Below are 144,179 nucleotides of genomic sequence, written 5' to 3'. Positions count from 1 at the left end.
GAAGGTACAGATTAGAAAAGCCATTCACTGTTTTCCACCCATCCAATGGAAAAACCTACAATCTTCTCAACATTGTATTCAACTTTGTCTTAAGTGACACACAAAATGCTGGAGGAACTCAAGAGTTCAGGCAGTGTCTACGGAGGGAAATAGTCAATGTTTTGGGTTAAGACCTTTCATCTGGACTTTATCTGAATTTACTTTTTATCACTAAATGTTTCAACACTACCTGGTTTATCCTAAATGAGAAACATATCGGTGTGCATTTAGAATGATAATTAAATATTTTGTTGTGTATATGCCTGTGTGATCTATTACTCTTTGTTTTGTACCTACACATCATGATAGCTACCAGGGTAGAGACTGTGGTTGAAATCACTGTAATAACTGGAAGTTATTTTAAAAAATTTTTTTTTTACTTACAGCATGGTAACAGGCCCTTCCAGCCCAATGAGTCCGCGCCGCCCATTTTAAACCCCCAAATTAACCTACCCGTACGTCTTTAGGATGTGGGAGGAAACTGGAGCACCCGGCAGAAACCCATGCAGACACGGGAGAACGTACAAACTCCTTACAGACAGCGACAGGAATCGAACCCCGATCGCTGGCGCTGTAATAGTATCGCGCTAACCGCTACGCTACCGTGCTGCCCTTTTGATTTCTTGTGCAAATGATGGAAAGTATGCTTGCCTTTGGACATTATCTTCATATTTCCTCATAGGCTATAGAATACAATATATCCAGTACAGATGGACCCTAGAAAAGTGCTGAGCTAAGTGACATTGATATCACCATCCCTTTATTCTTCCTTTGTTTGTGCAACTGCTCTAGTCAACTTACAGGTAGTGAGAACTATAATTCCTATTATGAGAGGAGAAGGAATCTGAATCCAGTTGAGTTTCTACAGAAATGGAAAGCAAAGCCTGATTAGGGATAGTCAACATGGCTTTGTGTGGGGCCGGTCATGACTTACCAACTTGATTGAGTTTTTCGAGGAGGTGACAAAGGTGATTGATGAAGGTAGAGCTGTGGATGTTGTCCATATGGACTTTAATAAAGTGTTTGACAACCTCCCTCATGGGAGGCTTATCTAGAAGATTAAGATGCATGGGATCCATGGTGAATTGGCCATTTGGATTCGGAATTGGCTTGCCCATTGAAGACAAGAAGGTAGTGGTCAATGGGACTTATTCTGGCTGGAGGTCCAGGGCTAGTGTTCCACAGGGATCCATACTGGGACTTCTGCTGTTTGTGATTTATATGTAACTAACTTGGATGAAAACATAGATGGGTGGGTTAGTAAGTTTACAGATGACACAAAGATTGGTGGCATTGTGGAGAGTGCAGAAGACTGCCAAAGGATACAACGGGATATTGAACAGTTGCAGATATGAGTCGGGAATTGGCAGATGGAGTTTAATCTGGCCAGGTGTGTGATGTTGCACTTCGGGAGATCAAATGAAAAGGGACAGTACACAGTAAATGGCAAGACCTTTAACAGTGTTGATGTATAGAGGGATCATTGGGTCCGGGTCCATAGCTCCCTGAAAGTGGCCAGACAAGTTGATAGGGTGGTAAAGAAGACATATGGCATATAGTCAAGGCATTATGTTCAAGAGTCAGGAATTCATGTCGCAGTTTTATAAAACTCTGATTAGGCTGCATGTGGATTATTGCATTCAGTTCTGGTCACACCATTATAGGAAGGCTTTGGAGAGGGTGTAGAAGAAGTTTAACAGGATGCTGTCTGGAGTAGAGGGCATGTGTTATAAGCAGAAGTTGGACAAACTTGGGTTGTTTCCTCTGCAGCGTCTGAGGCTGAAGGGAGACCTGATAGAAGTTTATAAGATTAAGAGATGTATAGATAGAGTAGACTACTGGTATCTTTTTCCCAGGGTCGGAATATCGAATACTAGAGGGCATGCATTTAAAGTGAGAGGGGGTGAGGTCAAAGAAGATGTGCAGTGTGAGTTATTTTTATAGAGTGGTGGGTGCATGGAATGCACTGCTAGGGATGGTGGTAGAAGCAAATATGATAGAAGCATTTAAGAAGCTTATAGATAGGCACATGAATATGCAGAGAATGGAGGGATATGGATATTGTGTAGGCAGAAGGGATTAGTTTAGTTAGGCACTTAATTACTGGTTTAATTAGTTCAGTACAACATCGGGGACTGAAGGGCCTGTTCCTGTGCTGTACTGTGCTATGTTCTAATGTGTTCTTCATCATCAATGCAGCAATCATTGATAAAGATATGTGCCATAAGTAGACAACTGGTATCTTTTTTCCCAGGTTTGAGAGGGCATGCATTTAAGATGAGAAGGGGAAAGTTCAAAGGAGGTGTACAGGGCAAATTTTTTTTACACAGAAAGTGGTGCATGTCCAGAATGCACTGCCAGGGGTGGTGGTGAAGATAGATATGATAGAGGTGTTTAAGAGGCTCTTAGATGCATGAATATGCAGAGGATGGAGGGATGTGGAGCATGTGTAGACAGAAGGGATTAGTGTAATTAGGCATCATTAACTTAATTAGTTCCACACAGCAATGAATGTTCCTGTGCTTTACTGTTCTATGTTCAACACCTCAGGCTAACCTTTTGAAGGCTGCACTAGAAATTAGACTATTGTTCATCTCCTCAAATTTTCTCTTGCAGGAAGGTCTGGGAAGGGTTACAGGCATGTTTGTCAAGTTTCACCTCATTGCTCTGTGCTACATGGCTGTTTCTAGGCATGCATACTGGGACAGATATCAATTGCTTCTTGAAACTCATCAACTCAGTGAAAGACGTTTCCTGGTCTGCCCCAGACTCCTGGGATTCCAGACCAAGTTATTATCCAAGATCAAGTGCTGCAGACTGGCACACTCTGAGGGCCAGGATTTTGTGCTGAGTATTGTTGAAGTTGGTTGCAACTAATGCAAAGGCTCAGTGGGGAAGGAGCACAGTTTAAGGGTCTCCTATTATTTCAAGTGGTTGGAATCTGTGATAAAAACCATAAATCCTATTTGGATGCATCACGGCTTGGTACGGCAACTGCTCTGCCCAGGACTGCAAGAAACTGCAGAGAGTTGTGGACACAGCCCAGCGCATTACGGACACCAGTCTCCCCTCCTTGGACTCTGTCTTTACCTCGCGTTGTCTTGCTGAAGCAGCCAGCATAATCAAAGACCCCACCCACCCGGGACATTCTCCCTTCTCTCCTCTTCCATCGGTAGAAGAAACAGGAGCCTGAAGGCACGTACCACCAGACTTAAGGACAGCTTCTACCCCACTGTGATAAGACTATTGAACAGTTCCCTTATACAATGAGATGGACTATGACCTCACAATTTACCTTGTTGTGACCTTGCACCTTATTGCACTGCACTTTCTCTGTAGCTGTGACACTTTACTCTGTACTGTTATTGTTTTTACCTGTACTACATCAATGCACTCTGTAGTGACTCAATGTAACTAAACTGTGTAATGAATTGACCTACATGATTGGTTTGTAAGACAAGCTTTTCACTGTACCTTGGTACAAGTGACAATAATAAACCAATACCAATACCAATTTGCTGAAGGATTATGTATAAATAATAACTGATGTTGTGCTAATATTAAGTGACATGACTCATATACAGTCAAAGAGTTATGGAATTGTAGAGCACTGAAGAGTTGAAGAGACGTCAGACCACCATGTCCAACCCATTTGCCGGCATTAAGACTGTATCCTTCTATGTCTATGTTGACATTTGTTCTCTATTATTTTCATTTGAAACTTTTGTGAATGAAGCATATTTTGAAATAAAAAAATCTCACACAGATTAACATCTTAACTGATGAAGTTTGGCCTAGTTCTGCTTTCCTTGAAGGGGTCCATGGCCTGTGCCTGATGTGGGAATGCTGTTAGGCAGGTCCTACTTTAAACTTTTCTCTTAAAGTTCACTCCCACCAACCTTGCCCTATCTCCACCTCTCTTGTCCTTACACCCCCTATCCTAAGACAATCCTCACCCACAATCAGTACACACATCGATTGAGCCACCTGATTGCTTCTCTGGCACAAACCTCAACAATGCATCCAGACTTGATTGCATCTCCAACCTTCTCAATTCATGGTCCTTGCTCTCAACACATCACTGCACCTCTCCCCTCTCCCAATCATATCATGAGCCCTCAATATATCTTGAAGATACAATCCTTAAAGTCCTGAACAACCATCCCGATTCAGTGTTAGGTGCCTCCACCACATGAACTTCATTCACGATTAATCTCCACAATGACAGGGTCAGTAGAGTAAAGGACTTGTGCGTCTCTGTATATGTGAGGTCTATTTACTACACACCAAATCTTGGACCAGTTGAAGTATGGTAAAACTTCCTGGCCACTGTCACCTTCCACGTTGTTCAGGGTGGAACTGAGCAGAATCAGATTTATTACCTAAATCCACAAATTCTCAATAAGATTATTATTTTATGAAAGAATTGTTTCAGCTGTACTGGCAATTAAAACAGGATTATTCTCTCATGAATAGGTATCATCACAACTATGCAATCCAAATTTATGGTCAACAGCACCTGTTGTAGTTTATTATGTGTTGGTTTTTTTTGACAACTTGATGTTTTAATTCCCCCAATAAATAATTTCTCAGTATATGGGAATTCCACAATACACATGATACTGCCAAAGGGAAACATGATTCATTTTAAAAATGTCAAATGTATTGCCTCTCAAACAATTCTTTCTGTTCTATTTTTAAAGTCAAGTTAATCTTTTTCTCCTTAGCTGCCATTCCTCCTCCTCCTTTCTGAGTTACAATTCTACACACTTATCAGTGGGCAGTTATCACTGAGACTTGATATACTTGATAGTAGATAATTCCAGCCCCAGGTTCTAATTTATTTTAAATACATTACCAAGAAAAACCTGTCCATGCTGCTTTTCACTCCAAGTATTTGATCTGAGAGGGTGAAATTTCTTGTTATATTCATCAATGATGGGAACTGGTACCGTGCATCTTGCAGAGTCATTTATGAGTTAAAGAACAAGTACTCATAGTGGAATAATTCCTGTTGTGACAACATACTTATACTTTAAAATAGGTCAAACTTATTTATTTGTTTGTTTGTTTGTTTTTCAGCATTTGGGAACCACAGGCAAGGCCAGGTGTTTCAAAGCGGGATGTAAAAGAGGAGTGGGAGTTACATTATTGATTAGGAAGAACATCAAGGCAGTGCTCAGAAAGAGCATCTTGGAGGGATTGTCAAAGGAGGCCATATGGGTAGAATTTAAAAATAAGAAAGGGGCAATCACCTTGCTGAGGTTATAGTATAGGCCTCCCAATAGTCAGCAGGGGATGAAGGAACAGATATGCAGACAAACCACAGAGAAGTGGAAGAGCAATAGAATTATAGTTGTAGGGGATTTCAACCTTTCCAATATTAATTGGGATTGGTTAGTGCAAGGGGCATAGATGAGGCAGAATTTATAAAGTGCATCCAGGAGAGATGAGGCTGTACTCAACCTTATCTTGGGAAGTGAAGCTGGGCTAGTTGTGGAAATGCCAGTGAGGAGCATTTTTGGGAATAGTGTTCATATTTCAGTAGGGTTCAAGGTAGTTATGGAAAGGGATAAGTTTGGTCCTCAAATTAAGATTCTAAATTGAGGGAAGGCTGAGATCAATAATGTAAGACAAGACCTGCCAAAGTAGATTGGATACAGTTGCTTGTGGGTAAATCTACATCCAACAAGTGACAATCTCTTAGAGGTGAGGTGGTAAGAGTCCAGGGCCAACATGTTTTGTAAGGGTAAAAGACAAGAATGGCAAGATTTGAGAACCCTGGTCATCAAGGGATATTGAGGGTTCGATGAAGAAAAAGGACAGGTACAGGCAACTGAAAAATAAGTGAACCCCTTCAGGAATATAGATAGTGCAGGAGAGAACTTAAGAAAGAAATCAGAAAGGCAAAAGTGGGCAATGAAATATCTTAAGCACGAAAGATTAAGGAGAATCCCAAGGCAATCTATAAGTATATAAGGAACAAAAGTGAAACTTTCAGGACCAAAGGAGTAATCTATGTGTAGAGCCAGGGGATGTAGGCAAGGTTCTTGATGAGTCTGTATGCACCAAGTAGAAAATGTGGATGGTGGTGAACTTATGATGGAGTATGCTGATATTCTAGAGCATGTTGGTATTAAGAAAGAATACCTTCTGTCTTGGAGTGGATAGGGATTGATAAATCCCCAAGATCTGATGAGATCTACCCAACAATGCAATGAGGGGTATGGGAGGAGATTGCTAGGGCCCTTTTGGAGAACTTTTCATCTTTGTTCGCTACAGGTGAGGTAACAGAAGACTGGACGACAGCTGATGTGGAGATAGGGCAGTAGGGATAAGCCAGTGGTGAGCCTTATATCAGAGGTAGGCAAAATGGTGTAAAAAAATTCCATGGAACAGAAATTATTTACACTTGGAAAGGTTGCACTGATTACACACATGCACTTACACTGATTAGGGACAGTCAGCATGGAAAATCCTGTCTCACTAATTTGATGGTATTTTTTAGGGAGGCAACTAAAAAGATGTCTGAATTGGCTTTAGTAAGGTGTTTGAAGCACATAGGATCCAAGGCAAGCTGGCAAATTAAATCCAAAATTGGCTTGGTGAAAGGAGGCAGAGGGTTGTAGTGAAGGAATGTTTATTTGATTGTCTGTGACTAGTGGTGTACTACAGGGATCGGTGCTGGGGCCTTTGATGTTTTTGATGCAATGTGCATGGAATAAGATGTGAATTAGGAGGTATGATTTGTAAGCTTGCAGATGACATGAAAATTATGGGAGAAGACAGAGTGGTAGTGGATGATTGTTTCTCAGACTGGAGGCCTGTGAGTAGTGGTGTGCCTCAGGGATCTGGGCTGGGGCCATTGTTGTTTGTTGTATATATCAATGATCTAGATGATAATGTGGTAAATTCTATCAGCAAGTTTGCTGATGATACTAAGATTGGAGGTGTAGTGGACAGTGAGGAATGCTTTCAAAGCTTGCAGAGGGATCTGAACCAACTGGAAGAATGGGCCAGAAAATGGCAGATGGAATTTAATGCAGACAAGTGTGAGGTGTTGCATTTTGGAAGGACAAATCAAGGTAGGACATACACAGTAAATGGTAGGGCACTGAGGAGTGCGGAGGAACAAAGGGATCTGGGAGTTCAGATACATAATTCCCCGAAAATGGCATCGCAGGTAAACAGGGTTGTAAAGAAGGCTTCTGGCATCCTGGCATTCTTAAATCAAAGTATTGAGTATAGGAGTTGGGATAGGTGAAGTTGTATAAGACATTGGTGAGGCCAAATTTGGAATATTGTGTGCAGTTCTGGTCACCTAACTATAGGAAGGATATTTGTAAGATTGAAAGAGTGCAGAGGAGATTTACTAGAATGTTGCTGGGTCTTCAGGAGTTGAGTTACTGGGAAAGATTGAACAGGTTAGGACTTTATTCCTTGGAGCGCAGAAGAATGAGGGGAGATTTGATAGAGATTTACAAAATTATGAGGGGTATAGACAGAGTTAATGCGAGCAGGCTCTTTCCACCTAGATTAGGAGAGATAAGTATGAGAGGACATGGCTTTAGGGTGAAAGGGGAAAAGTTTAGGGGGAACTTCTTCACTCAGAGTGGTGGGAGTATGGAACGGGCTGCCATCTGATGTAGTAAATGTGGGCTCACTCTTGAGTTTTAAGAGTAAATTGGATAGATACATGAATGGGAGAGGTCTGGATGGTTATGGACTGGGTGCAGGTAAATGGGACTAACAGAATAACGTCTCAGCACAGACTAGAAGGGCTGAATGGCCTGTTTTCTGTGCTGTAGTGTTCTATGGTTCTACCTATCCAAGTGCTTCTCAAATGATACTATTGTACCTGCCTCAACCACTTCCTCTGATAGCTCATTCAATATACTCAATATCCTGTCTGAAAAAGTTGCCCCTCAGGTCCCTTTTAAATCTTTCCCCTCACCCTAAATCTATGTCCCCTAGTTTTGGACTCCCTTACCCTGGGGAAAAGACTGTTACCGTCCACCTTATCTACGCCCCTCATAATTTTAAACATCTCCAAAGGGTCACCCCTCATTCTCCTGCATTCCAAGGAATAAAGACCTAGCCTGGCCAACCTCTCCCTATGACTCAGGCCCTCTAGTCCTGGCAACACCCTCATAAGTCTTTTCTGCACTCTTTCCAGTTTAACCATGTCTTTTCTATAACAGGGTGACCAAAACTCTACACAGTACTCCAAGTGTGGCCTCACCAACAACTTAGACAACTGCAACATACTGTCCCAACTCCTATACTCAGTGCCCGGACTGATGAAGGCAGGCATGCTAAACACCTTTTTCAACACCCTGTGTACCTGTGATGCCACTTTCAATGAACTATGCACTTGTACTGCTAGGTCCCTCTGTTCCATTACATTCCCTAGTGCCCTACCATTCATAGTGTAAGTCCTATACTGGTTTGACTTTCCAAAATGCATCACCTCACACTTATCCATATTGAAATCCATTTGCCGCTCCTTGGCCCACTTCTCTAACTGATCAAGATCCCCTGTAACCTACAATAACCTTCTTCACAATCGACAACACCATCTAACTTTGTGTCATCTGCACAGTTACTTGATCAAGCCTTGTGCACTCGCATCCAAATCATTTGTATAAATAACGAATAACAAGGGTCCCAATGCCGACTCTTGTGGCACACCACTAGTCACCGACCTCCATTCCGAGAAACAACCTTCAACCGCCACCCTCTGCTTCCTACTTCTGAGCCAAGTTTAAATCCACCTAACTGGCTCTCCATGGATTCCATGAGACCTAACCTTCCAGACCAGTCTGCCATGCAGGACCTTGTTGAAGGCCATGCTAAAGTACAAATAGACAACATCCATTGCCATATCTTCATCTACCCTTTTTGTTACCTCTTCATAGAAACTCTGGAAGATTCATCAAATATGACCTCCCATGCACAAAGCCATACTGACTCCTCCTAATCAGACTTTGTCTATCCAAATGCTAGCAGATCCTATCTCTCAGAATTCCCTGCAGTAACCTCTCAACTACTGATGTCAGGCTGACCAGCCTGTAGTTCCCTTGCTTGTTCTTGCTCCCCTTCCTAAACAACAGAACTATATTAGTCACCTTCCACTCTTTGGAACTTTACCCATGGCTAACGATGAAGCAAATATCTCCACGAGGACCTCCACAATTTCTTATCCAGCCTCGCACAAAGCCAGATGCATTCAGTCAGGCCCTGGGGGTTTACCCACCTTAATGCACTGTAAGGCTACAAATACCTCCTCCCTGGTAATGTGAATTACCTCCAAAACATCTCCCTTATCACTTATCTCTTGAGCAACCATGATTTTCTCCTCAGTAAACACCAAGAAGGAATATTCATTAAAAATCCCACCCATCTTCTACGGCTCAAGACATAGGCGGCCCTGCTGATCTCTAAGGGGACCTACTCTCTCCCTAGCCACCCTTTTACTCTTTATAAAGCTATAGAACCTCTTGGGATTTTCCTTAACCATCTCATACCCTTTCTTTGTCCCTCCTGATTTCCCTCTTAAGTGTATCCTTAATCATTTTATAGTCATCAAGGGATTCACTCATCCCCGATGCCCCAAACCCTTCCTTCTTTTTTCTTGACCAGAGCTTCAATATCTCTCATCAGCCAAGGTTCCCTAAACATTCCAGGTTTACCTTTCACCCTAACAGAAATATGCTGGCCTTGGACTCTTGATGCCACATTCTTAAAAACCTCTCAGTCTTAACAGCCTGCTGAGGAAGTAGAGGTGCTGGTGTGCTTTCTTAACCATAGCATTTATATGGTTGGACCAGGACAAGCTTTTGGTGATGCTTACACCTAGGAACATGAGGCTCTCAAACATCTCCGCCTCAGCACCATTGATACATACAGGTATGTGTGCTCCGCCCCACTCCTGAAGTCAATGACCAGCTCTTTTGTTTTGCTGACATTGAGGAAGAGGTTGTTGTCTTGACACTATGCCACTAGGCTATCTCCTTCCTATACACCATCTCATCATTATTTGTGATCTTGTCTACTACAGGGGTATTATCTGCAAACTTGCAGATGATGTTAGAGCAGAATCTGGCCACACGGTTGTGAGTATATAGGGAGTAAAGTAGGGGGCTGAGGACACAGCCTTGAGGGGCACCAGTGTTGATTACAATCGTAGAAGAGGTGCCTATCCTTACTGATTGCGGTCTGTTGGTCAGGAAGTCAAGGGTCCAGTTGCAAAGGGAGGTGTTAAGTCCCGGGTCTAGGAATTTGGAAATGAGTTTGTTTGGAATTATGGTACTGAAGGCAGAGCTGAGGTCAATAAATAGGAGTCTAATGTAGGCGTCTTTGTTATCCAGATGTTCCTGAGATGAGTGTTGGGCCAGGGAGATGGCCTCCGCCATGGACCTGTTTTGGTGGAAGGTGAATTGCACCTACTATTCCCTTGATGACTTGCATCCCTTGATGACTATAAAATGATTAAGGATACACTTAAGAGGGAAATCAGGAGGGGCAAAGAAAGGGTATGAAATGGTTAAGGAAAATTCCAAGAGGTTCTACAGCTATATAAAGAGTAAAAGGTAGGTGCCTTGGTCTTGAGTAATGGTCAGGGTTGTCTGGGAGGCTGGAGTTGATGTGTGCCAAGATCAGCCTCTCGAAGCACTTCATGATGGTGGATGTCAGAGCCACTGACCATAGTCATTAAGGCACGTTACCTTGTTTTTCTTTGGCACCAGGAGGATATGTTTTAAGGCAGTTGGGAACCTCCAATAGGCAGTAGGGAGGGGTTAAAAATTTTAGCAAATACTCCCGCCAGCTGATCCACACAGGATCTGATGGCACAGCTGGTGACTCCATCCAAGGCAGAAGCCTTCTGCTGGTTCACTCTCCGGAAGGCTGATCCGACATCTGCAATAGTGACTGTGACAAGCTCCATCTGAGCCTCCTCATGCTCCACTTCATCTAAGCCCATCTGCATTTCCTATTATTTCTCCCTTTTCTACACACCTTGCTTTTCTTTAAATTCACATAAACTACTCGCTTTACCACCTCTTTGATTACACAATTAAACTAGAAGTGAATCTTGACAACAAATGCTATACAATATGTAACAGCACATGATGAAAGTATTGGCTTTGGTTTTGCAGAGAAACGCTGGTAAGTGACAGAAACTTCAGGAAACCCGCATGATCTTGAAAGCCCTGAGCTACCTAGCAGCTGCTTACCAGTGTTTTGCTGAGCTACAAAATCCAAGTATGAACCAGCCCCATGAAACAGATCAATTGTGATTCAGGATGAGCAACTCCATTCAGATGCTCATCTCTGAGCTTGGAGCTTGTTCTGTCCAGCCTTGGCCTTGAGAAAATTGGCACAAGGTAGGTGCAGTCTATAACAGATGGTCAACAGTGAGTGCCTTTCCACTGACTCTGAATTTTGGGCTATTTTGATTCTTTGTGTGCTTTGACAAAGGCTCAGGCTGCCTCACAATCCACTTTGTGAACATAGAATGCCTTTTGAGAGTTACAAAGTACTGTGATGCTCAACAGGATAATGACCTTCACCCTCTCCTCCCCCAACCTGGCTCCATCTGCTTTTTTTTTGTCTGCCTCCACCTATCATCCACCTGCCTCTGCCTCCTGACTCCATTCCTACCCCTTCCCAATGTGGCTCTTTCTGCTCATCATCCCTCACCCATTCTCAGTACACCAATCACCTACTGGTCCCTGTCACACCGCTAGCACTCTGCTCTTTATGTTGGCTATCTTCCTTCTCCACTCTAAGTCCCGATGCAGGGTTTTAACCTGAAATGTCGACAATTCCGTTCCCCCACCACCCCACAGATGCTGTTTGACCTGCTAAGTTCTCCAACAGATTGTTTGTTGCTCTAGATTCCAGCATTTGAAGACTTTTGTGACTCCAAATTGCTCGTAACATTGTGCAGAACATTCTCAAGGGGTAGGGTGAGCAACCAGAGGATATGGTGCACATCGGCAACAATGACATAGGTGGAAAAGGGGATGAGATCCTGTGCAGTGAGTACAGGGAGTTAGGAAAGGAGCTGAAGGTAGTCTGGATTACTCCCAGTGCTACATGCTAGTCAGGGCAGGAACAGAAAGATAGAACAGATGAATACATGGCTGAGGAGCTGGTGCAGGGGGCAGGGTTTCAGGTTCTTGGGTTGTTCGAACCTCTTCTGTGGCAGAGGCAACCTGTACAAGAGGGATGGTTTGCACCTTAACTGGAGGGGAAACAATATTCTGACCAGGAGATTTGCTGGTGCTACTTAGGCGGGTTTAAACTAGTTTGGCAGATATGTAGATCATCCAACCAGAAGAGGGGACATACTGGATCTAGTATTGGGAAATGAGCCTGGCCAGGTCACTGACCTTTCAGTGGGAGAACATTTTAGGAACAGTGATCATAACTTCTTAAGTTTTAAGATACCTATGAATAAGGATAAGTATGGACTTTGTGGGAGAGTATTAAATTGGGCCGGGGGCAATTATGAGAGTATTAGGCAGGAACTAGGGAGAGTTAGTTGGGAACAGCAAGTCCACCTGTGGAGGGTGTTTAAAGACCAACTCACAGAGTACAAGATAGGTATGTTCCAGTAAGAAGGAAGGACAAGGATGCCAAGGTAAGGGAACCTGGGATTGCAAGAGAGGTGGTGAATTTAATCAAGAAGAAAAAGGAAGAGTATGTAAGGTTTAAGAAGTTAGTGGGTCCTTGAGGATTACAAAGAAGTTGAAAAAGAATTCAAAGGAATTAGGAGAGCCAGGAGGGGCCATGAAAAGTCCTTGGAAAGTGGAATTAAAGAGAATTCCAAGGCATTTGACATCTACATTAAGAGCAAGAAAATAACTCGAGAGGGTAGGACCACTCAAAGATAAAGGAGGGAACATGTGCTTGGAGGCAGAGGATGTGGACGATGTCATAAGTGAGTACTCTGCGTCAGTATTTACCAAGGAGAAGAAGGTGGAAGATTGTGAGATCAGTGCGGAGCTTGCTAATATGCTGGGGTATTTTGAGATAAAGAAAGAGGTAGTATTGGGTCTCTTGAAGAATGTCAAGGTGGATAAGTCCCCAGGGCCTGATAGGTTATACCCCAGGTTATTGAGGAAGGCAAGATATGAGATTGCTGGGGCCTTGACTTTGTGTCCTCTCTAACCTTAGGCAATGTACCAGAAGACTGGCAAGTAGCTAATGTTTTTCCGTTGTTCAAGAAGGGAAATAGGGATGATTCTGGAAACTATAAACTGGTGAGTCTCACATCAGTGGTAGGGAAGCTGTTGGAGAGGATTCTTGGGAATGGGATTTATGAGCATTTGGAAAACAATAGCTTAATTAGGAACAATCAGCATGACTTTGTGCGGGGCAAGTCATGTCTTACTAAGCTGATTGCAATTTCCGAGGAAGTGACGGAGGTGATTGATAAAGCTGGAGCAGTGGATGTTACCTATATGGATTTAGTAAGGTGTTTGACAAGGTCCTACATGGTAAGCTCATCCAGAAGATTAAGATACATGGGATCCACAGTAACTTAGCCATCTGGATTTTGAATTGTCTTGCCCATAGAAGACAGAGGGTAGTGATTGATGGGACTAATTCCGGCTGGGGGTCTGTGACTAGTGGAGTTCTGTAGGGATCCGTACTGGGATCTCTATTGTTTGTGATATAAATGACTTGGATGAAAACATAGATGGGTGGGCTAGTAAGTTTGCAGATAGTACAAAGATTGGTGGCATTGTGGACACTGAGATGACTGCCAAAGTATACAGACATAGATCAGTTGCAGATATGGGCAGAGAAATGGCAGATAGTTTAATCTGGCGAAGTGTGAGGTGTTACACTTTGGGAGATCAAATGTACAGTGACAATATACTTTTAAAAGCAAGACCCTTAAGAGCATTGATGTACAGAGGGTTCTTGAGGTCCAAGTTCATAGCTCCCTGAAAGTGGTTGCATGGGTTGATAGGGTGGTAAAGAAGGCATATGGCATGCTTGCCTTTATTAGTCAAGGCATTAAGTTCAAGTGTAAGGAAGTTACGTTGCAGCTTTATAAAACTCTAGTTAGATCACATCAGGAGTATTGCATTCATTTCTGGTTGCCCCATTATAGGAAGGATGTGGAGGCTTTGGAGAGGATGCAGAAGAGGTTTTCCAGGATGCTGTCTGGATAAGAGGGCATGTGCTAACAGGAGGAGTTGGACAAACTTGGGTTGCTCTCTCTGTTGCGGTGGAGGCTGAGGGGAGATCTGATAGAGATTTATAAGATTGAGATGAATTGATAGAGTAGACAGATGTATCTTTTTCCTAGGTTCAGAATGTCTAATACTAGAGGCCATGCATTTAAGGTGAGAGGGGGTAAGTTCAAAGGAGATATGTGGTTTTGAGTTTTTTAAACAGAGAGTGGTGCGTGCCTGGAATGCATTGCCAGGGGTGATAGTGGAGGCAAATATGATAGAGGCATTTAAGAAGCTCTTAGATAGGCACATGAATATTGCAGAGAATGGAGGGATATGGACATTGTGTAGGCAGAAGGGACTAGTTTATAGAACATAGAACATGGAACATTACAGCACAGTACAGGCCCTTTGGCGCACAATGTTGTGCCGACATTTTATCCTGCTCTAATATCGATCTAACCCTTCCCTCCCACATAGCCCTCCATTTTTCTATCATTCATGTGGCTATCTAAGAGTCTCTTAAATGTTCATAATGTATCTGCCCCACAACCTCTGCTGGCAGCGCATTCCACGCACCCACCACTCTCTGTATTAAAAACTTACCTCTGGCATGAGTTTAGTTAGGTGCTTAATTACTAGTTTAATTAGTTCAACACAACATCGGGGGCTGAAGGGCCTGTTCATGTGCTATACTGTTCTATGTTCTGTTACGGATTACGTTGCTATTTGGTGAATGTCCCTTTAAGACATAGTACAGAAGTGTGTGTGTGTGGGGCGTCATTACAACAACAGCAAGATAACAACGTGCTGATGTTTATTGTTCAGTCAGAAAAGAAAGGGAGGGAGAGGGACACACTGACTGCTGGTCTCTGTATCGATGGATGAAAAACAATAACTGCGTCTGTCACTACAACCCACGTATGGATTTTTGGAATAATCCAGAGAAGTCCACTTCGTCGTTAACCTGTAGAAGGAAACAGGTATTTGTGTGGACGGCCACGTCTCGAATGCCTTTTGAGGTGGCAGATACTTCGGAACAAAGCAGTGGAGATCATCAGTGACTGAGGTGTCATATGGGTTCCATCGTGGAACATTTGGATTTTGTAATTTCTCTCTATTCTCTCTCTACATTTTCTCTTCAGTCAATGGTGGTTTTGCAAAAGCCTTTGCTCACGTTTCACCTTATGACTTGCTGAACTGAACTTTGAGAACTATTCCTGGACTTGGAGTTTGGGGATTTGCCACACACACGCTTCGAGTTTAGTTTTGGGGTTAATGTTTAATATCTAACATTTTTATTTTTCTTATTATCATAAGTAGTTATTAATAAAATAGTTTCTAACACTTATACATGACTCAGTGTGTTTCTTTTGTTGCTGGTACGTAACAGTTCTAATATATTCTTCATCATCAATGCAGCAATCATTGTTAAAGATATGTCCTATGAATTGAGAATACACAACTACCTGGATTATTTGTGTTGTCCATCTTACAGAAATGGTTCCTTATCCTCAACCTCTAAATCATCTCAGGATGTTTGTCATGGAAAGCTAGGACTGGTACATTGATTGTCAAGACCCTTTCAGTTATATGACAATTGAAGACCTACCCAAATTGAAGGATAAACTGGATTGGGAACAAGACATGCAAAATTGAGTAAAAGTGATATTTACCTTTTTTAATTGCAATAATTTGCTGAAGTCAGCATATTCCTTTTAGGGTGGTGGGGGAAGAGACAACTTCTGCTACATAAACATATTTTATACTTTTTAAAAACATTTAATTTATGTGCAGCAGATGGGGAGTTGCCACTAAATTAATATCTGTGCAGTGTTTTGCTTGGGTATGAATGGTTTCTTTTCAACCCATCTGAACAGAAGTTCTTGGCTCCAATCCAAGGACAGTTTGCTTCATCGCATTGACTGCTGCCCTTTGTTGAATAGAGGAAACATATTTTCTGTCCTCCAGTCATCTGATACCTCATCTATGACTAGCAAAGATGTCAAATTCTCCCTAAGGGCCTCAGCAATCTTTCCCCGCCTTCCCTCCATCCCCCCTTGCTTCCTGTAGCAGCCAGGGATACATCTTGTCAGGCCCTAGGGATTTATCCACCTTTATGTGGTCCAAGACAATGACCACCTCCTCCTTAATGCTAACAAGCTTTAGAATATCCTTCTACCTGAATTCTTCATCCACCATATCTTTCTCCTAAGTGCATACATATGAGCATACACTGAGCATACATATTAAAATCTCGCGCATCCCCTAGCTCTATGCACAGATTGCCCCTTTGTGAAGGGAACTACTCTTTCCCTGGTTACCCTCTTGCTCCTAATAAGCATAATATTCCTTGGGATTTTCCTTAATCTCGTCTGCCAGTGACATTTCATGATGCCTCTGCCCACCTAATTTCTTTTTAAGACCATTCCTACAGTTTCTATACTCTCCAGAGTCTCTCCCATTTTCAGTTGCCTATACCTGCCAAATCCTTGCTTATTTTCATCAAAGTCTTGATATTCCCTGTCATGCATGGTTCCCAGATCTTACCATCCTTGTCTTTCACTTTTACGGGAACTATTTCATTTTTAAACAATTCCTGCTCATTGGATGTTGTTCCACCCACAAGTAGCTAGTCCCAATCTATTTTTACCTGGTCTTTTCTTAAATTATTGAAATTAGCCCTTTCCTAATTCAGGATCTTAACTTCAGGACCTTACCTTTTTTGATAACAACCTAGAAACCTACAGAATTATGATCACTATCCCCAGTACCATTTCCTCCACTTGCCTAGCCTCTTTCCCCAAGATTAGTGCCAGTACAGCTCTGTCTCTGATAGGACTATCTATGTATTGGCTCAAAACATTTGGATGCACTTTACAAATTCCACCCCATCTAAGCACTTTAGTCAATATTGGGGAAGTTGAAATCTATCATTATTATAACGCCATTCCTGTGATTTGTCTATTTATCTGCTCTTCTGTCTACCACTGATTGTTGAATGTGCTGAAATATAGATTGTTTTTCTTTATTTCCAAGTTCAACCCACATGAACTTGTCTGGAGAGCCTTCCAAGACTCCAAGGGCAGATGGGACTTGCTCACTGGGCAACACAGTTGGCATGGGCCAGTTGGGCTGAAGGGCTTGTTTCCATACTGTATGACTCTGAGACATCCTCCCTGGGTTCTGCAGTGATGTCCTGAATCGATAATGCAATGACCTCTCTTCTTTTACCTCCTACTTACTCTATCATGCTTGAAACTTCTATATGCTGGAACTTTGAGCTGCCAGTCCTGTCTTTCTTGTAAGCTGTTTCTTTGATTGCGATAATATCATATTACCATGTGCTGATCAATTCTAAGTTTATCAGTCTAGCTTTAAATGGCTCTTGGCATGAAAACAGATGCAGTTTAGCCTACCAGGCCTCCCTTGTGCCTAATCTTGCCCTTGTCTGCTTTGCCCACTGGATTTACTCAGTTTATTTATATTAGATTCCAACTTCCCACCTGCTGTACTGCTGCTCTGCATCCCGTCCCCTGCTAAATTTATTTAAACCTTCCCCAACAGAATGAGCAAATATCCCTGTAAGGATATTGGTCCCTTTCCATTTCAGGTGTAACCCATCCTGTTTGTCCCATCTGCCCCAGAAGTGGTCCCAAAGATCCAAGTATCTAAAGCACCATCCCTTTTAGCCATGCATTCATCTGACCTGTCCTATTTCTATACTCACTATCACATGGCACTGGAAGTAATCCAGAGATTACAACCAAAGTTTTTAATCTTTAATCTTCTATCTAACTCTCTAAATTCATGCTGTAGGACCTCATGCCTTTTTCAACCTACGTCACTACCACCACGACCTCTGGCTGATCACCCTTGCCTTTCGGAATGCCCTGCAGCCACGCAGATGCCTCTGACCCTGGCAGCAGGGAGGCAACGTATACCATCCAGGAGTCTAGTTTGCAGCCGCAGAAATGAAGCTATTAGGTCTCCTACCAGTATGGCTCACCTAGTCATTTTCCTCCCCTGCTGTCTGGCAGGATTAACTGTGGTGCTATAAAGTCGGCTGTAGCTGTTTTCTCCTGAGAATATACTCTCCTCCCCCCCACCCCCAACTTCCCCCCAACACCCAGCCCCAACAGTATCCAAAATGGTATACCTGTCTGAGAATGGGATGGCCACAGGGGATTCCTTCACCATTTGCCTACGTCTACTGCTCTTCCCGGTGGTCACCCATTGCCATTTCTGCCTCTGACTGTGGTGTGACCAGCTCACTAACTGTGCATATTCACAATGTTCTCAGCATCATGGGTACTACTCAATGAGCCCATCCTCAGCTCCAACTGGGCCATGCAGTCAGTCAGGAGCTTCATTGAGACACACTTTCTGCACCCATGGTCCCTGATGTCCCCCATTTTGGCAGGATGAGCATAACTCAGCACTGACTTTCCTGCCATACCCCTGGATCACCATTCAATTACCTCTTATAATTTGGAATACTGTGCTAGTGACCTTTCTCTGCTTTAAACACTAACAACTACACTACTGATCTTTGTCTTTCCCGATTTAAAAACTGAACAACTACACTAGTGACTTTTTTCTTGCTTTAAACACTGAGTGTTATATTAAATGATATAACAACTACTGAGTGTTATATTAAAGAATAATTATGTAGGAATATTATTGGTTTATTGCATTCCTAATTATAGAGTTAGTTTTAAATATATAATCTATTGAAACTTTAAGATCAATGCTTTTAGGTTTGTAGATTTTCAAAATATTACATTTAGATAAGTGAATGGCAAGACGCAAGATGTTGACCTAAGTGCTCACCAGGACAACTTCATGGATGTTAACTCTGATGTGCTGGCAAACATTGTTCCTTCAACCAATGTTGCCAAAAGGAGATTAAACTGTTCAGTTAATTTAATTTGCTTCTTTGGGGCTCATTGGGTTCCACTCTGTTGTGTTTACCATCTGCAATTCAAACCAAACCAACCATCAGATATATTCACATTCTTTTTAATAATAAAAGTATGAAATGACAACCAATTTAGTTTGAAGTTCATGAGCTTAGTCATCAGTCATTTTAGGTCCCTGTTGATCCTAGCATCATCTGAAGCCTTATGTTGAATTAAATTATACATGGGTTAAAGATGAGGCCATCAAACCTGAACGTATATGACAGAAACATTCTCGGTGACATTATGATGGACTAGTTTCATGCAAAGCTGATTGGATGGTTTATGCAGGTTGAGGTTATCTCAGGCCACGTGGAAATTTCTATAGAAGACTCTTGGTGTCTTATGGAGTTTGTGGTCTTTAACACCCTGTCATTCTTTTTGCATTGATAATTTTTTCCTTCTTTTAATTTTCATTGTGGTCTGTGATGACACTGTGACTTTGCGCCCCTCCCTAATGAAACACTGTTAAGGAACACCACAGAAAATCCAGTCCCCTCTACCACTGTATCATAAAGATCAGTCTCAACTTTGGAAGAATGTTACCCATTGCTTGGCTAATGCATCATTTCTAATGACAGCCATCCTGTCACCCTATTTTGAGTCTATTAATTAGTGACAAGCTAGCATTCTATGGTGTAAACTGATGGTAAACTGGTTTCATAGGAGAAATAAAAACAGAAAGCCTGGGAATACACAGCAGGTTCAAGCAGCATTTGTGGAGAGAGAAAACAGAATGAATGTTTCAGGTCAATGACCTATTCTCCAGAGTGAGAAAATATGCATGGTTTAAGTTGCAGAGTTAGGGGAGGACAGTGGAGAGCAAGGCCTGTCCAGGTGTTTCAAAACTGCTTTTGGTGGCACTTAATCGAACAATCTATCTGGGAAAGGAGGGAAGTTAGAGAAAAAAATTACTGAAACTGTGAGATGTAGGGCATAGCAGTTGCTGGAAATTTGAAATAAAAGAGAATTATGTAAATACTCAGCAAATTAAGGAGCATCTGTGGAGAGAAAAAAACTGACCCATGTTGAGTGAATGATCTTGTCATCCGGAACTTGCCAGTTCTGACACAAATAGTGAGAGGCTGGTTATCTGAAATAGTAAAATTTAATATTGAATTCCACGGCTGTGACATGCCTAGAGAGAGAATGAGGTGCAGTTCCTCATACTTAAAAGGAACTTTGTTGCAACAGTGGTCAGAAACCAGAGGTTAGAATGGGAATGGAATGGAAAATTAATGTACCTGCAAGGTCACTCTTGCAGATTAAATGGAGCTGTGCTGCAAAGCAGTCATACAATCTGCATTGGGTTTCTCAGTTTCTCCAATTTAATGGGGACCACATCGTGAGCACCAAAATGCAATATACTAGATTGAAAGAACACAAGCAAGGTGCTGCTTCATCTGGAATAATCTAACCAGGTCCCTGACTAAAGAGGAAGGAGGACAAGGAAAAAGAGCAGGTGCCATACCTTCTGCAGTCGCATGCTTTAGAAGGGGAAAAGTTGGTGGAGGTGGAAAGAGTTAACATGGGTTAGAACAATCTCCTTGGAATATTGAAAGGGAACGGGATGGGAAGACATGTCTGCTGTAGAGTCATACAGCATGGAAACAGTCCCTTCAGCCCAACTGGTGCATATTGACTAATATTTCCAACTAAGCTAGTCCCATTTGCTCATGTTTGGCCCGTATCCCTCTAAATCTTTCCCAGCCGTGTACCCTGTCGAAGTGCATTTTAAATGTTGTTAATGTACCTGCCTCAACCATTTCCTCTGGCAGTTCATTCCATATACTGACCACTCTCTGAATTTTGTAATAACACACTTACAGTTTCAAGCCATAAGACCATCTTTGGTCCACCCAGACAACTCATCAACAGTACTCCACTGCTATATTTACAATGCCCTTCTCATTCTTGATTCCCCAACCCTTGAAAAGATGGGTTGACTAGCATTTGTCAGCATAGCTTTGTGCATGGGAGATCATGTCTCACGAATTTGATTGAGTTTTTTGAAGAAGTAACCAAGAAATTTGATAAGTGCAGGGTGGTAGACATAGTCTATATGGACTTCAGTAAGGCCTTTGATAAAGTTCTGCATTGTAAGCTGCTATGGAAAGTTAGTTTGCATGGGATCCAGTGAGAGCTAGCTAACTGGATACACGATTGGCTTGATGATAGTAAGCAGAGGGTGATGCTAGAAGTTGTTTTTCAGACTGGGGCATGAGACCAGTGGTGTTCCCCAGGGGTCAGTTATAGGCCCATTGCTATTTGTTTTCTATCTCATTCATTTGGATGAGAATGCACATGGCATGGTTATTAAGTTTGCAGATAACACTAAAATAAGTGGTGTTGTAGAGAGTGACGAAAGTTATCAGGATCATAATCAGCTGGGAAAGTGGGCTCAGGAATGGCAAATGGAGTTTAATCTGGATAAGTGCGAGGTATGGCATTTTGGGAAGACAAGTGAGGGTAGGACTTTCACAGAGAATGGTAGGGCCCTAGGGTGTGTTGTAGAACAGAGGGACCTTGGAGTACAAGTGTATGGTTCTGCAGAAAGTGGCATCACAGGTAGACAGGGTGATGAAGAAGGCTTTTGGCATGCTGGCCTTCAGTCAGGGCATTGTGTATAGAAGTTGGTAGGCCACATTTGGAATATCATGTTCAATTTTAGTCCCCCTGGTATAGGAAAGTTACCATTAAGCTGGAAAGAGTGCATAGGAGACTTACGAGGATGTTGCCAGACCTTGAGAGATTGAGTTATGAAGAGAGGTTGAGAAGGTTGGGACTTTATTCATTGAACATAGGAGAATGAGGGATGATTTTATAAAGGTGCATAAAATCATGAGGGGCATAGATAGGGTGAATATGCACAGTCTTTTTCCCAGGGGTTTGGGAATCAAGGACTAGAGCACATAGTTTAAGTACAGAGGGGTGAGATTTAATAGGAACTTGAATAGAAGGAATAAAAGGAATTCATTTGTTCTCAAAAACTGTAGACACCATAAGCTGGCTACCTTCAATCATAGTTGAGTGGCTAGCCATAGCAAAGGAAATTGATATTCGATTGAGGTGTACCTGGATCTGGACAGAAAGAAAATCACTCATAAAATTATTGTGGATTCATTCAGCCCATTATAAACAAGCAAACATTGTTGAATAAATAACATTTACTATACAATAAAGAAATGAAATATCTAAATACTGAAAGATCAAAATGTACTGTTCTAAATCAGAATCAACCAACCTGAGAACTGAATTTTGTAATAACACACTGACAGTTTCAAGCATAAGACCACCTTTGATCCACCCAGACCACTCATCAACAGTACGCCAATGGAGTACTGTTGATAAGAATACTCCTTAAGAACCATCTTGCTTCTTCATGAAGTCTGTTAATGGTTTTTTGTCCAACCTTTGCAATTAAACTGTCCTGCATACTCAGCATATTTTTGTTTTAAAGGTACTCCAGCTGAATCTCCTATTTCATTTTGCTATTTGTTAATTTGTAAACACAAATTTTTGTGCTTAAGTCCTGAGCATGGCAGAAAAGCTTATGGATTATTTCTACCACCAATAAGTTTTATCTTTCCGGATCGATGCTTGAAATGTTTCAATTTTACATCCCAGCATTCTGTTTTTCTTTTAAGTAAACTGAGTATGTTATGCTGATGGGTTAGTCACCCGTCCATTAAAGTCACAGAATCCTTATAATGTACCTAGAATCTCGTGATGTAAGGCTGGCACAGTGGTGCAGCTAATAGAACCCCTGCCTCATGGTACCAGAGACCCAGGTTCAAGCCTGACCTTGGGTGCTGTCTGTGTGGCACTTGCATGTTCACCCCTGTGACTGCATGGGTTGCTCTGGATGCTTCAGTTTCCTCCCCACATCCCAAAGACATGTGGGGTTAGTAGGTTAATTGGTCTCTGTAAACTGCCCCGAGCTGATGAGAATGTGGGAAAAATGAAATAAAAGGGAGTAATGTAGGATTAGTGTAAATGGGTGCTTGATGGTCGGTGCGGATTCTTTGGGCTGAAGGGCCTGTTTCTGCGCTGTATGATTCTACTCCACCATAGATCTTTGCATGGTATCCTGTTCAAAGTGACATTTTTGGTTTCAATTGGAGCAACTGTGGGAAAGTGAGAAACACCAACATACAGAATAATTGCACAAAACTTATAGGAAATAGGAACTTATAGGAATAGGAAAATACCATTCAGGCCAACTGGTCTGTTCTGGTGTTAACCCTTTATTTAACCTCCTCCCACCTTTTTTCATCTCACCAAATCATTACATCCTTCTGTTCCTTTTCTCCTCATGTATTTGTCTAGCTTTCCTTAAATACGTCTGCACTACTTACTTCATCTGTCAATCTGTTTCACATTCCAGCTACTCTCTGGATTAAGCAGAAAGTAACAACATATGGACCAAAAGCAGGTAAATAGGATCAGCTCAGGAAAGCACCTTGATTGGCATGGACGAGTTGAGCCAAAGGGACTGTTTCTGTGCTGTACAACTCTATGACTCTATATTTGCATTACCAGTAGTTGCTAACCAAATAGCATATTACAGAAACCCAAGGGCACTCACCTGGCCATACTCAGAGTAGAAAGATCAAAATGATACTTTTTTATATAAATATTATTTTATTAGTGAATATTATACAAGCACATCTTTAAATTATTTACATAAAGCAGCTTTACTTGTTTGGTGTATGTTGTTATAATCTAAAATACTGATTAATTTTATCAATGTATAGTGTTCCTTTCACAATCACCAATTCTTGCATAGTTTTTCATTTAAAAATATCAGATCACCCATATGTATAACCAACAGTTGGAATAATTCTGGTGACAAATTATTTTTAATTCATCCTTCCCAGCCAGAATTATTTCCTACAAAAAAACATGTTGAAAGTCAAATAAAAATTACACTGCAGGTGGCAAAGGGTGAGGAGGAGAGGACTTAAATAAATGGAAACCTTATATTTAGAGAGGATGAGCAGCGTTTCTCTGACCCCTTCTAGGAGACCAGCCAAGGTTATCTCTCCACTGTTAAACCTGAAGCAGGACAATGTGCACCTGCTTGCAGAAACTGCAGGGTAGTTTGTACCCTATTTACATATTCCATGTTTTAATGATTGCAAATATGCTGTGATGGAAGCAGCCCAATTATTTTCTGGTCAAGAGAAATAAAATACCTCCAGCTTTAAAAATACAAAATGAGACTAAAACAAGATTCCCATCAGGTTAAGGAAAGATAACCTCAAGCTGAAAGCAGTTCAAGAAAAGCTGAGATATGAATCCATACTGACAATGTACAACATACATGAAGATTTTCAGTCTTCTTAGTTCTATTCTTAACTTTTAGTGTAGCTTTAGATTAAAATGGCAAAGTTGAGGACAGTTTTAAAACTGTAAGTGATGAATGAATTTTACAGTATTCGTTATCTCCCAGACATTAATTGATGCAAGTACTCCTTAAATAAATTTCAAGGTGGTTCATTTTTCTTTAAGTGACATCTTTTAGCATAAACAAATGGCTTTCTGTCTCTTGGGGCAAAATCCAGCATCTGTTTTACAAATTATCTAACAGAAAGATTAAATAGACAGCACAGAAAGCTTCTGAAGAGCTTTTAGAGACTTAGAGCAGAGAGAAATTCAACTGTCAGTCTTGAAAGGTACAACAGTTTGCAGACAGAAAAATCTATCCATAGGGAGAAAAAAGGTAACAATCAAGGTAACTTCAGTGACTATTTATATAACAAAATGAATTTGCCCTCAATACACAGCCACAAAGTAACACAGCATATGGGCGCCAATCAGCATGTGGAGTGAAAGGTGATACCTCCAGCAATCAAGGTTGTAGGTTGCATAGCTTGACCTTTAACAATTCTCAGCTGTTTAAAGGAGCTTTCAAGCAAAAGACTTCGCATGGCATGGTTTACCCCTGCTTTTTCCGCTCACATTAAATTTCCATTCTGAGACAGAACAGGTTGGAGACAGAAGCCAGCTGGCTGCCTAAGCCTCATGCAAATCTCCCACATACTGGCTCATGAACAGTAACGACATTTTGGGCATGGTTCTGTGACTTAGCAGCTAACGGTACAGAGCAAATTTGACAAATTGAATTCCATTCAAAAAACCTGGAATTAATAAACTGGTATCAATAACAGCGACAAAGGTCCAAGAAGACACAAACAGAAAACACTGGAAGTATTCCACAGGTCCGGCCACATCTGTGGGAAGAGAAACAGTTAACATTTCAGGTTGGAGACCCTTCATCAGAACAGGGTATGTAGGGTCTCTGACCTGAAACTATGGTTCCATTCCTCTTCCCACATATGCAGCCTGACCTGAGTATTTCCAGTATTTTCTGTTTTAGTTTTAGATTTCCAGTATCTGCAATTTTTTTGATTTTTATATCTAAGATGACACATTTATCAGGCCTTGTACAATCAGAATATAAAGGATAACTTCTTCACTTCTACAGGCAGTGGAAAGCATTCTTATACTGAGTGTTGATAGTTTCTCCCATCTGGTTAACTGCACTGCTGTAAAGCTGTCATACACTTGAGAGCTATAAACACGAAAACCCCCAGTTTGGTAGTCTGGTGAATTAGTTTGTGCTCTCCCCTAACACATTAATAGCAAATTCTTTCAACAGGCATTCACACCAAAAGATGCGAGAAGGTCAATCTGGGGCTGCACATTTGCAATAAATGTCTTTAAAGGATGCCTGTCTTGAACTTGCAGCCACTAGTTTAGTTACCTGAATGATTAAATTTGTGTGCTTTGAATACAGCAGAATTAATATTAGACTCTTCAATAACACCTGTGTTCAAAATTTGGAAGGTGGCTGGTGTTAGTAAACATTGAAGTAAACTCACACAAATCACTAATTTCGAGTGTTAATGCCAACCTTCTGACAGATGATATATAAAAATAGAGGTAATCCATCATGTGACTCAATCCCTTGTGACACTGGATGGCCTGGTCCAAATTCTTCTCAGATGGACCTCAGGTAGACATGTCAATAATATCTTGTCATCTCCACTATTCAGTATAAACAAAGCTTTCTCTGGAGCAGTACGTGAAAGCAATATATTCCGTTAAAGAAACTGGCAGAAACAAAATTTGAGATCAAATTTAAACTATCTGAACATTCCAAGTTCAAACCTCCATGGGTGTACCCGGGTGATGTCAACAACACAAAGCTTTCCAAGTAACCTCAAAGATTCTTGGGATTACCTACCATCAGACTGTGTCGCAGCATGGTGAGATGTGTGCATTTGATTCCTATAAAACTGAATAATTAAAGTTCAAATCTGCCTTTGGTAGAGGTGCAAGCACCATGTCTACTCAATTACTGAACCATACCAATTCTCTCCAGTGCTTAGACCCAAAGTAACTATGAGAAACTAGAAACATCACCACCCTTTTCAACTGGTGGGAAAATAGGATACAGAACTGACACCAGCATTAAAAAAAATGTTTTCATGGAGCCATAGACTTTTTAGAGTACAGAAGGAGGCCATTCAGCCCATCAAACTAAGCTAGGAAGCTGGGTCTAAGTAAATACAGCAATCCTATCGGTTGCAATTCTGTGCTCTTCCCCCACAGCCCTGAAAATGTTTTGCTTTACTGTTTAGGAATTTAAAAAGATAGTTAAAATGCATCAGATTATATTTTTAAATTGCTGCAAAATATTGTTGGTGTGAAAACCTACTTGCTTTTGTGGCCTGTGGCAGATATGCATTGGAATTGTTGGTCCACCTCACTCAAATTTACATGGAAGTGAGGTGATACCATTGTGATAGAGCTTACTTTGTATGGTTTGATCTATTAATCTTCCGTTATTTAAAGTATTTCTTTAAAAACTTCAATGATCCAAACAGAACATTTTTGTAGGTGACAATATGAACATTCTCTTTTTAAAGATTTTGTATTGAACACACAAAATAAAATTAATCTCTATAATATAAAAAAATAAAATTTTCAATCTAGGTGGCAGGTAAGATCAGGGAATATTTGAAACTTTAACATTGTCTTGAAGTAAAATGAAGTTACAAATCATTTTACTTGATTTGAAAGGGATGAGTCTGTAATCAAACCAGTTCAGACAGTGAATTATACCACTGTGGTATTTGCAAACAGTCGTGAAAGTTTTGCCAGCTCTTTTCATGAAGACAATGAAAATTGAAATCTGGCAGACTCGTCAAGTTAATTGTAAGATTCAACTTCTCTCTTCGCTCCATGAGATAACTGATTTAAATATAACAAAGTCACATTACCCGAGTCTGTATTCCTCAAAACACTGAACAGAGGCTATCAGAGTATTTATCACAAAGTAGTCACCGCATTTTGAAAAAAACTTTTTCCCACGCTATAGGCGGGGTGGGTGGTGTCTCTTTATCGTTTGTAAGGAGAGGGGTGGTTGGGGACAGGAAAGACCAACCCCATCTGAAATTAGCTTCTCTTCCCTCAGATGCACCCCGCTCCCCGCCCCATCTGCTCCCAGTTCTTGCTGGTTTCGCTGCAGTATTCCAACAGTGAGTTTCCTTTCCACTCTCACCCCTCGCATTAAGGCACTTTCTGATCTCACAATGCATAGACGGGTCTACGGGAACGTCCACATCCCGAAAGGGATGTAAGGCAGCCGAGTTTAAGGAAGGAACCATGCCGTGCCCCCGAGGGACACTCCTGCTCTACACCAGGACAGCCGCAGCCTTGCCCTTGGACTCCTGGGCTCTCTTGCAGCCGTACAGCCACTGGATGACCCTGGCGTTGCGCTCGATGACCGAGAGGGCAGAGGGCGGGGGCTTGTTCTGCCCCCGGAGCCGTTCGCTGCCACCGCTGGTGCTGCTGTGCTGGGACAGCTCGCTCTCCGAGTCCGGGCTGCTCACGCTCCGGAACTTGAGGACGAGGCTGTCGGAGGCAGCGGCGAACTTCTCCCTGGCCAGAGCCTCCATCACCTCGGGCTCCAGTCCGCAGTGCTCGAAGAAGCTGTCCAAGCCCGAGCAGGCTCGGGAGTAGCGGCAGCTCAAGTCGGAGTGCGAGCGCTGCAGCCCCGCTCCTCCTCCCCGCCGCTTCAGTGGCTCCTTGGTGCGTCCGGCCGCTGCTCCCTGGGGTGCTGCTGGTGTGGCTGCTGGTGCTCCCTGGGGTGTTGCGGCTGCTGGTGCTTCCTGGGGGGCTGCTGGTGCTCCCTGGGGTGCTGCTGGTGCTCCCTGGGGTGCTGGTGCTCCCTGGGGTGCTGCTGGTGCTCCCTGGGGTGCTCCCTGGGGTGGTGCTGGTGCTCCCTGGGGTGCTGGTGCTCCCTGGGGTGGTGCTGGTGCTCCCTGGGGTGCTCCCTGGGGTGGTGCTGGTGCTCCCTGGGGTGCTCCCTGGGGTGCTGGTGCTCCCTGGGGTGCTCCCTGGGGTGCTGGTGCTCCCTGGGGTGGTGCTGGCTCTGTACCATCTGCTGATCCTTCTCCCCCACATGTTGCTGCTCCCGTCGCCGAATGCTGCTGTCTGTCGGCCCGGCCGCCGGAGCCCGGCAGCAGCCTCCTGACCAGGCTCCGGTTGCCCTTGGAGCTCCGGCTGCTGCTGGTGGCCGCCGCTCCCCGGACGAACTCGCACTTCTGCCGGTAGATGACCAGCGAGTCGGGCCTCAGCTGCCTCTTGGATCCCGAGCGCCGCACGATGCTCGGTTGGAGCTCCTGCTGCCCGGTCTGCCGGCGGCTGCTGGGGCCCAGGTAGGTCTCCATGCTGCTGCTGGCGCCGCTGCCGCAGCTGCTGTCCTCCTCGGAGGCAGAGCTGCCCAAACCACTGGGTTCCAGGTTGCATCCCCTCGCCGCCTGACTCTTCACGTACTTGGCCTTGTCGGCTGCCAGTCTCTCCACTGCGCTCGGCCGACCCCGCCTGTCCCCCTCCATTTGACTGCGGAGGTAGCTGGGACCCTTGGTGAGAAGCCTGAGGGGCAGAGAGGGGCTCACCTCCGACTGCATGCTTGCAGGGGCCGAGAGTTCGCTCGGCATCCTCCTCTGATCCACAGGCAGTCTTCACGTTCACCAAAGTCTGGCAGACACACCTTTTGCACAACGTTCAACTCTCCTGCTCTTGCGACCTTATGTTTTGTTTGTCTCCTTGCTTGTCGCTAACTTCGCAACCACGATTCACAGTCCGGGCCCGTGTGCTCGACGCTGACACACACCAAGAGTTGCTGTCACTGGCTCTTTTTGCTAGTGCTGACTCTCTTTCAACCGATTCACCTTGCCGCGGGGCCGAGTCCCTCCTGCAAATGAAACACAGCAAATCAGGACTCCATGACATCATCTGGGAGCAAGCGAGCTGTGTAAAATACAAGTGGGGTGGGACTCAAACAAGGACAAACCCGAATTAATGTTTACGTAGAATATTTTCTGCCAGCTCTCTCACCTTTCCTTTCTCACTTTAATCAAGCAAAGAGTAAATGATCACAAGCCAATGGTAAATACACAAAGCTCACTGTTTTTGTAAACGAGAAGAGAAAGTTTACTTTCAGATAAAGATCTGGGACATACGTCGGTTAATCTGATGTTTGTTAATCAAATCTTTCTGTTATGTGTCGATGTTAATCTAGTTAATATAAATGGGTTAGCATTTATGTTTAAAATAAAGAATAAAGGAATTTCTACTTTAGCCACTGCTAGCATGACATTTCATACCAGATGAGAAATGCTAATTATTTATTTGATAACGTTCAGATAGGCTGGAGTGATCAGCGTATGAGCCTTTCTCTTCCAGGAAACACTGCGCCGGTATTTTCCTGGGGAATGAACACAGTGAAAACACAGGAGAATTTGGGACAGACCATTATCAATCTATTTGGATCAATAAATCAAGTGATTTATTCTCATTATGTTAGGATAAGTTGCAAGTTAATATAACGTTAAAAGCAAACATCAGGTTAAATTTAAAGGATGTGATTGAGCTCAGAGTGTAAGTAACAAGATGTCAACACTCAAGGTGAATGTCCATTCTGTACTCTTGTTAACTGATCTTGGTTAGAATGACTATAAGTCAGCTATGCTAATGTCTTGCTGGAAAATACATATGTGAACTGATATTAGGGATGAACATCGCTATTGTTGGCTATCTGTACTTGTATACACAGAGAAAATCTCCCCCCAGACAGGGACCTAACTTGAGCATCCCCAATGGTTAAATTGCCTGCTACTAGTTTTCTTCCATTTAGACGTGCAAACGGATAACTGTTTAAAGAAGATATCGGGTCAGTTGAGCCATCCCCAAGACTAATTCAATATCTTTTGTTTGTATTTGACTGGGATAAGGGTGAAATTAGGGAAACAAATACAATTTAAATGCTCTCAAAAATACCTGCATGTTGCTTTGCAATGTTGTGTTTTGCTATTGTTCTGTGAATTTTGAAAACAACCCTATAACAAATCAAGGGGAAATATTTAGCCTACCTTTTAATACCTTTTCTGCACATCGCACTACTCTTAGTCATTCATTAACATAAATATGTGAAGCAACAAAGTAAAATTAGCATTTCAGTAAAACCTGCACATTTTGTGATCGAGAATAAAACTGGAGCAGCAGGAAACCAGAGCAGCTGGGACAACACATGCAATCACAGAGAGAATATTGAAACTGTACACGGGCAGCTCCAGAGGTCTGGGGCAGTGAGGCAGCAGCAGCTCTATAAGATGCCCATTGTGACGGTAAGTTGTAGATGATATGTATCTAAGTCAGCTTGATGTGGAAGAACTTCTCGGTGGTAGTGTTCCAATGCACCTGCTCCCCTTGTCCACCCTGGTGGATGAGTTTGGGAGTTGTTGCACGCTCAAGATATTTTCAATGACTTCAACTTTACATGTTTGGACCAAGGTCAGGGTCTGAAGGTATATGGTTTTGATGGAACCCAAACTAAGTAATTCCAATATCGATAGCTGTCAATTTCCACAGCCCGGGACCATAGAACCACAGAAAACTACAGCACAGAAAACAGACCATTCAGCCTTTCTAGTCTGTGCCGAAACATTATTCTGCTAGTCCCATTTACCTGCCCCCAGCCCATACCCCTCCAGACCTCTCTCGTCCAGGTATCTATCCAACTTACTCTTAAAAATTAAGAGCGAGCCTGCATTTACCACATCAGATGGCAGCCCATTCCACACTCCCACCACTCTTTGAATGAAGAAGTTCCCTCTAATGTTCCCCCTAAACCTTTCCCCTTTCACCCTAAAGCCATGTCCTCTTGTGCTTATCTCTCCTAATCTAGGTGGAAAGAGCCTACTCGCATTAACCCTGTCTATGCCCCTCATCATTTTATAAACCTCTATCATATCTCCCCTCATTCTTCTCCACTCCAAGGAATAAAGTCCTAACATGCTCAATCTTTCTTTATAACGCAACTCCTGAAGACCCGGCAACATTCTTGTAAATCTCCTCTGCACTCTTTCAATCTTGCTGATATCCTTCCTGTAGTTCAGTGACCAGAACTGCACACAATATGCTAAATTGGGTCTCACCAATGACTTATACAACCTCACCAAAATATTCCAACTCCTATACTCAATACTTTGATTTATAAATGCCAGGATGCCAAAAGCCTTTTTTACAACCCTGTCTACCTGTGACTCTACTTCCAAGGAATTATGTATCTGACCTCCCAGATCCCTTTGTTCCTCTGCACTCCTCAGTGCCCTACCATTTACTGTGTATGTCCTACCTTGATTTGTCCTTCCAAAATGCAACACCTCACACTTGTCTGCATTAAATTCCATCTGCCATTTTCTGGACCATTTTTCCATTTGGTCCAGATCCCTCTGCAATCTTTGAAAGCCTTCCTCACTGTCCACTACACCTCCAATCTTAGTGTCATCTGCAAACTTACTAATCCAATTTACCACATTATCGTCTAGATCATTGATATATACAACAAACAACAATGGCCCTAACACAGATCCCTGAGGCACACCACAGGCCTCCAATCTGAGAAACAACCATCCACAACCACTCTCTGTCTTCTCCCACTCAGAAAATTTAGAATCCAGTTTACAACCTTTCCATGGATACCCATTGACTGAACCTTCTGAACTAATCTCCCATGTGGGACCCTGTCAAAGGCCTTGCTAAAGTCCATGTAGACAACATCCATAGCCTTACCTTCATCTGCTTTCCATTTACTGAGCACATCCTTGCCAGAAAATAACTTATCCCAATCCACCCTACCTAGATCCTTTCTCATTTCCACAAAATTGGCCTTTCTCCAATTTAGAACCTCCACTCGAGGACCAGACCTATCCTTATCCATAATTATCTTGAAACTAATTGCATTATGGTCACTGGACCCAAAATGCTCACCTACACATACTTCAACAAGAGATGATGAACTAAATGTAGTAAAACATAGGTGAGACTCATTTGTGTTTTGTTTTGTTACAACAATGTGCAATCTGTCGATCATTCTGTCAGTAGAATTTGTTGATGTGGCTTAATTTGGCCATGTACATGGAAGGTCATTACAACAGTCATGCATTATAGAGGTCTTAGAATGTACATAATATGGCATTGCACTTCTCCGGATTTAATCATTATCATTATCATAATCAATATCTTTAAAATATGAAGTTAATTCACAATCCTGTTTTTAATCGTAACAATGTTAATTGGATCTAAAAGGAAAATATGATTGTTGAAATAATGATGAGTATTTGAATCATTTCGGCATAGAAGGCTATGGATCAAGTACTGGGGGTTGGGATAAATTGGGATAAAATACTGGTGGATAAATTGGGCCAAATAGCCTGTTTCCATGCTTTATGATTTCATGACTCTACCTTGCAGAAGGATAAGAATTACTACAATGACATTCAACAAAACTAAGCACAAAAGTTGAGGTGATTGCTTCGCATTCAGTCCCAGGACCAAAGACTCATTAATTGCCAAGGCAGTAGATAAGTCAAGTTTTTCCATTTAAACTTCTGTTTTTATAACTTATTGACAGTTTTTTCCCCTGATTCAGGTACAGTTTAATCAAAACAAATTTGTAATTAATTAATCAGTAATTTCAAGTGGAGAAGAGTTCACTCAGAGATACTGTTTTCAGTGTGCTGCTAATTCTGCAACCTGTTCTCTGTAGAATCAGGGCTGGCGGAGTGACTCTGATTAACAGCCCAACCCAACACCATCAGGGATTAATGACAAATGTAGCGCTAAATTTATGCAGGGAATCCCTCCCAATTGTATTAAAATAAATAGATATGGCATGCACTACATTTGCCCTTCTTTGGCTTTGGATGATATTCCAGAGTAGTCTCATGTCTCCGGTAGCTAGTTTGCAACTCTGCATAGACATGTTCCAATGAGACAGGGGAGTCATGATAGGATACAGGAACTGTGGTGTACAAAGTCTATGATAAATCTAGTCAAAAGGAAAAGAAAAGCATACAAAAAGTATAGAGAGCTAGGTAATGTTAGAGATCTGGAGGAGTACTGGGCTAAAAGGAAGGAATTTAAGAAAGAGATTAGGAGAGCCAGAAGGGGACATGAGAAGGCCTTGGTGGGCAGGATTAAGGAAAACCCCAAGGCGTTCTACAAGTATGTGAAGAGTAAGAGGATGAGATGCGAAAGGATAGGGCCTATCAAGTGCAGCAGTGGGAAAGTGTGTATGGATCCGGAAGAAATAGCGGAGGTACTTAATGAATACTTTACGTCAGTATTCACCATGGTAAAAGATCTGGGGGATTGTAGTGGGGACTTGCAGTGGCCTGAAAAGCTTGAGCATGTAGATATTAGAAAAGAGGTGGTGCTGAAACTTTTGGAAAGCATCAAGTTAGATAAGTCGCTGGGACCGGATGAGATGTACCCCAGGTTGCTGTGGGAGGCGAGGGAAGAGATTGTGGAACCTCTGGCGATGATCTTTGCATTGTCGATGGAGACGGGAGAGGTTCCGGAAGATTGGAGGGTTGAGGATGTTGTTCCCTTATTCAAGAAGGGGAGTAGGGATAGCCCAGGAAATTATAGACCGGTGAGTCTTACCTCAGTGGTTGGTAAGCTGATGGAGAAGATCCTGAGAGGCAGGATTTATGAACATTTGGAGAGGTATAATATGATTAGGAATAGTTAGCATGGCTTTGTCAAGGGCAGGTCCTGTCTTACGAGCCTGATTGAATTTTTTGAGGATGTGACTAAGCACATCGATGAAGGGAGAGCAGTAGATGTAGTGTATATGGATTTCAGCAAGGCGTTTGATAAGGTACCCCATGCGAGGCTTATGGAGAAGGTGAGGAGACATGGGATCCAAGGGGACATTGCAGTGTGGTTCCAGAACTGGCTTGCCCACAGAAGGCAAAGAGTGGTTGTTGAAGGGTCATATTCTCTGTGGAGGTCGGTGACCAGTGATGTACCTCAGGGATCTGTACTGGGACCCTTACTCTTTGTGATTTTTATAAACGACCTGAATGAGGAAGTGGAGAGGTGGGTTAGTTAGTTTGCGGATGACACGAAGGTTGGGGGTGTTGTGGATAGTTTGGAGGGCTGTCAGAGGTTGCAGAGGGACATGGATAGGATGCAGAGTTCGGCTGAGAAGTGGCAGATGCAGTTCAACCCAGATAAGTGTGAAATGGTTCATTTTGGTAGGTCAAATATGTTGGCGGAATATAGTATTAATGGTAGGACTCTTGGCAGTGTGGAGGATCAGAGGGATCTTGGGGTCCGAGTCCATAGGACGCTCAGAGCGGCTGCGCAGGTTGACTCTGTGGTTAAGAAGGCATATGGTGTATTGACCTTCATCAATTGGGGAATTGAATTCAGGAGCCGTGAGGTATTGTTGCAGCTATATAGGTCCCTGGTCAGACCCCACTTGGAGTATTGTGTTCAGTTCTGGTCGCCTCACTACAGGAAAGATGTGGAAGCCATAGAGAGGGTACAGAGGAGATTTACAAGGATGCTGCCTGGAATGCGGAGCATGCCTTATGAAAGCAGGTTGAGGGAACTTGGCTTTTTCTCCTTGGAGGATGAGGGGGGGACCTGATTGAGGTGTATAAGATAATGAGAGGTATTGATAGGGTAGATAGTCAAAGGCTTTTCCCCAGGGCTGAATTGGTGGCCACAAGAGGACATAGATTTAAGGTGCTGGGGAGTAGATATAGAGGAGATGTCAGGGGTAAATTTTTTACTCAGAGAGCGGTGCGTGCGTAGAATGGGCTGCCGGAAATGGTGGTGGAGGCAGATACGTTAGGGTCTTTCAAGAGACTGTTGGATAGGTACATGGAGCTGAGTGAAATAGAGAGCTATGGGTAAGCCTAGTAATTTCTAGAGTAGGGACATGTTCGGCACAGCTTTGTGGGCCGAAGGGCCTGAATTGTGCAGTAGTTTTTCTATGTTTCTATGTTTCTAACTTGTTCTGAAAATGTGGTCAAAGGTTTTGCATGTCACTGGGTGACCCAAGAAACAGAAAAGTGGAATATCACTGTAAGTGACCAAACTCTTGCCTTGAACAAAATATTGTTCAAGGCAACTAAACACTGTAAGTGACCAAACTCTTGCCTTGAACAAAATATTGTTCAAGGCAACTAAACAATCTTTTTCACAGATTTTTCAAAATGGCCAAAGTACGATAAATTATGCTATCCTTTAAAATAATAAGTAAGTTTGTGGATGACATGAAATTAGGAGGTGTTGTTGATGCTGAAGAAGGTTATCATAGAATACAGGGGGAATCTTACAGTTAGGGAAGTGGCCCGAGAAGTGGCAAATGGGTTTCAATACAGATAAGTGTGAGGTGATGCATTTTGGAAAGTCAAACAAGTGTAGGACTTACACTATTAATGGTAGGGCACTGGGGAGTGTGATGGAACAGAAAGACCTAGGAGTACAAGTGCATTGTTCATTGAAAGCGGTGTCACAAGTAGACAGGGTGGTGAAAAAGGCGTTTAGCATGTTAGCCTTCATTAGTCAGGGTACTGAGTATAGGAGTGGGGACATTATGTTGCAGTTGTATAAGTCATTGGTGAGGCTGCACTGGAGTAGTGTGTACAGTTTTGGTCACCCTTTTATAGGAAAGATGTGGCTAAACGGGAAAGAGTGCAAAAAAGGATTTAGCATGATATTGCCAGGACTAGAGTCATAGGGGGAGGTTGGCCAGGCTAGGTCTTTATTCCTTGGAACGTAGGAGAATGAGGGGCGACCTTATAGAAATGTTTAAAATTATGAGAGACATAGATCAGGTGGATGGTAACAGTCTTTTCCCAGGGTAGCGGAGTCCAAAACTAGGCTGCATAAATTTGGGGTGAGAGGGAAAAGATTAATAAAGGGACCTGAAGGGCAACTTTTTCATGCAGAGGGTGTTGACTACATGGTACAAGCTGCCAGAGGAAGTGGTTGAGGCAAGTACAATAGTATCATTTCAGAAGCACTTGGATAGGTACATGGAGGGGCGGGGCTTGGAGGGATATGGGCCGAACACAGGAAATTGGGACTAGGTGGGTGTGCACTGTGGACGGCATGGACTGGTTGGGCTGAAGGGCCTGTATTCTTGCTGTATTGCTCTTTGACTCTATAATAAATCAACATGATTTTACATCTCCTTTAGAAAGCATGTTTTGAGATGGAGCATGAAAGGTGCAATTGCATTCTAACATTCTTATTTTAAGTTTGGCATAAAGCAGAAGCATTGCCATTTGTAAGGACATTGAAAATATCACCGTCATTAAAGCAGTTTTATTGGTTTGCATGCTTTGAGACATTTTATCCTCAAACAGTGCAAACTGCCCTGCATTTCCTGTTCATGTCCGTTTCACTTGAAAACCTTTTTTTATTGATAACGTTTTATGTAAATGCCAAGGTAACATTTAAATTTCCTCAAACCTCTTCAATCCCATTAAATACCACCAATGCAAACACATTATTCCCTTTGACTTTAATGATTTACAAAATAAGTTAAAACAATTATTTCTAAGTGACAACTCAAGTTTTCCTTCAATAGGCTGTGACTATTACAAGCAGCGACATGTTAAATAGTATTGTCAACAGACATTGGAGACAGTTGAACAAAAAGAAAATGAATTAAATTGAGACCCCATTGGCAGGTAAATGATCAACAGCTGGCTACTGCCATGTGCAATGTGGGAGAAATCTACAATGGAAAAGATTCACTTGCAGCTGCTTTGTATTCCAGTAATCATACTGAGATACATTGAGTGAGTGTTTATCGGTACCAGATGTGTTTCTGTTCTCCAGCAAAATACTTTGTGGGATATGTTCAATATGGAGTACCCGTGGCCTTTCAGTAAGCATGCAATAGACTTTGAAACAAGTCCTGTTGAACAAATGATACTTCTTTTCATATTTCTGGGAGCGTTTCTATATATCATGTAACCACCCAATTTTGCAGTTTGTTTCAGAACATAGTTCTGCCTGTCACTGCATTGTCTTCCTCCTGCAGAAGATGATTATTGAAGAATGGCAATAGTACTTTTGTCCGAAGAATCTGAATACTCTATCCTCATGGATTGTGGTCAGAGGACCAAAGCTCCTTTGGGATTCACTTAGATGATTGGATTTGTGATGTAGACTTGTGTTGAATTACAGCTTACATAGAACATAGAACAATGCAGCACAGGAACAGGGCCTTCAGCCCATGATGTTGTGCCGAACTAATTAAACTAGTAATTAAGTGCTTAACTAAATTAGTCCCTTCTGCCTATGCAAGGTCCATATCCCTCCATTCTCTGCATATTCATGTGCCTATCTAAGAGCCTCTTAAAAGCCTCTATCCTATTTGCCTCCACCACCACCCCTGGCAGCACATTCCAGGCACCTACCACTCCCTGTGTAAAAAAACTTGCTCCACTCATCTCCTTTGAGTTTACCCCTTCTCACCTTAAATGCATGCCCTCTAGTATTAGACATTTCGACCCTGGGTGTCCACTCTATCTATGTCTCTCATAATCTTATAAACTTAAATCAGGTCTCCCCTCAGCCTCCGCCGCTCCAGAGAAAGCAACACAAGTTTGTCCAACCTCTTCTCATAGCACATGCCCTCTAATCCAGACAGCACCCTGGTAAACCTTCTGCACCCTCTCCAGAGCATCCACATCCTTCCCATAATGGGGCGACCAGAACTGAATGCAATACTTCAGTTGTGGCCCAACCAGAGTTTTATAAATCTACAACATAACTTCCTGACTCTTGAATTTGATGCCTTGAATAATTAAGGCAAGCATGCCATATGCCTTCTTCACTACCGTATGAACTTGTGCAGCCACTTTCAGGGAGCTATGGACTTGGACCCTGAATCTCCAAGCTGGTTAACATATTCTCAACCAGACTCCTTTCTCTCAGTATGACCTATCAAAAGAATGCCAAATAGAATTGAGAAAAGTTTTAATGCTTTACATTCAACATCTTAAAAGTGCATTGCAGCTGAACCTATTTACATTTGATTATATGAGACTTTGCAGAAAAAAACACACAAAACTGCACATGGAAATTTATGATTGAAAACCAAAGATCAGCAGATTCTCAACATGCTGCAGCATACCTGCCATGATTGAAGTATATATTGTAGCTCAACACAGGATTCCAAAACTAACCTTTGATACTTTGGTACTTTGATACAGGGTGACAGTGGTTTTGGTTTCTGCCTTAACTTCTCACTGATGCAATGTATCTATTTGCCCATTTGAGATTGGATGTTGTTATATAAGACTTACAGGCCTTCTGGCCCAATTCGTCCATGCCAATTGCAATGCCTATTTGTACTGATCCAATATGCCTGCATTAGACCTGTATCACTCTAACCCTATCCTATGAAAGCGCTTGTTCAAATGCTTTTTAAATGTTGTAATTGCTTTTGCCTCTCCCACCTCTTCTAGCAGCTTGTTCCATATAATCACCACCCTCTGTGTGAAAAACTTGCCCCTCAGACTTCCTTTAAATTTCTCTCCTCTCACCTTAAATATATATCCTCAAGTTTTGGGCTCCCCCACCATTAAGAAAGGCTTGGAGTATTATGTACAGTTTTGGTTCCCATTCTACAGGAAGGATGTGGTGGCAATAGAGAGGGTGTAGAACTGATTCACTAGGATGTTGCCTGTAATGGAGGGCTTTAGTAACAAGGAGAGATTGGATAGACTGGGAGTGTTCTCACGGAAGTGTAGGAGACTGAGGGGTGACCTTACAGAGATTTATAAGATTATGAGGGGCATGGATAGGGTAGACAGTGAGAGTCTTTTTCCCAAGGTTGAGATCTATCAGAATGTGTTGGATTCCAGCCCAATTCTCAGAGATGAGAACTGAAAACTAGTAATTAAAAACAGAAAATAAAAGGTCATTTACCCCAAGTATTAACTCTGTTTCTCTCTCTATAGATGCAGCTTGGCATGCTGAGTATTTTCAGCATTCTCTCTTTACATTTGAAATTTCAGGCTTCTGCATTTTTTTTTGCTTTTTGTGTAAAACCATGGTCTGCAACTCTGTCTTTAGTACTTTGGAGTTATTATTTTGTGATGCATTCATATTTATTTCTATTTACATCATAGGATGCAACCATTTGTCCCATCTTGCAGAACAATCCCTTCTACCACTTATTTCCCTGTAATCTAACCCTCTCCCATGCCCATTAACTCCACCATGATTCTCTACCATTCAGTTATTCCAGTGGTAGTTACTGGAATTAGCACACCAACTCGCGCATCTTTTGGAATGTAGGAGGAACCGGAGCAAGATCTTTTGATCTTGCTCTGGTTTCCTCCTACATCCCAAAGATCATGTGATCAAGAGAGAATATGCAAATTTCCACACAGGTTAACAAAGGGTGCTGGTTCACTCTGTAAATTCTGAACCAAAACAGCACTAATGTAATAGGATCCTGACAGGATCATCCTTAACTGACCCAACTCTCAAATGGTAAAATTAATCATGTGATTGCCTGTCATTATGAATTGGTCTTCTTTACTCTCATGATGACACATTACTGAGTAAATATCTGATCAAGCTGAAATGATAAGGAAGTTGAAGGTCTTGAAGGTTATTTTGTTGAATGAATGAAAATAAATCTAGATGCAAAGTTAATAAGTTCCTGCTTGAAATTGTGAATTCAATTGTGGACACATGTAAAATGGTAATTACAACAATTTAAACATGCTTTCAGATACTAAAAGGCGCACCTGCAGGTTTAACACTCAAGAAATAATTTTCCTGAGCTGGACATGCAGCCTCAATGTGCCTACTTCCACTGAAAGTGTTGAGAAAAATGAACATTGAAAGATGGCTCGGTGATCAAAGGAAATCGTAACAGTGGTTCTTAGACATTGAAGGCAGGGCAGTGGCACAGCTGGTAGAACTGCTGCCTCACAGCTCCAGTGACCTGGGTTTGACTCTGACCTCTGGTGCTATCTGTGTGGAGTTTGCACATTTTCCTGGTAAGCCTGAAGAGTCCATCCAGATCCTCTGGTTTCCTCCCACATCCCAAAAACATGTGGGTTACTAGGTTAATTGGCCACTGTAAATTCCCCCTGATGTTCAGCTAGGTGAAAAATCTGGGGGGAATCGAAGGGAAAGTAGGGAGTGTAAAATGTGCTTCATGTAGGATTAGTGTAAATTTGTCAACATTTCAGGGTTGGAAACTCTTTGTCAGAATTGTAAAGGAAACAAAAGAAGCAAGTAAAGTTGCAGGGAGGGTGGGAGAGGGAAATGTTTCTGAGAGTTTAAAACCAGGGTGACCATGGGGATAAACTGTAAACAAGATTATCTGGTCTGTGAGTCAATCTCGTCAATGACTGAGCAACATGTTTAATTCTCCTAATCACTGATAGATATTGTCTTGAACACAATTCTATGTTCATTTTTTTCTCGAAGAAATGGTCTTGTCCATAAATTTGCTCAGCGATTTGGTGAATAGTCACTGGAGAGATTCTTTATCTTGAGGGAACAGCAGATTTCTGTTTGCCCTTTAGTGTTGTGCTATTTGATCAGGCAAGTTTTGGAAAGTTCTGGTCACAATATCATTGGATTTGTCTGGCTAGTAGTTTCTGACCTTAGTTTTGCCACAAAATACTTCCTGGTCCTATTTTTGCTGATACACCAGTGAATTTGAAACACATTCGAGAGTCAGTTCAGAAATATTTCTTCCAGATATTTCAGTATTATTTTTGCATTCAGCAAGTCATTTTTATGTAAGGATGAACTTGTACTAAAATCAAACAGAAAATAGATTGATATTGTTAATTTAAAAAAAATGCTGTACTGAAAACAAATAAATGGCTAGTTTTTCCTTTGGCGTTTTCATGTTATAACAGTTAACAATATTTTTTGACAAAAAGTACCCTTATTTGCGAAATGTTTACTTGGGAAAAAGTTTATGTTTTGGTAGATGTTTGTCACTGAAGGTTGGATTAAAAATAAATCAGAGATTAAAGGATTATGATGTAGGAAATAATTGAAATGATTTCAAAATGATCCTTCAAAGCTCGAACAATTGTTTTCCTTTTGCTGAGTATCACTAATGGTGTCAGGTTACTTTAAGGTTCACTAAAACATATTAAAGATGAACAGAGCTTTCTGTTGTTTTGTACATATTTCTAACACAATGTATGAATGAGTTGCCTTCTGACAGGCCCAGTTAGAACAACTAGAATATCACCTTTGAATAAGATTTAGGAATATGAAATACTGAAATGAATGTGGCCCACGATAAACTTGTCAGAGACTAGTTGATCACATACTTTCAGGTTCATTGTTTATGCTCTGTATGAATGTAAGTTTTTCTTTCATATTGCTTCTTCCTAAAGATATGGGCGGAAGCAGCAAATATGTTTCTCGAGAAATTAAGTTAAAAGTAAAAAAAGAGCAAATGATAGTCTCTCACTACATCTGGGCACAATTCAGGCAGAGGAATTTGCTACTCTCTTGAGCTTAGTGACATGGAATAAATCCAAACCAGTTCCAATTTAGTAAAGAAGAATGTCAGTCCCAAGCTAGAAGCTAAGTTTTGCATCATGGAAAATCCCACAATCCAGGCAATTATTTCCAGTCACCTCAATAATGTTACTGACACCAGTGATATCTGTGATGATAATTTCCAGATTATAGAAGTTCAACCTCAGTCACTTGCACAAAACACACAAAATAACACCATGGATTCCACTTCTGAAGTTTGCTTGCACTGAACCCTGAGTAGGCAGGAGTTTTGATTTAATATCTCATTTAAAAGATGGCCCTCCAGAAATGCATCCCTCACAGCAGCGAGCTCCCAGTTAATATTGTGTATGCAGGTTCTGTGACTGCATTAGAGCAAAGAGAATAAAATTAAAGCTAAAAGCAAAAAACGGCAGATGCTTCAGTTGATTAGTGGGTGTTGGCAGGGGTGGTGGGGGAAGGGCAACAAGGAAAAGGAAATGACTGAGAGTTCTCATGCACAAAGATAATGCGTACACATTGGGCCTAAGTTTGCTGCAGTTGGTGAATGGACAATGTCAACATCTCCTCCCAGGTAGATTTGCCTCTGTCCTGCACTTACCAATTTAAATTCCATGTTTTGCATAGGAAATAGCTTTTTGTAGGGCAGATAAGCAGCTCTATCATTTTTTTCAATCTAATTGACCAATCAACACAGATTCTGAATTCAGTGTACATTGGAATCATGAATTCAATTTCAAATCAGGTAGAGAAAGAAATAAAATGAGGGAAAAGGAAGAATGAAGAATGAGATAAAAGGTAAAAAAAGAATAATTTGTGGCGGTCTGCACATGCGGGACTCGAACTGCCATCGGGAGCCGCGGGCAGACACACGGTAGCGCTTCTTGAACTACCCACTCGGGGCGGACTCTCCGGGGACAGTCAGACGTCACTTCCACCCTGCGGGTCGCAGGGGCCCTTGGGTAGAGAGTTTTCACGCGCTTTTTGGAATCAGTAAAGGTTTTTGAGTTCAGTACTCTCTGCCTCCGCGTGTTCCTTGAGTAGTGTGTTGCTTGCGGCTACATTGGTGACCCCAATGTTCCAGACGGCATCTGGAGCTGGTGACTCAGCGACCAGCCATGAGTTCGAGCAACTCGCACAGCATGGTCTCTCTGAAGCTCCCGACCTTCTGGGCCACTCAGCCCCACGTTTGGTTCGAGCAGGCTGAGGCTCAGTTCAATATCAGAGACACTATAGTCAACGCCATGTGGTACTACTATGTGGTCAGCGCGCTCAACCAGGACACGGCAGGCCAAATCATCGACTTCCTATGCCAGCCACCAATGGAGGACAGGTACACTAAGCTTAAGGCGCCCCGATCCGTACCTTCGGACTCTCCCGCTGTGAACGAGCCACGTGGCTCCTACACATGGACGGTCTGGGCGACCGCACGCCATCCAAGCTCATGAATGATATGCTGGCGTTCATGGACAGCCATAAGCCGTGCCTTTTATTTGAGCAGTTGTTCCTTGAGCAAATGCCAGAGGACATTCGCCTACTCCTCGCGAGTGAGGATTTCAGTGACCCACGCAGGGTCACGGCTAAAGCAGACGTCCTTTGGCAGAGTAAGCAATGTGGAGCAGCCTCCATCGGCCTAGCCACGAGTGCGCGCCCCAGAGCCCAGGCCCTGCAACCGAAGCCGTCGAGACCCACGGGGGGAAAGGACGAAGGTTCGGAACAATGGTGCTTCTATCACCAAAGATGGGACACTCCCAAAGATGGACCGACATTCCGGGTGGCGCTTCCTGGTAGACACCGGAGCCGAAGTCAGCGTACATCCCCCCCGAACATGGACACTCGTAATGCGGTCCCAGGCCCCGAACTCACCGCTGCAAATGGCACCAGTATTTGGACGTATAGCTCGCGAACTATCCCACTGCAATTTGGGTCCAGCCGTTTCACTTGGACTTTCACGTTGGCAGCGGTGTCACAGCCACTACTAGGGGTAGATTTCCGACGAGCCAGTTGCCTCCTGGTCAACCTAAAAGGCCAGCGTTTGGTCCACACCGAGATGTTCCAGACTTTCCAGCTAGGAGAAGCCAGGCTACCGGCCCTCCACCTGGATTCTGTGACCCTCTTGGGTAATGAATTCGCCAGGGTGTTGGCGGAATTCCTCTCCATAGTCACCCCGCAGTTCTGCACGGCCAACCCCAAGCACAGTGTGCAGCACCACATCCCCATGCAAGGACCGCCGCTGCATGCCCGAGCTCGCAGGCTCCCACCCGACAAGCTCCACCTCGCCAAGGAGGAGTTCCGTAAGATGGAAGAGATGGGAATTGTACACCGCTCAGACAGCCCGTGGGCATCCCCGCTGCACATGGTACCCAAGTCTGCAGGAGGATGGAGGCCCTGCGGAGACTACAGAAGGCTCAATGATGCCACAACCGCCGACAGATACCCAGTACCCCACATCCAGGATTTCATGGCGAACCTGCACGGAGCGACCATCTTCTCAAAAATCGACCTGGTCAGGGGATACCATCAAATCCCAGTGCACCAAAACAGCCCTCATCACCCCATTCGGCTTGTTCGAATTCCTGAGGATGCCTTTCAGTCTCAAGAATGCAGCCCAAACTTTCCAAAGGCTCATGGACTCAATGGGACGCGGCCTGGATTTTGTTTTCATTTACTTGGATGATATCTTGGTGGCCAGCAGTTCGCACCAAGAGCACGTGGCACATTTATGCCAGCTCTGCCAATGCCTGAGCGACCATGGACTGGCAATCAATCCAGCGAAGTGCCAGTTCGGGCTGATGGAGATCGACTTCTTGGGCCACAGAGTCAACCGACGTAGCGCAGTTCCCCTACCGGACAAGGTCCAGGCCATCCGCCAGTTTCCCAAGCCCAGCACGGTCAAGGCCGTGCAGGAGTTCGTAGGGATGGTCAACTTTTATCATTGGTTCATGCCGGCGGCAGCACACATCATGAGACCCTTGTTTAGCCTGATGGCCGGCAAGGCCAAAGAGGTGGCATGGGACACGGAGTCCACTGAGGCGTTCGAGCAGGTCAAGGAGTGCTGGCAAAGGCGGCCCTCCTAGTACATCTGAGAGTCGATGTGCCCACGGCACTCACAGTCGATGCTTCCGACATGGCAGTCGGTGGAGTCCTGGAGCAGCTCGTCGAGGGCTAGTGGCGACCACTTGCTTTCTTCAGCCGGCACCTACGGCCACTAGAGGTGAAGTACAGCGCTTTCGACAGAGAGTTGCTATCGCTCTACCTGGCTGTCCGGCATTTCCGGTACTTCCTCGAGGGAAGGGAGTTCACTGTGTATACGGACCACAAGCCCCTCACCTTCGCACTAGCCAAGGTATCAGACCCATGGTTGGCTCGGCAGCAGAGGCACCTGTCCTTTATTTCAGAATTCACCATGGATGTCCGCCACATCGCAGGGAAGAACAACGTCATCGCCGACACACTGTCTCGCCCCTGCCTCCACTCAGCGGGCATATTGTCCTCAGGAACAGACTACACAGCACTGGCGGAAGCACAACGGTCGGACACCGAGATCCTGGCACCGCACCGCCATTTCGGGGCTCCAGTTGGAGGATGTCCCCATCGGCCCGGCAGCGGATCGACTCCTGTACGACGTGTTTACCGGCAAATCCCGACCCGTGGTACCAACAGCCTGGAGGCGCCGGGTGTTCGACACGCTGCACAACCTGGCCAACCCATCCATCCGGGCATCCATCAAGCTGGTAGTGGACAGATTTGTCTGGCACGGTTTGCGTAAACAGGTCGGATACTGGGCCAGGACCTGTGTACACTGCCAGACTGCCAAAGTCCAGCGGCACATGAAGGCTCCCCTCCAGTAGTTCCAGCCAACGCTCAGGAGGTTCCAACACATCCACATGGACATTGACGGCCCCCTGCCAGTCTCCTGGGGCGCCAGATATATCTTTACCATGGGAGACAGGTTCACCAGATGGCTGGAAGCCGTACCGCTCGCAGACACGTCCACTGAGACCTGTGCCAGGATGCTCATTGCAAACTGGATCGCCAGGTTCGGCCTCCCATCACCTCCGACAGAGGGGCGCAGTTCACGTCTGGTTTGTGGACAGCACTGGCGCAGCTCCTGGGCACCTAGCTGCATCACACCACAGCATACCATCCCCAGTCCAACGGTTTGGTAGACCGATTCCACCGGCATCTCAAGTCGGCCTTGATGGCGCGCCTCAGGGGCCCCAACTGGACAGATGAGCTTCCCTGGGTCCTACTGGGCATCCGCACAGCCCCCAAGGAGGATCTGGGCACCTCCTCAGTGGAATTGGTCTACGGCGCCCCCCTGATGGTCCCGGGCGAGTTGGTACCAGAGGCCCGAAGTTCAGAAGAAACTCCAGCAGCAGTACTAATGAGGCTGTGGGACAAGGTAGGGACCCTAGCACCGGTCCTGACCTCCAGGCATGGTCCCATGCCATCCTTCACCCCTAAAGACCTCTGAGACTGTGAGTATGTTTTTACTTGCAGGGGCATGCACAGGTCACCTCCACAGCGGCCGTACGAAGGACCCTTCAAGGTGATCCGGCACAACGGATCCATGTGTGTCGTGGAGGTGGGTAGCCGGGAAGAGACTTTTACAGTGGACCGCCTCAAATCGGCGCACTTGGACATTGAGCAACCAGTGAGGGTACCCGCACCGCGTGGGCGTCACTGGCCACCCACGCAAGCCACGCGGACTAGGGGCTCCACTCCCCCGATGGATGTTCCTGGGGGGGGTGGTGTGGCGTCCTGCACACATGGGACTCGAACTGCCATCGGGAGCCACGGGCAGACACGCGGTAGCGCTTTTTGAACTACCCACTCGGGGCGGACTCTCCGGGGACAGTTGGACGTCACTTCCGCCCCATGGGTCGCAGGGGCCCTTGGGTAGAGAGTTTTTGCATGCTTTTTGGAATCAGTAAAGGTTTTTGAATTCAGTACTCTCTGTCTCCGTGTGTTCCTTGTGTAGCGCGTTGCGTGCAGCTACAAATGATCCTTTTTGACATCCGACAACAAGTAAGGGTTAAAAGAATGAGACTCCATACTTGAAATAGCCAGACAGGTGGTTTGACAGTTTACGGTGCATTGACTGAATTGGGAAAGTCCTGATTTTCAGTGATGTTGTAGCGGCTAGCTACACACTATGAAATGAAGACACAGAGTCGCTGGTTCCAAAATCAGAGGTCGAATCTCGACAGGGGCGAAATATCCGAAAACTTCCCGTGCTACAGTTCTCGCGCTGACGTCACGCGCGGTCACCTGACCTTCCCGTGTGCGGGCTTTCCCAGCCCAACGCTGGGGAAGAAGGAGGGCCCCGCGCCATCTTGGATTGGGGCCTCCGACGACGTTGGGATGTCGGGAGCCGGTTCGATGCCGGTGCGGTGAGTCGCTACAATGTTTAGTTTTTATCCATAAAGACACAGCAACTCCATCGTTCTGGTAAGTTGAATGGGAAACCTGTTAGTGAAATAACACAAAGAGTGCAGCAATGCAACATTGTGAGCAGGTTTTAGACTGCCACATTTAACCTCATAGGGTTCCTCAGCTGGTGAATATGCAATTTGGGCATGAATAACCTCATTTTTATTTAACAGAGATACTGGACCAGTGATATTTACCAACAAGTTTCTTCCAGAGACATGCTGGTTAATTCAGTTGGATGAAGTGACAATATAGTTTTCAACAAAATTGCCAATTGACTGTTTTGATAACAGGCAGCTAAACCCCAATGGCCATTTCATGCCAAGTCACAATTCAACATCTGCACAATTGCTGAAGAACACGATGATGCTGGAGGAACCCAGCAGGCCAAGCAGCATCCGTGGAAAAAAGCAGGCAGTCAACATTTTGGGTCAGGACCCTTCTTTACGACTGAAGATAGGAAAAGAGGAAGCCCAATATATAGGAGGGAAAAACAGAGCAGTGATAGGTGGACTAAAGAGGGGAGGTGGGGTGGGCACAAGGTGGTGATAGGGAGATGCAGGTAAGAGATAGTGATAGGCAGGTGTACAGGGGAGGAGGGGAGAGCAATCTACCTGGGGATGGGTCAAAGGTAAGGAGAGAAAAAAAAGGGTGGGTAGAAAAAAGAGAAATAGGCTAGGAAAGGGAAGAAAAGGAAAGACATGGTGGCAGTGGGGGGTCTAGTGGGAGAAGAGGTTTGGGGATTACTTAAAGTGGGAGAATTCAATATTCATGCCATCAAGCTGCAAGGTTCCAAGATGGAAAATGAGGTCTCCAGTTTGTGCTTGGAATCCTCCTGGCAGTGGAGGAGCCGAGGACTGACATATCTGTGATAGTGTGAGAGGGGGAGTTGAAGTGACTGACAACAGGGAGATGCAGATCGCTCCTTACCTTTGACCCATCCCCCGGTGGATCTGCTCTCCTCTCCTCCCCTGCACACCTGCCTATCACTATCTCTTACCTGCATCTACCTATCACCACCTTGTGCCCACCCTGCCTCCCCTCTTTTGTCCGCTTATCACTGCTCTGATTTTCCGTCCTATATATTGGGCTTCTCCTTTTCCTATCTTCAGTCCTGAAGAAGGGTCTTGACCTGAAACGTTGACCGCCTGCTTTTCTGCACGGATGCTGCCTGGCCTGCTGATTTCCTCCAGCGTCATAGTGTTTTTCACCCAGATTCCAGCATCTGCAGTCCTTTGTTTCTCCACATGTAGCTGGTTTTGTAGACAAGCTCATTCTTATCTAGATCTGAGATTTTACTTGATTCTGCATTATATTCTATAATTATTCTTCTTGAGGCAAAAGCAGGAACTAGTGTGATATGGACATCAACCTTTTCAACTGAAATAAGCAATGTTCCACAAACAGTTAATTAAACTTTACTGCTGAGCCACTGGTTCCTTTTGAAATAGGAGTGTCTGGTGGTAAGATTATATTTCTGACAGAGGATATATTTTAGAGAGAGCACTGTGTATGCTGTGAGTGCCACTCCTTTTGCCTGGCTGGTGTGTCAGCACCACACCTCGTAACACACACTAGAAGAACTTGCCTGCAGGCACCCAACTGAGGTATTTGTGGTTGTTGTGTGATAGACGTAGCACTAGTTCTGCAGTGTTTCTTGTGCTCTCATCTAACAAGCACAAGCCACAGCTTAATTGGTCAGTGAATGCTGTAAACAGTGGCGGCAGGACACATTTTTCAGTTAATTGCCATTCAAACTACTGAACAAGAGTCAATCACTTCTGTAGATTTTGTCCCAAAAAGAGACACAAGAATCATCTTCATTTGTTATGTAAAATTGCTTCTGTGATTTTCATTAACTGAATTAGTTATTTTTGTTTTCCTTTGGTGTAAACCTTATAGCAAAGGTTTGACTCATTTTTGGAGGTAGCCATGTTCCATTCTCTCCTGCTGTAGCCCAGGTCCTCACAGATGTTTTGAGAATCACCTTTGTTTATATTTTCTGATTTCTTGTAGTGGATGCCTATGTTGTGGAATTGGCCACAGAGGTCAGTACTGCTACTTTTCTGCTCACAGAGTCATAGTGCTATACAGCACGGATACAGGTCCTTCAGTACAATGAGTCCATGCCGATTACGGTGCCCACACAGCTAGTCCCAAGTTCCTGTGTTCGGCCCATATCCCTTTAAGCCCCACCCTTCTATGTACATATCCAAGTGCTTAAATGATACTATTGTACCTGCCTCAACCACTACACCACTACCTCTGGCAGTTTATTCCATATACTCACCATCCTCTATGTTGCCCCTCAGGTCCCTTTTAAATCTTTCCCCTCTCACCCTAAACCTACACCCTGTGGTTTTGGACTCCGCTACCCTGGAAAAAAGACTGTTACTGTCCACCTTATCTATGCCTCTCATATTTTTAAACATTTCTATAATGTCGCCCCTCATTCTCCTACATTTCAAGGAATAAAGACCTAGCCCAGCCAACCTCTTCCTATGACTCAGGCCCTCTAGTCCTGGCAACACCCTCATAAATCTTTTCTGCACTCTTTCCAGTTTAACCATGTCTTTTCTATAACAGGGTGACCAAAACTCTACACAGTACTCCAAGTGTGGCCTCACCAACAACTTAGACAACTGCAACATAATGTCCCAACTCCTATACTCAATGCACTGACTGATGAAGGCAGGCATGCTAAACCCTTTTTTCAACACCCTGCCTACCTGAGATGCCACTTTCAATGAACTATGCACTTGTACTCCTAGGTCCCTCTGTTCCATTACACTCCCTAGTGCCCGACCATTCATGGTATATGTCCTAGTTGGTTTGACTTTCCAAAACTTTCCACATTTACAACAAGGGTCCCAACACTGACATCTGCAGCACACCACTACTCACCGGCATCCATTACGAGAAACAACCTTCAACCACCACCCTTTGCTTCATACCTCTGAGCCAATTTTGAATCCACATAACTCGCTCTCCCTGGATTCCATGGGGCCTAACCTTCCGGATCAGCCTGCCATGTGGGATCTTGTCAAAGGCCTTGCTAAAGTCCAAATAGACAACATCAACTGCCTTCGTCTACCTGAGCATCAATTACTTCTGCAGATTTTGTCCCAAAAAGAGACAAAAGAATCATCTTCATTTGTTATGTAAAATTGCTTCTGTGATTTTCATTATGTTTATGATATTCATAATTGATGCTCAGATTAGATTGAATGAAATGGTAGATGGTGAGGGAGGGGCACTGGCCTCCTCTTCTGCTTGAAGGGGTATGGGGGGGGCACTAAGTTCTTCTGGGAAAAAGGCGGTTAAACAAGACCCTTAAGAGGGAACTTGGGGTCCACGTTCATAGCTCCCTGGAGGTGGCTACACAAATTGATAGGGTGATAAAGAAGGCATATGGCATGCTTGCCTTCATTAGTCGAGGCACTGTGTTCAAGAGTCAGGAAGTTACGCTGCAGCTTTATAAAACTTTAGTTAGGCCGCATCTGGAGTATTGCATTCAGTTCTGTTTACCCCATTATAGGAAGGATGTTGAGGATTTGGAGAGGGTGCAGAAGAGGTTTACCAAGATGCTGCCTGGATTAGAGGGCATGTGCTATGAGGAGATGTTGGGCAAACTTGGGCTGCTTTCTCTGGAGCAGCAGAGGCTGAGGGGAGATCTGATAGAGGTTTATACAATAATGAGAGGCATAGACAGAGCAGACAGCCAATTTCTTTTCCCCAGCGTTGAAATGTGTAATACCAGAAGGCATGTATTTAAGGTGAGATGAGTAAGTTCAAAGGAGATGTGCGGGGCAAGCTTTTTACACAGAGAGTGGTAGGTGCCTGGAATGTGCTGCCTGGGGTGGTGGCAGAGATAAATATGATAGGGGCATTCAAGAAGCTCTTAGACAGGCACATGAATGTGATGGAAGTAGTAGGATATGGACGTTGTGTAGGCAGAGGGATTAGTTTAGTTGGGCATTTTATTACTAATGTAATTGGTTTGGAACAATATTGTGGGCCAAAGGGCCTGTTCCTGTGCTGTACTGTTCTATGTCCTATGTTCTATGACTGACGAGGGCAGTGTGGTGGACGTTGTCTACATGGACTTTAGCAAGGCCATTGACGAGGTATCACATGGTAGGCTGATCCTGCAGGTTAGAACACATGAGATCCAGGGTTAGTTAGCAAAGTGGATACAAAATTGGTTTGGTGGAAGGAGCCAGAGGGTGGTAGTGGAGGGTTGTTTTTCAGATTGGATGCCTGTGAGCAGTGATGTGTTGTTGGGATCAATGCTGGCTTCCCTTCTGTTTGTTATATACAGTATAGTAATGATTTGGATGAGAATGTAGGTGGCATGATTAGTAAGTTTGCAGATGACACCAGAATTGGTGGTATAGTGGATGGTGAAGGAGGATATTGATCAACTGGGAAAGTGTGCAAAGGAATGGCAGATAGAATTTAACTCGCGCATATGCAAAGTGATGCATTTGGGAAGTTAAATCAGGCCAGGACATACACAGTGAATGGCAGGACCCTAGTAGTGTTGTTGAACAGAGAGACCTAGGAGTACTAGTATATAGTTTCCTGACAGTGGTGACACAGGTGGACAAGTTGGTGGAGAAAGCATATGGCATGCTTGCCTTCATCGGCCATGGCATCTAGTACGTGAGTTGAGATGTCATGATACGATTGTACAAAATGATGGTTAGGCCGCACTTGGAATATTGTATGCAGTTCAGGTCACCATACGGTCGGAAGGATGTAATTAAGCCAGAGAGGGTGCAGAAAAGTATCAAAAGGATGTTGCTGGGACTGGAGGGCTTCAGTTATAAGCAGAGATTGGATAGGCTGGGACTGTTTTCCCTGGAGCAAAGGAAGCTGAAGGGTGACCTTATAGAGGTTTATAAAATCATGAGGGGGGATTGATAGGGTCAACAGTCACATTTTTTTCCCAGGATAGGGGTATATAAAACTAAAGGGCATAGATTTAAGGTGAGAGAGAGTAAATATTTATATGGTGCAAGCTACCAGAAGAGGTGATAGGTGGAGTATAAGTACAGTGTTTAAAAGATAGTTGGACAGGTACATGGATAAGAAAGGTTCAGAGGGAATTACGCCAAATGCAGGCAAATTGGATTAGCTTCGATAGGCATCTTGGTCAACATGGATGAGCTGGGCTGAAGGGCCTTTTTCCATGCTGTCTAATTCTCTGAATCTATGATCCATGTGTGGCCGACTTGTCAAACTGGCCTACTCACAGTGAGGAAATCTGCTGCCCTTACCCGCTCTTTTGTGAGTCTGGAGTCAGATTGTGGTTGACCCTTAACTGCCCTCTTGTGTGGTCTGGTAAGATAATCAGTTCAAAGGTGTTTTGTCACAACTCTCTCATGGGCAGAACAGATGGACAATACATAGTGGTTTAGCCAGCGATTCGCACATGCTGCAAGTGAATAAAATGAATTCTAGAGGCCCAAAAAAACATTACTTGGATCTTATAAGATAGACATTTTATTTATTTATTCATCACATGTACATCAAAACACAGTGAAATGCATCTTTTTGTGTTACTGAGAATGTGCTGGGGGGCAGCCCGAAAGTGTCACCACTCTTCCAGCGCCAGCATAGCATGCCCACAGCTCCTAACCTGAACGTCTTTTGGAATGTGGGAGGAAACTGGAGCACCCGGAGGAACCCACGCAGACACAGGGAGAATGTACACACTCCTTACAGGCGGTAGCAGGTATTGAACCTGGGTCGCTGGCGCTGTAGTAGCATTACACTTACTGCTACACTACCATGCCGCCCACATTTCCCTTTCTGTCCGTGACACCAGTTGGGCTAACTGATTTGTGTACGTGTTTTCGTTGGATGTTTTCTGTCCTCATGAATCTTGCCTTTGTTTTTTTGGTTAGTAAACATAGTCTTGAGACAGATTCTATTGCAAACCTCCTTTGCCAAATGATGCAGAGCTTACCAGCATGCTGCACTTTACCATCAGCCTCCAAGGTTGAGCAATCAGGCATAACTTGATTGATGCCTTTCAGTACATGCTATCATCCCCAATCAAAAACCAAAGGCCGTCCCATGATTACTAATTTCTACCAGCATATCAACAATTCCTGTGCCTCTGAGGAATGGAAAATTACTTGAAAAATCTGATAACAAAAACTAAACAATTCTAACACCTACTTGACAATGTGCAGTGGCTGCTGTCTTGTCCAAGCTTGAAAGCAAAACGCATGTCAAAACATGAAAATGCTGCTGGTTCTGTTCAGCAAACAGCACCAGCACACACATTTTCCAAACATGAGAACATTTTTTCTTTAAACCTTCTTTGGCCAGACTGGCCCCGGTTCACCCACTACTTCCCTACCGCACCCTCCGCATTATGTAGACAAAGAGGGAACTGTTACTTTAATTCCAGTAAATGTCTGTTCACCCGAGTGTATTCCTCTGGACAATGTGCAGCCAGGAGATCATTCAACTCTTGGAAGAATCACATCTGATGCAGTTGTTCATCTGTACTTTCCAACTGGACTCACTGGGTACAGATTACCTCCAAGTTTAATTTCATCTCCTCAGAAGTAACATCCATAAAACATAGTACAGGAACAGGCACCTTGGCCCACAATGTCTATGTCAAACATAATGCTGAATGAAAATAATTCCCTTCTACCTTGACATGATCCCTCCATTCCCTGCATGTTCATGTGTCTAACAGCCTCTAAAATGCCATTATCTTATTTGCTTCAACCACTGCAGCCTGTTCCAGGCACCTTCCACTCTCTGTGTAAAAACAACTTGCCCTCCGTGTAAAAAAACTTGCCCCACACATCTCCTTTGAAAAGTGGCCATTTGTACATCTCTAAAGCAAGCCAGAAATATGAAAACAGATAGTTAGAGTTTCTATAGATACTTTAAAAAAAGAGTAAACAAACCACAGGTACACAGGATGGTGAAGAAGGCAAATGGCATACTTGCCTTCATTGGTCGGGGCATTGAGTACAAGAGTTGGGACATTGGGTTACAGCTGTACAAGACATTACAAGACTCCCTATAGCATGGTGACCAGAACTGCGCAGCTGGAGTATTGTAGAGACGATAGGGAAAGGATTCACAAGGATGTTGCTGGGACTGGAGGGCTTGAACGTAGAACATAGACCAGTACAACATAGTACGGGTCCTTTAAATTTAAGTTTTACTTACAGCGTGGTAACAGGCCCTTCCGGCCCAACGAGTCCGCGCCGCCCATTTTAAACCCAAATTAACCTACCCGTACATCTTTGCAATGTGGGAGGAAACTGGAGCACCCAGAGGAAACCCATGCAGACACGGGAGAATGTACAAACTCCTTACAGACAGCGACGGGAATCGAACCCCGATCGCTGGCGCTGTAATAGCATCGCGCTAACCACTACTCTACTGTATCGTAGGCCAATATCTTTGATCAATCTAACCCTTCCCTCCTACACAGCCCGCAACCTTCATTTTTCTTACACCTATGCGCCAATCTAAGAGTATTTTAAATGTTCCTATTGCATCAGCCTATACCACCACCCCCAACAGTACGTTCCAGGCACCTACCACTCTCTGTGTAAAAAACCTACCTGTGACCCTAAACTTTCCTCCACTCACTTTAAACGGATGTATTTTGTTATTGGCCATTGCCGCCCTGGGGAAAAGGTGCTGGCTGTCCACTCTGTCTATGCCTCTCATAATCTTAAATGCCTCTATCAAGTCACCACACATCCTCCTACGCTCCAAAGAGAAAAGCCCTAGCTCACTCAACCTTTCCTCATAAGACATGTAATCCAGGCAGCATCCTGGTAAATCTCCTCTGTACCCTCCCTAAAGCTTCCACATCCTTCCTACAATGAGGCAACCAGAACTGAACACAATACTCCAAGTGTGGTCTAACCAGAGTTTTATAGAGCTGCAACATTACCTCACGGCTCTTGAACTCAATCCCCCGACTAATGAAGGCCAGCATACCATACGCCTTCTTAACTATCCTGTCAACTTGCATGGCAACTTTGAGGGATCTATGGACTTAGACTCGAAGATCTCTCTGTTCCTCCACACTGCTAAGAATCCTGTCATTGACCTTGTATCACTTCACACTTTTATAGATTGAACTCCATCTGCCACTTCTCTGCTCAGCTCTGCATCTGTAACCTATGACAACCTTCTACACTAACCACAACACCACCAACTTTTGTGTCATCTGCATATTTACTAATCCACCCTTCCATTTATAAAAATCACAAAGAATAGGGGTCCCAGAACAGATCCCTGTGGAACACCACTAGTCACTGACCTCCAGGCAGAATACTCTCCATCTACTACCACCCTCTGCCTTCTATGGGTATGTCAATTCTGAATCCATGCAGCCAAATTTCCATGGATCCCATGCCTCATGACTTTCTCGATGAGCCTACCATGGGGAATCTTGTCAAACACCTTACTAAAATCCATATACACCACATCCACTGCTCTACCTTCATCAATTTGTTTTGTCACGCCCTCAAAAAACTAAATTAGGCTTGTGAGGCATGATCTGCCCCTCATAAAGCCATGTTGACTATCCCTAATAAGACTATGCTTCTCCAAATGCTCATAAATTCTATCCTTAAGAATCCTCTCCAATGGTTTGCCCACCACTGACATAAGATGCACTGGTCTATAATTCCCAGGATTATCCTCATTACCTTTCTTGAAAAACGGAACAAGATTTGCCATCCTTCAATCCTCTGCACCTCTCCTGTGGCCAGAGAGGATGCAAAGGTCATCTTTAACGCCCAAGCAATCTCTTCCCTTGCTTGCAGTAGTAACCTGGGGTATATCCTGTCCGGCCCCAGGGACTTATCTATCCTAATGTTTTCAGAAGCTCCAACACTGCCTCTTTCTTAACATCAACATGCTCCAGCACATTAGCCTATTCCACGCTGACCTCTCATTCGTCAAAGCCCCCCTCTCTGGTGGACACTGAAGCAAAGGATTCATTAAGGACCTCCCCTACCTCTTCTGACTCCAGACACTTATTTCCCTCTTATCCCTAAGTGGTCCTACCCTCACTCTAGTCATCCTCCTATTCTTCACATGTGTGTAGAATGCCTTGGGGTTTTCCTTTATCCTACTCACCAAGGCCTTCTCATGTCCCCTTCTAGCTCTCCTAAGTCCCTTCTTAAGCTCTTTCCTGGCCACCTTATAACTATCAAGAGCCCTGTCTGATTTTTGCTTCCTAAACCTTAAGTATGCTTCCTTCTTCCTCTTGACTAAATGTTCCACTTCTCTTTCCAGTCATGGTTCCTTCACACTACCATCATTTCCCTGTCTCAGTGGGACAAACCCATCCAGAACCATATGCAAGTGTTCTCTAAACAATCTCCACATTTCTGTTGTGCATTTCCCTGAGAATATCTGTTCCCAATTTACGCTCCTAAGTTCCTGCCTAATACCGTCGTAATTAGCCCTCCCCCAATTAAATACTTTCCCATATCGTCTGCTCCTGTCCTTTCCGTGGCTATGCTAAAGATCAGGGAGTTGTGGTCACTGTCTCTGAAATGCTCACCCACCGAGAGGTCTGTCACCTGACCAGCTTCATTGCCTATTACTAGATCCAGTATGGCCTCTCCCTAAGTCAGCCTGTCCACATACTATGTCAGGAATCCTTCCTGGACACGCCTAACAAATTCTGCCTCATCTAAACCTATTGCACTAAGGAGGTGCCAATCAATATTAGGGAAGTTGAAGTCACCCATGACAACAACCCTGTTATTTTTGCATCTTTCCAAAACCTGCCTACTTATCTGCTCCCCAGTGTCCTGGTTGCTATTGGGTGGCCTATAGAATACTCCCAATAGAGTGATTGTTCGCTTCCTGTTTCTGACTTCCACCCACACTGGCTCAGTTGATGATCCCTCCACAACATCCTCCCTTTATGCAGTGGTGATACTATCCTTGATTAGGAATGCGACTCCCTCCCTCTTTCACCTCTGCCCAATTCATCCATGCCGACTTGTGCACCCATCCATATCATTCTCATCTTGCAGCACTTGGTCCATAGCTTTCTATGCCTAAACAATCCAAGTGTTTATCTGGACAATTCTTAAATGCTGGCAGTGACCCAACTTCAACCACTCTTTCAGGCAGTGCATTCCAGGTACTCACCATTCTCTAATAAGTGAGGAATGTACCCCTCAGATACCCTCTAAATCCTATCTGAGGGCTGTGCGCCAAATGCAGACAGATGGGCATAGACGAGTTGGGCTGAAGGGCCTATTTCCACGCTGTATGACTCTATGACTCTAAATCTCTTTCCCCTTACTCTAAGTCCATGTCCTCTAGTTTTATCTATCTCTGATATGGAGAAAAGTGTCCTGCAGTCTACCCTATCTAGATCCCTCATAATTTTATCCACCTCAAACAAGTTCCTTCTCTCTAGGGAGAACAGACCTCGCCCCTCCAGTCTCTCTTCATAACTGAACTGCTCCATCCCAGGCAAGATCCAAGCGAATCTCCTCTGCACCCTCTCCATTGCTATCACATCCTTCCTTTAGAATAGTGACCAGAACTGCATGCAGTACTCCCGCTGCAGTCTGACGAAGGTTTGGAATATAGCCTCCCTACTTCTATACTCAATGCCCCGACTAATTAAGGCAGTATCCAATATGCATTCATTATCTATGTGTGTTGCCACCTTATAGGATCTTTGAACTTGTACTCCAAGGTTGCTCCTTTCTTCAATACTCCCTAAGACCCTACCATTTGTAACTTGCATCTACTACCCTGCCCTCATCAATGCAGTTTTTTACCTCTTCAACGAATTCAGTGAAATTGGTCAAACAAGATCTGCCCTTGACAAAGCTATTTTGGCATCTCCAATTAGTTCCTACTTTTCCAAGTCATCACTAATCCTCTCTCTCAGAATTTCTTCCAGTATTTCCCTACCACTGATGTGAGACTCGCAGGTCTAGAGTTACCAGGTTTTTCCCTGCTGCCTTTCTTGAAAAGGAGGACCACATTTTCTGTCTTCCAGTCATCTGATACTTCACTTGTGTCCAGCAAAGATATTAAAATTTCTTCCCTTGCCTCCCATAGCAGCCTGGAATAAATCCCATCTGATCCTGGGGATTTATCCACCATTAAGCCCGTTAAGGCATCCTCTTCTTTATTTCTGGTAACCTGCACTATACTTACACCTATCTCTTCACTGAATCCTACAACTTCAAAGTCTATTTCTTTTGTGAATACCAGTGAAAAGTATTCATTTAGGACTTCGCCTTTCCTTCTGGCTCACTGCATGCGTTGCCCACGTTGTCCCTACTGTGCCCTACAATTTACCTTGTTATTCTTTTGCCCTTTGAATATTTTCTTGTAGAACACCTCCACATTTACCTTAATCCTGTCTGCCAATTATTTTTTCATGCCTTCCTAATTTCCTTTTTTAACATTTCCCTCTAGTTTCATACTCTTGGTGGCCCTTTCCCTGTCATTAATTCTCTGTACCTGCCTAATGCTTCCAGTTTTTTTCTTTATCCAACCCTCAATATCCCTTGACATCCAAGGTTTCCTCTACTTTTTTCTCTGGCTTTTACCCTTACAGGAACATGTTGGCCTTGAACTCTTTGAATTTTTCCTTTGAATGCTTCCCAATGTGCAGGTGTAGACTTAACTGCAAGTAGGTGCTACAATCTACCTTTGTAGATCCTCCTTTATGTTAATGAAATTGGCCTTCCACCAGTTTAAGACCTTTATTACTGGTCTATCCTATTTCTTTTCCTTAACAAGTTTAAAATATGCAGGGTTATGGATACTATCTCCAAAACAATCCCCCACTGACATTCCATCTACTTGACCAGCTACATTCCCCAAGATAAGGTCCAGTAATACTCATTCCCTTATTGGCCTATCCACATATTGCATCAAAAGGGTCTCCTGGACACACCTCAGAAATTCCACCCATGCTTTTAACACTAAGGCAATTCCAGTTTATAGAAGGGAAATTGAAATCGGCCATTTTTATTGTACCTTTCTCATATCTGCCTACGTATAGGTTCCTCTACCTCCTGTTGACTGTTGGGAGATCTGTAATACACCCCTAGCAAAATGATGACACCTTTTTTGTTTGAGAAGCATCCCTTAGCACTGAAGTAATGCAATTTTTGACTAACAGTGCAATACTTCCTCCCCTTTTACTCCTCCCTCTGTCTCACCTGAAAATTCCATACCTGAGTTGCCAATCCTGCCTGTCCTTCAACCATGTCTTAGAGAAGGCAACAATATCACAGACTTCCATGTTAACTAAAACTACTTTACTAGTTATATTCCTTGCATTCAAATAGGTGCAATTTAGCTTTGAATTCCCTTGATGCACACTTACTTGCTTGTTCTGCCTGCTGGACTTACGCACTCTTTCTCTTCCAGATGACTGTACATCTCCATCTGAACAACTACTGTGAGCTCCTTTCCCCTGCCAACTCAGTTTAAGCATTCCCCAACAGCACAAGCCAACCTGCCAGCAAGGATGTTGGTCCCATTCTGGTACAACTCATCCTGCTTATACATGTCCCACCTTCGCCAGAAATGGTCCTAAAGATCCAGGAACCTAAAGCCCATCATCTTGCACCACCCTTCAGCCACATACTCCTCTGATCAATCCTTCTATTCCTATACTCACCAGCTCATGGTACTGCAAGCAATCTAGAGGTCCTGCTCTTTATATTGCTACCTAGCTCCCTAAACTCATGTTGCAGGACCTCATCCCCTCTCCTACCTATGTCAGTGGTACCTACATGTACGTCAGCGGTACCTACATGTACTACAGCCTCTGGCTGTTCAACCTCCCGTTTCTGAATGTCTTGCAGCTTCTCTGAAACATTCTTGATCATAGCATAAAGAAGACAACATACCAACCTGAAGTCTCTTTTGAGGCTACGAAAGAATCCAGCAGGGTATACTTATTAGAGAAGGGAATGACCACAGGTGTCTCCTGCACCACCTGCCTGCCCTGTCTGTCCTTCCTGGTGGTAAACTATCTCCTTTCTTTCTGTACCTGTGGAGTGATCAGCTCAGCCAATGCACTGTCTACTACATTTTCCACGTCCAGGCTGCTCCATAACAAGTCCATTGGCAGCTCTAACTGCTCTAAGAGCTGCAGCTGGACACACTTCCTGCAGGTGTAGTCATCAGGGACATTGGAAAAGTGATCTCCCCTATCCTGGAGGAGGACCATACCACTGCCCCAGCCTCCATAACCTCACTATGAGATAGTAAGATTGAAGAAAAAAACCTTACCTTGTCTGCTACTCACTGAAGCCCGATGCTCACCAACTGCAGCACTTCCACCAAAATGGCCGCTCCAAAATGGTGACTCCTGCTAGAGCTTGCTCCCCCTCCTTGCTGCTAGGCCTGCCAGTAGAGAAAAAGGGAAGCCAATGAGTATTTTGGTTAGATTTCCAAAGGCATTTGATATGGTGCATGAATAGGTGATAAGAAAGAGTGAACTCGTAAACTGGTTGACAAGAAGCAATGTGTGATGTGCCATTGGTTCAGTGCTGGGACCTCAGTTTTTTATAGTTTGTGTAAATTACTTGGATGAATGCACTGAAGGCGTGAATGCTAAATTTGTTGATGACACAAAGATCTGGCAAATGGAGTAAAATGTGGGAAACTGAAATTAAATACTTTGGCAGGAAAAATGAAACAAACATTTCTAAATAGTGAGGCTACTGGGTGTCCGAATGCATTATTCCCAAAAGACTAATATGCAGGTACTGTGTAATTAGGAAAGTGAACAGAATGTGATCATTTATTTTTGGGGAAATTGAATATTGAAGAAGGGAGGTTATGCTTTAGTTATGTAGGGTATCAAAAACAGGAAGGCTTCGGTTAAAGGTGAGAGGAAGGAGTTTTGAAGGGGATCTGAGGGGAAATATTTTTACACAGCAAGTGGTTGGTATCTGGAATATTCTGCTAGAAGAGGTAGTGGCATCAGATATTTCAGAGGCACCCATTAGGACTATGCCTTGACTATTCAAGGCATTGTCTAAATGCTTCCTAAATGCCATTATTGTATCTGATTCTACCACCTCCTGCAGGAGCAGAGAGGTAACATGCAGACACTCATTTGTCTTCTGCAGGACCAGTCACATACTTCCCTACGCAACTCAAAGTTATAAAATCATAGAGGCATGCAACACAGAAACAGACCCCTTGGCCCAGCCAGCCGGTACCAACCTCCAAGCACCCATTTACACTAACCTTACACAAATCACATTTAATTCTCCCCACATTTCCATAACTCCCTCAGATTCCATCACTCACCTACACTCTAGGGACAATTTACAGTGGCCAATTAAGCTACCAACCTGCATGTCTTTGGAATGTGAGAGGAAACTGGAGCATCTGGAGGAAAACCACATGGTCACAAAGAAAACTGCAGACTCCACACACAGATCACACAAACTCCACAAAGAGGTCAGGATTGAACCCGAGTTGTTGGAGCTGTGAGGCAACAGTTATGCCACTATGCCACCCCTTTACATCATGACCAGAGTCCTGCTTGGGTTGAGCAAAGACCTGACTCCAGGGAGAGGAATCAAAGATAGCAAGAAACGGGCACTTGCGAATTGAAATATATCAGTGGATTGGTTTTGGATCTGGAAAATTGGTAGAGCATTCTGGGTTCTAGCATATCAGTGTCCTCTTATTATCCATTTTCCGGGATGTGAACTTTTCTAGCAAGGCCAATGTTTATTGCCCATTCCTAATTACCCTTGAGAAGATGGTGGTGAGCTACCTTCTTGGACCACTTAAGTTTTTCTGGTGAAGATACTCCCACCTCGCAGCTGGTTGGGAAGTTCCAGGAGTGACAGTGAAGGATCGATGATACATTTTCAAGTCAAGATGGTGTTCCTATGCACCTGCTGCTCTTGTCCTCCTTGGTGGTAAAGGTTGCAGATTTGAGAGGTGCCACTGGAGTAGCCTGGGCAAATAAATGCAGTGCATTTTGTAGGAGGTATGCACTGCAGGCTCTGTTGGTCATTGAAGAGGCAATTAATGTTCAGTGCGGTGCACAGGTTGCTAGTCAAATGGATTGCTTCATCTTGGAAAGCTTCAAGCTTCTTGAGTATTGCTGGAGCTGCACTCATCCAATCAAGTGGAGAATATTTCATCATACTCCTGACTTGTGCCTGGCAAATGGTCAAAAGGCTTTGGGGTGTCACTTACCATGAATACTTAGTCCCTAATAAGCCACAATACTTAGGTAACTTATGTAGTTGGTTCAAATGAATTTCTGATCAATGGTGGTTGGACTCACTAACCCTAACCCTAACCACAGGTGTGGGACACAGCAATGGTAATCCCATTGAATGTGAAGGGTAGGTAGTTTGACTCTCTCTTGTTGGAGATGGTTATTACCTGACACTTTTGTGGTGTGAATATTATTTGCCACTTATTACCCCATGCCTAAATGTTGCCAGGACTCACTGAATATAGGCACCCTTCAGTTGCTGAGGAGCTATGAATTGCGCAATCATCAGTAAACATACCCACATCAGACCTTATGATGGAAGTCAGAGAGTCATGCCGGCCAAGATGCCCATCTAAGCTAGTTCCATTTGCCTACATTTGGCCCATAATCCTTTACACCTTTCCTACCCATGTACTTGTCCAAATGTCTTTTAAACATTATAATTATACCCAACTCTACCACCTTCTCTGACAGCTTATTCCAAATGCCCACCATCCTCTGTCTAAAAAAATTGCCCCTCTGATCCTCTTTCAATCTTTCCCCTCTCATCTTAAACCTATGCCTCTAGTTTTAGACTCCCCTACCCTGAAGAAAAAAAACTATCTACCCTACCTATGCCTCTCATGATTGTGTAAACCTCTACAAAGTCACTCCTCAGATTCCTTCACTCCAGTGGAAACAGTTCCGGCCCATCCAATTTCTCCCTATAACTCAAGCCCTCCAGTCCAGGCAACATCATTGTGAATTTTTTGTGCACCTCTCTAGCTTAATCACATCCCTGCTATAACATGGTGAGCAGACCTGCTCACAATACTGCACAAGTGTGGCCTAACAAATGTTTTATACAATTGTATCATTATATCCTAACTCTTGTATTGATGCCACGACCGATGAAGGCAAGAGTGCCATACGCCCTCTTCGCTGCCTGTCTACCTATGTTGCTACTTTCAGGGTAATGTGTACTTTTACTTATATCCCTCAATCTCTCTTGTTCAACAACACTCACCAGGGCCCTGCCATTCACTGTGTCTGTCCTGTGTTTAACTTCCCAAAATGCATCACTTTGCACTTGCCTGAGTTAAATTGCATCTGCCATTCCTTTGCCCATTTTACCAGTTGATCAATATCCCATTGTAACCTTATACAGCTTTTTTCACTGTCCACTATACCACCAATTTTGTTGTCACCTGCAAACTTACTAATTATGCCATCTATATTCTCATCCAAATTGTTAATGTACTTAACAATTGTTAATGTTCAGCGATCGGGGTTCGATTCCCGTCGCTGTCTGTAAGAAGTTTGTACGTTCTCCCATGTCTACGTGGGTTTCCTCCGGGGTGCTCCGGTTTCCTCCCACATTCTAAAAAAAAGACGTACGGGTAGGTTAATTTGGGTTTAAAATGGTGGTGCGGACTCGTTGGGCTGGAAGGGCCTGTACCACGTTGTAAATAAAAAAAATTTAAAAAAATTTAAAATTTACTTGACAAACAACAGGGGACCAAGCAGCAATCCCTGTAGCACACCACTTGCCAAGGGTGTTCAATGCTCTCAGCTGTTTTTTGATATTGCAGGGAGTGAATCAAACTGGCTTCTGTGATGGGAGGTGTTAAAGGAGGATGCCAAGATGGATCATCTGTTTGACACTTCTACTGAATGTTGTTGTGAATGCCTAGGCCTTTTCTTATAACTCATGTGCTTGCCCCTGCCATCATTGAGGATGGGGATATTGGGGATATTCTTGCAGCCTCCTTCCCCCATTAGCTGTTTGATTGTCCATCACCATTCACAATCAGATATGGTAGGACTGCAGAGCTTCAATCTGACCTGTTGGTTATGAGATTGCTCTGTCTATTGCATATTGTTTTTGCTGTTTTGTATGCATGTATTCCTGTGTCTCAATTAGGCTGGCACATAGGTAAGCCTGGCTCTGCTCCCTGTATGCTCTTTCTGCACACTTCATTGATGCAGGTTGATCTCCTAGTTTGAAAGTATTGATATGGTGAGGGATATGCAGGGCCATGAGGTTACAGGTATGTTGGTATACTATTCTGCTGCTGCTGATGGATGCCCAGTTTTGAGTTGCCAGATATGTTTTGAGTCTAATCCATTTTTCATGGTATTAGTGCCACAATGGATAGACCATAACTGTAAGACCATAAGATATAGGAGCAGAATTAGGCCATTTGGCCCATCGAGCCTACTTTACCATTCAATCATGGCTGATTTTTTTTCAACCACATTCTCCTGCCTTCTTCCTGTAACTGTTAACCTCCGTACCAATCGAGAACCTATCAATCTCTGCCTTAAATATACCCGATGACTTGGCCTCCACAGCCCAATGAATTCTATAGATTCACCACCCTCTGGCTGAAAAAATTCCTCCTTATCTCAGTCTTAAAGGGACGTCCCTTTATTCTGAGGCTGTGCTCTCAGATCCCAGGTTCTCCTACTAATGGAAACATTCTCTCCATGTCCACCCTATCCAGGCCTTCCAGTGTTCCGTATTTCAAATCCACCCTCATCTTTCCAAACTCCATTGAGTACAGGCCCAGATACATCAATGCTTCTCATACATTAAGCTTTTCATTCGCGGGATCATTCTTGTGAACCTCCTCTGGACCCTCTCCAGGGCCAGCACATCTTTCCTTAAATACAGGGCCCAAAATTGCTCCCAATATTCCAAATACAATCTGAGCAACACCTTATACAGCCTCAGCAGTATATCCTTGCTTTTATATTCTAGTCGTCTTGAAATGAATGCTAACATTGCATTTGCCTTCCTTACTACCAACTCAACCTGCAAGTTAACCTTAAGGGAATCTTGAACTAAGACTCCCAAGTCCCCTTTGCACCTCTGATTTCTGAATTCTCTCCTCATTTGGAAAATAGTCTACACCTTTAGTCATTCTACCAAAGCCCACACTTCCCTACACTGTATTCCATCTGCAACTTCTTTGCTCACTCTTCTAACCTGTCCCTCCACTTGGCCACAATGCCATCAGTTCCTTCACTGAGATCATTAATGTATAAAATGAAAAGCTGTGGTCCCAACACTGACCTCTGAGGAACTCCACTAGTCATCAGCAGCCATTGTGAAAAGGACCCCTTTATGTTCACCTTCTGCTTTCTGCCAGTCAGCCATTCTTCTATTCATACTAGTACAATGCCTCTAACACTTGGGCTCTTATCTTGTTTTGGAGCCTTGCGTGTGGCATGTTGTCAAAGGCCTTCTGAAAATCCAAGTAAATAATGTCCATTGACTCTCCTTTGAGAGTGTCCTCAGTGTGAAAGTGAGACTTTGTCTTCAAAAGTTTGTCTGTGTGGTTTGCTTCTACCAATGCTATCATGGGCAGATGTATATTGGTACAGACAAATTCAGGTAGGCTAACTCCTTGTGTTGGTTCACTCATTACCTGCTGCAGACTCAGTCTAGTCTTTAGAACTCAGCCAGTGGTGGTGCACTCAAGCTCCTCTCACTGATGGACATTGAAGTCCTCACCAAACGTATAATTGCTCCTTTCAGTGCTTCTTCCAAGTGTTGTTCAACATGGAGGAACAATGATTTATCAGTTGAGAAAGGGAAGTATGTGGTAATCAGGAAGGAGGTTTCCTTGGCCATGTTTGACCTCATGCTATGAAATTGTGTGAAGCTTCAGAATCAATGTTGAGGACTCAATGTTGAGTATTCCCTCTCTACTTGTATGGCCCACCTTTGATGAGTCTGTTCTGATGATTGGATAAGACATATCCATGGATGGTGATGAAGGTGTATAGTATAATGCCCGTAAGGTATGATGCTGCAAATATGACTATTGTCACCCTAACCCATATGAAACACTGCATAATCTTACTGAAAGCAATATGATTTCTGTATATAGGTTTTTCTAATAAATGATTCTCTACATACTGGCACAGTTGAAAGGAATTCCCATACAGGGCAAAATAGCATCCTTCATTGTGCAGAGAGAATTGGCATTGGTAGGGCAGCTGCCATTATCACTGCAGACCTGCTGTTCCATTTGGAAAAGAGGAGGGTTGAGGAAAACTAATCAAGGAGTTTAAAATTATGAGAGGCCAAGACAGGGTGAATAGGGAAGGGCCATTTTTCTCAGCAGAATAGTGTATAATTGGGAGTGGGGGCTGGAGGGCAGTGAGAAAAAGTTAGAGTGAGTTGGTGAGGATGGGGTAAATTTACAGTAACTGGTAGCAACGTTGAAAGAGAATATCCTCCGCCCAGATAGAAGTGGGGGATAAAAGCTCATTGTCTGAAGAATGATGGAGGTAAAATCCTAATCTCACTTAAAAAATACTTGGATGAGCACATGATGTATCATAATACATGTGGCTAACGATCAAGAATGGGGAAGCTGGAAAGCTTTTTCTCTGGTCATCAGGGACATTTTGGATTGAATGGTCTACTTTCATGCTGTAAATATCTATGAATATATGAAATTTCATGACACTCAATAAGTCATCACTTAGACCTTTCCTGTTCTGGCCTGTGCCCAGTTACTGACTATAGTATCAAGGCCATCAATTCTGGAGGGGAGCTGATGTGACTAATGGCACACCGCAGGACACAACTTCATGCCTCCTATTAGATTCTGTGAATACTCGATACAGTCCTCTGTGACTGATGCTCAATATATTAACAAAATGCTCACATTTTTGGATAAGGGAATTAATGAAAATGAAGCAAAGGTGGGAGACTGGTGGTGAAATGCGGAGGATGGCCGTGATCAAATTGAGTGGCAGAACTGGCTCAAGGGCCTAAATTATATTCCTGCTATTTCTTTGTGACTTATGATAAATGATTGCCTGGTGCTAGATAATGGAAGTCTGCCAATGCCAATGAACTATGGGGAGAGATTTGTCACTGCACTGAGTCATTTGGCTATTGGACTGTAATGTCCCGCTGAGTCACCAGCCACGTGCAATGTGTGGGAGTTTGCTTCTGTTGTAGTGAATTGATTAAATATATATGACTGAAGTATTTGTCATACATATGGAATAAATTACTCTAATCACTTACTGTCAAAAATTGCAGCCAGGAGCGACATGCTTTAATGTCCTCCAAGGCAGATTTACCACCAGTGGAATTTTGTTCCCAGGAAGTCTTCCTGAGTTGGAGTTCACTGTTAAGCTTTGGATGAGATCTTGCTGTCAAATATTGCAGCTTTGGGGAGTGAGGGGCCAGGCCAATATTAAAAGGGCCAAATACACCTCAAATAGTCTTCATGTTTGTGGTGTAATGGTTAATGATTACAATTACTTGGATAAGATAGGATGTAAATATAAGAGACTTTTGGTTTTGTAGTCAAGCAAAAGTGTTAGCATGAGGACATCCCTCTCTACAAAGACCTTCTGTGACATTCAAATACCATGAAAAAAAAGTAAAGCCCAGCCTAACTGTTTTGCAAGATAATCCCTGGGTACCCAGCTGCAACCAACATCCTGTGATCCCCACAGCACCATCCCCACTGCCTCCATCAACCTCTCATCCTTTCAACCAACTGGGTATCAGATTAGAATTCAGGTAGATTCTGAGTTCACTCCTGCCACTCACCTGGCATGGACTGGAATCAGTTGTGGTATTAGTTGTGGCTGGACACAAGTCAATAAAACTCATATTGTTTCTAATATGTCCTCTTGGTGTTATTTATGGATCAAAGGGCAAAAGGTACAAGATGTTGTTTGTGACAGATTTAGCTGATAGGGATTGGACAACACAGAAACAAGCCCTTTGGCCCAATGCCTACATTGATCAAAGTGTCCTCCTAAGTAAGTGTTCTATGGTTCTATTCAAAGGGACCAGCAGAATAAAGTTTCGGCACAGACTAGAAGGGTCGAATGGCCTGTTTTCTGTGCTATAGTGTTCTATAGTTCTATGGTTCTAAGTCCCATTTTCCTGCATTTGGCCCATGTCCTTCTAAACCTTTCCTATCCATGTATCTGTCCAAATGTCTTTTAAACATTGTAATTGTACCTGCCTCTACCACTTCCTCTGGCAGCTTGTTCCACATACCCACCACCCTCTGTGTTGAAAAATTTGACCCTCAGGTCCCCTTTAAATCTTTTCCCTCTCACCTTAAACCTATGGCCTCTAATGTTAGACTCCCCACCCTGGGAAATAGACAGTGACAATCCATCTTATGATTTCATGATTTTATAAACCTATGAGGTCACCCCTCAGCCTCCTTCACTCCAGGGAAAACAGTCCCAGCCTCTCCAGCCTCTCCTTATTACTCAAGCCCTCCAGTCCCAGTAACATCCTTGGGAATATTTTCTGCACCCTTTCCATCTTAACGACCTTCTTCCTACAGCTAGATAACAGGACTGCGCGTAGTACTCCAAGTACGTAGGACGTAGACTGCTTCAAGTGCTGTGGAGTGGTGAACATTGTCCTTCTTGACACTTACCAATTTTTATCAATGCACCATGAAAAGCATCCTATCTGGATGCATCATGGCTTGGGATGGCAACTGCTCTGCCCAGGACCGCAAGGAACTGCAGAGAGTTGTGGACACAGCCCAGCACATCATGGAAACCAGCCTCCCCTCCATGTCTATACCTCTCGTTGCCTTGGTGAAGCAGCCAGCATAATCAAAGACCACACCCACCCGCGTCATTCTCTCTCCTCCCCTCTCCCATCAGGCAGAAGGACACATACCACAGGCTCACGGACAGCTTTTATCCCACGGTGATAAGACTATTGAATGGTTCACTTATACAATGAGATGGACTCTTGACCTCACACCTTGTTTGACCTTGCACCTTAATGTCTACCTGCAATGCACGTCCTGTAGCTGTGACATCTTACTCTGTATTCTGTTATTGTTTTTATCCTGTACTACTTCAATGATCTGTGTAATGAATTGATCTGTACAAATGGTATGCAAGACAAGTTTTTCACTGTACCTCGGTACAAGTGACCATAATAAACCAATACCAATGCCAACACCAACATTTTGAAATCGTCAGCCAGCATTTCTACTTCTGACCTTGTGATTGTTGAAGTAGTTGAAGATGGTTGGGCCTAGGACACCACCCAAAGGAACTCCTGCAGAGATGTCCTGTTGCTCCAATGATTGACCTCTGACCACCAAACCAGCTTTCTTATTGCTAGGTATGATCCTAACCAGCAGAAGGTTAAACTTAAATTTAAATTTAAGAAGGTTAACCCTCCTGCTTACCATTGACTCCAGTTTAGCCAGGGCTCCTTGATGCCATACTCGATCAAATACTGACTACCCTGATGTCAAGGGCAGTTACTCTCACTTAACCTGTGGAGCTCAGCTCTTTTGTCCATGTTTGGACAAAGGCTGTAATGAGGTCAGGAACTGAGTGACTTTGGCAGAACCCAACCTGAGCTTTGGTGAGCAGGTTGTTGCTAAGTAAGGGCCGCTTGATTCCTTCTGTCAGTTTGCTGATGATCAGGAGTAAACTGCCTAGTAATTGGCTGGGTTGGATCTGTCCTGCTTCTTGTGGAGAGGACATACCTGGGCAATTTCCCACATAGCTGGGTAGACACCAATGCTGTAGCTGTACTGGAACAACGTGGCCAAGGGCGCAGCAAGTCCTGAAGCACAAATCTTCAATAATATTGGCACACTTCTGCTGTATGAAATGCCTTTAGCCGTTTCTTGACATTGTATGGAGTGAATTGAATTGGCTGAAGACTGGTTCTATCATGGTGGGGACCGCAGGAGGAGGCCGAGATGGATCATCCACAGTACTTCTGGCTGAAAATCCTTGCAGATGCTTCAGCTTTCTCTGATATGTTGAGCTCCCCCATCACTGAGAATGGGGATATTTGTGGAACCTCCTCCTCCACTGAGTTGTTTAATTGTCCACCATCCTGAAGGTTATACGGATCAATCAATCTGTTCCCTGTCCCCTCCTGATTACCTTTCCTTCTCCCACTAACTTCCTTTTCATGAATACCCTTCCTTTCATGATCTTTCCTACTCTACCAGTAACCAATTACCCCCTCCCCCACCACACACACACACACACACACGCACGCACGCACGCACGCACGCACGCACTCACGCACGCACACACACACACACCTTGATTTTGCCCTCTTCTGCTTTCAGACACCAGTAAACCCTATTTTGCCATATAGTTAGTTCAGGGAGGATTTTTCGTTGGATCCACATGAGATTCCACTAGTCCATGTATCTCTGTCCAGAGGTATCTTTTATTAGGTGCTGACAGATTACTTAGAGAGACATCAACTCATCTCACTGGGCTAATAATCAAGACCTTTGATCCAAATTAAAATGCAAAACAGTTTGGATTGCTTACACTCTGCAACAACAATGTAATTAAATATCCTAAATTGTTTTACAAGAACATTATCAAAAGAAATTCGAAAACAAGCTAATTAAAGAATTATATTAAAGAATATGTAGTGTATATGGATTTCAGCAAGGCGTTTGATAAGGTACCCCATGCAAGGCTTATGGAGAAGGTGAGGAGACATGGGATCCAAGGGGACATTGCAGTGTGTGATCCAGAACTGGCTGGCCCACAGAAGGCAAAGAGTGGTTGTTGAAGGGTCGTATTCTGAGTGGAGGTCAGTGACCAGTGGTGTACCTCAGGGGTTTGTACCCTTGCTCTTTGTGATTTTTATAAACGACCTGGATAAGGAAGTGGAGGGGTGGGTTAATAAGTTTGCGGATGACACGAAGGTTGGAGGTGTTGTGGATAGTTTGGAGGGCTGTCAGAGGTTACAGAGGGACATAGATAGGATGCAAAGTTGGGCTGAGAAGTGGCAGATGCAGTTCAACCCAGATAAGTGTGAAGTGGTTCATTTTGGTAGGTCAAATATGTTGGCGGAATATAGTCTTAATGGTAGGACTCTTGGCAGTGTGGAGGATCAGAGGGATCTTGGGGTCTGAGTCCATAGGATGCTCAAAGTGGCTGCGCAGGTTGACTCTGTGGTTAAGAAGGCATATGGTGTATTGTCCTTCATCAATTGGGGAATTGAATTTAGGAGCCGAGAGGTATTCTTGCAGCTATATATGTCCCTGGTCAGACCCCACTTGGAGTACTGTGTTCAGTTCTGTTCGCCTCACTACAGGAAAGATGTGGAAGTCATAGAGAGGGTACAGAGGAGATTTACAAGGATGCTGCCTGGAGTGCGGAGCATGCCTTATGAAAGCAGGCTGAGGGAACTCGGCCTTTTCTCCTTGGAGAGATGGAGGATGAGGGGGGACCGGATTGAGGTGTATAAGATGATGAGAGGTATTGATTGGGTAGATAGTCAGAGGCTTTTCCCCAGGGCTGAAATGGTGGCCATAAGAGGACATAGGTTTAAGGTGCTGGGGAGTAGATATAGAGGAGATGTCAGGGGTAAGTTTTTTACTCAGAGAGTGGTGAGTGCGTAGAATGGGCTGCCAGAAATGGTGGTGGAGGCGGATACGATAGAGTCTTTTAAGAGACTGTTAGATAGGTACATGGAGCTGAATAAAATAGAGGGCTTTGGGTAAACCTAGTAATTTCTAGGGTAGGGACATGTTCGGCACAGCTTTGTGGGCCAAAGGGCCTGAATTGTGCTGTAGTTTTTCTATATTTCTATATTTCTATGTTTCTATGTAATTATTTGGATGGATGACCAAAAACTTGACCAAACTTGTTTTGCTGAATACTTTATGAAAGGACAAACAAGGAAGAGGGATGAGGTTCATGGAGGGAATTCTAGAACACAGAGCAGGGAATTCTAGAACACACAGTAGGAGGGGATTCTTGAACACAGTGGACAACTGGTGGAACAATCAAAATCAGTAATGCTCTGAAACTGAAGGAGGGAAGAGATCTTGCATTATTGTAGGAGGCTGTTAGAGAAATAGCGAGTGGGGAGGCACTGGAGAGATTCAGAAAAAAGGATAAAAAATCTAAAATTGAGACATCGCCATTCCAGAGCATTGTTGGTCAGTGAGTTTGGGTTCATGGGTGGATGGAGCATGGTGAGAATCAAGTAACATTCAACAGAGTTTTAGGTGAGCTCGGACTGATGCTGGAGAAGCGTTTGTATAGACTCCATTCGGGATGTACTCTGCTAGCCTTATGTGCTTGCTTTGGAACCATCTATCAGTAACTGACAGTGGAATTTTGTGCATTAACATCCTACATCATTTTAAGTAAAAATAATGAATTTATATAGCACCTTCCACACCTCATCCCAAAGCACTTTATAACTGGTTATGTACTTCCTAAGTGTTATGTCTGTTGTAATCTCAGAAGCACGATAGTTAATTTGCCCATAGTAAGCACCCTAGAAAAGGAAAGCAATAATGAACTATAATCTGGTTTATTGGTGTTGCGTGGGGGATAAAAATTGCCCTGGACTCCAGGGATATCTCCATTGTGTTTATTGCTGCACAATCTTTAAAAGCAAATGTGACCTTGACTCAACATCTTAACCTTGCAACACTCTCTCAGTACAATTTTAGTGTGGGAGCCCTGACTTTTTTTGTACTTCAGTCTCTTGTGCAGGACTTAATTCCCAGTGATTTGTCGCAGAGGATATTTGAGCAGTTGGAGCAAATGTAGATTCTTTTCTTGGGACAAATGTACAGTCCTGTTCTGTTTCTTGATTTTAGTTGTGTGACAAACAGGAAAATCATTGGCCCATCAATAACTTGGTTAATTAACCATGAATCTGTGATAACTGGGGGCTTGGCAAGTGACTGTCCGATTAAAAGATGTGGAATTTGTATATCAAAATATCAGGGAAAAATCACACAGAGATGAACAATCCAAGAGGACTCTGCATGACCCCTTTGTGGTTCTATCTTTTCAATAAGCACCTTCAGTGTTGTGAATGACACAGGAAAGTTTTCCCTGATGTATATACTGGATGAACTTGATTTTATCAGTATACCTTTCTGCATGCCTGCCCACGAGTCAACCAATGCCTAAAAACAAGTTGGAAGTTTTACAATAGTTTATTTGATAGTTGTTAGGCTGTTGTTTTCATAGAGCTGACCCTTCACACCTCCATGGGAATGTGGAAACAAGACTGGTGAGGCTAATGTCCCACAAATCCATGACTTTGACACCACTCACTTTTAATTCTCTTCCAATTTTGCATTCTTCTGAACCCCTATCCAACCCTCTGAAGCAGATGATTGGTGTGGAGGTAGGGTTTGTACAAAAGCAGCAGGTTCCATATTAAAATATCTGTTATTCATGAATCAGTCTGGACAATGAATGCTGCCAAGAATGCTGAGGGGAGGACACAGGTTAAATTCAATCCTGTGTTTATCTGACATCCAAAGCTATGCAATTTTCAGCAGCTGTACAATCACTGAAGTGGTGTCCTCAACCAGATTTTCACCTTGGCAGGCCAGCAATGCAAAAATCAACTATAGTGCAGGTACCAGTTTAATTTAAATAAGTATCTCCAACATGTAATAACATCCAAAAGCACTTTAGAGCTAAAAAATGTCCTTTCAGAAGTGTAATCACTCTTGTACTGGGGAAAACACAACAACTAAAGTGCATATTGTAAACACTTACAAATAGCAATATGAAAATGACCAAATAATTGTCCTTGGTAGAATGCATGAAGCCTGCAATGTGGAAATACCACCTTCACATTCTGCTTCTAAAATTAAGATTGATTGACTTCAGTGCTTAATTCATTTTGGTTTAATGTCTCAGGGGAGAGATGGCAGTGCAACTCTTGCTCATTACCGAAGTGCAATGTCACTACGGAATTTTGGGCTCAGATCTCTGGAGTCAGGATTTGAATTTCTTAAGATTTTCAACATAGTTTATGGTCCGGAACTTGAGTACAACAGAGATATTGGCTAATCAAGAGTGCTATGGGCTAAATTAAATGCTCTGTTCACTTTTAGAAATATCCCTTCAAACTTTCTCCACCTGGATTCTCTGTTCTGTAACTAGCTCTCAAGACAATCACTGACCTCCCTGAAAGCACAAGGATCTGTCCACCCAAAGATACAAGTATATTAACTGCCAATTGAAATTACGCCAAAGTTAGGCAGTCTTGGTTGGATTTAAACCAGCATCTTGAGATTTCAGCATGTTAAATAGCACAAAGGTTTTAATAACGTTGTCCTGCAAAAGTGTCTGTGATGGTCGCAGGCTTTATTAACTGATCTCTCTGTTCAAAGTTGCACTGAAGTTCCTCTCACAACAGTCAAATTTTACTGCATGCACACACACACACACACACACACACACACACACACACACACACACACATATACAGACACACACACGTGTACTCAGACAGACACACACACGCGCACGCACACAGACACACACATACGTACACAGACACACACTCACTTTACTCAAGTGATGAACTTGGAGTTGAACGTCATGTGCTATTCGACTGTGGAAGGCATCACATAACTTGATTCTGTCATAACTGATTGGCAGTCAAGTAGAGGTGCTTTCTTGCCTCTCCCTCTTCAAATCAAGAATGCTGAGGCCAGTTTATCTTGCCTCAACAGCCACCCCTATTGAGAACAGATAAATTAGCACCAGCAGATGGGAGTAGTTTGGATTGACATCATGGTTGGCACAGACACTGTGGGCCGAAGGACCTGTTCCTGTGCTCTACTGTTCTATTTTCTATCTTCCTGATCAAGGAACTCTGTTGAAAATTCAGCAGCCGATAAGCAGTGTTGCTGAACCACCTTGGATTTGTCCTGCACTCACCACACCTCCAAGGAAGAAGCGCCAAGGGTTTGGCATCCAGCAACAACCCAAAGTTGTCCTTATTTCAAAATTGATGTTTAGTGCACTTCAAAATCTGCTGAAGGATGAGCAGTTTCACTGTGGAACAGAGATGAAGAAAGGGGTTTCCAGCAGGAACAATATAAACCACCGGGAACAATGACAGAAGAACTGACAGCACATTAAAGAACAGTAGTTTAGCTGTGTTGACCAACGAGAGATGGTATACTAGTGAATGTGCTTGTTTTATGAACAACAGCTGGCCATATACAGTCATAGAGATATACAGCATGGAAATAGGCAACACATCCACACTGACCAGTGAGCACCCATCCACACTAACCCCATCTTCAAGCCCATACCCTTCTATTGCCTAGGCCATTCAAGTGTTCATCTGGGCATTTCTTAAATGCTGTGGACGACCTGTTCAACCACTCTCTCAGACAGTGTATTCCAGTTATTCCTGGAACATCAGCAACCCTGATCTCACTCTCCTTCATGTCCTTCTCCTCAGTGAATACTGATGTGAATTTACATATTCATCAGAAAATGATGCCACAGAAATGTGGTGTTTGATCCAGTGTCTGTACTGACTATGCATAGGCAGTCCTGCTGCTAACTTGGGACATAGAATAGTACAGCAACCCACGATGTCGATGCCAACCATGATACCAAGTTATATTAATCCTACCTGCTTAAACATGGTCCATATCCTTCCATTCCCTACCTGTTCATGTGCCTTTCTAAATGCCTTTTCAATGTCACTATTGTATATGCTTCCACCACCCTGTCTGGCAGCCTGTTCTACCACCTTCTGTGTAAAAACAAGCTCGTAAATCTCCTTTAAGCTTTCTTCCTGTCACCTTAAAGTTATGCCCTCTGGTATTTGACATTTCTACCTTAGGAAACAGATTCTGAATACCTAGTGGGAGCAGGACTACGCAGGCGCGTGACGTCAGCAGGTAAAGTGCGGGCAGTTTAAAAAACAAACCACCATATCCAGCGGGCAGTGTCGGAGCGGCAGCGGAGTGAGAGGGAGCAGAGTGGTTGGGCTTTGGTTCAACGGGCTTAGGCGTAAAGGGGCGAGGAAAGGTAGGGGACTTGAGTAAAGGAAATAGCATGAGTGCAGTTTCCTGTACACGGTGTCAGATGTGGGGGTTTCCGGAGTCTCCCTGCCTCCGGGAAGGCTGCATCTGCACCCGGTGTGTCGAGCTGCAGCTCCTGAGGGATCGTGTCAGGGAACTGGAGATGCAGCTCGATGACCTTCGTCTGGTCAGGGAGAATGAGGAAGTGATAGAAAGGAGTTATAGGCAGGTGGTCACACCGGTGCCACGAGAGTCAGGCAAGTGGGTCACAGTCAGGAGGGGGAAGGGGAAGAGTCAGGTACTAGAGAGTACCCTTGTGGCTCTACCCCTTGACAATAAGTACTCCTGCTTGAGTACTGTTGGGGGAGACAGCCTACCTGGGGGAAGCAACAGTGGCAGTGTCTCTGGCACAGAGTCCGGCCCTGTGGCTCAGAAGGGTAAGGAAGGAGAGAGGAGAGCAGTAGTGATAGGGGACTCTATAGTTAGGTGGGTAGACAGGCGATTCTGTGGACGCAGGAGAGAAACTCGGAAGGTAGTTTGCCTCCCAGGTGCCAGGGTCCGGGATGTTTCAGATCATGTCCAAGATATCCTGCAGAGGGAGGGAGAACAGCCAGAGGTCGTGGTACATATTGGTACCAACGACATAGGTAGGAAAAGGGATGAGGTCCTGAAAAAAGACTATAGGGAGTTAGGAAGGAAGTTGAGAAGCAGGACCTCAAAGGTAGTAACTTCAGGATTACTGCCAGTGCCACGTGACAGTGGGCATAGGAACAGAATGAGGAGGAGGTTAAATGCATCGTTGAGGGATTGGAGTAAGGAGCAGGGATTCAGATTTCTGGATCATCGGGGCTTCTTTTGGGCAGGTATGACTTGTACAAAGAGGATAGGTTGCACTTGAATCCAAGGGGGAACCAATATCCTGGCAGGGAGGTTTGCTAAGGCTACGGGGGGGAGTTTAAACTAGATTTGTTGGGGGGTGGGATCTGAACTGGAGAGACTAGGGAAGAGGTGTTTGGCTCTCAAAGAGAGAAAGCTAATAGTAGGTACGAGAGGGAGGATAGGCAGGTGATAAAGAAGGGACGTGCTCAGACCAGTTTGAGATGTGTCTATTTTAATGCAAGGAGTATTGTGAACAAGGCGGATGAGCTTAGAGCTTGGATAAATACTTGCAGCTACGATGTGCTGGCCATTACAGAGACTTGGATGGCTCAGGGACTGGAATGGTTGCTTCAAGTGCCGAATTTTAGATGTTTCAGAAAGGACAGGGAGGGAGGCAAAAGAGGTGGGGGAGTGGCACTGTTGATCATAGATAGTGTCACGGCTGCAGAAAATGTGGACATCATGGAGGGACTGTCTACAGAGTCTCTGTGGGTGGAGGTTAGAAACAGGAAAGGGTTACTGGGTATTTTTTATAGGCCGCCCAATAGTAACAGTAGCAGATAGGGCAGCAGATCCTAGAGTTGTTGTGATGGGGGAATCTTAATTTCCCAAACATCAATTGGCATCTCCAGACAGTGAGGGGTGTAGATGGGGTGGAGTTTGTTAAGTGTGTTCAGGAAGGATTCTTGACACAATATGTAGATAGGCCTAAAGAGGAGAGGCTGTGCTTGATTTGGTATTGGGAAATGAACCTGGTCAGGTGTCAGACCTCTCAGTGGGTGAGCATTTTGGTGATAGTGATCATAATTCTATCTCCTTTACGATGGCACTGGAGAGAGATAGGAACAGACAGACTAGAAAGGTGTTTACTTGAAGTAAAGGGAATTATGAGGCTCTCAGGCAGGAAGTTGGAAGCTTAAATTGGGAACAGATGTTCTCAGGGAAAAGTACGGAAGAAATGTGGCAAATATTCAGGGGATATTTGTGTGGAGTTCTGCATAGGCATGTTCCAATGAGACGGGAGTCACGAGAGGATACAGGAACCGTGGTGTACAAAGGCTATAATAAATCTAGTCAAAAGGAAAAGAAAAGCTTCCAAAAGGTTCAGAGAGCTAGGTAATGTTAGAGATCTGGAAGAGTATAAGGCTAATAGGAAGGAGCTTAAGAAGGAGATTAGGAGAGCCAGAAGGGGGCATGAGAAGGCCTTGGCGGGCAGGATTAAGGAAAATCCCAAGGCATTTTACAAGTATGTGAAGAGCAAGAGGATAAGATGCAAAAGAATAGGGCCTATCAAGTGCAGCAGTGGGAAAGTGTGTATGAAATAGAAGTATGAAATAGTGTATGAATAGAAACAGAAGAAATAGCAGAGGCATTTAATGAATACTTTACATCAGTATTCACTACGGAAAAAGATCTGGGTGATTGTAGTGGGGACTTGCAACAGGTTGAAAAGCTTGAGCATGTAGATATTAGGAAAGAGGAAGTGCTGGAACTTTTGGAAAGCTTCAAGTTGGATAAGTCACCGGGGCCAGATGGGACGTACCCCAGGCTGCTGTGGGAGGCAAGGGAGGAGATTGCAGAACCTCTGGCGATGATCTTTGCATCATCGATGGAGACGGGAGAGGTTCCAGAAGATTGGAGGGTTGCGGATGTTGTTCCCTTATTCAAGAAAGGGAGTAGAGATAGCCCAGGAAATTATAGACTGGTGAGTCTTACCTCAGTGGTTGGTAAGCTGATGGGGAATATCCTGAGAGGCAGGATTTATGAACATTTGGAGAGGTATAATATGATTAGGAATAGTCAACATGGCTTTGTCAAGGGCAGGTCCTGTCTTACAAGCCTGATTGAATGTTTTGAGGATGTGACTAAACACATCGATGAAGGGAGAGCAGTAGATGTAGTGAATATGTATTTCAGCAAGGCGTTTGATAATGAACCCCATGCAAGGCTTATTGAGAAAGTAAGGAGGCAGGGGATCCAAGGGGACATTGCAATGTGGATCCAGAACTGGCTGGCTCACAGAAGGCAAAGGGTGGTTGTTGAAGGGTCATATTCTGTATGGAGGTCGGTGACCAGTGGTGTACCTCAGGGATCTGTCCTGGGACCCTTACTCTTTGTGATTTTTATAAATGACCTGGATGAGGAAGTGGAGGGATGGGTTAGTAAGTTTGCAGATGACACAAAGATTGGAGGTGTTGTGGATAGTATACAGGGCTGCCTAAGGTTATAGTGGGACATAGATAGGATGCAAAGTTGGGCTGAGAAGTGGCAGATGCAGTTCAACCCAGATAAGTGTGAAGTGGTTCATTTTGGTAGGTCAAATATGATGGCAGAATATAGTATTAATGGTAGGATTCTTGGCAGTGTGGAGGATCAGAGGGATCTTGGGGTCCGAGTCCATAGGATGCTCAAAGCTGCTGCGCAGGTTGACTCTGTGGTTAAGAAGGCATATGGTGTATCGTCCTTCATCAACTGTGGAATTGAATTTAGGAGCCGGGAAGTATTGTTGCAGCTATATAGGACCCTGGTCAGACCCCACTTGGAGTACTGTGCTCAGTTCTGGTCGCCTCACTACAGGAAGGATGTGGAAGTCATAGAAAGGGTACAGAGGAGATTTACAAGGATGCTGCCTGGATTGTGGAGCATACCTTATGAAAGCAGGTTGAGGGAATTCAGCCTTTTCTCCTTGGAGAGACGGAGGATGAAGGGGGACCTGATAGAGGTATATAAGATGATGAGAGGCATTGATCGGATAGATAGTCAGAGTCCTTTCCCCAGGGCTGAAATGGTTGCCACAAGAGGACATAGGTTTAAGGTGCTGGGGAGTTGGTATAGAGGAGATGTCAGGGGTGAGTTTTTTATTCAGAGAGTGGTGAATGTGTGGAACGAGCTGCTGGCAACGGTGTTGGAGGCGGATAGATAGTGTCTTTTAAGAGACTGTTGGATAGGTACATGGAGATGAGAAAAATAGAGGGCTATGGGTAAGCCTAGTAATTTCTAGGGTAGGGACATGTTCGGCACAGCTTTGTGGGCCAAAGGGCCTGAACTGTGCTGTAGGTTTTTCTATGTTTCTATGTTTCTACCCTATCGATGCCTCACTTAATTTTGTAAATTTCTATCAGGTCTCCCCTCAGCCTCCAACGCTCTTGAGTAAACAATCCAAGTTTGTCCTACCACTCATTATATCTAATACTCTAATCCAGGCAACATCCTGGTGAACCTCTTCTGCACCCTCTTCGAATCCTCTGCATCTTGCTGAACTTTCTCCCAGTTTTAATGGAAACTCAAGTAATTTGTGGCTATGAGGCCTTTATGTCTGCACTTGACTGTGAGGGGAACAGCTGGAAACGTTATTGCTTATTTCTGTGAGAAGCCAGTTATGAGATTCAAATGTTCCAGTTTAGCTAAAGTGGCACAACAGCAAACTTGGATGCTTCTGGTTTTTATGCTAGGAAGTGTACATAGTGGGCCGAAGGGCCTATCCCTCTGCTGTATTGTTCTATGTTCCACGTTCCTGATCAAAGAACTCTTGAAAATTCAGCAGCCCATAAGCAGTGTTGCTGACCCGCTTTGGATTGGTCCTGCACTCACCACACCTCCAAGGAAGAAGCACCAAGGGCTTGGCATCCAGCAACTACCAAAAGTTGTCCTTATTTCAAAATTGATGTTCTGTGCACTTCAAAATCTGCTGAAGGGTGAGCAGTTTCACTGTGGAACAGAGTCATTCATTTTTGCTCTCTTGATTTTTCATCAAGTGATCATTCTACTTTTATCTTATTCATGTCCCTATTATTTCATGTTAATACCAATACCTTCCATTTTTAATCAAAGCATCTGATATGCTGGTTTCTCAAGCAACATAATCCAAGACCATCAAGTGGCTCATGGCTTCACACCTTCTGGAAAAACCCACATCATGCAGGGAATAGGATTCATGCCACCGGGGGATCAGTCCTGTTGTTTGCTGAACTACCAGTGAAAGTTAATAGAAGCCTTAATTACATGCAAAAATAATATAATGAATTTCCATCATAAAATACAGAAGAAGCAATAATTATCAATAACTCTGGCTGTGAATGCCAGCGACTCACCATCCTCTGGATGGAAAAGGTCCCTCCTCAGATCCCCTCTAAATCTCTTCCCCCTTACTCTATGTCCTCCAGTCTTATTCACCTCTGATAAGGGGAAAATTTCCCTGCAGCCTACCATACCTTTATACCTCTCAAATTGTATATACCTCAATCCCCTCTTAACTCCTCCTCTCCAGGGAAAACAGACCCAGCCTCTCCAATCATAGAACATAGAACATAGAACAATTACAGCACAATTCAGGTCCTTCGGCCCACAAAGCTGTGCCGAACATGTCCCTACTCTAGAAATTACTAGGCTTACCCATAGCCCTCTATTTTACTCAGCTCCATGTACCTATCTAACAATCTCTTGAAAGAACCTAACGTATCAGCCTCCACCACCGTTTCTGGCAGCCCATTCCACGCACTCACCACTCTCTGAGTAAAAAACTTACCCTTGACATCTCCTTTATATTTACTCCCCAGCACCTTAAACCTATGTCCTCTTGTGGCCACCATTTCAGCCCTGTGGAAAAGCCTCTGACTATCTACCCTATCAATACCTCTCATCATCTTATACACCTCAATCAAGTCCCCCCTCATCCTCCGTCTCTCCAAGGAGAAAAGGCCGAGTTCCCTCAACCTGCTTTCATATGTTATGGACTCAGTGAAAGTCCCTTTAAGATAGAGAGTGTGTGTGTATGTGTGTGTGGGGCGTGCTTACGTCAATAGAAGATAAAGGACGTAATGACGTTGTTGAAGAAGTTAGAAGAAGAAAGAAAGAGAGAGAAGGGAGAGAGACACCAGCCTGCTTGTTTTCTCTATCGATGGATGAGAAACAATAACTGTGTTTGCCACTGAAATCCATGTATGGAAGTTGGAAGTAATCCGGTGGAGTTCACTTTGTTGCTGACCTGTAGAAGGAAACAGGTATTTGTGTGTGGACGACCACGGTTCGGATGCTTTTCGGGGTGAGGAAGTCACTACCGAGTAAACACTGAAGTGTCGTTTGGGTTCCATCGTGGAACATTTGGATTTCGTATGTACTCTCTCTATGTTTTTCTACATCTACATCTTATCTTCAGACAACGGTGGTTGTTGAAGAAGCCCTTGCTCATATTTCACCTTATGGCTTGCGGAACTGAACTTTAAGAACCATTCCGGAACTGGGAGTTTTGGACTTTGTCACACACACACACGAAGAGTTTAGTTTTGGGGTTAACGTTCGAGGTTTAACATTCTTGAATTCTAACATACTAACATTTTTTTTAACTTTTATTTTACGTATTACCATAAGTAGTGATTAATAAAATAGTTTTTAACACTGAATCATGCTCAGTGTGTTTCTTTTGTTGCTGGTTTGTGACAAAATTGGGGGCTCGTCCGGGATAGTTCCCAAGGTTAACGAGTGTCGTCTGGGATTGTACCCCAGATTGACGAGATTTGTTCGGGATTCAATCCAAAGATTTTTGAGGGAGGTCTGATAAATTCTTTTTAATTGGCTTGTGTGTGTGGAAACCAGCAGCAATGGATATTAAGGCATTTTTGGAGTCACCAACCCAAAAGGGATTGGAGGTGGCGAAAAAGGATGATCTGATAAAGATTGCTACAAGGCTAAACCTTACAGAAGTAAAGCAGTCTATGAGAAAGGCAGATATTCAGAGATTGATAGCTGGCCATTATGTGGAAAAGAAGGTGTTTGAGAAGGAAGTGTTAAAACAGTTTCCTGGCAGTGAAATAGCAATTTCTGAGGCACAGGTGCAGCTGGCAAAGATAGAAGCTGAACGAGAACAAAAGAAATTAGAGGCCGAACAAAAGAAATTAGAGACTGAACAAAAGATAACTCAGATGAAGATAGAAGCTGATCTAGCAATGAAGCAGATGGAGCTGGATAACGAGGAGAAAAAGAGGCAGCATGAGTTACAAATGAAGCGTAGGAGTTCGGAATCTGATTCTGATGATGGTTTTTCAGCCAGTAGGGAGGTTCGATTAGTCCCTCCGTTTGAAGAAGATCAGGTTGATCAGTATTTCCAACATTTTGAAAAGGTTGCTGTGAGTTCAAACTGGCCAAGGAAAGGATGGGCTCTTATGGTACAGAGTGTGATTAAAGGTAAAGCTCAAAAAAGCTTATTCTGCTTTGTCTGTTGAGGATGCAGCTGATTATACCAAGGTAAAACAAGCTATTTTGAAGGCCTATGAATTGGTCCCTGAGGCTTATAGACAAAAATTCAGAGACTTGAGGAAATCTGCAGATCAGACTTATATGGAATTTGCCAATGGAAAGAGAATATGTTTTGAACGATGGTGCCTGGCTAAAAATGTAGATGGGGATTATGATAAATTGACAGAATTGATACTGGTGGAAGACTTTAAAAGATGTGTTCCAGCTGAATTAACAACATATTTAAATGAAAAGGCAGTGGAAACTTTACAAGAAACTGCTAGGTTGGCAGATGATTATGCTTTAACCCATAAATCCAAATGGGGACAACCTAAAACCTTTCAAAAGAGTTACAAAGACAATCCAGGTAAACCAGAGATTAAATTGGGAGGTAATCAAAAAGGAAAAGATGAAAAGAAGCCAGGGCTGGAGAAACCTGTTGAGCGTACTTGTTATTACTGTAGGAAACCTGGCCACGTGATATCTAATTGTGCCCTTTTGAAGAAAAAGAAGGAAGCTGGGCCCAATGCTTGCTTTCAGGCAATTAAAAATCAAAAAGGTTTAGGAGATGCTGTTAAAGATCAGTCCTTGCAAGAGGGAAAAGCGGAAAAGTTGGAGGAGGTGAGAAAGGAATTCCGTTCGTATGTATCAGAGGGTTTTGTTTCACTGAATGATGAGTCACCCCAGGTGCCAGTGAAAATTCTTAGAGATACTGGGGCTAGTCAATCTCTCTTGCTGGACAGTGTTTTAAATTTTGGTGAAGAAAGTGACACTGGTGAAGTAAATCTAGTACGAGGCGTTACAGGTGAGACCATGTCTGTCCCTTTTCACAGGGTGATTTTAAAGTCAAAGTTCGTAGAAGGACCAGTCGAGATAGGGATAAGACCTAGTTTGCCAGTGGAAGGAGTTTCTTTGTTATTGGGAAATGACCTTGCAAATGGAGAAAGTGATCCTGTGGTACGGTTAACAACCAAACCAAGGATTGATGAGTCTGAGGATGATCCAGATGTTTACCCATCATGTGCGGTGACTCGAGCTAGAGCTAAAGAATTAGCCAAGACAGACAGTCCGGTGCAGTCTGATGTAGTTCCTTGTGACAGTCCTAAACAGGAAGAAAATTTTGATGCCTTATCTGAGACTTTTCTGTCTTCACTGGAGGATCAACATCCTTATAGTGAGCCTGAATTTAAAGATTTGTCTTTGTCAAGGAAGGATTTTATGGTGGAACAGACAAAGGACCCTGAGTTGACAGAATTGAAAGAAAAAGCACTCTCATGTGAGGAGATTGAAAAAGTGCCAACTGGATACTATGTCAAAAATGGAGTGTTAATGAGGAAATGGAGACCTCCTCATGTTCCTGTTAATGAGGAATGGGAAGTTATTCATCAGGTTGTTGTTCCAAAAGTTTATAGGGATGAGATTTTAAACCTGGCCCATAGTATGCCTTTGGGTGGTCATTTTGGTGTGAATAAGACTGTAGGGAAGATCTTGAAACAATTCTATTGGCCTGGTTTGAGAAAAGATGTGGTGATGTTTTGTCGAACCTGCCACACATGTCAGATGGTAGGTAAACCAAATCAAAAACCCCCTGTGGCTCCTTTGAAACCAATTCCTGCTTTTGGTGAACCCTTTTCGAAGGTGATTGTGGACTGTGTTGGCCCCTTACCAAAGTCTAAGACTGGAAATCAGTATTTGTTAACCATCATGTGTGCCACTTCTAGATTTCCAGAGGCAATACCCCTTAGAAATATTAAGGCCAAGACGGTGTCAAAGGCTCTTGTAAAATTTTTTACCTTGTTTGGTTTGCCAAAAGAAATCCAATCTGATCAAGGTAGTAATTTTATGTCAAAAATTTTTCAGCAAATAGTCTATGAGCTGGGAGCAAAGCAGATTGTATCATCTGCATATCACCCAGAATCTCAAGGAGCTCTGGAGAGATTTCATTCTACTCTCAAAAATATGCTGAAGACTTATTGCTTTGAAAACACCAAGGATTGGGACGAAGGTATCCATTTACTTTTGTTTGCCGTTAGAGAATCGATCCAGGAGTCAATCGGATTTAGTCCGTTTGAGCTTGTGTTTGGACATAGGGTGAGAGGACCTTTGGAGTTGTTGAGAGAGCAATGGGTTAATGAGGAAGTTCACTTGAGTCTGTTGGACTATGTCCAAAAATTTAAAACTCGGTTGGAGAGAGTCTGCCAGCTAGCGAGAGAGAATCTGAAAACAAGCCAGATAAGAATGAAGACATATTTTGATAGACGTGCTCGGCCTAGGACATTCGCAGTGGGGCAAAAGGTGTTGGTATTTTTCCCTAGCCAAAATAATCCCTTGCAAGCTCGGTTTTCTGGACCCTATGTTATTGAATCTCGAGTGACTGATCTAACATATATAATCAAAACACCAGATAGACGCAAGAAAACACAACTCTGTCATGTAAACATGCTAAAACCTTATTATGAGAGGGATTCAGTTGTGGCCTTGGTGGATGGTGAAAAGGTTGTTTCTAGAATGCCTGATGTTGATGTTGAGGAAGGCCAATTTAGACCAAATATTGTTCCATCGAAACTGAAAAACCAAAATATCATGGAGAACCTTGAAACGAAGTTGGACCATTTACAAGTTTCACAAAAACAACAGATGAGAGAATTAATTTTAAAATTTAAAAATCTGTTCCCAGATGTTCCAAACAGAACATCGATAATTACCCATGATGTTGATGTTGGGGATGCAAAACCAATCAAACAACACCCATATCGAATGAATGTGGAAAAAAGTAAACTTGTTGATCAGGAAATAAAATACATGTTGGAAAATGATATTATTAGACATTCTACTTCAAATTGGAGTTCGCCCTGTGTTATTGTACCTAAACCTGATGGAACTATTAGATTTTGCACAGATTACAGGAAAGTGAATGCTGTAACAAAGTCAGATGCTTACCCTATTCCTAGGGTGGATGATTGCATAGACAGAGTGGGAAAGGCAAAATTTCTTACAAAGATTGACCTATTAAAAGGGTACTGGTGTGTTCCATTAACAGAAAGAGGAAGGGAAATTTCAGCCTTTGTAACCCCTTCTGGATTGTATGAATACAATGTTTTGCCATTTGGAATGAAAAATGCTCCGGCAACATTTCAAAGAATGATTAATTCAGTGATTCATGGGTTAAAACATACAGATGCCTACATTGACGACTTAGTGACTGGGAATGATACTTGGGAAGATCACATCTCTGCGTTAGAAAGGTTGTTTGAAAGACTTTCCAAGGCTAACCTTACAGTTAACTTGGCTAAAAGTGAATTTGGCCATGCCACTGTGACGTATCTTGGTTATGTTGTAGGTCAAGGCAAGCAAGCTCCTGTTCAGGCAAAAGTTCAAGCAATATCTGAGTTCCCTATTCCCACAGGTACGAGGACTGTTAGAAGATTTTTGGGAATGGTTGGATATTATCGAAAATTTTGTAAAAATTTTGCTGATATTGCTCTTCCCCTAACTAATCTTCAGAAGAAGGGAGTAAAGTTTGTTTGGACAGATTCTTGTCAAGAAGCATTTGAGAAGCTGAAAGCCATTTTATGCTACCATCCTGTGCTCAGAACACCTGACTTTGAAAAGCCATTTTCATTAGCAGTAGATGCCAGTGATGAAGCTGCAGGAGCTGTGTTGTTGCAGAAGGGTGACCTTGATGATATTGACCATCCTGTAGCTTACTTTTCAAAGAAATTTAATGAGCATCAAAAGAATTATTCCACCATAGAGAAAGAATTACTGTCGCTTGTTTTAGCCTTGCAACATTTCAGTGTATATGTTTGCACCGCTCAGAAACCATTGACTGTGTATACAGATCATAACCCATTGGTGTTTCTGAGCCGAGTCAAAAACAAGAACAGAAGGCTGTTAAACTGGAGTTTAATTTTGCAAGAGTTTGATCTCATGATAACTCACATTAAAGGCAAAGATAATGTGATTGCTGATTGTCTTTCCCGATGTTAAATGGGAAACATGTATCTGTACTAATCTGATAGTCTGTAGTTGTGTAGCGTGATAATTATTAACATTACTAACTGAATGCGCGGTTAAAATTTTCTTGGGAAAATTTTTTTTTAGGTGGGAGGTGTTATGGACTCAGTGAAAGTCCCTTTAAGATAGAGAGTGTGTGTGTATGTGTGTGTGGGGCGTGCTTACGTCAATAGAAGATAAAGGACGTAATGACGTTGTTGAAGAAGTTAGAAGAAGAAAGAAAGAGAGAGAAGGGAGAGAGACACCAGCCTGCTTGTTTTCTCTATCGATGGATGAGAAACAATAACTGTGTTTGCCACTGAAATCCATGTATGGAAGTTGGAAGTAATCCGGTGGAGTTCACTTTGTTGCTGACCTGTAGAAGGAAACAGGTATTTGTGTGTGGACGACCATGGTTCGGATGCTTTTCGGGGTGAGGAAGTCACTACCGAGTAAACACTGAAGTGTCGTTTGGGTTCCATCGTGGAACATTTGGATTTCGTATGTACTCTCTTTATGTTTTTCTACATCTACATCTTATCTTCAGACAACGGTGGTTGTTGAAGAAGCCCTTGCTCATATTTCACCTTATGGCTTGCGGAACTGAACTTTAAGAACCATTCCGGAACTGGGAGTTTTGGACTTTGTCACACACACACACGAAGAGTTTAGTTTTGGGGTTAACGTTCGAGGTTTAACATTCTTGAATTCTAACATACTAACATTTTTTTTAACTTTTATTTTACGTATTACCATAAGTAGTGATTAATAAAATAGTTTTTAACACTGAATCATGCTCAGTGTGTTTCTTTTGTTGCTGGTTTGTGACACATAAGGCATGTTCCGCGTTGCAGGCAGCATCCTTGTAAATCTCCTCTGCACCCTCTCTATGGCTTCCACATCTTTCCTGTAGTGAGGCGACCAGAACTGAGCACAATACTCTAATCCCTCCTCATAACTGAACTGCTCCATCCCAGGCAACACCCTGGTAAATCTCCACTGCACCCTTTCCAATGTTATCACATCCTTCCTATAGTGTAGTGACCAGAACTGCACATAGTACTCCAGCTGAATTCTGACCAATGATTTATAGCATTACCTCCCTGCTCTTGTATTCAGTACCCTGACTAATGAAGGTCAGTGTCCCGTGTGCATTCTTAAGCATGTTATCTACCTGTGCTGACACCTGCAAGGATCTCTGGACTCCCTAGGACTCCCTAGGACTATGTGTGTGTACAATGTGTAGGTGTATGTCCCAGCCTCATTAGTACTCCCAAAATGCATCACCTCACATTTATATGATTTAAAACCCATCTGCCATTTCTCAGCCCATTTCACCAACACATCGATATCACCCTGTAGCCTAAGACTATACTCAACACTGCCAACAACTCCACTAATCTTCATTTCATCTGCTAACTTACTGATCATCCCTCTGACATCCTCATCTAGATCATTCACATATATTACCCAACAAGGGTCCCAGCACTGATCCCTGTGGAACACCACAAGTCATAGGCATTCAATCACAAAAACAACCCTCTGCCGTTATCCCCGTCTCCTATTGTCAAGCCAGTTTTGGATCCAATTTACCAACTGGCCTGGATCCCATGGGACCTAACCTTTTGGACTAGTCTTCCATGTGGAACTTGTCAAAGGCCTTACTGAAGTTCATGTAAACCACATCTACTGCCCTGCCCCCATCAATACACTTTGCTACCTCCACAAAGAATTCAGTCAGATTGGTCAGACAAGCCCTTGACAAAGCCATGCTGGCTATCTCTGATTTGTCTCTGCTTTTCCAAGTGATCATTAATCCTCTCCCTCAGATTTTTTTCCAGTAACTTCCTTATTGATGTTAGGCTCCCAGGTCTGTAATTGCCAGGCCCTTCCCTACTGCTCTTCTTGTAAAGGGGGACCACATTTGCCGTCATCCGGTCATCAGATATCTCACTTGGGCCAGTGAAGATATAAATTTCTCAGCCAGAGCCACAGCTATCTCTTTCCTTGTTTCCGATAGCAGCCTGGTTTGGATTCTGGTTTTATCTTTGCTAAAAAAAATACTCAAATACTGTTACATACAGACAATGACACACAGGCAGTGTAACATATTGGCTATTTCCTGCCTATGCTCTGGAGTATTGGATTCACTTCTGGTCACAGAGACATACTGCACAGAAATGGGCCCTTCAGCCCAACTGGTCCATGCCAACCAAGATCCCCATCTAAGCTAGTCCCATTTGCCCACATTTGGCTCATATCCCACAAAACATTTCCTATCCATGTACCTATCCAAATACCTTTTAAATGTTAATGTACCTGTCTCAACCACTTCCTCTGACAGCTCATTCCATGTACTGACCACCCTCTGGGTAAAACATTTGCCCCTCAGGTTCCCATCAAATCTCTCCCCTCTCACCCTAAACCTGTGTCCTCTAGTTCTTGATTCCCCAGCCCTGGGAAAAAGACTGTATGCATTCACCCTGTCTATGCCCTTCATGACTGTATACACCTCTACAAGATCACCCTTTATCCTCCTATGCTTCAATGAAAAAAGTCCCAACTTCTCAACTTCTCTCCATATCTCAGTCCCTTGAGTCCTGGCAACATCCTCATAAACCTCCTCTGCACTCTTTCCAGCTTAATGGCATCTTTCATGTAGCAGGGTGACCAAAAATGAACACAATATTCCAAATGCAGCCTCACCAATGTCTTGCACAATTGCAACATAACATCCCAACTTCTATACTCAGTGCCATGACTGATGAAGGCCAGCATGCCAAAAGACTTCTTCAACACCCTGTCTACCTGCCACTTTCAGGGAACCATGTACTTGTACTCCCAGGTCATTCTGTTCTAAAACATTCCCAAGGGCCCTACCATTCACTGTGAAGGGCCTACTTACCCTCATTTGTCTTCCCAAAATGCAGCACCTCACACTTAACCGAATTAAACTCCATTTGCTATTCCTCGGCCCACTTACCCAGCTGATCAAGATCCTTCTGTAAAGCCTGATAACAACTTTAGTATCATTGGCAAACTTGCTGACCATGCCTTGTACATTCTCATCCAAATCACTGATATAGATGTCAAAGAGCAATGGGCCCAGCACCAACTCCTGAGGCACACCACTAGTCACGGGCCTCCAGTCCGAGAAACAACCTGCCAATACCACCATCTGCTTCCTGCCATCAAGCCAATTTTGTATCCAATTAGATAGCTCTCTGTGTGATCTAACTATCAGAATCAGAATCAGGTTTATTATCACTGACATATGTCATGAAATTTGTTGTTTTGTGGCAGCAGTACATTGCAAGACATAAAGACTTAAAAATTACTATAAGTTACAAATATAAATAAATAGTGCAAAAAAGGAGTGTTCATGGGTTCATGGACCATTCAGAAATCTGATGGCAGAGGGGAAGAAGCTGTTCCTGAAACATTGAGTGTGGGTCTTCAGGCTCCTGTACCTCATCCGCGATGGCAGTAACTATCCATAGCAGCCTACCATGTAGAACCTTATCAAAGGCCATACTGAGGTCCATATAGACTATGTCTACTACCCTGCCCTCATCGACCTTATTGGTTTCTTCTTCAAAAAACTCAATCAAATTTGTGAGACATGATCTCACATGCACAAAACCGTACTGACTATCCCTAATCAACCCCTGTCCTTCCAAATGCTTGTACAGCTTATCCCTCAGAATCCCCTTTAATAACTTACCTCCCACAGATGTTAGGCCTACTGGTCTATAGTTCTCAGGTTTTTCTTTGCAGCCCTTCATAAATAAAGGCACTATGTTAGCCACCCTCCAGTCTTCTGGCACTTCACCCATCGCTAACAATGATGCATATATTTCAGCCAGAGCTCCCACAATTTCTTCTCTAGCTTCCCATGGTGTTCTTGGATATACCTGATCAGGCCCTAGAGATTTATCTACCTTCATACTTTTTAAGACATCGAATACCTCTTCTGCTGAAATGTGGACTATCCCCAAGACATCCCATTAACTATCTCAAGTTTCGAAGTCTTCATGTCCTTCTCCATGGTAAAAGCAGAAGAGAAATATTCATTGAGGGCCTCCTGTGGATCCACACAAAAATGTCCACTTTGGTCTTTGAAGAGCCTTATTCTCTCTCTTGTTACTCTTTTTCCCTCAATATAAAATCTCTTTGGATTCTCTTTAACCTCTGCCAATGCCATCTCATGTTCCCCTTTTGCTCCTCTAATTTCCTTCTTGAATATATTCCTGCAACCCCTATACTCCCAGGATTCACTTGATCCCAGCTGCCTGGACCAGACACATGCCTCTTCTTTTTCCTGACCAAAGCCTCAATATCCCTCATCATCCAGGGTTCCCTACTCCTGCCAGCCTTGCCCTTCACTCGAACAGGAACATCCAGATCTTGAACTCTTGATATCTCACTTTGAAAAGTCTCCCACTTGCCAGATGTTCCTTTCCCTGCAAACAACCTACTCCAATCTACTTTGGCAAGTTCCTGTCTAATGCTGTCTAATGGTTGCCCCATTATAGGAAGGATGCGGAGGCTTTGGAGAGGGTGCAGAAGAGGTTTACTAGGATGCTGCCTGGATTAGAGGGCATGTGGTCTGAGGAGAGGTTGGACAAACTAGGGCTGTTTTCTCTCGAGCGTGAAGTCCGAGGGGAGATCTGATAGGAGTTCATAAGATTATGAGAGGCATAGGTAGAGTTGACAGCCCAGGGTTGAAATGTCTAAAATTAGTGGGCATGCATTAAAGGTGAGAGGGGGCAAGTTCAAAGATGTGTGGGGCAAATTATTTTTACACAGAAAATGGTGCATGCCTGGAATGCACTCAGATCCCGGTAGCACTTAATTGAAACCTCCACTGAAACTGCCTAGACTGGAGGTGCAAGTCACTGAAGTCTCTCTGATTTTGACCATGTAACACGTTTCTCCCTGTGCATTTCTCTATACCCTGCTCCAGTAGTTACTTTGTGACTCCTTATGGGAGATCCATGTTTGGAATAAACTTCAGTATAATACATCTCAAAGTGTAGTAGAAAATGAGACATGCGACCTAGCCACAAGAGCTTCTCTTTGGTTCATGTGCAGATTAATTGCTGACTTAACATGTTCCTGCAATAAATCAGCTAAGATCCCCACATCTTTTAATGATTTTTCTTTTATACTTCATTGCTTCCATATTTTGTGCTGCTCCCTGTGACTGGCAGAGAGTGCCAAATGGGAGGATGATACTGAAAGAAGTTGCAGGACGAGGGGATAGCAGATTTCCGGTACTGTGCTGTAAAGATTGAAGTACAGAGGTTTCAATCCAAATAGTAAACACTGACCAGATTATCCAAACACTGTCACAACTCACAAGACCAATGTTCAGTGACATAATTAGGGCTAACAGCAAAACAAAGGGCACTGTAACAATCTGCCAGTGTCATAGAGACATAGAGAAATACAGCATGGATACAGGCCCTTCGGCCCAACCAGCCCATGCTGACCACGGTGCCCACCCAGCTAGTCCCAATTTGCGTTTGACCCATATCCCACCAAGCCCCACCCCTCCATGTATCTATCCAAGTGCTTCTTAAATGATACTATTGTACCTGTCTCAACCACTTCCTCTGGAAACTCGTTCAGTATACTCACCACCCTCTGCATGAAAAGGTTGCTCTCAGATCCTTTTAAATCATTCCCCTCTCACCCTAAATCTATGCCCCCGCTACCCTGGGGAAAAGACTGTTACCATCCACCTTATCTCTGCCTCTCATAATTTAAAACACTTCTGTAAGGTCACCCCTTATTCTCTTACATTCCAAGGAATAAAGACCTAGCCTGGCCAACCTCTCTCTATAACTCAGACCCTCTAGTCCTGGCAACATCCTCGTAAATCTTTTCTGCATTCTTTCCAGTTTAACCATGTCTTTTTTATAACAGGGTGACCAAAACTGTACACAATACTCCAAGTGCAGCCTCACCAATGACTTACACAACTGCAACATAATGTCCCAACTCCTATACTCACTACCCTGACTGATGAGGCCCAGCGTGCTAAATGCCTTTTTCACCGCTCTGTCTAGCTGTGATACTGCTTTCAATGAACTTGTACTCCTAGGTCCCTCTGTTCCATTAGACTGCCTAGTGCCCCACCATTCATAGTACAAGTCCTACGCTGGTTTGACTTTCCAAAATGCATCACCTCACACTTTTCTTCATTGAAATTCATCTGCCACTCCTTGGCCCACTTCCCTAATTGATCAAGATCCCCCTGTAATCTACAATAACCTTCTTCACTACCAACAACACCTCATAATTTTGTGTCTTACATAAACTTGCTGATCAAGGCTCGTGCATTCGCATCAAATCATTTATATAAATAGTGAATGACAAGGGTCCCAACTCTGACCCCTGTGGCACACCACTAGTCACCGACCTCCATTCCGAGAAACAACCTTTAATCACCACTCTCTGTTTCCTACTTGTGTGGTATATTTCTCAGGTCTATTTTTATGGATGAAGTAGACAAGGTTTACTCTGCATTACCAGTTGTATGCTAAAACAAGTAGAAGTAATTGATACCAAGCAGTCCTACCTTCACCGACATTGCAGTAAAAGTGACATTGTGGGAGCTTGTTATTGCATTGCAAGAGTGACTACACTTCAGAATTACTTCCTCAACTATAAATTACTTTGGGATATCCTGAGGGTCATGAAAACATAAATGCAGCTCTTACTTGCATTTGGGGGTGGTTGAGGTAATTGCGAGAGATAATTTAAACACAAATCTCTGGAGGACCCACAGATTATGACACCATTAAATATAAAAAATATCCTGCTGTAAGAAATGTAATCATTAGTCTTCCTCCTCAACACCATAACCTCCTCCTGTTGTCTCCACTCCTCTGACTCCAGCAGCTTTGCATCTGAATTTATCTACCATATGGAGAACAATGTTTCCAGCTGTCTAAGCAGCATACTTTGGAATTTCTTAAACCCAATCTGCTTTACACTTTCTATGCCTTTAAAGCATGTAGGGAGTGATCATCGGCACCAAGTTGTATTACATCCTTATCTGATGAGCACTATGAAGCAATCACAATGGACCAAGGAGCCAACTGTAAGACCCTCACCGTGGATCTTTGCAGTTGGCCTCATAGTTTAATATGCTTCCTTTTGGTCATGCGGTCAAGCTGGGGAGAACAGAGGAGGAACTTAGAGTCATTAAGTCGTGCAGCAGGGAAACAGGCCCTTCAGCTATGCCAACCATGATGCTCATCTAAGCTAGTCCCATTTGCCCTCATTTGACACATATCCCTCTAAACCTATCCTATCCATGTACCTGTCCAAATGTGAGCAAGTAAATGCTGTTATTCTATGTGCCTCAACCACTTCCTCTGGTAGCTCGTTCCATATACATACCACGCTCTGTGTGAAATAGTTGCCCCTCAGGTTCCTATCTTTCCCACCTACATTAAACCTATGCCCTATTCTTGATTCCCCAACCCTGGGAAAAAGACTGTTGGCATTTGTCCTCTCCATGCCCCTCATAATTTTACGGTATATACCTCTATAAGCTCACCCATCAGTCTCCTTTGCTCCAAGGAATAAGGTCCTAGCCAGCCTAACTTTTCTCTATAACCCAGTCTCTTGAGTCCTGGCAACACCCTCGTAAATCTTGGCTGCACTCTTTTCAGCTTAATGGCATCTTTCCTATAGCAGGGTGACCAAACTGAACACAATACTCCACGTGCAGCCTTACCAATGTCTTGTACAACTGCAAGATAAGTTGTGCCCATCTTCATCCAGATACTTTGTGGGTTTTGCTTTGGAAGACTTCGGAGCAGATAAGTTTTTTTTTATCTTTTTTTAATAGGGTCTTAATTATAAGGGTTAGTTTTTAATAGGGTTGTTATTATTAGGGTTAGATTTTTATTAGGTTCTTTTTTAAGTGTTTTATAAGTTTTAATCTGGAAGAGTGGGGGCTGGACTGCGCAGGCGCGGTGTGGGCAGTTTAAAAAGCAAACCGCCATATCCAACGGGCAGTGTCGGAGCGGGCAGTGGAGTGAGAGGGAGCAGAGTGGTTGGGCTTTGGCTTAAGGGGCTTCGGCGTAAAGGGACAAGGCAGGTGAGTAGCTGGTAGGTAGGTAAAGGTAAGGTTTACCTGTTATCTGTTACAAATTTTTAAGTAGGAAAAACTAGGGGGAAAAAATAAGGAATTAGTTCAGATGGAGGACATGGTGGTGTGCTGCAGCTGCTTGATGTGGGAGCTCGTGGACCTTGCTGCGGTCCAAGATAGCCACATCTACAGTAAGTGCTTGAGGTTGGAGGAACTTTGGCTCAGAGTCGATGAGCTGGAGTTATAGCTTCAAACACTGCACAGCATCAGGGAGGGGGAGAGTTTTGTAGATACAGTACATCAAGAGATGGTCACCCCCCTTAGAGCAGGTACTTATGGAGTCCAGGAAGTAGATAGAAGGGTGACTGTCAGGGGAGGGAAAAGGAAAAAGAAAACAAACAGGCAGATAGAGCAGAGGACCCCGGAGGCTGTTCCCCTTGGTAACAGGTTCTCCGCTTTGGAGGCTGTTGGGGGAGGTGACTTGCCGGGGCCTAGCAGCAGTAGCCAGGTCTGTGGCACTGGGACCGGTCCTGCTGCTCAGAAAGGAAGGGAGGAGAAGAGGAAGGCAGTAGTGATAGGGGACTCGATAGTCAGGGAAACAGATAGGAGGTTCTGTGGCAGTGAGCATGAATCCCGGATGGTATGTTGCCTCCCAGGTGCCAGGGTCCGGGATGTCACTGATCAGGTCCACAGGATTCTACAGCAGGATGGAGAACAGCCAGAAGTCGTGGTTCATGTTGGTACGAACGACATAGGTGGGAAGAAGGATGAGGTCCTGAAAAGTGAGCTTTGGGAGCTAGGCAGAAGTCTGAAGGACAGGACCTCGAGAATAGTGATCTCGGGATTGCTGCCAGTGCCACACGATAGTGAAGGTAGGAATAGGAGGAGATGGCAGATAAATGCATGGCTGAGAAGTTGGTGCAGGAGGGAGGGTTTTAGATTTTTGGATCATTGGGATCTCTTCTGGGGAAGGTGGGACCTGTACAGAGAGGACGGGTTACACCTGAACCTGAGTGGGGGCCAATATCCTTGTGGCCAGGTTTGCTAGGGTGGTTCAGGAGGGTTTAAACTAGATTGTGAGGGGGAAGGGAACTAGAGGAGTAGGTCAGAGGAAGAAGGGGATGGGGAAAAGGCAGATCTAATGGGTAGAGAGGATTTGAGGAAGGAGAAGCAGAGTATAGGCTACAAAAGTAGTAAGGTGGATGGGCTAAAGTGCATTTACTTGAATGCAAGAAGCATCAGGAATAAAGGAGACGAACTGAGAGCTTGGATAAGTACATGGGACTACGATATTGTGGCTATTACAGAGACATGGCTGACATCATCAGGGCAGGAATGGATATTGAATATTCCTGGTTTTTCAGTGTTTTAAAAGGGATAGGGAGGGGTGGGAGAAGAGGAGGAGGGGTGGCGATACTGGTCAGGGACACTGTTACAGCTGCAGAAAGGGTAGATAATGTAGAAGGATCCTCTCTGGAGTCAATATGGGTAGAAGTTTGGAACAAGAAAGGGGCAGTTACCCTCCTGGGAGTATTCTAAAGGCCCCCCAGTAGCAGTAGGGATACTGAGGAGCAGATTGGGAGGCAGTTTTTGAAGAGATGCGAAAATAACAGGGTTATTATATGCGAGACTTCAACTATCCAAATATTGATTGGCACCTACTAAGTGCCAAAGGTTTAGACGGGGCCCAATTTGTTAAGTGTGTCCAGGACGGATTCCTGACACAGTATGTTGACAGGCTGACTAGAGGGAATGTCATATTAGATCTAGTTTTAGGTAATGAACTGGGTCAGGTGACAGATCTATCAGTGGGCGAGCATTTGGGGGACAGTGACCATTGCTCCATAACCTTTAGAATTGTCATGGACAGGGATAGGAGCAAAGAGGACGGGAAGATATTTAATTGAGGAAAGGCGAATTATGAGGCTATAAGGCGCGAACTTGGGAGTGTAAATTGGGATGACATTTTTGAAGGGAAATGTACTGTGGAGATGTGGTCGATGTTTAGGGATCTTTTGCAGGATGTTAGGGATAAATTTGTCCCAGTGAGGCAGACAAGGAATGGTAGGTAGGGTGAAGGAACCGTGGGTGACAAGAGAGGTGGAACAACTAGTTAGGAAGAAGAGGGCAGCATACATAAGGTGTAAGCAGCAAGGATTGGACAGAGGAAAGGGGTCTTGATGATGCTGAGAACAGTGTAGTTGAGGGTAATGTTCTAGAGTATGTAGATATCAAGAGAGAGGATGTGTTGGAGTTGTTAGAAAATATTAGGACAGATAAGTCCCCGGGGCCTGATGGAATATTCCCCAGGTTGCTTCGTGAGGCGAGGGAGGAGGTTGCTGAACAGTTGGTTAGGACCTTTGAGTCCTCGTTGTCAACGGGGATGGTACCGGAGGATTGGAGGGTGGCGAATGTTGTCCTCTTATTCAAAAAAGGGAATTACAGACTGGTGAGCCTACATCTGTGGTGGGTAAGCTGTTGGAAGGGATTCTAAGAGATAGGATCTATGAGCATTTGGAGAAACATGGACTGATTAGGGACAGCCAGCATGGCTTTGTAAAGGGAAGATCTTGCCTCACAAGCCTGATAGGGTTCTTTGAGGAGGTGACCAGGAAGATTGATGAAGGTAGTGCAGTGGATGTGGTCTACATGGATTTTAGTAAGGCGTTTGACAAGGTTCCGCATGGTAGGCTTCTTCTGAAGGTCAGAGGCCAAGGGATCCAGGGAAGCTTGGCCATGTGGATTCAAAATTGGCTTGCCTGTAGAAAGCAGAGGGTTGTGGTGGAGGGAGTGCATTCAGATTGGAGGGCTGTGACTAGTGATGTCCCACGGAGATTGGTTCTGGGACCTCTACTTATTGTGATATTTATTAACGAGTTAGATGAGGGGGGCGGAAGGCTGGGTTAGCAAGTTTGCAAATGACACAAAGATTGGTGGTGTTGTGGATAGTGTGGAAGGCTGTTGAAGCTTGCAGAGGGATATTGATAGGATGCAGAGCTGGGCTGACAATTGGCAGATGGAGTTCAATCCGGAGAAGTGTGAGGTAGTACACTTTGGAAGGTTAAACTCCAAGGCGGGGTACAAGCTAAATGGCAGGATTCTGGGCAGTGTAGAGGAGCAGAGGGATCTGGGGGTTCATATCCACAGATCACTGAAAGTTGCCTCGCAGGTGGATAGGGTAGTTAAGAAAGCTTATGGGATGCTAGCTTTCATAAATCGGGGGATTGAGTTTAAGAGCTGCGAAGTGATGATGCAGCTTTACAAAACTCTGGTCAGACCACAGAGTACTGTGTCCAGTTCTGGTTGCCTCATTATAGGAAGGATGTGGAGGCATTGGAAAGGGTGCAGAGGAGATTTACCAGGATGCTGTCTGGATTAGAGAGTATGGATTATGAGGATAGACTAAAGGATCTAGGGCTTTACTTATTGGAGAGAAGGAGAATGAGGGGAGACATGATAGAGCCACACAAGATATTGAGAGGAATAAATAGAGTGGAGAGCCAGCGCTTCTTTCCCAGGGCACCAATGCTCAAAACAAGAGGGCATAGCTATAAGGTATTGGGTGGGAAGTTGAAGGGAGATGTCAGAGGGAGGTTTTTCACCCAGAGAGTGGTTGGTGCATGGAATGCGCTGCCTGGGGTGGTGGCGGAGGCTGATACATTGGACAAGTTCAAGAGATTGTTAGATAAGCATTTGGAGGAATTTAAGTTAGAGGGATATGTAGGAGGAAGGGGTTAGATAGTCTTAGGTGTGGTTTGAAGGTCGGCACAACATGGTGGGCCGAAGGTCCTGTATTGTGCTGTATTGTTCTATGGTTCTATGGTTCTCTATACTTGCTGGATAAATACACAAAACTACAAGGAAGAAAGTATAAATCTAAAGGGTCATTGTACAAATATGTTCATAAATTTCCTGGATGAAAATGTACATGCATGGGTTAGTAAATTTGCAGGTGATACAGAGATTAGTGGTGTTGTGGATAGTGTAGAAGACTGCCAAGGAATACAGCAGGATATTGATCAGTTGCAGATATGGGCGGAAAAATGGCAGATGGAGTTCAACCCGGCCAAATGTGAAGTGTTGCACTTTGGGAGATCAAATGCAAAAAGACAGTACACTGTTAATGGCAAGACCCTTAACAGTGTTGATGAACAGAGGGATTTTGGGTTCCAAGTTCATAGTTCCCTGAAAGTGCCTGCACAGGTTGATAGGGTGATAAAGAAGGCATATGGCATGCTTGCCTTCATTAGTTGAGGTATTCTGTCCAAGAGTCAGGAAGTTATACTGCAGCTTTATAAAACTTTAGTTAGGCCGCATCTGGAGAATTACATTCATTTCTGGTCACCCCATTATAGGAAGGATGTGGAAGCTTTGGAGAGGGTGCAGAAGAGGTTTACCAAGATGCTGCCTGGATTAGAGGGCATATGCTATGAGGAGAGGTTGGACAAACTTGGGTTGGTTCCTCTGGAGCAGAGGGAAGATCTGATCGAGGTTTATAAGTTTATGAGAGGCACAGATATAGTAGACAGCCAGTATCTTTTCCTCAGGGTTGAACTGTCTAATACCAGAAGGCATGCATTTAAGGTGAGAGGGGGAAAGTTCAAAGGAGATGTGTGGGGCAAGTTTTTACACAGAGAGTGGTGGGTGTGCTGCCTGGGGTGGTGGTGGAGGCAAATATGATAGAGGTGTTCAAGATGCTCTTAGGTAGCCACATGAATGTGAGGGAGGTGGTAGGATATCGACATTGTGTTGGCAGAAGGGATTAGTTTAGCTGGGCATTTTATTACTAATGTAATTGGTTTGGCACAACATTGTGGGCTGAAGGGCCTGTTCCTATGCTATACTGTTTTATGTTCCAAGCAGGGATTTTCAACTGCTGGTAACATGCACATGCATTTTGGGTGGAGAGGCCAGTATTCATACTCCACCAATCATTCATTCCTACCCTTTAGGAGTTAATAAGTATTTTAATGTCTTGCCCTATGTTGCCTCTATAATGCATAATACATTGCTGAGGATCAAATCAAATTAGAAGTAACAGACAAAACAGATTCCAAGAACAGTTCTTTTCATTGATCAGTAAATTCCAACCAACTGGTGAAAATAATAATAGTTTGTTAAAACCTAAACCATTAGCGGTTTCTCAAAAAATAACACATTTTTGTTTGTAGTTGCATACCAATAAAGGTGAAAATAACATTTTGCACTGTGCCTTCGCCCTCACTTCTCTCGAGACAAAAACTTCCATGCAGACACAGCAACCAAACCATAACTTTTCAAGTATGCTGCAAGGTAAGAAGATCTCCAGTTGCACCTGCAGCAACCGCATAAATAAAGCTATTGTCTAGACATGAAGCAATGATACTGTCATCCAGAATATGATTACAGGTAGTAGTGAAATGCAGGTATGCAAGACATTTTAAATCCTAAATTAAGAGAACTCTGAAGATGACTGACCTACTAATTGTACTGATCAGGCACGAAAAAAAAGTATCCAATTTAATTGAAGAGATAAAAGTGTCACTGACAGAAATCATACTTTTTATATTAATATTCTTATTAGGGAGAGAGTCTAATAAAAAGGGGCATAACCTTAAAATTAGAGCTGGGTAATTGAGGAGTGAGGTGAGGAAGCATATTTTCACTCAAAGGATGGTTGGAATTTGGAACCTGCTCCTTCAAAAAACTGTTGAGATTAGATTAGTTGGAAAATTTAAGATCTTTGTTAGGCAAGTACAATGAGTGGACTAAATGGAGATAAGATGCAGATCAACCACGAACTGTGGAACAAACTCAAGGTGCTGAGTGGGCTAATCCTGTTCATAGGTTCCTATCAATTATAAAGAGCAAATTACTTGTACAATACAATCTGTGGTGACTCACAAGCAAAGGAAAATTACATCTACAAAGCATTAATGTCTCTCTATTAACCACATAAAATGTCCAGATGTAAACATATAAAATATTTTACATAAAAAATTTGGTCTCATTTTGCAGCTTTGTGGAAACCTTTACCTATACCTGCAACATTTTATGATTTAACATCATGGATCATGGGAGAAACAAGGCACAAGCAAGGGAGGTAAATAGTGCAGATATATTTTCAACCATTCTCCCTCCCCTTTGTGCAAGCATAAGATTGCCCAAAGAATATGCACAGCCATGTTTGGTTTACTTTATGTTGAAAAGAGTCTTTGTATTGTTAGAAATTAATCCCATTCTTAAAGGGAGGAAGCCATCCTGTACCATGGAAATGTCTATTTGAAAGTTCGAAATGGGTACAGAGGTTAATTCCAACTTTGTGGAGCCTTTTCCATCTGGTATCAGGACACAAATTCCTAGGTCTACATCTATTATGATTTTTGGATGAAATGTTATAGAAGGCCACATTTCTCTGTAGATGGTCTGGACAGGTGAAACTTTATGAAACCCAACCAACAATCTTCAACCCTCATCCTCATCACTCTCACTCAAACTGCCCGAAGAAAGAGATGGAAAAAACATGATTGCTGAAATTGCAGAAGTGTTGAACTAGTACTACTTTTCAATCACTGTTTGAAAGAGACAGGGAAAAAATTACATTTCTGATGGTTTATGTTCTATTCGGGTAGATAGCCTGGGTCTTTTTTGCAGGGTGGAAATGTCAAATACTAGAGGGCATGGTAGATCATACATTTTGTGCCTGGTAAATCATGTCTCATGAGTTTGATTGTTTTTGAAGAGATGATCAAGAGGACTATTGAGGGCAGGATGATAGATGTTGTCTATGTGGATTGTAGCAAGGCTTTTGACAAGGCCCCGCATGGTAGGCTTGTCTGGAAGGTGAAATCACATGGGATCCAGTATGAGCTAGTCAATTTGGATACAAAATTAGCTTGGTGGAAGGAGTCAGAGGGTGGTAGTGGAAGTTTGCCTTTCAGATTAGAGGCCTGTGATCAGTCATCTGCCACAAGGAAATGTGCTTGGTCCTCTTTTGTTTGTAATATATATTAATAATTTGGATGAGAATGTAGGATTAGTAAGTCTGCAAATGACACCAAAATTAGTGGTGCAGTGGACATTGAAGAAGGTTGTCTAAGGCTACAACATGATCTAGATCAACCAGAAAAGTGGGCAAAGGCATTTGGGGAAGTTAAACCAGGGCAGGGCTTACACATTCAATGGCATGGCACTGGAGAGTGTTGTAGAAGAGAAAGACCTTGGAGGACAAGTACATAGTTCCATGAAAATGGCAACACAGTTAGAAAAGGTGGTGAAGAATGTGCGTCACACGCTTGCCTTCATCGGACAGGGCACTGAGTACAAGAGTTGGGACATCATGTTACAGCTGCATAGGACGTTGGTGAGATCACAGGTGGCAAATTGTGTACAGTTCTGGTTGCTACACTAAGGAAAGATGTGATTAAGCTCGAGAAGGTGCAGAAAAGATTCACAGGATGTTGCTGGGACTGGAGGGCTGGAGTGATAAGGAGGGATTGGATTGGCTGGGACTGTTTTCTCTGGAGCGAAGGATGTTGAGGATGACCTTACAGTGGTTTATGAAATCATGAGGAACACAGTCTTCTTCTTAGGGTACAGGAAGAGAGGGGAAAATTTAAAAGGGAACCACAGGGGCATGTTTTTCAAACAAAAGGTGGTGAGTTTATGGAATGAGCTGCCAGAGGTAGAGGTGGGTACAATTACAATGCTTAAAACTTAAGAACATAAGAAATAGGAGCAGGAGTAGGCCATCTGGCCCGTCGAGCTTGCTCTGCCATTCAGTAAGATCATGGTTGAACTGAACACATTTAGTCAGGTTCATGGATAGGAAAGGTTTAGAGGGACATGGTCAAGTGCAGGAAAATGGGACTAGGTAGGCACCTTGGTGACAGGGACGGTTTGGGCCTTGTTCCATGCTGTGTAACTCTTATGACTCTAAGTGCTGGTGATGAGATTCCGGGATTGACAGGATTGGGATGCATGGCACAGATTCTTCTTAATGAATTACACTTGAACCATTGCCTCTGTGTTATTATGTGTTATTATGTAGTTATAATAAAGAACTGCAGTCCCCAGTAGGCAATGCAAGGGGTCACATGGGGGAACAGGAAGTGGCTGTAAAAAGAGAGGGAAAGCAAGTCAGGCTGTGGTGTTGGTTAATAAAATGTTGAGATCTTAAACCCATGCGAAGTTTGTCTCTTGATGAAGAACAAACATAACATGGTGTCAGAAGTTGGAGTGACGTCTGAACAGGGAGAGTAGGTGAATACTGTGTTCAATTGAGAAAGAGACTCAGTGAGTACAAAAGAAAAGCTATAAAAAGACGGAGAAAAAGCCGGCCGGCGTGGCGAGGGAGTCACTGGATTTGCCAAGAGAGATTCAGGTGAGAGGCCGAGAGTTCCCGTTATGGATAAGCTAAGTCCTCCCATGCTTATGCAGTTTACTAATTGATCTAAGTTTACTAAGCAATCTAACCGATAATTGGAAATGCTTCAAACAGCGATTCAACATATATTTAGATGCTAGTGGAGTGGGAGGGAACAATGAAAAATTGAAAGCGTCTATTTTTCTGCACGTGATTGGCAAAGATGCTTTGGACATCTATAACAGCTTTCAAGTTGAAGAGACAGCTTTTGAGTTAGGCACTTTGATGAAAAAATTTGAGGAGTATTTAATCCCAAGTAAAAAGATCACATTGGAGAAATATAATTTTTTTTCCTGTGACCAGAAACAAGGTGCTAGCTTCAACTAATACTTAGCTGAGCTTCACACACTGAGTAAGTCTTGTGAATTTGGAGACTTGAGGAACTCACTAGTTAAAGACAGAATAGTTTGTGGAATTCCAGATAATGGACTCAGAGAAAGACTGTTGTGTGAATTGATTTGACCCTGGAAAAGGCAGTGAATATGTGTAGGTCAGCAGAAACAATACAAGCACAAGCTAAGGAGCTGCACAGGGCAGACACAACAATGTATGCTGTGAAAACAAAGAAGTAGCACACAAGGCATTTCTGAAAACAACAGCAAAGCAAAGAGGAAGGCTCAAACAGCAAATGCAGCAGATATGGAGGTAGACACATTCCAAAGATGTGTCCTGCTTATGGGAAGTCCTGCAATAGCTGTGGGAAGAAGAATCACTTTGCAAGGTGCTGCAAAGCTGGGGCTAACAAGAGAAAGGTGCACACAGTTGATGAGGAAATGGAGGAATTATTTGTGGATTCTGTACAGACTGTGGCTGCTGGTAAAAGAGAATGGATTGTTCCAGTAACTGTGAATGAGACAGACAATAATTCCATTCAAGCTTGACACCGGAGCTCAGGTGAATCTGTTATCCATGGATGATTATAAGACTCTCACAATAAAGAGTAAGATTTACCCTGTGAAGTTAAAGGTGACAGGCTACGCTAGAGAGAAAGTTCCAGTAAAAGGGGGCTGTACGGTGACCTTTAAGCACAAGGGGCAGCACTTAAAATCACAGCTACTGATTGTAGAAAAGAGAGTACAGCCAATATTAGGTCTGAGTGCATGTGAAAAGCTCAACCTAGTGAAAAGAGTTTTCACAGTAGCTTCACATACTGAAGATGACCACACAACACTCATGGAAGAGTATGCAGATATCTTTGAGGGGCTCGGATGCTTGCCTGGTGTACACAAAATCCACATAGATGAGGCAGTGGCTCCTGTTGTCCATGGATTCAGGAAATTTCCACTTCAACTTAGAGATAAACTTAAATAAGAACTAGCATGCATGGAACGGATGAATGTCATACAGAAAATTGAAGAACCAACAGATTGGGTGAGTTCACTGGTCATTGTGCAAAAGGAAAATGGAGCATTGTCTAGACCTAAGAGATCTCAATAAAGCCATCAAGAGAGAGCATTTTAAATTGCCCACATAGGAGGAAATCATGTCCTGGTTTTCAGGTGCCAAATGGTTTAGCAAGCTCGATGCATTGTCTGGGTTTTGGCAGAAGAAGCTTGATGAGGCAAGTTCGAGACTGTGTAATTTTAACACACCACAGGGAAGATATTGCTGTCTTCAGCTGCCATATGGGATCCTGTCCACAGCAGAAGTCTACCATAAAACAATCTACATGATTTTTGAGGGCATACCTGGAGTCGAGACCATGATGGATGACATCATTGTCTGGGGGTCCACCAAGGAGGAACATGATACTCGACTGAGACAAGTGTTTGACGTGACAAGGAAATTAAATAAAGAGAAATGTGAGTTTGTTGTTAAGACACTGACCTTCATAGGAGATGTCATATCTGAAGAGGGAGTGAAGCCTGACCCAAGAAAGATGTCACCCATTGAAAACATGGAGAGACCCCAAAACAAAGTGGAGGTGAGACGTTTCTTAGGGATGGTGACCTACCTGGATAAGTTCATCCCTCGATTGTCAACAGTGTCAGCACCACCTAGGTCACTCCTTGAGCAACAAAATGAATGGATTTGGTCTCATGAGCAAGAAGAGTGTTTCCAGACTTGAAAAGGGTCCTAAATGAAGAGCCTATACTGAAGTTTTATGATCCGGAAAGGTGTATCAGGATATCAGCTGATGCGTCCCGGCACAGCCTTGGATCAGTACTACTGCAGCAGCATGATGGCACATGGCAACCTGTGGCCTATACATCAAGGGCTTTAACAAGTGCTGAAGCCAACTATGCACAGATAGAGAAAGAGCTTCTTGCCAGTACATATGCATGTGAAAGGTTCCATCAGTACATTTATGGGCAAGCTATTGAAGTGGAGACAGACCATAAACCATTGGTCTCAATTATGTCCAAACCACTGAATGACTGTTCCATGAGGATACAGCGCATGTTGATAAGGCTGCAGAAATATGATGTGAAGATGATCTACACATCGGGAAAATATATGTTTGCTGCTGATATGCTATCTCAAGCAGTTGACAAGACAGAAAAGAGTGACCAACAGGTTAATGCAGATATACAGGCCTATGTTGACATGATTGTCACCTCTCTTCCAGTATCTCAGGAAAGAACAGAGCAGATTAGGAAAGCAGCAGAGGCAGATGAAACAGTGAAAGTACTCAATGATGCAATACGGTAAGGATGGCCAGCAGCAAAGGATGACTGTCCAATGTATATTCGGGATTATTGGGCACGCAGAGCTGAACTGTGAGTAGTGAAAGATATGGTCTTCAAAGGGAACAGGTTTGTAATTCCAGTGTCACTACACAAGGAGATGCTCCAGAAAACACACAAAGGACACCTTGGGGAGGAAAAATGTAAACGTAGAGCACGTGAAGTGATGTATTGGCCAAAAATGAACCAAGTCATCAGCTGGACAACTGCTTCATGTGAAATATGCCTTACCTACAGACCAAATCAGCAAGCAGAACCACTTACACCACACCCTGTACCAGACAGGCCGTATTTCAAAGTTGGAGTGGATTTGTTTGACTGTAATGGGAAGAGCCACATTGTTGTAACAGACTACTTTTCCAACTACCCAGAGGTTGCGACACTGCAATCAACATCCAGCAAAGCAGTTATCACGTTCCTGAAAGCTGTGTTTGCAAGGCATGGAGTTCCATGTGAAGTAGTATCAAACAATAGTCCACAATTTTTGAGCTGTGAATTTGAATCCTTTGCCAATGTTTGGGGGTTTTGGCATATAACCTCAAGCCCACATCACCCAAAATCTAATGGCTTAGCAGAGAGTTCAGTTAAGGTGATGAAGGGCCTCATGAAAAAAGTACAAGATGGACGAGAGGATTTCCACAGAAGTCTAGTAATTTTCAGAAGTGCGCCACTGCAGAATGGCCTTTCACCAGCCCAAATGCTGACGGGTCGATGTACACGCAGTAACCCTCCAATACATGAAAACCTGTTGACACCTGAAGGAGCACACAAGGTCAAACAGGCTAAAGAGGAAGGGAAAGAAAAACAGAAACAGGATCACGAAGACAGCGAAAAGCCTACCAGTCCTGAAGCCTGGGGATCAAGTGCGAATCTGAGATCATGATTCTGGCACATGGTCCATGCAAGGAGTTGTGCAAAAGGAAGTAAATCCACATTCATACCAGATCCAGACGGAGTGAGGGACACCTCTGAGGAGGAACTGCGTGGATCTACGACCACAAGCTCCAAACCATGGCTGTGACCCGTCCCTTGTCAGGTACCCCAAAGGGGCCAGCATATGGAGAAAATGAACATGTGATAACACCAATAATAATGCAGCAGATGAAAGCAACACTTCTGTAGAAACAAGTACTAGATCAAAAAGGACCATTAAACCACCTCAGAGACTGATTGAAAGCTGCTGAGTGGACAAGGGTTCTTGGCAGGTTTACAAGGACACAGTATTGTGTTTGTTTTTCTTTAAAGGGGGAAGATGTGTTATTATGTGTTATTATGTAGTTATATTAAAGAACTACAGTTCCCAGTAGGCAATGCAAGGGGTCACATGGGGAACAGGAAGTGGCTGTAAAAAGAGAGGAAAGCAAGTCAGGCTAGTGCTGGTTAATAAAATGTTCAGATATTAAACCCACACAAAGTTTGTCTCTCAATGAAGAACAAACATAACAGCCTCCATGATCATATCTATCAACAAGAAGCAGTTGATGTGACCTGTGAAAATCGTTGTTTCCCCTAACCCTTTGTTCTCTTTCTTTCCTGTCATCTCAAGTACTGAAACTCAGAACAGAATTACAATCTGCTTAAGCTGGTTTCCACAAACAAATATGGAGCTAAGCCAAAAGAAACTGAATAATAGTAATTTATAATATTGAAAAAACAAGATGCTGGAGGAACTTAGCAGGTCAGGCAGCATCCATGGAGAAAAGCAGATGGTCAACATTTCAGGTCAGGACCCTTCTTCAGAACTGAAGATAGGAAACGGGGAACCCCAATAATATAGGATTGGAAAACAGAGCAGTGATAGGTGGACAAAAGTGGGGAGGTGGTGATAGGTAGATACAGGTAAGAGATAATGATAGGCAGTTGCGGGGGAGAAGGGGAGAGCAGATCTACCGGGGGATGGGTCAAAGGCATGGAGGCAGGTGGCATGGGGGGAGGGAGGAGAGGAAAAGAAGAGAAAAAAATAATGTCAAGGAGAAAAAAGAAAGGAAGAAAAGAAGAGGCCAGGTGGTGGTGGGGGGTGGGGGATTGGTTTACTGAAAGTGGGAGAATTTGATGTTCATCCTGTTAGACTGTAAGGTCCCAAGATGGAAAACGAGGTCCTGTTCCTCCAGTTAGCATTTGTATTTCTCCTTGTAGTGGAGGAGGCCGAGGGCTGACATATCAGTGAGCAGTGGGAGGGGGAGTTGAAGTGACTGGCAGTGGGGAGATGCATATCGCGGTTACGGACAGAGTGCAGGTGTTCCATGAAATAGTCACCTAGTCTGCATTTGGTCTCACCAATGTAGAGGAGACCACACTTGGAGCACTGAATGCAGTTGATGATATTAAGGGAGGTGCAGGTGAATCTCTGACTCACCTGTTTGGTTCCCTGGATGGAGGTAATGGGGGTGGTGTATGGGCAGGTGTTACATCTATGGTGGGGGGCAGTAGAAAGTTTCCGGGGTGGGAGCACGATGGGTGGGAGGGAGGAGTGAACTAGGGAGTCCTGGAGAGAGTGGTCCCCATAAAAGGCTGAAAGGGGTGGGGAGGGGAAGACATGCTTGGTAGTGGGCTCCGGTTGGAGATGGCAGAAGTGGCGGAGAATGTTGTGTTGGATACATGGGCTGGTGAGATGAAATGTGAAGGCATTTCATCCCACCAGACCTGTTGAGTCTGGGAGTGGTGGGGGTGAGAGCGGAGGTGTGGGAAATGACAGAGATGCAGGTGTGAGCTCCCTCAACCACAGTAGGGGGGAAACCACGGTTGGTAAAGAAGTTGGACCTCCACTGTCCATAACCGTAATCTGTATCTCCCCAATGCCAGTCCCTTTAGTTCCCCCTCCCACTGCACACTGATATGTAAGTCCTCAGCCTCCTCCACTGTTGGGAGAAATCCAAACGCAAACTGGAGAAACAACACCTCATTTTCTGTCTTGGAACATTACAGCCTAACGGGATGAGCATCAAATTCTGCCACTTTAAGTAAAGTAATCCCCCCCCCCCCCACCTTGCCTCTTCTTTTCTTCCCTTTCCTAGCCTATCTCTTTTTTTTTCCTTGCCATCTTTTTTTTCTCTCTCCTTTTCCTCTCCTTCCCTCTCTCCATGCCACCTGCCTCCATACTTTTGACCCATCCCCCGGTGTATCTGCTCTCTCCTTTTCCCCCTCACCTGTCTATCATTACCTGTTACCTGCATCTATCTATCACCACCTAGTGTCCACCCTGCCTTCCCTCTTTTGTCCACCTATCACTGCTCTGTTTTCCCCTCCTATATATTGGGCTTCCCCTTTTCCTATCTTCAGTCTTGAAGAAGGGTCCTGACCCGAAACATTGACTGCCTAATTTTCTCCACAGATGCTGCCTGACCTGCTGAGTTCCTACAGCATCTTGTTGTGTTTGCATCTGGATTCCAGCATCTGCAGTCCTTTGCTTCTCTAATTGATGATATTGTTATATGTGCGAGTAAAATCTAAAAAGTTAGGTTGACCTTCAACATAAATGAATTACACAGTCATTGAGGATTACATTGCAGAAACCAAATTGTGCTCGAACATTCTACTGGCTTACTTTCAAACCTAGTTAAATAGAACCATCATATCATTACAGTACCAAAGGAAGCCATTCAACCCATCAACTTTATGCTGCCTCTCTGTGAAAAAATGTAGGAAGCTTCAACAAAAATAAAGCTTATTTATTACACACTGTTCCAACTTAGATAAATAGAAAATACTGACCAACAACTATGAAATCTAATAATTCAAGAATAATTCTAATTGCAAGACTGAAATGTAAAATACACATACCTCAAGGAAGTACACGCAGCAGAGAAAATCCAAAGGTTTTGTCGTGCAATTCTAAGAAGCTCATGAGCATTTTTGCTTATAAGATTATCAAATTTGACAAGGATTATTGAAGTACACAGTTAAAACCGTATTCAGACTTGTACTCGTAGAGTCGTACAGCACAGAACAGACCATTTGGCCCAACTGGACCATACCGACAAAGATTCCCATCTAAGCTGCTTCCATTTGCCTGCATTTGGCCCATTTCCATCTGAATTACTCCTATCCATATATCTGTCCAAGTGCCTTTTAACTGTTGTTAATGTACCTACCTCAACCACTTCCTCTGGCAGCTCATTGCATATACTGCTCACCCTCTATGTGAAAAGGTTGCCCCTCAGTTTCCTAATAAATCTCTCCCCTCTCACCCTAAAGCTAAGTCCTTTAATTCTTGATTGCTGAATCCTGGGAAGACTGTGTGCATTCACCCTATCTATGCCCTTCATGATCTTATACACCTCTATAAGATCACCTTATGCTTATTCTCTTACACTCCAATGAACAAATCCCAACTTGCTCAACCTCTCTCCGTAAGTCAGTCCCTCAAGCAACATCCTTGTAAATCTCCTTTGTACTCTTTCCAGTTTAATGGCATCTTTCCTATAGTAGGGTGACCAAAACTGAGCACAATTTTCCAAATGCGGCCTCACCAACGTCTTGCACAATTGCAACATAACATCTCAGCTTCTATACTCAATGCCCTGACTGATGAAGGCCAGTGTGATAAAAGCCTTCTTCACCACCCTGTCTACCTGCAATGCCACTTTCAGGAAACTCTACAACACCCTTTGTTCTACAACACTCCCCAGGGCCCAACTGTTCACTATGAACACTTCCTCTTTTGAACTTTTTGAAGCTTTATTCTACAGGACGTCCCATTAATTTCAGGCAGCCATGGTAGTGTAGTGGTTAGCGTTATGCTATTACAGTGCCAGGTTCAATTCCAGCCACTGTCTGTAAGGAGTTTGTACGTTCTCCCAGTGACAGCATGGGTTTCCTCTGGGTGCTCTGGTTTCCTCCCACATTCCAAAGACGTATGGGTTAGGAAATTTTGGGCATGCTATGTTGGCGCCAGAAGCATGGTGACACTTGCAGGCTGCCCCAGAACACTCTACGCAAAGATGCATTTCGCTGTGTGTTTCGATGTACATGTGACTAATAAAGATATCTTATCTTTTCTTATCATCTGTTAAATTCCTGACCAGTGTTCCTGAATTCTACCTTTTAACCTTCTGTCCTCTGTTCTTGCTTCCTCTGCTTCCTTAACATCACCCTAGAACATGTTTCCGATTTCAGAAGTAGGTCTTGGTAATTTAGTGGACATTCCTATTATTGTCAGAATTCCCACCAGCAGCACATATCCAATAATGATGAGGAATCTTGAAATGAGATGAAACTTTCCACACTGATTTCTGCCATCACATGCGTACACATAGATATTAGAACTCTAGCATCTTATTGGTTTAGATTTGGAGATCTGTGACCAATGGTGTTCTGCAGGGATCAGTGTTGGGGCCTCTGTTGTTAGTGATATATATAAATAACTTGGATGAAAATGTAGATGGGTGTATTATAAATGTGCAGATGACACAAAGATTGGTGGAGTTCTGGACAGTGCAGAGGGCTATCAAAGGATGCAGCAGAATATAGATCAGTTACAGATATGGGCAGAGTAATGGCAGACAGAGTTTAATCCAAGCAAATGTGAGGTGTTGTACTTTGGGAGATCAAATGTAAGGGGAAAGTCTACAGTTAATGACAGGACTCTTAACAGCATTGATGTACAGAGGGACCTTAGAATCCAAGTCTGTAGCGCCCTGAAAGTTACCATGTAAATAGATAGGGTTGTAAAGAAGACGTCTGGCATGCTTGCCTTCGTTGGTCAGGGCATTGAGTATAGGAGTAAGGAAGTCATATTGCTACTATCTAAGACTTTGGTTAGGCCAAATTTAGGCTATTGTGTGTCCCGTTACAGAAAGGAAGTGGAGGTTTTGGAAAGGGTGCAGAAGTGGTTCACCAGGATGCTGCTGGGATTAGAGGATACGAGCTATAAGAAGAGGTTGGACAAACTTGGGTTGTTTTCTCTGAAGTGCCAGAGGCTGAGGGGAGACTTGATAAAATTTTATAAGCTTATGAGAGGCATAGATAGGGAAGATAGTCAGAATCTTTTTCCCAGGGTAGAAATCTCAAGTACAGGAGTATATGCATTGAAGGTGAGAGGGGGGAAGTTTAAATGATATGTGTGGGACAGGTTTTTTACACAGAGAGTGCTGGGCACCTGGAACTGGCTGCCAGGGTAGTGGTGGAAGTAGGTACAATAGTGGCGTTTAAGAGGCTATTAGATAAACACATGAATATGCAGGAAATGGAGGGATATAGATCATGAACAGGCAAAAGAGATTTAGTTTAATTCAGCATCGTGTTCAACGCCGACATCATGGGCTGAAGGGCCTGTTCCTGTGCTGTACTATTCTATAGTCTATATTTCCATCTAGCATTGCCCCACCCCCACCCACCAATACCTTGGATATTTTTCCTTCACCCACTTTTATGGTGCAAGTTTTTGCTGGAAGTGTAAAGTGGCAGTGACAAGGACAACAGCTGGGACTGTGGTAAATAATGGGAGCAACAAGTTATTATCTTAACCAAAGAAACTTGAGAAGGAGAGGAATAACTGAGAAGTAACATAATGGTTTAGAGTCAAAATAATGGGAGGGCAGATTGAATGAAGAGGTGGAGGGAAGAGGAGACAATAAGAAAAAAATAAGAAAAAGTATAACAAAATTCTATTTTATAGGCCTCTATGGACAATTGTTTATATGGAGGAATGAGATTTCACAATATATGGAATCAATAAATTGCAAATGCTGAGATTCTGAAATATAAAAAAACAACAGAAAATGTTGGAAACACCCAGCAGGTCAGTGAAACGTTACCTCTGTCTTTCAACACATGCTTCCCTCATTTGCTGAGTCTTTCCAGCATTTTCTGCTTTTATTATTAATGAGACTTCACAACTTCCCTCCTTCCATTTCTGGGCTGGAGTGGTTATATGGCGTCAATATAAATATCCTTATAACAAGCATCCTTTCTTTGCCTTGATTTTCTATGGCGTTTAATTGATCGTTATGCACAGAACAGCTTTTTGAGAGATTTGAAACAGAGTGGTGCAAATTATCCAGCAATTTAGGGTGACTCTCATCTCCAGGTAATAATTACTCAACAATAACATGTGGATGTTTTACGCAATAATAGTAGTGTTTGTATTAGACTTAAATGATTCCACTACTTCCTGTACCTGTCTTTTTTTCTTTATGTACTAAACACAGTGTTTCACCAATATGTAAATACTGCTGACTAGCAAGGTTCCGCACAGGTCTATTTAAAAAATGGATCGCTAATAAGGTGTTTTGTCTATTAAAGTGTTCGGAGGTTGTAAAAGGCACTAATTGTGTGAAAATGTTCTTCCTTTTTATAGTCATACCGTGGAAGTGTTGTTTGCACTTGTCTAACTCCATGCATGTCTTCATGTAGAAGTCAAACTACAGAAACAAGTTGCTGATTCCATCAGCAGATATATTTCAAGTCTGGCACAAAATTGTAATTGTGAGACAGGATCAGGACAAGTATGGAATGCGTAGAACCGGAATTTTTCATTGCTTCTCATATGCAGCAACATGCCTTGTGGTGATTTGCCAAGGGATTGAACTTGACTTATAACGATGTTTGAAAACCATTTGTGACTGTAAACTCAGATGCAAGTTCAACTAGCAGTTAAATTCACCAAGCTACCATTGAAACACGCAGTGAAATGCATCTTTTTGCGTAGAATGTTCTGGGGGCAGCCCGCAAGTGTCTCCACGCTTCCGATTAACTGCCGGGGTCTTAGTTAGCACACATGGTATAAAAATCCCATTCCTTTCACATGGGGTTGGTTGTAGGTGCTCTGTTTATTTGCTAACTGTATTGCCTGTGCGTACATTAATCTTTGTCTGAAAGCTATGTACTGCTGAAGACTGATGTGCTGGAATTCTCATGTAAATATCACCGTGTTTGTTATAAACTGTAGATATCAGCATTAAAAGGATTCAAAATTGGAATGCAGCAAAACACAAGAAGTTTGGTTAACCAGATCTTTGGGTTTTAAATCACCCAGGTATGTTTTTCTGAAATAGTAAATTTAAACAACTTATGTATTCCTGCATTTTGTGTGAAAACTTCACAGTACTGAACAGGATAATGCATTGCAGTGGCCTCGTGACTAAGTTATCACTTTGGAGCCTCCTGTAATTCTACAAAGCACTGCCAGCAATATGACAGAGGCTGAACTTCACCATAGTATTATTCTTTTAAATAATTTATCACACATGTTAAATCAGGTAGTTTAAGTGGGTTAGTAACTCTGCTTACATATCTAAGATTGGTATATAACAATTATTTACATTTATACGATGCCTTTATTGTTGTAAGCTGTTTAATCTGCTACTACTAAACATAATCATACTGTGGAAGTGTTATCACTTGCTGAATTCCATCTATCTTCTTGTTCAATTTCAGCTGTAGAAACAAGTTGAAACAAGTTGAAGAACATTAAATTGGATAAGTCCCCAGGGCCTAATCTATCCCAAGTTATTGAGAAAGGCAAGAGAGGAGATTGCTGGAACCTCAACAGAGTTCTTTTGTAACCTCTTTAGCCACAGGCAAGGTCTCAGAGGACTGGAGAATAGCCGGTGTTGTTCCTTTAAGAAGGGTAACAGGAATAATCCAGAAAATTATAGGCCAGTGTGCCTTACATCGGTGGTAGGGAGGTTATTGGAGAAGATTCTTAGGGATAGGATTAACTCACGTCTGGAAAAGCATGGACTGTCAGCATGGCTTTGCGTGGGGGTGGTGGTGAAGATGATTGTTGAAGGTAGGGCAGTGGATGTTGTCTACATGAACCTTTGTAAAGCTTTTAACAAGGTCCCTCATGGTAAGCTGATCTAGAATATTAAGGCACATGGGATCTACTGTGACTTGGTAGATTCGATTCAAAATTGGCTTGGCCATAGAAGATGGTGGTGGTGGAGGGTGTTCTTCTGATTGGAGGTCTGTGACCTGTGGTAATCTACAGGGATCAATGCTGGGACCACTGCTTTTTGTGATGTATGTAAATTATTTGGATGAAAATGTAAGTGGTAGTAAATTTACATTGATTATAAAAGTTGGCAAGTCATGTTGCAGCTGTATAAAACTTTGGTTAGGCCACATTTGGTGTATTGTGTGCAGTTCTCCACATCCTACATTACAAGTAGGATGTGGAGGTTTTGGAGAGGGCGCAGAAGAGGTTCACCAGGATGTTGCCTGGATTAGAGAGCATTAGCTATTAGGTAAAGTTGAACAAACTGGATTGTTTTCTCTGGAGCAACGGAGGCTGAGGGGACACCTAATATCTGATTTACGAGTGGCATTGAAAGGATAGTTAGAGTCATTTTCTCAGGATGGAAATGTCAAATACTACAGGGCATAGCTTTAAGGTGACAAGAGCAAAGTTTAACTGGAATTACAAGGCAAGATTTTTACATAGAGAGTGCTAGGTGTCTGAAATGCACTACCAGGGAAGTGGTGGAAACAGATGTTGAAGAAGCATTTAGACAGACTCATGAACAGACAGGAAATGGAGGGATGTGCAGGCAGATGGGTTTAGTTTAAATTGGCGTCGTGATCGGCATGGTCATTGTGGGCCAAAGGCCCTTTTCCTGTGCTGTATTGTTCTATATTCGATGTTTATAGCTCTGGTACAGCTGCTGCCTTACAGCACGAGTGACTTAGGTTCAATCCTGACCTTTGGTACCGTCTGTGTGGAATTTACATGCTTTCCCGGTGACATTTGGGTTTCCTCATGGTGCTCCGATTTTTACCCGTTTGCCAAAGGTGTGCTGGTCGGTAGGTGAATTACCCATTGTAACTTGTCCCTAGTGGGGAGGTAAGTGGTAGAATCTGGGGAAGTTGATGGGAATACGGGGAGAGTAAAGATGGGATCAATGGACGGTTAGTGTAAATGGGCTTTTGATAGTCAGTATGGCCCATGTGGGCTAAATGGTCTATTTCCATGCTGTCTGATTCTACGATTCAACGACCTGTGATGATGGCTCTGTTTTGAATCAGCAACACTTTTGATGCCAAACATCAGACTGGAATCATGGACTTTTATTTTTCCTGTGTATGCTGCTTTAATCGCCCTCTGAAAATGTTTGACTTCCAACACTCACAGAGTTCATGTCAGCAGAATGACAAAGGGCCATTTACTTGAACTGGTTTGGCGTTCTGCTTAATCTCACTAAATACAGCTTCAGAACATTATAAATATACTTGCCTGAACTTTATGTTTTCAACTCAGTCAGGCCTCCACATATTACACAAGCTCTATGGTGCTATTCTTATTTACATTCTGATGATGTTTAAAATGCTGCACTGTCTTTATGTCAATAAATATAGAATGTATAGTGCAGCTTGTACTGTGTAATTGTGTCAACATAAGCTGTTTACAGTATACTGAACTGTCACTTTAAACTGAGGTACACTATAAAAATAAAAGAGTTTGAGGTATGTGCTTGTACTCAGTTAAACACTCCATTATTTTGACTTGTGGTTAATAATTGGTTAGATACACGGCCCAGGATTTTTTTCCAGTGTGGGTTTACCACCAGTGGGAGACTAGGACCATACTTCAAACCATGATCCTGACTCCACTGTGAGCCATTTTGTTAGCTGTACGTGGCAGATTCCCAGCAGAGTTCCCACCAGCAAAAAGAGCCCACTACCCTGGGGTATACTGATACAGAAATGCTGCACCTGGGTGTTATGTATGCACGGAGCAAGGACGGCAATGGGCAACAGAATAAACAATTTTACTGAGTCACGTTAACCAAAGTAAAGAAACTAAGCAACTTACAGTTGTGGATCAATGAGAAGGCTGACGGAGACAAAAAGCGAGCGAGTCCCTGAAGTCCTGCATCAAAGGTAATGTTCCTTGCGTAGGAGAGCATCATCGCTCTGCAGAGCGATTGACCAGCAGGTGTGTGCATGCGCACAGGCATGCGCTTGCATACCTGCTGCGTTCTGGCAATCGATCCGCTGAGCGATCGACCGACAGGCACACGCATGTGCACAGGCGTGTGCATGTACATTTGCCGTGTTCACCGCATTCTCCATACCTCTATTCTTCATCCCTCCCCTATAGAAGGGAACTGCAGGGGAAGTAAATAAGTTAGGTGAACATAGGGAAATGATAAAATGATTTTTCCACCACTATCCTGCCTGGTATCAGTTGACCGGCCAACGCATGCTCGTGGGCCACCACAAGGGGGCAGCTTCTCTCTCGGTGTCCTCCTGATTAACCGATGCCAAGGTCAGTGGGCTGTAAAGGTCCTCCTCTCTTGCTGAAGCACCCGTTGGTTCAACTGCTTGAACGGTTGCTTCATCGGCAGGAGTCTCTTCTGTGGCTTCACTGTGTTCTCTGTCGGTTTGCCAGCGTACTTGATCCAAATGTCGCCTGACAATTTGTCCATTTGTCAGTTCAAGCTCTGCAGCTTGACTGTTACAAATCCGGACGACGGCCTGTTGCCGGTTTTCTTCATGCGTGACTTGAGTATGGACTTTGTCATTGGCACGAAACATTCGTGGCCTAATGCAAGTCTCATAGATTTTCTGCAAATTAGTTCTTGGATGGCCAGCAGTAGGAGTTTGAATCTGGTGTGTAAAGTGCGCTTGAACATTAACTCGGTGGGGGATTCACCCGTTAGTTCGTTTGGGGTGATTTGGTAATGGAAAAGGAAATGGCTTAATTTTGTCAAGTCACCCTGTGTTTGTTTAGAAAGGTACTGCTTGCTCAGCCAGGCCATTTGATACTGCGTGATATGGAGCTGTTGTCAGGCACCTAATACCATTCTTCTCTACAAACTCGTTACATTCTGCACTTGTGAAAGCTGGGCTGTCGTCAGATACAATCATTTCTGGAATACCAAATGTATCAAAGACTGGCCATAATTTAGTTATAGCAGTTGTTGAGGAACACGACATATAAGTAAGTAACGCCTCTATCCACTTAAAGTGGGCATCCACAATAACCAGATACGTGTGTCCCCAGAATGGTCCAAAATAATTGATATGAATGTGCTTCCACGGAGAATCGGGCCAGGCCCATGGTTTAAGGGTGGTCTTTGGTGATGCTTTTTGCATCTCCTGATAAATAAGGTAGATGTGCACCACATTCTCAATATCAGTGTCAATTATCAGCCACCACACATAGCTTCTCGCAAGTGCCTTCATTCTGACCACACCAGGGTGAACATCAGGCAGATCGAGGAGGCTGCACTTGTGGCCTTGAGGGGAAACCACCACTCAACTGCCCCATAGTATGCAGCCATCCTGTTGGCTCAGTTCAGGTTGGCGATTTGTAAATTGTTGAAATTCGGGTGAAAGGCTGGCGGGCCAACCACCAGTTGTGCTCTTTTTACCTGTGATAGAAGTGGATCACGGGCTGTCCACTGCCTAATGAGATGACTTTTGATTGATGTTTCATCTAGGCTTTGTAACAGGTGAACAACCTCGAATGGAGGGGTGACCTCAACAGTTGGTAATCTGCTTAAGGCGTCAGCAACGACGTTTTCGTTACCGGTGGTACACTTCATTGTGTAAGACTAAGCATATAAGGTCAATGACATTCCAAAGACGTATGGGTTAGGAAGCTGTGGGCATACTATGTTGGCACCAGAAGTGTGGCGACCCTTGCAGGCTGCCCCCAGAACACTAAGCAAAAGATGCATTTCACTGTGTGTTTCAATGTACATGTGACTAATAAAGATATTTCATATCTTATCTCATCTCATCTCTCAATGCCCATCGTTGCATTTTCGGTTATGACATTTGTTGGATACCTTGTGTCTCCCCCATTAAGCCTAGCAGAGGTTTGTATGGATTTCGAGAGGCTGCCCAAATATGTATAAATTGAAGTGCTTGATGCCAAACATAATAGCTAGGGCTTCTCTGTCGAGCTGTGAATAATTCGCCTGAGACATTGTCCTTGAAGTGAAATCAATCAGCATCTCTGTTCTGGAAGGCATTCGATGTAGGAGGGCGGCCCTGACCCCGTATGGTGAGGTGTCACATTTCATGACTATAAGTTTTTCGGGATCATAATGCACCAACACAGATGTAGAACTGAGGGTGGTTTTTATTTGTTCAAATACCTTTTGCTCAATTCTTGACCATTCTCAGTGTTGGTCCTTCTGGAGTAATCAATATAAAGGCTTTAACACTGTCGTTGATTGATTTAAGAACTGGGTGGAATGCGTGACTAGTCCCAGGAATGAGTGTAACTGTGTCATGTTTCGTGGACGTGGAGCCTCTTTTAAGGCTTTGATTTTGTGATCCTGTGGAGGGAGACCTGTTTTATCAGTTTTGAAGCCCAGGTAGTCAACTGAGTCGGCCAAAAATGTGCATTTCTCCTTCTTTAGAGTAAAGCTGGCTTCCTGCAAACAGAAAAGTACTCTGGCCAGTGTCTCAAGATGATGGGACTCTGAAGTACCAGTTAGTAAAATATCATCAAGGTATGCACGGACATGAGGAATATCCTTCACTAAATTATCAGTAAGGTATTGGAGATTAGATCAGATCATATATCTTTATTAGTCACATGTACATCAAAACACACAGTGAAATGCATCTTTTGCATAGAGTGTTCTGGGGGCAGCCTGCAAGTGTCGCCACTTTTCTGGCACCAACATAGCATGCCCACAACTTCCTAACCCGTACGTCTTTGGAATGTGGGAGGAAACCGGAGCACCCGGAGGAAACCCACACAGACACGAAGAGAACGTACAAACTCCTTACAGACAGTGGCAGGAATTGAACCCAGGTTGCTGCCACTGTAATAGCGTTATGCTAACCGCTACACTACCATGCCTGCTGATACCAGGTGCAGAGCTCACTCCAAATGGCAGCTGCTTGTACTGAAACAGGCCTCTGAGTGTATTGATTGTCGTAACATCCGGAGTGTCTTCGTCCAGGGTGACCTGATTGTAGGCGTGTTTCAGGTCTAGCGTTGTGAACTGTTGGTCTCCTGGCACGGTTGCATACAAGTCCTCAATCCATGGTAGTGGATACGTGTTCAGTCTTGTCGCAGGATTTACAGTCAGCTTGTAGTCGCCATAGATGTGCACTGATCCATGGGACTTGAGGACGGGCACGATCGGAGCCGTCCACTCTGAGTACCGCACCGGCTCTATCACATCTGCTCTCTGTAGGTGGTTGAGTTCTTCTTCTACCTTTGGGCCCACAGCGTCCAGCACCAGATGGGCCTTGTAAAACTTCAGCTGGCGGTTCTCCTTAAATTTGACCTGAAGTGTCAGCTTGGAATACACGCTGGTGCTTTTGTAGTAGAGCATTCAATGTGGGGTTCCCCCAACACAACTGACGTTCCAAGGGTACCATGGAGGCATTCCGGGACCGCTGGGCACCGCAGGGGATAAGCGCCATCCTTGGTAGAGATGGGGATATTTTAATTTAGTTTAGCTTGTGTTAGTCACTGTTATTGTCTCTGTGTTTGTTGTAGTTTTGTAGTATTGTCATTTGTATTTTGTAATAAAGGTAATTACAAAATAAAATACAACTGACGTAGGATAGCACTGATGAAATGCTTTAATCCAGTTTCAGCCCAGCAAATTAGACTGTTGGCCTCCCCTGACAACATGCACCGGTAAGTAGAACAGGTCTCCATGGCGGACCACTTCTGCCGTGAATACACCGCATACATCAACGCTGGCCCCAGTGTCACGGCAGAACACCGAGTTTGGAGGTTGTAGTTTTGAAATCCGGTGTAAAGGTGATTCGCACATCAAGATGACGGCTGACCTGGTGTCCAGCTCAAATGTCACGGGCTGGTTGTCCACTGTGAGCGTAACCAAGTACGGAGGCTGGTTCTGGTTGCCCAGTTCATGGGTATGGAAAATAGTGTCCACTTCACACCAGTTGTCTCCTTGTGTGGAGCTAATGGTCGAAATCTGTTGTTTTCCCGTGGTGCGTTGCTTTGTGAAACACACCTTCTCGAGGTGCCCTACCTTCTGACAGAACAGGTGGACGGTCTTTTGATGCTTGCAATCGGACCACTAGACATGACTTTCACCACAGGGATGGCATCTCTGTGAAGACAGACGTGATTTTGAGTGGAAGCTGTGGGTCTGCAAACACTGGCAAACATTGATGTTTTTGGGAGGGGCTCTCACTCCAGCACTGCCTGAATAAATGGTGCTGGAGTTGGTTGAATCTGTGTAAAGCTTCTCTTGACTGCCTCCCTGTGACAAGCTATGGAGCACGCTTTGTCCCAGGACAAATTGTGCTTTTCGACAGGAGGTTCTCATTATAGACTCTGATAATCAATGCTTGGATAAGCATCACTTCTTCAAATTTGTTCGGATGGATATCCTTGCTCCTGCTTCCTGAACATCCAGAGTTAATCTTGTGATGAAATCATCTACATTCTTGTCGGGGGTCTGTTGCAGCAACGAGAACCTGAAGTGTATTGGGGAGACATTGTCCTGCATCCCCCAAATATTGTCTGAAGCCTCATCGCTCTGGTCAATTCAGATTTGTTCTGTAAGTGCAGAGCATTGAAGTATTCCTGCCTGTGTTCTCCCAAGTGCATGTGAAGCAGCTTGAGTTTCGTTGCTTCCTCCGGTTCCACGAGTGTTAAAATTGGTAGAAGTTCAATGTAGTTCTGGAAGGTTTTCTTCCATTGTAGCCAGATTTCTGGTGTTGGTTTTGCCATAGTTGTGGCCCAAAATGGACTGGGTGCTTGAAGTAGCGAGGCCATTCTTGTTTTGATCCTCGCCGCCAATTGTTACGTATTCACAGAGCAAGAACGACAACAGGCAGTAGAATAAATGTTTTTACTGAGTGATGTTAACCAAAGTAAAGAGACTAAGCAACTTATTGTTATAGATCAATGAGAAGGCCGATGGAGACAAAAAGCACCCATCCCTGAAGTCCTGCGCCAAAGGTAATGTTCCTTTGCGTAGGAGAGCATCATCGCTCTGCAGAGCGATCGATTGGCAGACACACGCATGCGAACCTGCCACATTCTCACAATCAATCCGATGAGTGATCAACTGACAGGCATGCACACAGGTGCATTCATCGTGTTCTCCGTACGGTTCACTGGGTGGTTCCAGAACAAGAGGAGTCTGAGTGAAAAGTCCTAGAGATAGAACATATCTGACAGAAGATTGTATTCTCACTTCCGACAGGAGATACGGGAAGAGGCAGTGGTGGTCAAGTGTTGGCTGTCAAAAGCTATTCCTCTCTGACTACATACATCCATAGATCACAATAGGATATAAATGCTGTGTCATTAGTGCTCATATCTTCAGAAATATTTTAATCCCGAGCTCCCCAAGTCCTATTGGAGGATTATTGGTGCTGATTTCTAACAAGTGAAAAAGCAGACTGATTTCCAAAGAAATGTACACACTTGTGCTAATAGAATGACATGTCCACCTCAGCAGGTTCACTGTCATTGAAATGAATTACATCTCAGTCCTGATGCAGGGTCTCCACTTGAAATGTCAACAGTTCCTTTCCCTCAACAAATGCTGCTTGACCCACTGAGTTCCTCAAGCAGTTTGTTTTTTTACATCTGAGTACTTTCTATAGGAGGGCTGGAACAGCAAGTGGGTAGAAAAATGTGGGTACAGCAATTCATAAAGGAGCATGTGCTTATATTTCTCTAGGCTGACTTTTATAGCTCCTTGTACTTAAAGCAGGTATCTTCAAACCCATGGCTAAGTGCCCGAAATTTTCCCGAAAGGATTCTTTGAATGTGCTGCAGACAGCAGCTTGACAAAAGTAGGCAATAATTTTTGGAGCTGATGGAATCCCTCCAACCTGTACAGCAAACATAGGAAGAGATGGTCAGCTATGTGCATATATTGTGAATTGGAAGTTCCCTTTGCTGAGGGAGGTTGCCAAGGCACGGCTGATTGATATGAAATAAATTACTAATCATGAACCAAACAATGAAGCCAAAGAATGATGGGCCATGAGCAAAACACCATGGAAAACATTAGAAATACAAACAGAAAAATGCTGGGAATAGTCAGCAAGTCGAGAAACATCGGTGAAGAGACAAACAGAGTTAACAATTCTGGTTGATGAACCTTGCATCAGATGGAAGATTTTAGTATCCTTTTCATCATGTCCACAACTAACTACCATGTTAGTGATGCTGCAAATGCAAATTGGCAATTTTCAAAGGCATGCTCTCAACCTTCCGAAGCAAGAATGAGGAGAAAGCCCAGGGCAAAGTGAGGATATGGTGTCCAGAAATGAATCGATTGTGTGTATTGTCAAATAATAACTTCAGTACTGAACTGCAATGACATTTTGATGTTTGATCTATACGTTGTTGACCTATATGATAATTGATCTATACAGTATATTCAGTTTTCCACAGGTGAACTTGCCTTTAGACGATATAATGTGCTTAAATCATCAACTGTGAAGAATGAAGGAAAGAATGTGGTATTAGCTTCTGTAGTTATTTTTGTTTTATGACATTTGGTATTTAGTTCTTGTGGAAAATTATTATTCCCAATTCAAGGTCCATTGTTTAAAAATTCTAAAGTGCCTTTAAACTACAAATGACTCAGGTCTAATTGGTGCAAATTATTTCTGATTTAAAATATTGAACTAATTCAAATCAGATCTGCACATGAATCCTGTATGCATATGCTCATCTGCGCATTTATGCAACATTGCTCATTGATGTCATCCATACAGGATCAGTTGCAATATGAATTAGGTAAGTTTGCTTATAAACATGTACATCCCTGTGGCACCTCTGAAATTATAAGAAAGGATGACATGACACATGGGACTAACAATTTGATATTCATAAGCAAATGATTTTGAGCTCCAGGAGATTGCGCGTTGGGTTCACATGGACCTGAACATAACAGGGACATTAATCACCAGCTGTTTAACCTGAAGTAGAAGATATTTTGAAAATAAAGTATTCACTTCCTCTTCTACCCACTTCTCCCACTCTATTTCCTGTTCTTTTTCTGTTCCTTCCATCACCATATTCCCCAGCCCACCTCCTATCTCTGCTAATACCCAAGAGAAGAAAAGTTGGTGCTGCACATTACCCTGACTACAGATGCCTGATATTCTGAACCGCACACGATGGAGACAGTGCCACTATCAGACTGAATGTAGAGCCACACACACTGGTCCTTGGCTCTGAGGGAGAGTTGCACTGTGGGAGGGGCAGTGCCAAGGGAACACCACACTACAGGAGGGGTGGTACAGGAGGGGAACTACACAGTGGGAGAGGCAGTGCCAAGGGAGCACCACACTACAGGAGGGGTGGTGCTGAGGCAGTGCCACACTGTGGAAGGGGCAGGACTGAGGGAGCACTGCACTGTGGGGTAATAACCCACAGGCACCAGTCTCTGCTGGGGGAAGGGTGGCACCAATTACCTGGGTGTTGTGGCCACATCCTTAAGTCAACAGATTGGAGAGAGGGCATCTGGCCTCTCAGGACCAGCAGGGATTGGGGACTCCAGTGATGGATGCCTGCTGCACCGGCTACATCCCAGCAGGGGATTAGGATGTACCTGATAGTCAGCAGATTACAAAAGAGCCAGGCTGGCATGGTTTTTGGGGACAGCTTGTGCCTTAGGCTGGGAATCAGTGTGAAGGAGAGAGGAGGGGGCCGGATAGCGAAAAACACTGATCTCATGCCGGAAATCCAAAGAGGGGTGGCACTGTGGTGCAGCTAGTAGAGCCGGTGCCTCACAGCACTGGGGACCAGGTTCGATCCTGACTCCCGGTGCTGTCCGTGTGGGGTTTGCACATTCTCCCTGTGAATGTGCAGTCTGCCCCCTCATGCTTCGGCTTCCTCCCACATCCCAAAGACATGCAGGTTGGTAGGTTAATTGGCAGCTGTAAATTGCCCCTAGTGTGTGGAGAGTGGTAGAATCTGGGAGGAGTTGAAGAGAACGTGGAGTGAATTAAAAAATGGGACTGATGTTGGATTAGCGTAAAATGGGTGGTCGGTGCAGACTTGATGGGCCAAAGGGTCTGATTCCATGCAACATCTCTCTCTGACTCAGTGACCCCTGATGACCGTTCCTGCTCAGAGAACGACAAGTCCACCCGTGCCTCCCAACTCCTAGCACCGTCTTCTGGTCATAAAATCTGCTAGGCCCTAGTCCCAGCACACCCTGAAAGAACAGTGGTATGGTGGATAGTGAACAAGGTTATCTAAGGTTGCAAAAGGATCTGTATCAAATGGGAAAGTGGGCAAGGGAATGGCAGTTGGAAGTTAACTCAGACAAGTGCAAGGTGATGCATGTTGGGAAGTTAAACCAGGGCAGGACTTGCACAGTGAATGGCAGGACCCTGGGGGACAAGTACATAGTTGCTTGAAAGTGGTGACACAGATAGAAAAGGAGGCGAAGGAGGTGTATGGCACACTTGCCTTCATCGAATGGGGCCCTGAGTACAAGAGATGGGACAACACAAAAAGTGCTGAAGAAATTCAGCGGGTCAGGCAGCATCTATGGAGGGAAATAGGCAGTCGATGTCTTGGGTCGAGACCCTTCGTCTGGACTGATAACAAAGGGGGAGAAAGCCAATATAAAATGGTGGAGGGAAGGGGTGGAGCAAGAGCTGGCGGTTGATCCAGGTGAGGCAGATGAGGGCAGGAATGATGTCAGAAGCTGGGAGGTGATAGGTGGAAGTGACAAATGGCTGAAGATAATGGAATCTGATAGGAGAGGGCGGTGAGGCATGGAATAAAGGGAGGAAGGTGGGGAGGGGAACCAGTGGGTTATGGGCAGATGGAGAGGGTGGGGGAGGGGAAAGACATAGGGTGTTGGGGGCTAGTTGGATCAGGAGGAGAGAGAAAAAAGAAGTAAAAAGGAAAAATAGGGGAAAGGGACAGAGGGTTACCAGAAGTTTGAGAATTCAATGCTCATGCCATGCGATTAGAGACTGCCCAGGTGGAATATAAGGTGTTGTTCCTCTAATTTTCCTTTTCCTGTGATGGACAGACATGTCAGTGTGGAAATGTGAAGTGGAATTGAAATGGCTAGCCACCGTGAGATCCTGGCTGGCATAGCGGATGGAGCGAAGGTGCTCAACAAAGAAATCCCCCAATCTGCGTCAGGTTGCACCAATGTAGAGGAGGCTGCAACGATGGAACTGATGGATTCACACGTGAAAGACTCCCTCACTTGGAAGGACTGCCTGGGGCCCTGAATGGTGGTGAAGGAGGATGTGTAGCACTTAGTGCAGTTGCAGGGTCAAGTGTCTGGGAGGGGGGGGGGGATTGCTGGGGAGGGGAAGAGTACAACGAAGAGAGTGATCCCTATGGAAAGCGGAGCGAGGAGGGCACAGGAGGGGAGGATGAGGGATTCCGTTGGTGATGGTGGAAGGCTGATGGGGTGCTAGGTGAGGACTAGGGGAAGTCTGTCCCTGTTCTGCCTTGGGGGGGGATGGGGTAAGTGCAGAAGTGTGGGAAATAGACAAGATGTGGGTGAGGGTTCCATTGATAAATTGGGGGGAGCGCCGTTTTCTGAAAAAGGATGTCCTGGAGCGGAAGGCCTCAACAACTGTTGGGGCGTCATGTTACAGCTGTACAAGATGTTGGTGAGACTACCCCTGGAATATTGTGTGAAGTCCTGGTTGCCATACTGTAGGAAGGATGTGATTAAGCTTGGGAGGGTACAGAAAAGATTCACAAGGATGATGCCGGGACTGGAGATCTTGAGTTATAAGGAGAGACTGGAAAGGCTGGGAGTGTTTTCCCTGGAGCAAAGAAGTCTGAGAGGTGACCTTATAGAGGTTTATAAAATCATGAGGGGCATAGATAAGGTGGATCATCACAGTCTTTTCCTCAAGGTAGGGGAGTCTAAAGCTAAAGGGTTTAGACTTAAGGTAATGGGGAAAGATTTAATGGGGACCTGAGGGGCAAGTTTTTCACACAGGTGGCTGGTGGGTTTATGGAACAAGCTGCCGGAGGAAATGGTAGAGGCAAGTACAGTTACAACATTTAAAAGATATATGGACATGTACATGGATGGGAAAGGTTGAGAGGAATGTGGACCAAACACAGACACCTTGGTCAGCTTGGACTAGTGGGGCTAGAGAGCCTGATTCAATGCTGTATAACTCCATGACCCTATGACCCTAATGTACTGGGATTGGGTGTCAATATTTAAATGCATCATCGGCCAAGAATCAAATCACTGGCTTACGGCTGTGTGCACACCTGAGTGATAACTGGGTGGGCTGTAAAAGCAGCATTCACAGATTTCCTTTGAGTGAGTTAATTACCCACTAAGGATCAGCCTCAAGGACTATTCTGTGTTGTCTTCAGAGATCAGAGTTTCCCTTGTAATATGTAATTAATACAACGCTCAACATGTCCATTCAGTCATGGAGGTGAGTCAGGCAGGATTTTTTCCCTCAAACTTTGACGACTGCCATTACCAAGTTAGTTCCATATACTTCAGAAAAAATAATCTTCAAATTATTTTATTATTCTGTCTGTTATTAATGTAAGAATAACACGTATTGTTTACTAGATATATTATTAAATTCTTTAAAAGAGGTACAATATTTATTTGCTTCCAACTCTGTAGGTCCTCCTAAGTATGCATTGACTCACGCAGTATGTTTATGACGTATTCTGTAATGTCACATGACTGCTTTGGATAGATGCCATCCTCCCTTGGGGCATTATTAGTGTTGAAAGCATTGAGCCTATTTCACAGAATTGTAAGGCTTCTTCATAATCCCAGTTTACAGAGTTCTGGAGGTTGGCTTATATGGTAGGGGAACTTTGTAGAGGTATAAAAGATAATTGATGAGAAAAAAATCATATATAATCAGCAGTTTCAATTTTTGACATTTGACAATGTCCCTCTTGGTAGGCTGAGCCAGAAGAATAAATCACAGTGACTTGGTAAGATGAATTCAAAATTGGCTTGATCATAGAAGACAGAGGATAGAGGTGGAGGGGTGTTATTCTGATTGGAGGTCTGTGACCAGTGGTATTCCACAAGTGGTGGAACCTCTGGTGCTTATAATATAGAGTACGTAACTAATTTGGATGAAAATGTACATGGTCTGATTAGTAAGTTTATAGATCAAGGCTATAGATCAGTGGAAATATGGACTGACAAAATGGCAGATGGAGTTGAAGTGTTGTATTTAGGAAGTGTGAAGTGTTGTATTTAGGAAGACAGGACCCTAAAGAGCATTGTTTAGAGGGACCTTGGGGTTCAAGTGTATAACCCTGAGAGTGGCAACTGAAGTGGATAGGGTGATAAAGAAAGCAGATGGCATGCTAACCTTCATCAATTGGGCCATTGAGTATAAAAGTTGGGAAGTCACGATGCACCTGTATAAAACTTTGGCTCTGCTATGTTTGGAGTACTGTGTGCAGTTCTGGTCACTGCATTATAGCAAGATTGTGAAGGCTTTGGAGAGGGTGCAGAAGAGGTTCAAAAGGACTGAAGAGTATTAGCTATAAGGAGAAGTCATAGATATATACTGTATAATATAATATTATTTTTTAATCACTTTTATATTATATAATAAAACAATATAATATAATAATATATAAATATGAAAAATAAATAAAGTCAAAGAGTTGTACAGCACAGAAAAAGGCCCTTTGGCCCATACGTGTCCATACCAACCGAGCTGAGTATTTAAGCTAACCTTATTTCCCAGTACTTGGAACATATCCCTCTAAACTCTTGTCATTCATATCCCTGTCCATAAACTCCTTAAGTGTATCTAATGTACCTACCTCAACCACTTCCCCTGGCAGCTGGTTCCATGTACCTACCACCTGCTGTATAAAAAAGTTGCCCCTCAGGTTCTTATTAAACCTTTCACCTCCAACCTTAAAACTATGTCCTCTAGTTTACGATTCCTGAAAAAAAGACCGCTCACCCAATCTATGCCCCTCATAATTTTATCTTTATGAGATCACCGTTCAGCCTTCTACGCTCCAAGGAGTAAAGACCCAGCCTGTCTAACCTTGCCCTATAATTCAGTCCCTCGAGTCATGGCAACATCCTTGTAAATCTTTTTTTACACTCTTTCCTGTTTAATCACATCCTTCCTATAACAGGGTGACCAAAACTGAACATAATACTCCAAGTGTGACTTCACAAATGTCTTGCACAATCACAACATAACCTCCCAACTTCTATATTCAATGCCCTGACTGATGAAGGCCAGCATGCCAAAAGCCTTCTTCACTGCCCTGTCTACCTGTGAGTCCAGTTCAAGGGAACTATGCACCTGTACTCTAAGGTCCCTCTGTTCTACAACAGTACCCAGGGCCCTTCTGCTCAATGTAAAATTCTCATCTTGATTTGTCCTTCGAAAATGTAACACTTCACACTTATCTGAATTAAATTCTATTTTCCATTCCTCAGCCCACCTACCCAACTGATCTAGATCTCACTGCAATTCTTGATACTCCCCTTCATTGTCTACGACACCACCTATATTAGTGCCACCTGCAAACTCACTAACTATTCCTCGTATACTCTCATCCAAATTGTTAATATAGATGACAAATACTGTAACAATGGGCCCAGCACTGACGCCAAGGCACACTACTAGTCACAGATCTCCAGTCTGAGAAACATCCTTCCACCATCACCCTCTGTTTCCTACCATCCAGCCAATGTTGTATCCAGTTTGCTAACTCTCCTTGGGCACCATGTGATCTAACCTTCCAGAGCAGCCTACCATGTGAATCTTATCAAAAGCCTTATTGAAATCCATATATACTACATCTATTGCTCTCCCCTGGTCAAAATTGGACAAGGTTGGATTGTTTTTGCTGGAACGTAGGAGGCTGAGTGGCAACTTGATAGAAGTAAATAAAATTATGAGAGGCATTGATAGTGTAGATGGTCAGAGTCTTTTTCCCAAGGTGGAAGTGTCAAATACAAGAGGGCATGGGTTTAAGGTGACACGTATATAAACAGGAAGGGAATAGAGGGATATGAACGTTGTGTAGATGGGATTAGTTTAGGTTGGCATCATGGTCAGTGCATGCATTGTGGGCTGAAGGGCCTGTTCAAATATTTGCCTACCTAAAGTGTTAAAAAGTATTTATTGTTTTGGATGTAAATTATGTTTGGTTTGTCCTCAATTTCAAGCTTATTTGTATTCAAGTTTTCCTGTGATAATAGTGGGAGACTTTTATGTTTGTTAGCTATCCTCATTTCTAGTTCTCTCTTTGTACACAGACCACTTAAAGCATTTTACTGGAACTTTCTGACTCTTTTCCACAGATTGATTTTGTATTCATATCCCACATTTTGCTAGCTTGTCAATGCAATTACAGTCACATTTGTTTTGGTTTTATTATAATTGAGCCATCCAGCATGGAAACAGGCCATTTAGCCCACCATATCCATGCAGACCAGTGGGCACCCATCTACCAGTTGGTCCATCGCCTTTTATGCCTGGGTAATTCAAGTCCTTGTCCAGACACTTCTAAAGTGTTGTCAGCAACTCTGCTTCCATCACTCTCTCAGGCAGTGGGTTCCAGGTACTCACCAAAGCAATGACAGATGGAATTTAACACAGACAAGTGTATAGTGATGCATTTTGGGAAGTTAAAGCAGGACAAGACACACACAGTGAATGGTAGGGCCCTGGGGAGTTTTAGTGAACAGAGAGACCCAGGGGTACAAGTCCACAGTTCCCTGAAAGTGATGACACAGGTAGACAGGGTAGTGAAGAAGGTGTATGGCATGCTTGGCTTTATTGGCCCAGACGTAGATTAAAGCATTGAGACATCATGTTATAATTGTACAAGACATTGGTGAGACCGCTCCTGGAATATTGTGTGCAGTTCTGGTCGCTGTACTGCAGGAAGGATGTGATTAAGCCAGAGAGGGCGCAGAAAAGTTTCACAGAGACGTTGCTAGGACTGGAGGGTTTGAGTATAAGGAGACACTGGATAGGCTGGGACTGTTTTGCCTGGAGCAAAGGAGGCTGAAGTGTGACCTTACAGAGTTTTATAAAATCATGAGGTGCATAGATAAGTTTTTTTCCCAGGGTTGGGATGTCTAAAACTAGAGAGCAAAGGTTTAAGATGAGAGAGCAAAGATGCAAAGGAGTTCTGAGGGGCAAGATTTTCACACTTGGTGTGATATACAAAACAAGTTTCCAGAGGGGCAAGTACAATTACAAAGTTTAAAAGTCATTTGGATGGGTAAGATTTAGAAGGATTTGGGCCAAATGCAGGCAGATGGGGGTGGCTTAGGTAGGCATTTTGGTCAGCATGGACATGTTGGGCCGAGGGCCTGTTTCTGTCCTGTATAACTCTATGACTCTATGACATGTCAGAGTGAGTAGATTCAAGTTCTGATTGCCTGCAGACTCTGCTTTAAATTTTACATCAAAAAAAAGTATGCTTGTTCTGTCAAGCTCTGCACTACATTTGCCTAGCTGTGATCTGCAGAGTGAGCAGTGCCTTCATGTACCACAATGTTCCATTTGATTAATTAGCAGTTAAAAAACCTCAAACAATTGTTAACATAAATGATAATCAAAACAAACCTGTAGAAGTTTTCCACATGAAATATCTATTCCAAAGTGCAATATTGTTTTCCAACAAACAATATTTTGCATCAAAACACAGTCTTGTAAAGACTGCTTTAAACTCCTAATTCCGAGTTTAAGTTTCAGCTAAGTGTACTGTATGTTTATTGGGAGGCAGCCTTCATGCTGCAGTTGAGGGCTTCAAAGTCTAGTGTAAAACAGAATCCTACAAGGCAGTAAAACAACAAATTAGGTCCTTGAAATAAGAAAAGAAAATGCTAGAAATGCTCAACAGATCAGGCAGCATCTGTGGAAAGAGAAACAGATCAGATGAAAGGCAATTAACTTGAAACATTAACTCTGTATCTCTCCTCACGGATGCTCCCTGAATAGCTGAGCATTTCCAGCACTCCGTTTTTATGTCATATTTCCAGTAGATGCAGCTTTTTCCAATTTTGGTTGAAACATTCAACTGATTTATTCAAAATTGTGTGGGTGTTAATGAGACTGATACTGGGAATACTTAACAACAAATCAGGACATTTACATCAATTGAATTTTCTCAGCAAAATTCAGATTAAAACAACAATTCCAAGAATACAGAGAATTTCTGAAACATGTATAATATCAACTTTTCCACAAATAATATTATGCATTAAAATGCACACCAGCTATTATTTTGTAAAGACTGCTTTAAACTTTTAACTGTTTTCAACCAAGTGTAAATGGCACAGAGGTGGTCTGATTAGTAAGTTTTCAGATGATATGAGAACTGGTGCAGTTGTGGATAGTGAGGAAGGTTGTCAAAAGATTCAACAGGATATAGTGCAGTTGAAAATTTGGGCAGCAAAATGGCAGATGGAGTTTAATCTGGACAAGTGTGAGGTGATGCATTTTGGGAGGTCAAATGCAAGAGGTAAGTATACAGTAAATGGCAGTACCCTGAGGAGCACCGATGTACAGGGGGATCTTGAGTTACAAGTCCATAGCTCCCTGAAAGTGGCAACATAGTTGGATAGGGTGGTAAAGAAGGCATACAACATGCTTGCCTTTATAGGTTGGGGCATTGAATATAAAAGTTGGGAAGTAATGTTGGAACTGTATAAAACTTTGGTTAGCGCGCATTTGGAGTATTATATACATTTCTGGTTGCCACACTATAAGAAGGATACGGAGGCTTTGGAGAGAGTGCAGAAGAAGTTCACCAGGATGACACCTGCATTAGAGTGTATTAGCTACAAGGAGAGGTTGGACAAACTTAGATTGTTTTCTCTAGAGTGTCAGATGCTGAAGAGTGACCTGATGGAAGTACATAAAGTTATGAGAGGCATAGATAGGGTAGATGGTCAAGTTTTTTCCCAGGGTAGAGATGTTAAATACAAAAGGGCATAGGTTTAAGTTGAGAGGGGGAAGATTTAAAGAAGATTTACAAGACAAGTTTTTTTCAAAGAGAGTGATAGATGCTTGGGAAGTGCTACCAGGGGAAGATGGGATTAGTTCAGACTGCCTCATGTTTGGCACAGATATCATGGGCCAAAAGACCTGTTCCTGTGCTGCACTGGTCTATGTTCCATGTGCTATCCTCTAGTTGGATCTGGAAAAAAAATACAGTCTGAATGCCAGGGTTACCAGATGACTCTGATGTAGATTCCAACTATTGTGTCATTGGAAGCCTTGAAGGTGAACTTACTCAGCTGAATCCCACAAGTGAACTTAGCAGATAAAGATGATATTTTTCAAAATATATATTCTGAATCTCCTGACACACCCAGAAAATACAATATCCAGCTATTCACATAGTGCTGAGAATCACTGTGAAAGGGAGTGTACTTTTTGCATTCTGCTAACTCCTGCATATTACATCAGACAGATTATGTCTACACCACAAATGATTTTAATTAGACTTGAATGAGGATCTGCTCTGACGACATGTAATTCCCATTTTAATTGTCTCTACAGTGTCACAACTTATTTTCAAACCCTATGTCACCTGTAATTTTAGGTTTTCAAGACAGAAATTCTATTTTACTGACAGTCATTATTGGAGAACATCTTGGATGGCTGGACAAGGAAATTAGAAGAATTACAGATTGAGTGTAAATGTGCAGTTGAGGTAAAAGTTCATCCATGATCTTGCTAACTGGTAGAACAGGATCAATGAGCTAAATGAATTTTTCAACTTTTAACTTTGGTTTAGTTTGGGGTGTTTACCCAATTTTTATTAAGTATTAATGATCAAAAACTGATTCAGTAAGAGCAATTAATTTCAATTGCTAAAAAAGTCAATAAGATGCATCTATTCTGGTCTTCCATAATCTCCACATCACAATGAAATCAAAGTAACAAATCATGATGTCTATTCCCGGGTTCCTCAAGCAATAAGACAAGCTGACTTGAAGTCTATTACTCTGATTTCAGAGGAATATACATGCAGGATCCCTGCCACTTGTTGGACATGGCGTAAAGGATGACTTTACACAGTTTCTTTTCAGAAGGTAATGAATTTCAGAATGGTCAGAGACAAAATCCAAGGATCAAAATTAATTTTAATATTCAGCAGTTAGAAAAGGAGGCAAGAAATAGGAAGATAGTTCAGTTGACTGCTTGGCTAAAGAACTGGTGCAGGAGGAAGGGCTTCGGATACCTGGATCATTGAACTCTATTCCAGGGCTGCTAGGACCTATACAAGAAAGATGGGCTGCTCTGAATTGGAGGGGCACCATTATCCTTGCAGGGAGGTTTGCTTGTGCTACTCAGGAGGGTTTAAACCAGTGTAGCAGGGGTATAGGAACCAGAGCAATAGGTCAGCAGGTGGAGTGGTTGAGGAGAAGGTAGAGGTTAGCTCAAGTAAGTCTACTAGGAAGAACAGGCAGGGACAGGTTAATTAACACAGTGGGACTGATGGGCTGAAGTGTATTTATTTTAATGCAATGAGTATTATGGGAATCAATAAGCCTAATGCTCTGTGGTGGACCTATTGCGGCAGGCTTTGACTATGCAGCTCAACAGGTAGGTATTCCCTTCTTTAAAAAGAACAATTAGCAGGTCAATCACTGCCATACCTATCATCAGAGGATTGTGAAGTGTAGCTTATCACTGTTTTCAAGAGGACGACATAAAAATGAGAGCAAAATAAAGGAAGAAACAACAAAATCTATTAGTGGGCGGCAGATTGCATCACAGCTGACTATACCTATATGATGTCATATCAATACTCAGCTGGATTTCTCGGTGGCAATTTTGCCTCTCAACAAAATGACAAATTCACAGATTCAATCTGTTCATGGAATGGTTTACTAATGCATTCTCCCAAATTCATAACTTTATTGTCTTATTTCTGCAGTACTTCAGGTGAGGGTAACATTAAACATATGAGGGTAGAAATATACTTTGAGTGCAACACAGTCCTGAATCCTATATTTAAGAAATAGATGATATGGACATGAGGGGTATACAATTAACGTGTATCAACTTAGTATGTTTTGGATATGCAAGACAGTCACCCAGCAAAGCTACTGATATAAATGAATATTTTTTAATGAGTTAAATATATGATTTTCAATCGGATTGATAGGAGAGAATGATAGTTAAGAGGGGTTCCATTGAATGATAGATTGTGAAACTGGCATTGTGAATGGATGAATAATTTAGTTTTGCTTAATAACCTTTTGATTCATGTAAGGTAGAAAAAGCGCCAACCAGTCTTCTATTCCTATTTGGCAGCCTAGAATACAAACTTCATGTTTATACAAAAAGGAGAAGAAAAGGCTAGTGTTTCAAATTGATGACTTAGGGTTAGAGGTTTGGAGCTCACTATGTGAATGGTAAAAGAGTCAGAAACCCTCATCACACTTAATAAGTGCCTGGATTATGCTCCTGAAAAGGCAGGACCTGCAGAGCTGCAGATTAAATGCTGGAAAGTGGGATTAGGCAGGTAGCATTTTTGACTTGCTTGGATTCATTATGCTGAATAGCCCTCTTTTTCTGTCGGATATTTTCCATGAAATGATTTGATGGAAGGTCATGGGCCTGAAGTTTCTGACTCTACAGCCACTGTATGAGTATTTAAGCATGTTCTATTTGTATTTCCCATTTCCAGTATCTGCAGTATTTAGCTTTAGTAAGTGTTTGCATGGTTGGATTCTGTAAGTGATAGATGAGACACTGCTAATGGCAGAGAAAGCGTTTTCAGAATAAGAATCAGAATCAGGTTTATTATCACTGACTAATATGACATGGAATTTGTTGTTTTGTGGCAGCAGTACAGTGCAAAGTCATAAAAATTACCATAAATTACAAAATAAATAAATTGTGCAAACTAAAAAGGAATAATGAGGCAGGCACGGTAGTGTAGCGGTTAGCATAATGCTTTTACAGCGCCAACAACCTGAGTTCAAATCCAGCCACTTTCTGTAAGGAGTTTGTACGTTCTTCCCGTGTCTGCGTGGGTTTCCTCCGGGTGCTCTGGTTTCCTCCCACATTCCAAAGACATACAGGTTAGGAAGTTGTGGCCATGTTATGTTGGCGCCAGAAGCGTGGTGACACTTGCGGGCTGCCCCCAGAACACTAAGCAAAAAGATGCATTTCACTGTGTGTTTCGATGTACATCTGACTAATAAAGATATCTTATCTTATCTTATATTTATGGGTTCATGGACTTTTCAGAAATCTGATGGCAGAGGGGAAGAAGCCGTTCCTAAGTCATTGAATGTGAGTCTTCTGGCTCCTGTACCTCCTTCCAATGGTAGTTACAAAAGGAGGAAATTTCACGGATGGTGAAGGTTCTTAGTGATGGATGCTGCCTTCTTGAGGTACTACCTTTTGAAGATGTCCTCGATGGTGGGGAGGGTCGTGCCTACAATGGAGCTGGCTGAGTCTACAACCCTCTGCAGCCTCTTGTGATCCTGCACATTGGAACCTCTACATTAGATGTGATGCAACCAGTCAGCTCTCCACCGTACATCTATAGAAATTTGCAAGAGTCTTTGGTAACATACCAAATCTCCTCAAACTCCTAACAAAGTAGAGCCGCTGGTGTGCCTTCTTCATGATTGCATCAATGTGTTGGGCCCAGGATAGATCCTCCGAGATGTTGACGCCCAAGAACTTGAAGTGCTCACCCTTTCCATTGCTGACTGCTCAATGAGGACTGGTGTGTGTTCTCCCGACTTCCCCTTCCTAAAGTCCACAATCAATTCCTTGGTCTTGCTGACGTTGAGTGCGAGGTGGTTGTTGTGACACCACTCAACCAGCCGAACTATCTCACTCCTGTACGCCTCCTCACCGCCATCTGAGATTTTACAACAGCAGTGGTGTCATCTGCGGATTTATAGATGGTGTTAGAGCTCTGCTTTGTCACACAATCATGAGTGTAGAGAGAGTAGAGCAGTGGGCTAACTACACATCCTTGATGTGCATCTGTGTTGATAGTCAGTGAGGAGGAGATGTTATTACTGATCTGCACTGACTGGTTTCCCAATAAGGATGTTGAGGTTCCAGTCGCAGAGGGAGGTACAGAGGCCCAGGTTTTGAAGCTTGGTGATTAATACCGAAAGGATGAAGGTGTTAAACACCAAACTGCAATTGATAAGCAGTAGCCTGATGAATGTTTTGTGGGCACTCCAAAGCAGAGTAGAGAGCCAGTGAGATTGTGTCCACTGTAGACTTGTTTTTTTTAAATTCCAAAATAAACTTTATTCATCATAAAAAACAAACTATATACAACAATAAAACAATGCAAACCTTTACATTCATGTATGGATCAATCATCAGTGTTACCTTTTTAGATTAAAAAAAACACTGATGCCACTCGTGTGGCTCCCTGGGGTGCTACCCCAATCCCGTATTTACAATATTTAAGGGGCTTTCTCATCTGACACCACCTGTCCCTCTCCAGTCACAGAAGAACCGTAAACTCTAGTTCTTCCCTGTAGACCTGTTGTGACAGTAGGCGAACTGCAGCAGGTCCAGGTCCTTGCTTAGGCAGGAGTTAATTCTAGCCATGACCAACCTCTCGAAGCTCTTCACAGTTGATGTGAATGCTACCGGGCGATAGTCATTGAGGCAGCTCACCCTGCTCTCCTTGGTCACCGGTATGATTGCTGTCCTATTGAAGCAAGGTGGGAATCTCAGACCGCAGCAGTGAGAGGTTCAAGATGTCCTTGAATACTCCAGCCAGATGGTCGGCACGGGTTTTCAGTACCTGGCCAGGAACACCGTCGGGGCCTGATGCCTTGCGAGGGTTCACCTTCTTGAAGGATGTTCTGACCTCGGCTCTGAGACAGAGATCACAGGATCGCCGGATGTTGTGGGGATTCGCACAGGTGTAGTGTTAGTGTCCTTTACAAAGCGAGTGCACAGCTGTAGCGTTATTCTCCCTTTCAATATCCTTTTCATATATTAATATGAAATTGGTATTGTAGACAACCACATAAGAATAGAAAGCGTTTTCTGCTTTACATCAGTCATTCAATTGTAAAGCAGAGTGAATGTAAACAGCCACATTCAAAAGATGCTAGCATACTCCAGTGTAAGAAGCAGAGCAAACTGAATTTGTCAAAATAAATAAGCAATGAAACAAACCATACCGTTCATAAAATTGCACTGAGTAGGGGTTATTTGATACTTGAATAACTTATTTAATAACCTTACATAACAAGATATATATAGTATGTACTCTAAGTACACTGATTCAAGTCTTATTTTTCCTGACATGATTAACAATGATCCACTTCCCTCTGCCATTGTGAGTTTTCATATTATTAATTGAGATGCCCCAATTATGATTAACTTAGTATAACTGCCATCCTAACCCCAACAATGTGACCGGTGATCATTGTACTTTCCATTGCCACTTTCAGTCAGATTTTGCATCAATGTGACATGCATATTTTAAGAATGGGATTCATTTATTTCTTGGCATATGTACTAGACTCAGCCAAGTCATACCAAAGTAGCACAGTATTTAATTCAGTCAGCCCACCCTCAAACAATGCGCAGATGTCAATGATATGAGATGTTGTTTGAATCATTTCACATCTGCATGAAGGATTATCACTATATCCCCATTCTGGCTGCACACTGGCCAAGGTCTAATCAGAAATTGCAAGCATGCGCTAATGTCATGACAAATCAGTCAAGGAGATGCTTCATTGTGGGGAGCAATGGACCTGTGCTTTTGTTACTCATCCTCTGAGTGCACATTGATGTGTGGGAATCAGACAATCCAGACAGCAAACTAAATTTATGTTCCAAAAAGGATCTGCTTTGAGTATGGCTATAATAAAGTCAACATTCCGCAGAATTTATATAACAAGTATCAGACATGTTGACTCAAACAATGAACAAACTGAGTCATCACATAATGTCACAATCATACCTCATACTTAAACATCTTGAATTAAGTGTGTGCAATTGATAACTTCCTGCCAGTCCTGTAAACATCTGACACCATGAACTGTAAATACAAGTCAGTGCCTCCACTTAGACACACCCCTGTAGATGCTTGCCTAATCCTACTAAATATAAAACAACACAAATAACCTGCAGTGGCTCATTCTCTTTTTCATATCATTTGCTTTTTGGAAAACTTTGTCACTGGCTTACCACAAATCCCAGCGTCTTCGAACAAAAAAATTCCATTTGTTTTGATGTATATGGTTACTTTAGCCCAAAGATGTAAAATTGGAAACTTTATGTGGTTGAATAAATACACATCTATCTCATCAATATGGTTGCAGCCTGCATTTTTAGAAAGGAAATTGTAACTTGTTACATAAACAGACTTATAATATTCATTCGAGGTTAAAGAAATAATGATTTTTGGAAGTCGAAGAATGGATTTTTAAGGAGAGAGGGGAGCAAGGAGAGGGAAATGAGAAGCTTATACATGGAATTCCAGAATGTGGACAGCTGAATGCTTGGCACCTAATGGTGAGGAAAAGAAAGGGGGATTTTAAAAACAGGGAATCAAAAATATACCTAAAAGTAGAATATGGTGGAACTACACCCTTGGGTTTGTGTAGTGAACAAACAGTTCTTCTAAAAAAGTCAGTTCTTGCCTGCCTTATTTTGCCTGGTGAAACTGATTGGACAGGTATAAAAAAATCATGAGAATGATATACTTTGCTTGGCCAATGTAGTTAATGATTCATATTTATGAGAAAAAATGATAAAAAAGTTGTCATATTCCCATTAAGTTACCATTTAGAGTAGAATAGAAAAAATTGATTGTACAGTATATGGAAATTATTGTGGGGAAAAGAATAGTTCTGATCAGCAGTGGCAACAACAAATTCAAAAGCTGACACCAAGTACTGTAAACACAAGTCAACATTCACCATTACCACATTTGCAGTGTTGATTTACGTTACAGCGAGAGCAAATCCTTACCACTTTTAAGCCTGAACACTAACTTCAAGTTGGAGATTCCTTTTATGCTCATCACCCATATCAATCATTCACAATTTAAAATTAGTGTTTTAATACAGTTAATAGAAATAAAAGACATGAGAATGGCTCTGAAATCTGTTTCACCGTAGATACTTTCTTATATATGAAACTTGGTATTTATATTTGAGGACTCACCTTACAAACGAGATTAAAAGATGTCCACATTCTTCTAGGATGCTTACAAGCCTTTTGCACTAAGTAAATCATACCGTTGATCAAGATGTTAGGCTATATTTTAAAGAAAAGTACATTGTTAGACATTGTTAGACCTGCTTTCACTTGACTTGTTGTTTAGTGACAGTTAGTTCCTTAGTTCCTGTAGAAAAGTTAATTATTAATTTTCTTTAGTACCCAATGTACTGGACAACATCCAGAATTACATGTCTTTTGGACTCATTTTTTTTATGAGCATTCAATGCATAAACCAGACCTAAGCTTTCTTTGGAGGGCAGGACTTAACCCATCTTGAGAGGGGAATGAAAAGTTCAAAATAAAGAACCAAGTTGAAAAAATACTACTTTGACAGTATACAGCATAAATTGCTGTCACGCAATTAGCTTTAATGTATGGAATTGACAACACACACAGTGAAAACAATGAGCTTTGTGAGCTTGAGACTTCACTGGAAGCAGAATTCCAGGTATTATTAGGCAGGCAGTAAGGGTGCTGTTGAGGCCAAATACAATCATAGGAGCAGGCACAGACAGGGGCACAGAGTCCTGCTGAACCTAATAGTGGAGCCCAAATTATATTTTTGAAATATTTTTGCTACCCTGCTGCCTGCCAAATTAACAAGCTGCAATGATGTTGGGTGTTTATTGACAAGCAGACTTTGTGCAGGGTTTGGTGTGCAAGGACTGGTCTATTGTGCATGATGCCTTAAGCATTGAGTGCAATTGAATATGCGCTAAAGTAGAGCAGGCAAATTACAATATCTAAATTGGTAAATTGGTTTATTATTGTCACATGTACAGAGATACAGTGAAAAGCTATATTTTGTATGCCATCCATACAGATCATTTCATTACAACAGTGCATTGAGGTAGTACAAGGGAAAAACAATAACAGAATGCAGAATAACATGTTACAGTTACAAATAAAATGCAGTGCAAGCAGACAATAAGCTGCAAGGCTATAATGAGCTAGATTGTGAGGTAAGAGTCCATCTTATCATACCAGAGGACCATTCAATAGTCTTATAACAGCAGGATAGAAGCTGACCTTGAGCCTGGTGGTACATGCTTTCAGGCTTTTGTATCTTCTGCCCGATGGGATGGGGGAAGAGAGAATGCCCGGGGTGGGTGGCGTCTTTGATTATGTTGGCTGCTTTACCGAGGCAGCGAGAAGTGTAGACAGAGTCCAGGGAGGGGAGGCTGGTTTTCATGATGTGCTGAGCTATGTCCACAACTCTCTTCAGTTTCTTGTGGTCTTGGGCAGAACAATTGCCATAAGAAGCTGTGATGCATCCGGATAGGATGCTTTCTATTGTGCAGCTATAAAAGTTGGTGAGGGTCAACGGAGACATGCCGAATTTCTTTAACCTCCTGAGGAAATAGAGGTGCTGAGGCACCTTCTTGGCCACAGCATCTATGTGGTTCAACCAGGACAGGCTATTGGTGATGTTCACTCCTAGGAACCGGAAGCTCTTAACCGTCTCAGCCTCAGCACCATTGATGTAAACCAGAACGTGTGAACCAACCTCCTTCCTGAAGTCAATGACCAGCTCTTTTGTTTTGCTGAGGTAAAGATTTTTGTCATGGCACCTTGCCACTAGGCTCTCTGTCTCCTTCTCGTACTCTGACTCATCATTATTTGAAATTCGGCCCACTATGGTGGTGTCATATGCAAACTTTAGATGGAGCTAGAGCAGAATCTGGCCATGCAGTCTTAAGTGTACAGGAAGTAAAGTGTGGGGCTGAGGATGCAGCCTTGTGAAGCACCAGTGTTGGGGATAATCGTGGCAGAGGTGTGACTGCCTATCCTTACTGATTGTAGCCTGTTGGTCAGGAAGTTAAGGATCCAGCTGCAAAGGGAGGTGTTGAGTCCCAGGTATAGGAGCTTGAAGCTGAGTTTTCTTGGAATTATAGTATTAAAGGCAGAACTGTAGTCAATAAACAATAGTCTAACATTGCTGCCTTTACTGTCCAGATGTTCCAGAGATGAGTGTAAGGCCAGGGGTATGTAGACCTGTTTCAGTGGTAGGCAAATTGCAGTGGGCTGAGGTTGTCTGGGAGCCTGGAGTTAATGCGTGCCATGACCAGCCTCTTGAAACACTTCATTTTGGTGGATGTCAGAGCCACCATGCGGTAGTCACTAAGGCACATTACCTTATTTTTCTTAGGTACCAGGATGATAGTGGTTTTCTTAAAGCAGGTGGGGACCTCAGATTGAAGTAGAGAGGGGTTAAAAATGTCTGCAAATACCCCCACCAGCTGATCTGCACAGGATCTAAGGACATGGCCAGGTACGTCATTCAGGCCAGATGCTTTCTGTGGGTTCACTCTCTGAAGTCTGATCCTACATCTGCAACAGTGACTGTGGGTTCAGGTGCATTGGAGGCTGTTGGGGTGGGTGGTGACATTTCATTCCTCTTCTTTTCAAAATGTGCATTAAGCTCATCAGGAATGGATGTGCTGTTGTTGGTAGTACTATTGTGATTTCTCTGAGCAAAAGGCTTACTTCAACTGTTATTACTGTGTGATTCATTGTAGGAAATTCTCTCAGTTGGAGATAATTTTGCACCTGTTTTTCAAGTTCCAGTTAATGAAAAATAAAATCAAAGAAAAATTACTCACATTGTTCATGGAGTTTATGTCACGTCACAAATTCAGGGATGTACTAAATCCTTTCAAAGTGTCTAGCTTGCTGGGAATGGGAGTCTAGGGGGCTGATGGCACATAGGAAACCTGTAAATATATTAAGCAAGTTAGTCAATTTAACAAAGCCATTTCACTAATATTTTTTGTTGGGATTCCTTACAGCTTACTGTCAGCGGACATGATGATATCCTTCAAGGACACCCCAACTGTACAGGGTGAAGAACTTGATGATGGAATTGAGTCTGAAAGTCAGAGATGAAAGTTAGGCAGCTAAAGGGTTCGCACTAACTCATTGTTACTTCTCTGGAAGTGCAATGCTGCGTGCTGTGATGTTGTTCCCTAGCAATGAGAGGAAGAAGCCTAATTGCTATCTCCATCTAGATAAGATTAGTTCAAGACAGAAGAAGGGTCAGCAGAATGACCACTTGAATGGATTGCAGGAAGTGGTTTAATGATATAAGCCAGGCCAAGAAATGTGGGAACAGTGATGCATGCACTTTTATCCTGATATCCATCTCATCTCAACATCGTCTTGTCCCTTTTCATACTCAGTTATCTT

The 144,179-nt window shown here is 43.3% G+C and overlaps 1 protein-coding gene across 1 annotated transcript; it reads right to left on the bottom strand.

Moving 5' to 3' along the window:
• Positions 1 to 25,128: 25,128 nt before the first annotated feature.
• On the bottom strand, positions 25,129 to 141,080 carry LOC127575346 (protein FAM110C-like). The gene is made up of 3 exons (XM_052025161.1): positions 140,937 to 141,080; positions 60,833 to 60,946; positions 25,129 to 29,465 (listed from the first exon to the last, which is right to left on the bottom strand). The coding sequence occupies exon 3, from the start codon at positions 29,206 to 29,208 to the stop codon at positions 27,901 to 27,903; it is 1,308 nt and encodes a 435-aa protein (XP_051881121.1). The 5' UTR covers positions 29,209 to 29,465; positions 60,833 to 60,946; positions 140,937 to 141,080; the 3' UTR covers positions 25,129 to 27,900.
• Positions 141,081 to 144,179: the final 3,099 nt, after the last annotated feature.

The sequence above is a fragment of the Pristis pectinata genome, chromosome 10 (genome assembly GCF_009764475.1).
Source record: "Pristis pectinata isolate sPriPec2 chromosome 10, sPriPec2.1.pri, whole genome shotgun sequence".
In the NCBI taxonomy this organism is placed as follows: Eukaryota; Metazoa; Chordata; class Chondrichthyes; order Rhinopristiformes; family Pristidae; genus Pristis; species Pristis pectinata.
This window is presented reverse-complemented; position numbering and strand designations above follow the sequence as displayed.

Bases quoted from the DNA above. Each gene is read 5' to 3' on its own strand.
- LOC127575346 (XM_052025161.1), bottom strand. From the start codon at position 29,208: ATGCCGAGCGAACTCTCGGCCCCTGCAAGCATGCAGTCGGAGGTGAGC.